At 42.3% G+C, this 144,179-nt stretch overlaps 1 protein-coding gene across 1 annotated transcript; it reads right to left on the bottom strand.

The window, feature by feature from the left end:
- Positions 1-41,374: 41,374 nt before the first annotated feature.
- On the bottom strand, positions 41,375-110,246 carry LOC124607370 (carboxypeptidase N subunit 2-like). The gene is made up of 5 exons (XM_047139683.1): positions 110,195-110,246; positions 98,491-98,802; positions 90,028-90,165; positions 53,002-53,279; positions 41,375-41,945 (listed from the first exon to the last, which is right to left on the bottom strand). Exons 1-5 carry the CDS (start codon positions 110,198-110,200, stop codon positions 41,624-41,626), a joined length of 1,056 nt encoding a protein of 351 aa, XP_046995639.1. The 5' UTR covers positions 110,201-110,246; the 3' UTR covers positions 41,375-41,623.
- Between the last annotated feature and the right edge of the window lie 33,933 nt (positions 110,247-144,179).

Raw genomic sequence — 144,179 nt, 5'->3', positions numbered from 1 at the left:
TTTTTTTTTTTTTTTTTTGCATTTTGTTCGTTGTTGATCGTTGTCTTTGGTCGTTGCGGACGTCACATGACTTCCGTTCAGGTTCGTTTGTTGATCCTTCCACTCAGTTTTTTTATTACAGAGTCCAACCGGCTCTCTGACCGTACACGCTGAGCTACCGTCCCCGCAGCCACTCAGCTATCGGGGCCGACAACTGCCTGGTTAAAATTATTTCACTTCTGATTTGCTCATACATCGTGTAGTCGTGCAAAACAACGCCGTAAAATGCAGCAGAAATTTATAAACTTAACACTATCTTAGGCAAGCATTTAGGTACTTGTAACTGGTATACTCAAGTATCGTAAACAATTCAGACACCTCTTGCGAGTAGTTGACACAGGTGGGTCAAATATGCCACTCCTGGTGACTGACATTACGAATGAATTGATCAAGTATAAACTATCATTAAAATGTGCGACGCTATTTACTCCCCAGTCTAAAGGGTAATATTTTTTTAACTACTTTGTTCCTGAAGTCATATATTGATTACCATTGCCGATCAGTGCCATAGACAGACTGAAAATGTCACAGCGTATTCCTCTCATCATGAAAGTAAATATCGAGTATTCAGGAAGATTACCAACACCACTTGGTACTAAAGGTGGTCTGTTTTGATAACAGTAAAATATGTACAGTGTTACAGATAATGAATTTCTGGAATAGTGTTAAAAATCCATGTTAATATACTGCTCGAAACAAACACTAATGGTAGAAAGCACACAAAGTATTTCTGAAGTACTACATTCTCTGTTTCCTTTTAGATACACAAACCCAGAAGAAAGAATGAAAAATTGTAGCTTACATGATTGAAAAAGTTACTCTAATTATATGGGCGTGTTCTAACGAAATTTTGAGATGATACGATATTTCCCTTATACTAACACTCTTACAGTCAATGACATAGGGTTTACAGCCAGAAATAAATAAATAATCTTAAATGATATACAGATCGACAAAAATTGTTAGCCTAACTACAACACGGCAGACTATAAAGACGGCAGGAATATGCAGAAACGCACAAGTCCTGTAGTCCTATATTGTCCTCCAAGCAGAGGAAATCTCAACAGATTTAAATTGCTTGGCGGAGTAAAACATGTGCTACGCTTTTACACATCTACACTGCCTGATAAAAACGAGAAGCACATAGAAGTCATGGTCGGATGCCAATATAATATCCTGCACGTACATCCCCTCGGTGGGTATGTAAATGATTATAGAGTTGCAGTTCTCTGAGACAGGTAGAGAGGCTGTCAGTCCGTTAGTGTTGTTATTGTTTAGTGTTATCACCAGGCCGGGTACGATATGTAAGCGGCGTCAACAGCAACAGATGTTGTGTGACCACTATGAAGGACGCGGAGGTACGGCGTACTCGTCTGACAACGTTATCAGCACTTGACAAGAGTTTGAAAAGGGTTTCATTGTGGTGACCATTGGACCGGCATGTCGAATCGTGATCTATCCAGATTTGTGAGGCATTCAGATGCGACAGTGGCCCAATGTTGGACAGCACCGGAATATGAGGACAGGAATACTTTTCAAGGTTCCGATAGAGCATGTCTGGCAACCAAAAAGGAGGATCGCGGTATTTGAGCAAAGCGCATCGTAATCCCTTCACCTTTGTTCATGGTATCTGAGAATAATAGACTCCTCGAAACAGCATTGTGCGTAGGTTCTTTGAATTACCTACACATCTAAATAAATAATAGCACCGTCCCCGTGCGGCAAAGATTTCGAAGGGAGGTATGATAACATGCATAAGCTGACAGAAAATTGAACGCTAAACTATCAGTTATTTTATGTACCTCAGCTGTTTTTTTTGTTTTCACCGATCTCGGTATCGGTCAGCCATTTGAGCTCGTGCGATAAAGACGTACGTAACTGTGCTCTCCCAGTATTGTGTTAATTAAAAGTTATAATATCTGGAAATCGCAAGTTTTCCATCTCCTACCGTCCTACATCGTACGTTCCGCCTCCCTATGCGATGAGGACTTGCAATTTTCAATGGACCTTTTTCGGAGAAGAAGTCAGCACGAAGTGAGAATAGCCGCAGCAGCGACGCCAGCATTGTTTTACGTCGTTGGGGAGAAAAGGAAAATATTAAGCCGTACACCAAAGCTCAAAGGAATTACCATTGGATAAATGTTCCAGAACTGCCACAACGTTGTTAACACGCACGCGTCCGTACCTGCGCGCATTTCTGGGCATATAATTCTTGGTGCGACTAAACGATATTTACTTGAGCTCTGAACAATTCGCATTATCTCTCTTCCCAACCACTACATTTGGTAGGTGACTACAAGCAGCCGCACTAGGGCATTACTGCCACATGAGTAGGCTGCCGTAAACACCGCGAAACAAACGCCTGCGTTTGGAGTGGTGCCGTAACGGGAAAGCAGTGATTGCCGATAAATTGCTTCGCATTGTGTTCACCGATAAATCACGGTTCTGTACTACCCCCGAATGACCATCGCCGGTGTTTATGTGGTGACCTGGGAAGAGGTCCCATACGTCAAATGTTTTGGAGAGGACAACAGTCTTAATTCTGGCGTCATGGCATGGATATCTATCGGGTATGACTTCACGTCATAGCTGCTGGTGATTGAGGGAATTCTGATAGCATAACTGTACGTCACGGACACACTGAGTCTTCATTTGTTACTCCTGAGACAGTGTTGTGGTGCCGTTTTTCAGCAGGACAGGTAGCCGGTATTTCAATGAACTATCTGCCTAACGTTGAGTTAGTCCAGTGGCCACCAATATCTTCGCTCTCCAATAGATTCGAAGGAACATGCGAGGGGCCAGCTGCAACGTCGCTCCTTCCTACTCCGTGTGCTTATTTGCAGATAAGAGCGTATTTTACTTGGTTGCCTATTTTACTATTTGTTGAGTAAAGCTGCGTTTTCCTAGCTGCGAGGATTTCCCGCAGACTGCTGCGTAAAGCGTGTGCGAGACCCCGCTGCTCACTCGGACAATGCAAATATACGAGACCGTTTTCCGAGGGTGCGAACAATGCAGTGCCGCAGCGGGCTCCGCCTGCGAGAAATGATTGCGTGCTCCGGGAGGAGTCTGCCTCGCACGTCGCAGCGATTTACTTGGCCAGAGGAGAGGTGGTAGACCAACTGGACAGCAGCGGGACGACATATCTACTGTTTTTTTCGCGCGCACGGGCAAAAAAAAAAAAAGTGTGTGAAATCTTATGGGACTTAACTGCTAAGATCATCAGTCCGTAAGCTTACACACTACTTAATTTAAATTATCCTAAGGACAAACACACACACACCCATGCCCGAGGGAGGACTCGAACCTCCGCCGGGACCAGTCGCACTCTCCATGACTGCAGCGCCTTAGAACGCTCGGCTAATCCCGCGCGGTGCGCACGGGCAACAGCGGATAATTTTTAACAGAGTTGTTATAGAAACAATCACCAAAAAAGTCGGCTGACCGTTTCTCTGCCTCAGAGGATGAGCAAATTATCGAACCGGTATCTGAAAAGCAAATTTTGTGGAATATGGCCGACGCCGAGTGGAAAACACAAAATGAAAAAAAAAGACTTAATTTGGTCAGAAATCGGAAGAAAAATGAATAAAACTACTCGCGAGTGGAACATGGTTGGAGGGATCAGATTGAGGTACCGAAAGTACCCTCCGCCACACACCATTATGTCGCTTGTGGAGTACGATGTAGATGTCTTTTATTATGTCCAAATTTTGCCACTCGGTTACTGGAATTACTTCTCAGTTCGTTTTCAGTTAACGGATGAAAATAATGAAACTGACTGAGTGTGAATCTGAAAAATGCCATAAACTTCTCCGCATCGTCGAGCAAATGTTTTTTAACTGACATTTTATACGTTCTTTCTTCTTCACGATGCAAGAACATTCGCCTCACTGCATTGAGGTTCCTGAGTACTCTTTCCAATAACACACAGTCCTCCCCCTCTTCCCTAACTTCCATGTACCTGCGGAGTGACAAAATTAACATTTTTTAGCTGGAGCACTGCCTGCGAGAAATGATTGCGTGCTCCGGGAGGAGTCTGCCTCGTACGTCGCAGCGATTTACTTGGCCAGAGGAGAGGTGGCAGACCAACTGGACAGCAGCGGGACGACATATCTACTGTTTTTTCGCGCGCACTAGCAAAAAATAAAAAAAGTGTGTGTAATCTTATGGGCCTTAACTGCTAAGGTCATCAGTCCGTAAGCTTACACACTACTTAAATTATCCTAAGGACAAACACACACACCCATGCCCGAGGGAGGACTCGAACCTCCGCCGGGACCAGCCGCACAGTCCACGACTGCAGCGCCTTAGAACGCTCGGCTAATCCCGCGCGGTGCGCACGGGCAACAGTGGATAATTTTTAACAGAGTTGTTATAGAAACAATCACCAGAAATGTCGGCTGACCGTTTCTCTGCCTCAGAGGATGAGCAAATTATCGAACTGGCATCTGAAAAGCAAATTTTGTGGAATATGGCCGACGCCGAGTGGAAAACTCAAAATGAAAAAAAAAAAGACTTCATCTGGTCAGAAATCGGAAGAAAAATGAATAAAACTATTCGCGAGTGGAACATGGTTGGAGGGATCAGATAGAGGTACCGAAAGTACCCTCCGCCACACACCATTATGTCGCTTGTGGAGTACGATGTAGATGTAGATGTCTTTTAGTATGTCCACATTTTGCCACTCGGTTACTGGAATTACTTCTCAATTCGTCTTCAGTTAACGGATGAAAATAATGAAACTGACTGAGTGTGAATCTGAAAAATGCCATAAACTTCTCCGCATCGTCGAGCAAATGTTTTGTAACTGACATTTGATACGTTCTTTCTTCTTCACGATGCAAGAACATTCGCCTCACTGCATTGAGCTTCCTGAGTACTCTTTCCAATAACACACAGTCCTCCTCCTCTTCCCTAACTTCCATGTACCTGCGGAGTGACAAAATTAACATTTTTTAGCTGCAGCACTGCGCTTCATGTTTGGCCTTCACCGTCTCCGCTGCTACTGTCGTGCTGCGCTGCCCTGGGCTTAGCAGAGTGCAGTGCGCAGGAAATAGCGTCACGCCAACGAACCGCACAAAACTGCTCTCGTCTAGGAGACTTCCAACAAACTGTAAAAATTATTTCAAACCTTTCAGAAATGTTTTCTCGCTTTCACCCCCCACAAAAAATGTAACTGGAAAAAGTCTGTCGCTTACTACATTTCGGACGTTCGTTTGGTAAAAGTTCCGCGTCAGACCTTACATTTTAATTTATTACTTCACTATTAACGACTCTATTGGCGAGAACTTTTTCAGACGTTATCGACACATACTACTGATGGCAACAATAGAGGTATGTTACTGTACGACAGTTTAGGAGATGTGGCGTGGTAAATATCGAGTAGCGCGAAAAATCAACTTTTCTTAAAATCTTAAATATTTATTAATTTCAGTAGCACAAAATTTTCATTGAGTTAAGAAAAGGTATCAGGACGTAGTTCTCGTATCACTCTATCAGATTCAGTTGTCAGATTCTTAAAAAAAAGTCTCGTTTTTTAGGTTCTGACGTGCGCCGCGCCGCGCCTAGGGAAACGTACCACGCAGCATCCTGCGACCCACATCGCACAGCGGAAGGCGCACGTATATTCCGCAGCATGCTGCGACGAATTCGCGCAGTTAGGAAAACGTAGCTTAAGGGCCGGGCGGTGTTTCCCAAGCTGGCTAGCAGAGGCGTTTGGCCATCTGGCGCTTTCAGAGCTAGTGGGATGAAGTGCCTATGCAGAAATCGCCCGTGACGTCAGCAAAGATACTCGTAGGGAAAGTAGATTTATTCTGGCGTGAATCACCTAATTGTTATTAATAAATATTTGCTAACAAAAGTTGCCTTTTGCTGTTCAGACATCAGGACGAGTCTACGGGTCATAGATGCTACCTTTCAGTAATTTTACAATCGCAGGAAACGTTGATATTAATGAATAACTTTGATATATGTACAACCTTATACGAACTATACCTATTGTACACTCAACTTACAGGCTGTGCGCCATACTCGGCAGCCGTCGATCCAGTCATGCACTAGACCATGCTCTCGTACCGTTCATAGTTAGCTTGTAATCAATGTGAACAAGTTCATTTTACGATGTTTCTTAAATAAATGCACCATAATCATACCCTGCATAAAAATTATTTAAAAAAAATATTTGTAATTTTTATTTTATGAATTTGTGATTTTTACTAATTGGTGTTCTACATAAAATTGAAAAGAGCATTTAGTAGTGTAGACAATATTTCGAGAGTTAAATTTTTATGTTAAGAAGTGAGTAATGTGGCAGAACACAGTAAAACTGTGCGGGAATGTGTTAGTCTTGTTTGGGATACTGATTAGGGATGGCGGTTATCGCTGAAACAAACGGTTTTCGGTTATATCGGTTTTTCCAACGCCAGTTTAAGCGGACTATTACATCCGCTTAGAGAATAATCAGTTTCTGAAAGAACAGATTATCAGTTTTTTTTATTTCTATTGCATCCTGTAATAAGCGTAGAAGCCTAACAAAGATTGAAAAATTTTGGTTGCCTCAGCCTCAAAACACAAAATCAAAACATTAAACTGAATGGGAAGATAAAAGTTGGTCCACCGTTCGTTGCTTTTCTCGAGAAGTGATAAGTGGTTGACTACTACAGAAAACCATTGATACTCTCCTATTGACTCTTTTTTTCCAAATTTTATTTTTTTTTTTTTTTTTAACGCAGTTCAAAAATCATGTTGTAATGAGCGATGATACCACTATTTGGACATCACGCGTAGTCAATGCTAAAAGGCGAAAATTGAGGTGGAAGAAGTCTGTTTTTCGTGTTCAGCCCATAAATGCACGTTATGTAGGCACAAGCAGCAGATCAGCTACATTCTACTTTTGGTGTAAACTATGAACGAACTGTTAAGTTTTCTCCTCATACTGAGTCGCAAGTTTGTTGCAGCTCCTCCCTTTTTTAAGCTTCAAGGCACATAGAGCATTTTACTTCACTGATAGCGCACTTCGTAAAATACTTCCAGGCAGTGAACCGGCCGTTGTGGCCTGAGCGGTTCTAGGCGCTTGAGTCCGAAACCACGCTGCTGCTACGGCCGCAGGCTCGAATCCTGCCTCGGGCATGGATGTGTGTGCTGTCCTTAGGTTAGTTAGGTTTAAGTAGTTCTAAATCTAGGGGATTGATGACCTCAGATGTTAAGTCCCATAGTGCTAAGAGCCATTTGAACCAATCGTTCTGTGACATACCTAATGCCCAACGACCACAGTGAAAAACTACCATATAGGCCAGATGCGGAAAGTCTTCCACTCTGCATGTACACGGGTACCTTCTAATAGGCCTCGACACATGGTAACAGCAACAGCAGCAGTAACAATTATTGCCTCAGCAATGCTGTACCAAATCTCATGCCATGTGTTCCTCATTTCTGTTGGCATCGTTATCAAAATGGAGCTGATAGCTTCTCCCATTTTCTATAATAACGCAATATTACAAAGCAATGAAAATTTTACAAATACGAATTACTCATTCTTTGAAAAAAGGTTTATTTAAAAACAATAAATTTAGCACTGCTGCTATGGCTAACCGATATTTCAGTTTTTTACCCGGTTATTAAAAAAATAGAAACACCTGTTATAGCCGAGAGCAAACAAATACCGAAAAATATCGGTTATTCAGAACAAAAATATCGGTATCAGTTTTAAGTGATCGGTTTTTCCCATCCTTACTATTGATGTCAAATAAATATTTTTAAAAGTTTCTCTTGGCATTCAGTAAGCTTCCAGTGCGTTCTGCTTCCCTAGATCCGTATCTGGTCATTGTTCAACATTTTTTCATATTACTACTTCTGAGTACAGTAATTAAAATAACCGTACGCTAATTATTTTTACTGCGAAAAAAATTGGTAGTTGAAGGATTAAGGGGGGTAGTACGTCAAACGGGCCGACTTGGAGCAGGAGAGGCACCACAGGACATTTTAATTTCCACTGTCTATACTTTTACGAATAAATTCATATAACTTTGTCAGCATGAGCAGGAAGGATTCAGAATTCACACTCATAGGAGTGGAAGTGCGAAAACATAACGAAATGATTTTTTTTTGCGTGTGAAATTTCATCATTTTTTTCACTTACTAATGGCAGTATTTGTTGCTATAGGTACACTTTTCTTCATAAGTAAGGGAGATTCTTCGATGAATTTTGCACAGCATACAAACCATACTTAAAGGTGTATGAAACTCTAGAATTTTCCAAATCTATTAAAAACTGTGGTAAAAATTGAGGTAATTAACTATAAAATTTGTGTTTTTTTCTAAACATGAAGTTTAAAATATAACCGTTTATTCGTTTTTTCATAAATTAAATAAATTCTAGAGTTTAATGCACCTGTGAGTATGGTATGTATGCTGTGCAAAATTCATCGAAGAATCTCTCTAACTTATGAAGAAAAGTGTACCTATAGCAACAAATGCAGCCATTAGTAAGTGAAAAAGTGACGAAATATCGCACGTAAAAAAATTTATTTTGTTATGTTTCCGAACTTCCACTGCAATGAGTGTGAATCCTGAATCCTTCCTGGTGTTGCTGACAAAGTTTTATGAATTTATTTGTAAAATTATAGACACTGGAAATTAAAATGTCCAGTGATGCCTCTCCTGCTCCAAGTCGGCTAGTTTGACGTCCTACCCCCCTAGATCTGCCATTGAAAATAGCGGAAATGTCTGCGGCGCTATTGCAGAACCTTCTTCAGAACGGCGTGACCTGCAGAGAGCGTTCCCTGTCGCTTTAGTCTTGTCACGTAGGAAGGTCAGCAGTGGCCGCCGGTAGGGGAGTAGGGGCCACGTCCAGTCGACCCGCGCCTGACGCTCACGTACTTGTTGCGACCGGCGGCGGCAGCGGCAGCGGCTGCGGCAGCACAGCGGCACACTTTCGCTGTTCCTCCCGGGCCCGCTGAAGGTGAGAAGTGATTGGAAGCGCCGGCGTTTCTCAAGACGGCGGCTACCAGCTCGCCAGCTCGTCCGGCCCCCCTTTCCTTTCGCCGGCGGACGGAACGACCGGAGGTCGCGCGGCCAGCTGCTAGCTGCCGCAGACCGGCCGGTCGCTACTGCGTCGATTCCACAGACACACTTGCGAAACCCGAACACTGGCTGCACTAGAGGGTCCAGACGAGACTCAGGATCTTAATTGTGGCGTGAACAGCCGTTCCAATAAAACTATGAAAAAATCATATCTGAACCATTCCCGTTGTTGTTGTTGTGGTCTTCAGTCCTGACACTGGTTTGATGCAGCTCTCCATGCTAGTCTATCCTGTGCAAGCTTCTTCCAGTGCCTACTGCAACCTACATCCTTCTGAATCTGTTTAGTGTATTCATCTCTTGGTCTCCCTCTACGATTTTTACCCTCCACGCTGCCTTCCGAATACTAAATTGGTGATCCCTTGATGCCTCAGATGTCCTACCAACCGATCCTTTCTTCTAGTCAAGTTGTGCCACAAACTTCTCTTCTCCCCAATCCTATTCAATACCTCCTCATTAGTTATATGATCTACCCAACTAATCTTCAGAATTCTTCTGCAGCACCACATTTCGGAAGCTACTATTGTCTTCCTGTCCAAAGTAGTTATCGTCCATGTTTCACTTCCATACATGGCTACGCTACCTACAAATACTTTCAGAAACGACTTCCTGACACTTAAATCTATACTCGATGTTAACAAATTTCTCTTATGCAGAAACGCTTTCCTTGCCATTGCCACTCTACATTTTATATCCTCTCTACTTCGACCATCGTCAGTTATTGTGCTCCCCAAATAGCAGAACTCCTTTACTACTTTAAGTGTCTCATGTTCTAATCAAATTCCCTCAGCATCACCCGCTTTAATTCGACTACATTCCATTATCCTCGTTTTGCTTTTGTTGATGTTCATCTTATATCCTCCTTTCAAGACACTGTCCATTCCATTCAGCTGCTCTTCCAGGTCCTTTGCTGTCTCTGACAGAATTACAATGTCATCGGCTAACCTCATAGTTTTTATTTCTTCTCCATGCATTTTAATACCTACTCCAAATTTTTCTTTTCTTTCTTTTACTGGTTGCTCAATATACAGATTGTATAACATCGGGGAGAGGCTACAACCATGTCTCACTCCCTTCCCAACCACTGCTTCCCTTTCATCCCCCTCGACTCTTATAACTGCCATCTGGTTTCTGTAGAAATTGTAAATAGCCTTTCGCTCCCTGTATTTTATCCTTGCCACCTGCAGGATTTGAAAGAGAGTATTCCAGTCAACATTGTCAAAAGCTTTCTCTAACTCTACAAATGCTAGAAACGTAGGTTTGCCTTTTCTTAATCTTTCTTCTAAGATAAGTCGTAAGGTTAGCATTGCCTCACGTGTTCAAACATTTCTACGGAATCCAAACTGATCTCCCCGAGGTCCGTTTCTACCAGTTTTTCCATTCGTCTGTAAAGAATTCGCGTTAGTATTTTGCAGCTGTGACTTATTAAACTGATAGTTCGGTAATTTTCACATCTGTCAACACCTGCTTTCTTTGGGATTGGAATTATTATATTCTTCTTGAAGGCTGTGGGTATTTCGCCTGTCTCATACATCTTGCTCACTAGATGGTAGAGTTTTGTCAGGACTGGCTCTCCCAAGGCCATCAGTAGTTCTAATGGAATGTTGTCTACTCCCGGGGCCTTGTTTCGACTCAGGTCTTTCAGTGCTCTGTCAAACTCTTCACGCAGTATCTTATCTCCCATTTCATCTTCATCTACATCCTCTTCCATTTCCATAATATTGTCCTCAAGTACATCGCCCTTGTATAAACCCTCTATATACTCCTTCCACCTTTCTGCCCTCCCTTCTTTGCTTAGAACTGGGTTGCCATCTGAGCTCTTGATATTCATACAAGTGGTTCTCTTCTCTCCAAAGGTCTCTTTAATTTTCCTGTAGGCAGTATCTATCTTACCCCTAGTGAGACAAGCCTCTACATCCTTACATTTGTCCTCTAGCCATCCCTGCTTAGCCATTTTGCACTTCCTGTCGATCTCATTTTTGAGACGTTTGTATTCCTTTTTGCCTGCTTCATTTACTGCATTTTTATATTTTCTCCTTTCATCAATTAACTTCAATATTTCTTCTGTTACCCAAGGATTTCTATTAGCCCTCGTCTTTTTACCTACTTGATCGTCTGCTGCCTTCACTACTTCATCCCTCAGAGCTACCCATTCTTCTTCTACTGTATTTCTTTCCCCCATTCCTGTCAATTGTTCCCTTATGCTCTCCCTGAAACACTCTACAACCTCTGGTTCTTTCAGTTTATCCAGGTCCCATCTCCTTAAATTCCCACCTTTTTGCAGTTTCTTCAGTTGCAATCTGCAGTTCATAACCAATAGATTGTGGTCAGAATCCACATCTGCCCCTGGAAATGTCTTACGATTTAAAACCTGGTTCCTAAATCTCTGTCTTACCATTATATAATCTATCTGATACCTTTTAGTATCTCCAGGATTCTTCCAGGTATACAACCTTCTTTTATGATTTTTGAACCAAGTGTTAGCTATGATTAAGTTATGCTCTGAGCAAAATTCTACCAGGCGGCTTCCTCTTTCATTTCTTCCCCCCAATCCATATTCACCTACTATGTTTCCTTCTCTCCCTTTTCCTACTGACGAATTACAGTCATCCATGACTATTAAATTTTCGTCTCCCTTCACTACCTGAATAATTTCTTTTATCTCGTCATACATTTCATCTATTTCTTCATCATCTGCAGAGCTAGTTGGCATATAAACTTGTACTACTGTAGTAGGCATGGGCTTTGTGTCTATCTTGGCCACAATAATGCGTTCACTATGCTGTTTGTAGTAGCTATCCCGCACTCCTATTTTTTTACTCATTATTAAACCTACTCCTGCATTACCCCTATTTGATTTTGTATTTATAGCCCTGTAATCACCAGACCAAAAGTCTTGTTCCCCCTGCCACCGAACTTCACTAATTCCCACTATATCTAACTTTAACCTATCCATTTTCCTTTTTAAATTTTCTAACCTACCCGCCCGATTAAGGGATCTGACATTCCACGCTCCGATCCGTAGAACGCCAGTTTTCTTTCTCCTGATAACGACGTCCTCTTGAGTAGTCCCCGCCCGGAGATCCGAATGAGGGACTATTTTACCTCCGGAATATTTTACCCAAGAGGACGCCATCATCATTTGATCATACAGTAAAGCTGCATTTCCTCGGGAAAATTTACGGCTGTAGTTTCCCCTTGCTTTCATCCGTTCGCAGTACCAGCACAGCAAGGCCGTTTTGGTTAATGCTACAAGGCCAGATCAGTCAATCATCCAGACTGTTGCCCCTGCAACTACTGAAAAGGCTGCTGCCCCTCTTCAGGAACCACACGTTTGTCTGGCCTCTCAACAGATACCCCTCCGTTGTGGTTGCACCTACGGTACGGCCATCTGTATCGCTGAGGCACGCAAGCCTCCCCACCAACGGCAAGGCCCATGGTTCATGGGGGGAGGTGGTCAGTAAGATCAGCAAAAGATGTGACATAAGCGTTCATGTTCTGTTCCACCCACCATTGCACCTCTTGACAAAAAGCAACGCTGGCTAGGTACTAGGCAGCACACCTGCTGAAAACTTGGATGCGATTAATACCAATAAATGATTCCTGATGACGGGCTAGTTTAATCACAAGGGAAGGACGCGTCTACCCCGACCCTAGTTGATAGCCCGGATGTACCTGAGGGCCTGAGGACACATTTCACTACGCAGCTACACTCCTGGAAATTGAAATAAGAACACCGTGAATTCATTGTCCCAGGAAGGGGAAACTTTATTGACACATTCCTGGGGTCAGATACATCACATGATCACACTGACAGAACCACAGGCACATAGACACAGGCAACAGAGCATGCACAATGTCGGCACTAGTACAGTGTATATCCACCTTTCGCAGCAATGCAGGCTGCTATTCTCCCATGGAGACGATCGTAGAGATGCTGGATGTAGTCCTGTGGAACGGCTTGCCATGCCATTTCCACCTGGCGCCTCAGTTGGACCAGCGTTCGTGCTGGACGTGCAGACCGCGTGAGACGACGCTTCATCCAGTCCCAAACATGCTCAATTGGGGACAGATCCGGAGATCTTGCTGGCCAAGGTAGTTGACTTACACCTTCCAGAGCACGTTGGGTGGCACGGGATACATGCGGACGTGCATTGTCCTGTTGGAACAGCAAGTTCCCTTGCCGGTCTAGGAATGGTAGAACGATGGGTTCGATGACGGTTTGGATGTACCGTGCACTATTCAGTGTCCCCTCGACGATCACCAGTGGTGTACGGCCAGTGTAGGAGATCGCTCCCCACACCATGATGCCGGGTGTTGTCCCTGTGTGCCTCGGTCGTATGCAGTCCTGATTGTGGCGCTCACCTGCACGGCGCCAAACACGCATACGACCATCATTGGCACCAAGGCAGAAGCGACTCTCATCGCTGAAGACGACACGTCTCCATTCGTCCCTCCATTCACGCCTGTCGCGACACCACTGGAGGCGGGCTGCACGATGTTTGGGGCGTGAGCGGAAGACGGCCTAACGGTGTGCGGGACCGTAGCCCAGCTTCATGGAGACGGTTGCGAATGGTCCTCGCCGATACCCCAGGAGCAACAGTGTCCCTAATTTGCTGGGAAGTGGCGGTGCGGTCCCCTACGGCACTGCGTAGGATCCTACGGTCTTGGCGTGCATCCGTGCGTCGCTGCGGTCCGGTCCCAGGTCGACGGGCACGTGCACCTTCCGCCGACCACTGGCGACAACATCGATGTACTGTGGAGATCTCACGCCCCACGTGTTGAGCAATTCGGCGGTACGTCCACCCGGTCTTCCGCATGCCCACTATACGCCCTCCCTCAAAGTCCGTCAACTGCACATACGGTTCACGTCCACGCTGTCGCGGCATGCTACCAGTGTTAAAGACTGCGATGGAGCTCCGTATGCCACGGCAAACTGGCTGACACTGACGGCGGCGGTGCACAAATGCTGCGCAGCTAGCGCCATTCGACGGCCAACACCGCGGTTCCTGGTGTGTCCGCTGTGCCGTGCGTGTGATCATTGCTTGTACAGCCCTCTCGCAGTGTCCGGAGCAAGTATGGTGGGTCTGACACACCGGTGTCAATGTGGTCTTTTTTCCATTTCCAGGAGTGTATTTTGGACTGGTACTGACAGGAAAGAAATAATGTAGCCACCGATTATAAGACTGAGGTGGGTATCAGAGGAGACTGTTGTGTTCTGTCATGTCGTTCAGCAAGCTGCTCTTGCTCTGTTTAAGAACGTGATCATTTGTCGATGGCAGAATGAACGGACAAAATGTATAAAAAGGGACACGAAGGTTATCGATATCAGGACATTAAATAATAAATGATAGATTCGTGATGACGGACTAGTTTAATCACCAACCAGAAAATCTGTTTGTATCCATGTTAGGCCGGCCGGAGTGGCCGAGCGGTTCTAGGCGCTACAGTCCGGAACCGCGTGACCGCTACGGTCGCAGGTTCGAATCCTGCCTTTGACGTGGATGTGTGTGATGTCCTTAGGTTACTTAGGTTTAAGTAGTTCTAAGTTCTAGGGGACTGATGACGTCAGAAGTTAAGTCCCATAGTGCTCAGACCCATTTGAACCTATCCATATTAAACCAAGAGACAGAACTTGCAGCTGGTTTGTTTTGTGCTTTTACAAGGACAATGACGTTATTTTTAAAAGATTTTTAATGAAAGCTTCCTGAAATTTATTTGATGTACAGAGTGCCCCAGTAGTAATTAAAATTTCATGAAGCAAAGTGAATAATTAACGTATGATAATGAAAGGCAAGCAAGAATGCATATTTGCCTAGTGTGTAACATGGAGCTCTGTAATAAACGAGTATGTGACAAGAGTTAACAGTCATGTGGCCCTGGATCAGTGTGACATCACTGACTTTACGAGGGTGGCTCTGTGGGAAAGGATATGCATTACACACTAATTTAAAAGTGCCTAAATTTTGAGAAATAAATACAAAGCTGTGTCATCTACTGCAAAAGAAGACTGACAAACTTACTTCTGCTAACTAATATCACGAAAATACTTTGTGTGCGTAATTTCACAAAATTTATGAACTGTATATTTTTGTGAAACTATTCCAAATTGCTATTTTAGCTGCATTATTACGTTTTAATGAGTAGGGTTCTACGGGAAATTCACAATTGTGTTTTATCTGGAAATGTTATGTTAAAATAGGAATAGTTCTTTTTCGGAATCATAACTTAACGTATCTTATTCACTCGCTTCCAACACAAGGTATTTATTTTGTTCCCAATTTTTTTCTCAAAACAAATGAGGAGGTGATAGGGGGGGGGGGACGCAAGTGCGTTGGATAGTTCCTCCGCACACCTTACTGTGTCTTATAGGAGTACACATGTAAATATTGCAGCTGATTTTACAGCGAAATTGTAGCACGTAACAGGAATTTGCCCCTGGGCTGTTCCGTGAAGGATAAGGACGAATGTACCAAGGGATAGGCCTGTTGATCACCGTAGCGTTATGTTCAGAAAAAAAACAGAGCACCTTGAACGACTAGAGATAGGACGTTCATATCTGCAGGAGATATATAGTAGTAAGTTCTGCAGAAACGCATTGCATTTCAAACATGTCGGACAGTGGGTTCAAGGTTGCGACGTAACAGCACCTACCGCTAAAATATGCCTGCAGCTCACGTCGCCGCTATGAACCGAAGATAATGGATCAGTGTCACTTGAGCAGACGTCTAGGATGCCTCACAAACGTTTGCGCGAACCGTACCGTCAAATTAATAAGTTTGAAAGAGGGAGCATTATTGGCTTGAGAGAACGCAGTGTACCCATCAGGGAAACTCCTCCTGCGGGACGAAGTGTTTCGCCAGTGCGACGGGTGTGTGTAGAATGGTTCATGGTCGCGTCACCCTGACCACCCCCAAAGAAGATCGACACCTCATCCTAATAGCACTGCAGGACAGATCCACGTACTCCTCGGCGCTGGAGCAATAGTGGAATAGTGGAACACATCGTACACTATCAGGATTGACAGTCCGTTGCCGCTTATTACGGCATGAGTTAAGTGAGCGTCGTCCACTTTTTCGCCTACCTTTGAGGAATGTGCAGAAACATGCTAGAAAGTAATGGTGCGTGGAGCGTCGCTGGGGACAGGAATGGCATCAGATAGTGTTTTCGTACGAATCCAGGTTCTGTCTGCTTGAAAATGAAGGCCGCATTTTCTTTCACCAGAGGGAGCGCCTTCAGGTGACTGCATTCGCACAAGATATGCAGCACAACTCGAGGCCTTACGGCGTGGGGTGCTATTGAGTACAACCGCGTGTCCAAGGCCCTTTGATCAATGTGTCCTACGTGACTGACATGCTGCGTCCTGTAGCCATACAATTTCTGCACAACACCCCAGACGACATTTTTCAGCAAGACAATGCACAACCAGACGTTGCCGCACGAATATGTGCCTTCTTGGTGTCACAGGACGTCAGCCTTTTGCCTTGATCTGCCATATCACCAGAGTTGTCGCCAATTGAAAATGTGTGGGATTTGGTGAAAAGACAGGTGCAGCGCTGCGACCAAATGGCAGCCACCACAGATGAACTTTGGAACCAGGTGAATGCACCATGGATGGCTATACCAAAGGATCCCATTAGTGCCTTATACGCGTCGACGCCATCGCGCATGGAACAATTTATCAGGGCTCGTGAGAGACCCTGTGCTTACTAGGCAACAGAACACATGCTGAACCGAGGTGTCTGACATGCTAATCATTTCTGTAGAACTTACTAATGCAGGTAACCTGTGTATATGAATGTCCTATCTCTAGTCGTTCAAAGTGTTCTGCTTTGTTCTGAACGTGAGTGTATATACAGGGTTATTACAAATGATTGAAGCGATTTCACAGTTCTATAATAACTTTATTATTTGAGATATTTTCACAATGCTTTGCACACACATTCAAAAACTCAAAAAGTTTTTTTTAGGCATTCACAAATGTTCGATATGTGCCCCTTTAGTGATTCGGCAGACATAAAGCCGATAATCAAGTTCCTCCCACATTCGGCGCAGCATGTCCCCATCAATGAGTTCGAAAGCATCGTTGATGCGAGCTCGCAGTTCTGGCACGTTTCTTGGTAGAGGAGCTTTAAACTTCACCATTAAGAAAAAACGTTGCTTCATCACTGAAAACAAGTTTCGCACTGAACGCATCCTCTTCCATGAGCTGTTGCAACCGCGCCGAAAATTCAAAGCGTTTGACTTTGTCATCGGGTGTCAAGGCTTGTAGCAATTGTAAACGGTAAGGCTTCTGCTTTAGCCTTTTCCGTAAGATTTTCCAAACCGTCGGCTGTGGTACGTTTAGCTCCCTGCTTGCTTTATTCGTCGACTTCTGCGGGCTACGCGTGAAACTTGCCCGCACGCGTTCAACCGTTTCTTCGCTCACTGCGGGCCGACCCGTTGATTTCCCCTTACAGAGGCATCCAGAAGCTTTAAACTGCGCATACCATCGCCGAATGGAGTTAGCAGTTGGTGGATCTTTGTTGAACTTCGTCCTGAAATGTCGTTGCACTGTTATGAGTGACTGATGTGAGTGCATTTCAAGCACGACATACGCTTTCTCGGCTCCTGTCGCCATTTTGTCTCACTGCACTCTCGAGCGCTGTGGCAGCAGAAACCTGAAGTGCGGCTTCAGCCGAACAAAACTTTATGAGTTTTTCTACGTATCTGTAGTGTTTCGTGACCATATGTCAATAAATGGAGCTACGGTGAATTTATGAAATCGCTTCAATCATTTGTAATAGCCCTGTATGTACATTATCATAATTATTGCTCATGTGCTATACGTACTGCAATATTGACTCACTATGGCAGTCTAGTCACATGTAAGAGAGAGACTGCAGGCCCTGATGTGGCACTCGTAACACTGACAGAAAAACTGTGATGTCCTGCGCGCAGGACAATTTTAATTCATATCCACTCGCTACTGGAATACGCAAGTGTTGATTTGTGTACTCCAGCTCTCCCTGTCTGAAATTAATAAATACCTTCTTTTCTTCATTTCCCGTTCTATTGTTAACTCTGGGAGATCATTTTTAAATTTTCGCTTATGTTAGAGTATGTTGTATTTTATTTTGTTAAATATAACGTTTGCAATATGCTTCATCGACTTACCGTGATAAACATTCCATTTGATGCTCCTGGAACGAACCTAGCTATCATATGCTCGAATAAACTTACCCAGGAGTTTTCCTTCGATTTTGTTCGCGTCGCTCGTCATAGTATCTCTACGAATATTGCCTCACGACTTAAGTCCGCTGCCGCGAGGAGTGGCCGTGTGGTTCGAGGCGCCATGTAATGGATTGCGCTGTCCTTTCTCCGGAGGTTCGAGTCCTCCCGCGGGCATAGGTGTGTGTGTTGCTCTTAGCATAAGTTAGATTAAGTAGTGTGTAAGTCTAGGGACCGATGACCTCAGCAGTTTGGTCCCTTAGGAACTCACACACATTTGAACATTTCATTAATTCTGCTTGTAAAATACTGCGCAGTGTCGGTACACACACTAGCGTATGTGCAGTTTGGTTAGGTTTCACAGCTGGAATGACGGAAAAAGTATCAAATCTTCGAATACTTACGCAAAACTTTGGTACGGTAGCACACTCTTGGGTGAATATATTTTGAAATTTTTAAAATTTCTCCTTACCGTCGGTTGTCTTCAGTTGCAACAACATATGGAACCACAACAGATGGATCTGTTTATCGACTTTTCTTACGGCCAGAACTTCCTAGGATTTTATGATAGTTCTTTCGCCAGGATCTGACTGTAGAAATATCTGTAGACTGCGTGCGTGGCCCTTCTTACGGATGCAAAAGTTGCTGTTAACCCCAACAACACCAATACAGTTTCTATAACGCACGTTATCAAGGGAGTGTATTTCATACGGTCACAGCAGAGTAAAATGAAGACTTTAATTGTTGTGAAAATATTAAAAAAAAACGTTTTTGAAGACTTACTGATGTGTAATCAGGGTCCAGAACCTGAAAATACCTTTTAGCACAATGTTAGCAATATAAACGCATTTTCAATAACGTCTACTACCAGGCTGTGGATATGTTATGACCGCCACAAAAAATTTAAAGAATGCGAATTTCGTTTATTGTTACTGAATTTTACTCAAAACATACTTCTTAAAGATACACTGATATGTAAGTAATGTCTGAAAATATCGAATACGAAGTTCACTGTGGAAAGTGACATCTGATTCCAATATTTAAATTTTCCGTTAATTTTAACTAAAACATCTAAATCATTTATGAAATATGGTAGAAGAATTCTCTACAAACAATACATATTTTTTCAGTATTCTAAAATATAAAGCAACTAACTGTTTTGGAGAACGTGGGCTGAACATAATGAGAGGGTTAAATTTTCTGTCAGTTTCCCTGCAGTCTCTTCTGTAGAGAGAATCTAGTACGCCCTGTTCTCGCATTATTCTTCGAAGGTTACCAGCGATCGGCATGGGATTTTTACTATCCGTTATTACTTTATTTTGGAAGATACCTAGTCAGGCCGCTGTATATAACGCCTTTCAGTTTCAACCACAATTTTTCTGTATTTGCCAGGTCTCAACTAAATGTCGTTAGTTCCTCCTTCAAATGAGTTAAAAGTGGCTTTATCACTTGGACCAAACACAGACACTTTCCTGTCTACCCTGATGACATTTTTGCCTTTGGTAACCATTGCTCCTGTAACATCATGGGTCCTTCTCTCATTAGTGAATCTTGTTAGCCAACACTTGTATGATGATCATCTTCATCACATCGATACGACATGTCTAGCTGAAATAACAATCCACATTCACACAGATTCTCGTATATATCGAGGCCGGACCCAACAACGTTTGAACGATAGATACATCTAATGTTACGTCTGTTGAGTACTTTCGATTTTTGAGAAAATATCTCTGAAGCGTACCCAATAAATCCGTGAGACAAGGTGCTGCTGATCGTTCATTTTGTTCCCTCAGCAGGACTCGATGTCGTTGGAATGTGCTACCTGTTTTTCAGAATAGGCCTTCCGTTAGAATACTGTCCTCAATGTTGAAATTCATTAGGCAGGCTATCAGTATCGGACACGACGAGTGCGCTATCAACAGTGTCGTGTTGTGCAAGGTGGTGGTAAGTAGCCTGCAAATAGACTCTAAGGGAAAACACATCAAAAAAATTTAAAAAATAATAATAAAAATAAAAAATAAAAATTGCATTATTATTCAAGAGAAAAAGCTCCACAAATTTACCTATTCAATAACTCGTTGGTCTTCCTATCCAAGGAGTTATTCGTCTCGACGTTGATTGATATAGTTGTTGGACGTCCTCCTAAGGGATTGTTGTTGTTGTTGTGGTCTTCAATCCTGAGACTGGTTTGATGCAGCTCTCCACGCTACTCTATCCTGTGCAAGCTTCTTCATCTCCCAGTACCTACTGCAACCCACATCCTTCTGAATCTGCTTAGTGTATTGATCTCTTGGTCTCCCTCTACGATTTTTACCCTCCACGCTGCCCTCCAATGCTAAATTTGTGATCCCTTGATGCCTCAAAACATGTCCTACCAACCGATCCCTTCTTCTAGTCAAGTTGTGCCACAAACATCTCTTCTCCCCAATCCTATTCAATACCTCCTCATTAGTTACGTGATCTACCCGCCCTATCTTCAGCATTCTTCTGTAGCACCACATTTCGAAAGCTTCTATTCTCTTCGTGTCCAAACTGGTTATCGTCCATGTTTCACTTCCATACGTGGCTACACTCCATACAAATACTTTCAGAAACGACTTCCTGACGCTTAAATCTATACTCGATGTTAACAAATTTTTCTTCTTCAGAAACGATTTCCTTGCCATTGCTAGTCTACATTTTATATCCTCTCTACTTCGACCGTCATCAGTTATTTTACTCCTTAAATAGCAAAACTCCTTTACTATTTTAAGTGTCTCATTTCCTAATCTAATCCCCTCAGCATCACCCGATTTAATTTGACTACATTCCATTATCCTCGTTTTGCTTTTGTTGATGTTCATCTTATATCCTCCTTTCAAGACACTGTCCATTCCGTTCAACTGCTCGTCCAAGTCCTTTGCTGTCTCTGACATAATTACAATGTCATCGGCGAACCTCAAAGTTTTTACTTCTTCTCCATGAATTTTAATACCTACTCCGAACTTTCTTTTGTTTCCTTTACTGCTTGCTCAATATACAGATATACAGATATCCTAAGGGATATCGAACCAAATTCTGCCCAATTGGCGCTTTAGATAGTCAAAATCTTAAGTTGGTTGTCGGACCCTGCCCGTAATGCTCCAAAGGTTCTGTGGACAGATCTGGCGACCTTGCTGGAAAAAGGAGGGTTTGACAAGCACGGAGGCGGGGAGCAGAAACCCTCGCCGTGTGAGGGCGACCATTATTTTGCTGAAATGTAAGTCCAGGATGGCTTGCCATTAAGGCAACAAAACGGGATGTGGAATATCGTCGGCGTCCCGCTGTGCTGTAAGGCTGCTACAGGTGACACCCTAAGGGGACCTCCTATGAAAAGAAATGGCACCCCAAACCATCACTCTGTTCGTCGGGCTGTATGGCGGGCAATAGTGAGGTTGGCATCCCACCGCTGTCCGGGGAGTTTCCAGGCAAGTCTTCGGTGGTCATTGGGGCTCATTACGAAGCGAAGCGGAATCGTCACTGAAGAAAATTTTGCTCCAGTTAGTGAGATTCCAGGACGAAGACGTGTGGGATACCAACCTCACTGTCTCCCCCGATGCGGTCCGACAGAGAGGGGCGATGGTCTGTGATGCCATTTCATTTCGGAGCAGGACTCCTTCGTTGTCACCCGCGTCACCCTTACAGTAGAGCGGTATGTTGACGATATTCTACGCCCCGTTTTCTTGCCCTTAATGGCAAACTGTCATGGGCTTACGTTTCAGCAATATAATGCACGTGCACACGCGGCGAGAGTTTCTACTGGTTGTTTTCGTGCTTGCCAAAACTTTCCTTGGCCGGATCTCTCCCCAATTAAGAACATTTGTGAGCGTTATGAGGAAGTCCCTGCAACCAGCTCGGTATTCTGACAATGTTACACTCTAACTGGTCAGAATTTGGCAGGATATCCTCAGCACGACATCCAACGACTCTTCAGTCAATGCCAGCCGAATAACTGCTTGCATAAGGACCAGAGGTGGACCAGCGCGTTATTGAGTTTCTGAATTTGTGAAGTTCTTTCTCTTGAATAAGTAAAGTCTTTTTTTCTGAAATTGTAATGATTTGTTTGTTTCTACATATAAATCGTAATTACCGATTTCCGTCCCTTTGAATAATTCCTTAGTGGTGCGTTGTTCTCTTTTTTTTCTCTTAAAGTGTTTGAATATACACGGAAGAGCCAAAGAGATTGGCACACCTGCCTCATATCATGCAGCGCCCCCGCGAGCACGCAGAAGTGCCGCAACACGACGTGGCATGGACTCCACTAACGTCTGAAGTAGTGCTGGGGGGGACTGACGTCATGGATCCTCTAGTAAGAGTACGAAGGGATGGAGATCTCTTCTGAACAGCACGTTGCAAAGCATCCCAGATATGCTCAATAATGTTTATGTCTGGGGAGTTTGGGGGCCATCAGAAGCGTTTAAACTCAGAAGAGTGTTCCTGGAGTCACTTTGTACCAGTTCTGGACGTGTGGGGTGTCCCATTGTCCGTCAGGAACTTCCCAAGTCCGTCGAAATGCACAATGGACATGAAAGGATGCAGGTGATCAGACAGGATACTTATATTGGTGTCACCTGTAAGAGTCGTGTCTAGACGTACGAGGGGTCTCATGTCATTCCAACAGCACACGCCACACACCATTACATAGGCTCCACCAGCTTGAACAGTCCCCTGCTGACATGTAGGTTCCATGAACTCATGAAGTTGTCTCCATACCCGTTCACATCCATCCGCTCGATACAATTTGGAACGAGACTCGTTCGACCAGGCAACGTGTTTCCAGTCATCAACAGTCGAATGTCGGTGTTGAGGGGCCAAGGCGAGGCGTAAATCTTTGTGTCGTGCTGTGATCAAGGGTACTCGAATGGGCTTAGGCTCCGAAAGCCCATATCGATGATGTTTCGTTGAATGGATCGCACGCTGACACTTGCCGACCCAGCACTGAAATTGAGGAAGTGCTGCACTTCTGTCACGTTGAACGATTCTCTTCAGTCGTCGTTGGTCCTGTTCTTGAAGTTTCTTTTTCCGGCCGCAGCGATATCTGAGATTAGATGGGGATTCCTGATATTCACGGTACACTTGTTTAATGGCTGTTGGTGAAAATCCCCACTTCATCGCTACCTCGGAGATGCTGTGACCCATCGTTCGTGCGCCAACTCTAACGTCACTTTCAAACTGACTTAAATCTTGATAACCTGCCATCGTAGCAGCAGTAACCAATCCAACAACTGCACTAGACACTTGTCTTATATAGGCTTTGCCGACCGCATCGGCGTATTCTAACTGTTTATATATCTCTGTATTTGAATACGCATGTCTATGCCATTTTCTTTGGCGCTTCTGTGTTTCTTACGTGATCTCATAAATCTAGTTTCTCTCTTTTCAGGTAACGGCTTATCACGGGTGGAATGGGTGACACTTTGACGCCTTTGAGGATGATAGAAAATGCTATTGCAGTGTCCGTGTTATTCCGAATAACCGTTGGCGACTACAGACGTTATTAATTTCACTTCTGTGTTCGCAGTAGCGAATATGTACCACCATCAGCTGTGGGAATGGATTGGCGACGATGATAATTTGTGCCAGACCAGGACTCGAACTCGCGTTTTCCGCTTATCGTTTGGGTGACGCTAACTTCCCATGTCGTCAACTAAACGTGTGCAAAGGAACTTTGCATCGTAGATTAGAATATCACAGGTCCTGCAATATCGTATTTCTCCTCCGACACTGGGCAAGTGACTTTCAAGTAAAATGTCTCGCCTGTACGGGAATACACACGATGGATGTACTAGTAAAGGTTGTAGACGCATGGTTGATGACATGTGGAAGTTTCGGCCTGGCTGTGGGTCGTGCACGGATAGCCAAATGGTAAAGCACTACTCGCGATAGGCGGCCAATACGAATTCCAGTCCCGGTCCGGCACAAATTTTCACTGTCGCCATTCCATTCTACAGCTGATAGTAATGCACATTCACAACTGCGAATACATTTAGTGCCTTTGAGGACGGTCCGCGTTGTCGAATACCTGATCACAAGACGCAAGGAGACGAAGGCCATTGTTTTCAGAAAACTATCACATTTTGTCCTTGTCTTTTGTGTCTGTGACGCTTTTATCGTGAAGTCGTTTATGTTAATAGGATTTGATTCAGTTGTTAATTTGTTGTTTTTGAGATTTTGCCTGCTTAGCTAGGAGCAGAATAAAAGTGTAATTTTAGTGAAAGTAGGTGTATTAGTAGATTAACTGAGATAAAACTTTTATGATGTTATAATTTTATGATGTTATATATTTTTCTTTACAAGCTGCAAAATTAGAGAAAGACTTTTCAAAACAATTTTAAACAGAAAGTTATGGTTTTTGGAGGACTGTGAGTGTATTTCACGTAAGGGGAGGATTTTATTTTCTGTGATTTTCGAACCGTATAAAGGAGTCTGACGCCACTCCATGTAGATTTAATCAGTGATGTTGACGACAGTGTATTAGACTTTTATCACAGTCGAATCGTTGCTCGAAGTTTCTCATTAAGTTCCTTCTCACTTTGCATAAAACCGATTCTACAGATCTACACTGGAAATCAGTATTTTCAGCCAGTGAAGAATTTGTTACACAGCAGAGAACAAAGAACTTTGTTTTGTACTTCTTTCCGTCCAAACAGTTATGTAATGTTCAAATAACTTGGAGGGGATGAAAAATAACGAAAAGTACTACGACACGGCACACTTTGCTGGTTCAGTTTCCCCCTCATGTATCAGGAGTCGTGTTGAACAACAGTGTAATATGCGCCTTTGCTCCGAAGTGGCAGTAGGCGCTACGGAAATGCCTGCAGAAAGAAAATGGCTTGCTTATGGTCGGGCGGCAGTGAAAGTGAGTTCACGCAACGGGTCGCGGAGGTCGAGGCGGCGGAAAGTTGCTCTCGCCCGGCTGCAGGCGGGGGTGTCTCTCGCCGAGCGCCGAGTCGTCTGGAGTCGCTTAGCCCTTCACGTGTGAAGCCCAGACGAGTCACGCTAAACCTGCCCTGAAGTGAATTGTAGAGTACGACTCGTTGCATCAACTTGTTCAGGGTTCAAGCAACCATCACAGCCGATAGTGCAAAGTTTTTAAATATTACCGGTTAATGAGGAACTCTTTCCGTCACTATTACTTGCGAGTCTCTACGGACATCACGTACTTACCTGGGTTCCCGAAGATATTCGGAACATAAAACCGTATTTAAGACTGTAAGACAATGAAACGTAAACAGCCGTCCTTATCATCTTATTTATTGTGTAGCTACCAGTTTCGGCGCTTCAACACACCATCTTCAGTTCGTTGTTGATGATGAACCGATTTCACGATCCATATACACTGAAGCACCAAAGAAAATGGTATAGGCATGCATACTGAACTACAGAGATATGTAAACAGGCAGAATACGGCGCTGCAGTCGGGAACGCTTATATAATACAACAAGTGTCCGGCGTAGTTGTTAGGTCGGTTTCTGCTACTACAATGGCAGGCTGTCAAGATTTAAGTGAGTTTGAACGTGGTGTTATAGTCGACGCATGAGCGATGGGACACAGCATCTCCGAGGTAGCGATGAGGTGAGGATTTTCCCACACGATCATTTCACGACTGTACCGTGAATATCAGGAATCCGGTAAAACATCAAATCTCCGACATCGCTATGGGCGGAAACAGATTCTGAAAGAACGGGATTGACGACAACTGAAGAGAACCGTCCAGCGTGATACTCCTATCCATCCGAAAATTACTGCAGATTTCAATGCTGGGCCATCAACAAGTGTCAGCGTGCGAACCAATCAACTAAATATCATCGATATGGGCTTTCGGAGCCAAAGGTCCGCTCGTGTACTCTTCGTGACTGCGCGACACAAACCTTTACGCCTCGCGTAGGCCCGTCAAGACCGACATTGGACTGTTGATGACTGGAAACATGTTCCTTGGTCGGGCGAGTCTCGTTTCAAATTGTATCGAGCGGATGGACGTATACTGGTATGGAGATAAACTCATGAATCCATGGACCCTGCATGTCAGCAGGGGGCTGTTCAAGCTGGTAGAGGTCCTGTAATCGTGTGGGTCGTGTGTAGTTGGAGGGATACGGGATCCCTGATACGTCTAGATACAAGTCTCACAGATGACGCGTACGTATTCACCCTGTGTGTTCATCTGCATCCATTCATGCCCATTGTGCATTCCGACAGACTCGGGCAATTCCAGCAGGACAATGCGACGTCTCACACGTACCCCGAACTGCTACAGAGTGGCTCCAGGAACACTCTTACGATTTTAAAGACATCTGCTGGCCACCAAACTCTCCAGACATGAACTCTATTGAGCATATCTGGGATGCCTTGCAACGTGCTTGTCAGAACAGATCCTCACCCCCTCGTACTCTTACGGATTTATGGACAGCCCTGCAGGATACATGATGTCAACTCTCTCCAGCACTACCTCAGACATTAGCGAAGTCCATGACTCGTCGTGTTGCGGCACTTCTGTGTGCTCCTACACGGTGTTAGGCAGGTGTACCGGTTTGTTTGTCTATTTAGCGTATACATACAGTTGATGGTTGGAGTGCTGACACCACAGTTACAGATAGTCTGCGTAAAATAGTTATGTTGGCCACTGACGCAATGTATATATGGATCATGGTAACCCTTTCAGCATCAGCTGCGGCCTGAAGATGGCGCACTGAAGCGACGAAACTGGTGGCTACACAATAAATAAGGTCATAAGGACTGCTGTAGATGTTTCATTTCCTCACAATAGTGAACGGTCGTGGTCCCCAGGGCCTCCAGTCAAAAGTATGGGGATACAAAAACCGTATTTAAGTGGAATGTGAACAGTGAGCAAAATACGGGATCGGCCAAATAAAATGCCCGGAAAATATTTACAATAAGACTGACGCGGGATAGACAATTGTTCGTAACCGTTGCAGAAGATGCTGGAAAAGGCCACTGCTGACCCAGATGGTGCGCTATGTTCGATTTAGCAAACTGTGTCACGCCCGTGGTAGCTCTGCGTAAGGGACAGAAGCAATACGTTTTCAGTGCCCTGCTGTATCTCTCCCAGTGTGTGAGGACTATTTCAGTTCACCTGATCCTGCTGTTTGCCCCACAGGTAAAAATGACAAGGAGGGAGACCGGGTGATCGAGGTGGAAGGAGATGCACTACGTCTGCTGGCTGTGCCTTCCTTATTGAAAATCTCACGCATTCGAGGCAAGGTTGTAAAGACTATGTATGATATGTTGCTCTGTATTGATGCAAATATCCATGCAGTCGTTCAACATCTGTGGGTTGATCCACAAAAGATTAAACAGTTTCCTGGCATACGGATAATAGCGCACATTCGGTGAGTTAACATATCCTGACTCGTTGAATCAGTCCTTATCTGAAGAAATGAAAAAGTGAGGATACTAAAGTCCTGATTCCTCTTCAGCCAGAAACCACCGGAAGAATACTACACGCAAAAGTTCGTCTGGGCGCTTTAACTAGTGCACCACATTTGTGAGGATACAGATACAAGTCCGTTTATACAGTATAATGTTTCGACACTACGCTCTCTTAATTCCCACTTGCAGAGATAAACGGCGTTGACATTTTGTCGGAGTTTGTTCCAGGCTTTCCTTGACTCGAGCAACATTTTCCGGTGTTCGAACTCTTTTGGGATATTTACGGTTCTTATTCGCTACACAGCCCGTTTCGCTCCATTTCGCCACTAAGTTTTAAACAGCAGACTTTCCTGTACTCCTAAGCTCTTGACCAAACGATCACTCACATGTTTTCCACTAATTATGTTCGTCTGACATTCGATAACGAATATCTGTTGTTTCATCGTGACTGCCATTTTATGTTGCATTCTGCTGGTCACTAAACACGTCTGCTCCTCCCACTTTTTGAGACGTAATGACACAGCGAAGTACTCACCACGGGGGCAGATGTGCATGTGTAGCAAGTGACAGTAACCTATTGATCCAATGAAATCACGGTGTCTAGGATTTTCTGTGGTAGAAATTCTCCTCTTCCTTAACAAGTGTCGATTACGGTCAGTCTAAGAGATACACTGACTGAGGGTACAGCGTACCAGTATTATCTATTTTCTTTAAGATTCGTTTAGCGTATTTGCAAGGGAAATATTACTGCTTATGTGCCTTTGTAAGCACCTTATCGCTCTTATCTTATTTTCGTGTATCCTACACGAAGTACACGGTGGTGACAGTGTAAAGGCTGCGCAGTCTTCCTCAAATACAAGTTCCATAAATTTAGTGAAACGGGTTATCCGAGAACTTTGCCGCCTTCCGCCTTTCTTCTTATGTCCTCTAAGCATTTCTGTTAGACTTTTTTATGTGCTATACCGACCTGTAGAGCGTCTCTAATTATGTATCTCCTTCATAAGGACTCCATACACTGGAACAATAAGCTAGACTCGGGTGCACTACCATCTTGTGTGTGATTTTCTTCTACATCTACATCTACATTTGCATGGATACTCTGCAAATCAGGTTTCAGTGCCTCAGAGGGTTCATCGAACCACCTTCACAATTCTTTATTATTCCATACTCGTATAGTGCGCTGAGGAACGGAACACCTATGTCTTTCCGTACGAGCCCTGATTTCCCTTATTTTATCATGGTGATCGTTTCTCCCTATGTAGGTCGCCGTCAACAGAATATTTTTACATTCGGAAGAAACAGTTTGTGACTGGAATTTTGTGAGAAGGATCCTCCGCAAAGAAAAACACCTTTGATTTAATGATTTTCATCCCAAATCCTGTATCATTTCAGGAACTCTCTCTCCCCCATTTCGCGGTAATACAAAACGTGCTGCCCTTCTTTGAACTTTATCGATATACTCCGTCACTCCTATCTGGTAAGGATCCCACACAGCGCAGCAGTATTCTAAAAGAGGACGGATAAGCGTAGTGTACACAGTCTCCTTAGTAGGTCTGTTACATTTTCTAAGTGTCCTGCCAATAAAACGCACGCTTTGGTTAGTCTTCCCCACAACATTTTCTATGTGTTCTTTCCAATTTAAGTCATTCGTAATTGTAATTCCTAGGTATTTAGTTGAATTTACGGCCTTCCGACTTCACTGATCTATTGTGTAATCGAAGTTTAACGGATTGCTTTTAGCACTCATGTGGATGAACTCACACTTTTTGTTACTTAGGAACAATTTCCAATTTTCGAACCATACAGATATCTTTTCCAAATCCTTTTGCAGTTTGTTTTGATCTTCTGATGACTTTACTAGTCGATAAACGACAGCGTCATGTGCAAACAATTTAAGACGGCTGTTCAGATTGTCTCCCAAATCGTTTACATATATAAGGAACAGCAAAGGGTCTGTATCACTACCTTGGGGAAAGCCAGAAATCACTCCTGTCTTACTCGCTGTCTTTCTGTCAATTACGACGGATTGTGACCTCTCTGGCAGGAAATCACGAATCCAGTCACATAACTGAGACGATACTTCATAAGGACTCAATTTCGCTAAAAGCCACTTTATGTACTGCGTTTTCCGAGAACCTTTCCAACACATATTCGTCTTCCATTTGCATTCCCTAATATTGATTTTAACGCGATAGTCCAACGTCATGTCCCGTGTTAGTTTTATCACTAATTACTTACACGATGTAACTTGTTCACCACTAACCTAGTTTCTCTTTAATATATTTGTACATGTTAATTGGAAGCAGCAAAACGTTATACCAATTGAATATTTTGGCCAAGTATTTCTGCAATTTCTTACGATTATCCAACGACGATAGTTTTTTTGTATACAACAGTATCATCAGCGAACAGTCTTTTAGTTCTGTTGATCTCATCTTACGAACTATTAGGTTCATCCTAATCCTTGGGGTACATCCAATGTGACTTTGCCCAATTTGGAAGATTGTGCACTTGCATCTGTTGCCAGCAAGATGTTGTGTATAAATAGAATGTCAATTACGTTTTACCATACAGATAAGAAAACTTCAGTTTTTCGCAACTGGAATTTAGTCAAAAGTACCACATATACTCGTCTATTCCTGCTAGGCATTTTCAGTGGTCTGTAATATATATAAAATTATTTAATAACACATATTTCGATGGGATATTTCTAGTGATTGTTTTGTAGTTTGTTAAGATCTGCCTATTTCTATTTGCAATTGTATGTTTGTGATTTTTATTTACATTCATTTTGTGTGCTAAATGCTCATCTTCTGCCGTAACAACAAAAGAGAGGGAATGCACATTGTACAGGAAGTATATTTAATGTGGAAGGCCATAAATAAGAATGAAAACATTCCTAATAAACAAAAGAGCTACAACAGTAAAACAATATTGAAACTAATTCACAGTCTACCAAGGAAATAGGTTTACAACTTAAAAAATAATAATAAAAAGTAAGTAAAAATAAAAAGGAAATTAATAATAAGTGAATAAATAAAAAATTTTCACATAAGGCACACTCGCGCACACAGACGGTACCCCACCATCCACGCTTCCTGCATCCCCACTCCACCATCCCACCTTACTCTCACAAGGTTTCCCAGTCAGTTCCCACGTTCATCAGTCATCTTTATAGCATGTGACCAAGGGCATTGCAGACATGGGCAGTTTTCTACAGTGCACGTCATGTGCAGGGAAATATTTACTTGAAGAGATCTATATTCACGCTCATTTAGCACACATAGAACAACAAATGGGTGGATGCCAGTTAACACAATGATGTAAGTAAAAAACACGAACATTTAGTTATAAAAATACCTCGATTTAAACAAACTGCCAAAGAAACTCTGGAAATATCGCATCAAAGTATTTATAATTAAATAATTTTATACGTATTATAGTCTGCTGAAGATGCGTAACATGAAAAGGTGAAACACCTGTGGTACTTAGGAATAAATCTGAGTTGGAAAAACGGAAGATTACCTATCTTTATGATGAAACGTAATTGAAGTTATTATTAGCAAGTGAGGAAAATGGCTACAAATATTAACAAAATAAACTGTGTTTCAGACGAGTGTTTTTCTCATAATCAGTGCTGGTGGTTATCTGAGAGAAATCTTGGTTCCTCCAAGAAAGTCATAATGTTTGAGATAGGAAATGCTCCAGAATCCTGCAACGTACGTTGGCGATAGTGGTCTGTAATTATATTTCAGCGCCTACATCTAAACTCCGCAAACCGCCTGATGGCATGTGGTTGACAGTATTTCTGGTAACATTATCTTTTCACCTTTCGTGTTACATTCATGAATATCGCGTGGAATAAACGAGTATCTGTAAACATTAGCATTAGCTGTAATTTCTCTGATTCTCTCGTTGTAGTCATTTCGCGAAAGGTATATGGAAGGAAGTAATATGTAATTCGACCTCCCACGGGATGCATTGTCTTGGAATTCCAATAGAAGTCTAAACCTCTCCGGGAAACACAACACCTCTCTTGGAGCGGTAACCACTGGGATTCGTTGAGCATTTCTGTAAAGATAATTTGGCAAACGGGCCGCTTATCGTTAGATTTTCTCGGTCTCTTTCCTATTATTCCAGCCTGGTATGAGTCTGAGGTTGACGAATAATATCGAGCAATCGGTCAAACAAGGGTGTTACACTGAAGTGACAAAAGTGTCCATCATCACACCTTAGTATTGTGTCGCATCGTCTACTGCCCGGTGTAGCGCAACAGCACAACGTGGTATGTACCCAACAAGCCACTGGAAGTCCCCTGCTGAAATATTGAGCCATGCTGCCACTATAGCCGTCCATAATGGCGAAAGTGTTGCCGGTGCTGTATTTCGACCTCTCGATTACGTCATATTAATGTTCTCTGAGATTCAGGTCGGGCGAGGCGATGTGGGTGGCCGAACCATTCGCCCTAATTGTCCAAAATGTTCTTCAGATCAATCGCGAACAGTTGTGGCCCGGTGAAGTGGCGCATTTATATCCACTAAAATCCCATCGTTGTGTGTGGATATAAAGTCCGTGTTTGGCTGGAAATGGTGTCCAAGTAGCCGAACATCCAGGGGACCCAGTCCATATCTTGTCAACACAACCCGCATCATTATGAAGCCAACCAGCTTGCACAGTGCCTTGTTGACAACTTGGGTCAAGGCTCCGTGAGGTCTGAGCCACACTCGAACCGTTCCATCAGCTCTTGCCATCTGTAATCTGTCTGGCTAGGCTACGGTTTTCCACTCGTCTAGAGTCGAACTAATATAGTAACTGTTGTGTACATAGTTCCGCGTAGTCAGCGCGTACACAACTTTCCCAATAGAGCGCGCCCCGCTAAGCACAACAGCGCAGGCGCAGCGAAGTCCATCTCCGCACTACGAGATGGCGCTACCTAAGAGACGGACCAAATTCTGCTTCCGCCGATCCGCGTATTAATATGTAACGCAGCCAATGAGATTGCTGCTAATGTATAACCTTTTCTCCTCGCGGATCACACTCGCGCAGTGATACCTGAACGCGCGAGGTATTATAACGAGTGTACAGACCTCCGATTAGTCAGTCTGCATTAGTCTGCATAGGTCTGCATTTGTCTGTACCAGTCTATAGTCAAGTTTCAGTCTGCGCCTAATAAGATTACCAAATTCCTGTACATAGCCATGAAGATAAATGAATAGACACTTCGTCAAGTATCAGAGATATGTGAGAATAAGATTAAAGTATCAAGACCATAGGAACTTAAGATTGTCAATTGTACACAGCATCCAGAATCAAGTTACGTAATGTCTACGTTTTATTTTATTTTAATAAATGTGTGTGAAAATTAATCAAGTTCTGTTTAAAGATGGTCACCGTCAATCTGCTACTCCAAGGTAGCAAGTGGCATTTCTATCGTCTGACCTAACAGCAGAAGATAAACACGCCACGATAAAACCACGAGACATATTGCTGACACTCGCCTACTTCGTTAGAACGACAAGCAAAATAATCTGCTGGTCTGCCTACCGAAGGTCTTACACTACGCACGCCACAGTAACGAACCCAGGAGACACGCTGCATGATATGTCGTCCTATTAACAAAAGCAGTCGCTTGGGTAGTCTACTGTCATAGCAATTTAACGCCAGATTTCGCTGCACTGTACTAACGGATAAGTTCGTTCTACGTTCCAAATTGATTTGTGCGGTTATTTCACGCAGTTTTACTTGCCTCTTAGCACAGGCAACTCTATGCGAACGCCGCTGCTCTCGGCCACAGCGTTATCCGTGCTGGGAGGTAATGCCTGAAATTTGGTATTGTCGGCAGACTCTTGACCTTTTGGATCTCTGAATACTGAATTCCCTTATGATTTCCGAAATGGAAAGTCCCAAGCGTCTAGCTCCAACTACCAGAAGATCAAAGTCTGCTAATTCGTACGTCGGAAGCCTTTTTACATGGATCACCTGTACACAAATGACAGCTCTAGCAATGCACTGTCCTTTTATACACTACTGGCCATTAAAATTGCTACACCAAGAAGAAAATGCAGATGGTGAACAGGTATTCATTGGACAAACATATTATACTAGAACTGACACGAGATTACAGTTTCACGCAATTTCGGTGCATAGATCCTGAGAAATCAGTACCCAGAACAACCACCTCTGGCCGTAATAACGGCCTTTATACGCCTGGGCATTGAGTCAAACAGAGCTTGGATGGTGTGTACAGGTACAGCTGTCCATGTACCTTCAACACGACACCACAGTTCATCAAGAGTAGTGACTGGCGTATTGTGACGAGCCAGTTGCTCGGCCACCATCGACCAGACGTTTTCAATTGGTGAGAGATCTGGAGAATGTGGTGGCCAGGGCAGCAGTCGAACATTTTCTGTATCCAGAAAGGCCCGTACAGGACCTGCAACATGCGGTCGTGAATTATCCTGCTGAAATGTAGGGTTTCGCAGGGATCGAATGAAGGGTACAGCCACGGGTCGCAACACATATGAAATGTGACGTCTCCTGTTCAAAGTGCCGTCAATGCGAACAAGAGGTGACCGAGACGTGTAACCAGTGACACCCCATACCACCATGCCAGGTGATACGCCAGTATGGCGATGACGAATACACGCTGCCAATGTGCGTTCACCGCGATGTCGCCAAACACGGATGCGACCATCATGATGCTGTAAACAGAACCTGGATTCATCCGAAAAGATGACGTTTTGCCATTCATGCACCCAGGTTCGTCGTTGAGTACACCATCGCAGGCGCTCCGAGCTGATAGTCCATGCTGCTGCAAACGTCGTCGAACTGTTCGTGCAGATGGTTGTTGCCTTGCAAACATCCCCATCTGTTGACTCAGGGATCGAGACGTGGCTGCATGATCCGTTACAGCCATGCGGATAAGATGCCTGACATCTCGACTGCCAGTGATTGGAGGCCGTTGGGATCCAGCACGGAGTTCCGTATTACTCTCCTGAACCCACCGATTCCATATTCTGCTAGCAGTCATTGGATCTCGACCAACGCGAGCAGCAATGTCGCGATGCGATAAACCGCAATCGAGATAGGCTACAATCCGATCTTTATCAAAGTCGGAAACGTGATGGTACGCATTTCTCCTCCTTACACAAGGTATCACAACGACGTTTCACCAGGCAACTGCTGTTTATGTATGAGAAATCGGTTGGAAACTTTCCTCATGTCAGCACGTTGTAGGTGTCGTCACCGGTGCCAACCTTGTGTGAATGCTCTGGAAACCTAATCATTTGCATATCACAGCATCTTCTTCCCGTCGGTTAAATTTCGCGTCTGTAGCACATCATCTTCGTGGTATAGCAATTTTAATGGCCAGTAGTGTACTTTGTGTACGCGATACTACCGCAGCCTGTATATGTACCTATCGCTGTCTCATAACCTTTGCCATCTCAGTATATAAGCCACTTCATTGGTAAATCACCTTACCTGAAGATTCTTCAAATAAATCTCAGCCTGGCGCGTGCTTCTCCCGCAATTTGTTTTACTGGGTCATTTCTCTTTGAGTCGGACTAGATTGTTACTGCTGAACATTTTACGGTCGTTGTTGCCTCTTGAGATTTGTTGCTAATGTAATCGTACAGACATGACCTTTTTTGTAAACAGCAGGTGGTCTGATGGGGTTCTAACCTACAAAACGACTTCAATGTCTTACCCACAGCGGCTGCCTGCTGCCATTTGTGCTCCAGCAATGATAGACCGGCACGGAACTCTGATCCTGAAGAAAGTGGCTGAACGTGTTTCTCATGGCTGGTAACACCTGGCACGTCAGGTGGAATTTTGTTGAACAACCGGTATGACGGTTCTGATAGGAGGTTGTCTCCTGGAATTGGGGAAAGAGAAATTTGGAGTGTAATATACACACGCGAGAAAATCGAAACTATCGTGGTTTGAACACTCAACAGAAATGATATGAACCTGTCACATACCGACTCCAATGCAGTATATGTTTCTCTCTTGGATTTAAATCCTCTACTTTACTAATTTGTTTGCTTTCATGGAACACTGAGAGATAGACCTACTTGGTCGCGGAACGATATAATACATAGTTTATAGAATGCTAGTTAGAAAATTTATAAACAAAGAAATAAAAGAAATATTGAAACACGGGAAATGTTTTGAGAGAGTATACGAGTGGCGCTCATTAATTAATGCAACACATTTTTTCTGGGGTAATTTCTGTTGAAAGACTGCGGATTTTGTTGTGGGTCATCGTGGAACGTTCCTGCTTCAGCCTCTAAAATTTCATGAAATTCCCATTAGTAGTGGCGTAATATGTAGCCTCTTGAGATTTCTTGCCTATAATGTAATAGTACAGACATGATCTTCTGTGCGTCTAAATTCCCATTAGTGGCGGCGCAATACGTTGACGGTGCCTTCAAATCAGAGAGCTGTCAATGAGTTTTTTGGTGGAAAATCAGAGAATGCTGGAAAATGCGGACACTCACATTCGGGGTGGTTGACAGGTCGCAGTCAAATACATCGATGCACAACTGGACGTCTCTGTTGCTAGCGGTGACACACTCATCCACTAGCTTACAAAACTCGATTGGATTGTTTACCTTCAGCCACCGTACAATCCAGATCTCGCAACTTCCGACTTGGGTCTGTTTAGCCCAATGAAGGATGCACTCCTTAGGAAGCAGTACGTGGTTGATGGGATGGTTACTCATCCAATGAGACGTTGGCTCCGACGTCAACCAGTAGAGTTCTACCAAGCGGACACTCAGGCCCTCCCAGTAAGATGGCGTGAGGTTGTCACATTGAACAGAGATTATGTTAAAAAATTGGGTTTTGTTGCAAGATTGTTGGGAATAGTATGGTGTATTGGCATCCTGAATAAAACCAACCTGCTTTCAGTAACAAAAGTGTTGCATTACGTACTGAATGTCCCTCGCACATAAGAACGTTCTGAGCAACTACGAGGAATTCATGCACAGAGTACAAGGAGTGCGCTACAAGGAAACATATGAAGTAAAATATGAAGGCTTGTGGTTTGTGAGCGGAAGAATTCTGAAAAATGTAACCTGATGAATAAAGCCCACATTTCTCGGCAATGCTTAATGAATCGTTATCCAATTGCAGATCATTTTTCCGTCAAGTGTAGCAGCTTTTTTTCCCCCCGATTGTATCAATATTCTCAGCAACGAATCCCATGATAGTGTAAATGAACAGGAAGGGTAGGATTACAGTTCCGACGCACCTCAACAAAACACGTTGATTGCGAATTGATACCGTAAATATGGCTGGTTTCCTTTTTCTGGGCCGAGAATATTCCTCGTACGGCAGAGAAAGCTACCTCAAAATATGACACTATATGAGACAGTAGTGATTCAGTTCCTCCACGAGAGTTGAATGTGATATTTCAAGAAAGTATTTTATTTAACATAAACCCCAAGAATTTAAGATGGACACTTAGTCACTGTTGGGCGTCCTTGCGACAATAAAATTTGTCTTTTACAAGAGTTTCGTGCTAGAAAGTGTGTGCATTGAACTTTGCTGCAATTAAGCATTTATCCTATCTCTGAAAGGTACTGAATGATCTTCCCGCCAACGTTATTAGGTGGAATATTTATAATAAATTCAGATTTTTTTTGCAGTAGCCTTTATGTCATTCGCAACGAGAAAAATATTGATCCATCTATCATGACGGCTGGTTACTGAAATATATCAAGAAAGGCAATGGACTCAGTGCAGAACTCTGTGGCATCCCATCTATATGACTCAAATCTAGGTACTGTTTAGAGCCAAAGTTAAGTGATCGTAATGTTATTTTTGTCGGGGAAGAACAATTTTTTGATTGTTTTGTGCGATCTTTTGTAATTGTGTGTACGTGTAAATCTGGTGTACTGAACGTAATTTTGGCTTTACACAATCTAGGCGCAGAAACATAGTGCTAATGTTTCCCTTTCTTAATTGCATGTAAATCTGGTAATATTATTTAAAATAATTAGTTGATTTCTGTTTCTTTTCGGTATTTTGTTCTGTTAGAGCACACAGCATTCAATACGCAGTTACAAATTTTGATTATGAGAAGGTCGACAAAATTAGTAAAAAAATGGTACTGTGTTGAGTTTGTATAAAACCAAGCTTTATTTATTTTAATGTAATATTGATCTTTACGTACCATACATGCATGTAGTAGTTTCATTTCCAGACATTTCATTTTTAACACATTTCGCAGATACGAGTGATCATCAAGACCGAAGCTCAGAGACGGAAAGTTCTCCAATATCACCTTTCTTATGGGGTTATTGCAACACTAATACAGTTTAAATGTTTCAGTTTGAAAGGTCCTTAGGAGAAGATACCATTAACGTTAGTGAGAGCGTAAGTGTAACTCATGGTTATAACAGGCACTTATTGAATACGAATGAGAGGGGTTTAACTGAAAGTACGTCTGGAACTGAGACTTGAGATGTTGAGTCTCAAGGGCGCTGTACGTAAAATTCGTAAAAGTGTTGAATTGTTTTGCCACCAGATAGTTATGTAGCGTGTTATAAATATTAATTTTCAGTGTCTGATTCGTGCTAAAAATGTGGTAAAAGCCATCTAATTTCAATCAACGCGAAATGCCACGCTCCCTTTTCTACACTTCTACACGACTCTGTGCTTATTTGCCATAGTTTATTATTTCCTGCCACCAGAGGAGATATCTGTCGAGTGTAGAGCGCTGGAAGCCCATTTACAATGCGATTAATTACGATTTATCAACATAACAACATAAAACCCGAACAAAAAATTTAATGGTCCCGGCGGAGGTTCGAGTCCTCCCTCGGGCATGGGTGTATGTGTTTGTCCTTAAGATACTTTAGGTTAAGTAATGTGTAAGCTTAGGGACTGGTGACATTAGCAGTTAAGTCCCATAAGATTTCACACACACTTGAACCTTTTTTTTTCTTTAGTAACTTACCTTAAAAGTGACTCCCGAAGGCAACATTTTGCTCATGTACTATTGTTGATATTTTTTCATAAGATGCTTGCCTGTGTTCAACTTTGGAATAATCAGGACCATTTGGAGACTACAGTTTGATGCAGGTTGCTTCGCTGAAACCAATGTAAGATTTATGGTGCGTGTATTGCTAGTCCTGAAATGTCAGTAAAGGATATTCCCGAAAGGGCACGACAGAAGGATCAGACTAGAAGAAAAGAGTATCTGAAAAATGATAATTGAAGCCAACAGCTGCACTGTAATCGAATGTTGTTTATTCAAAACATAATACCAGTTTTGACGCCAAGAAGCGTCATCCTCAGGCTCCAAGTGATATCTGCCATCAGCGAACAAACCAGTGACAAAGTCGGAGTTTTCAAATGGAAACATGACGTATTTTTAAGCATGTTAAGCCAGAATGTACACTGGAGTGCAGCAGGACCAAAATCAATTGGTTTCCGCATCTTCCTTTCCACCAATGGTCCAAAGAGATCTACGTGGAAGACCAACTGTGTGGTTATGGCTAACATTGAGGCACTTGCTTCTGGCATGAAGGCAAACAAAATCTTTCTTCTACATTTCCCGCAACTTCCATTTTTCGGTGTACAAGGAACTTTTCTGCTGAACCACTGCAAAAAAGAGCTGAAATTTAACCAACTTTGTTTCCAGCAGTAACCGTTGTTCACGGCGACCGTAGGCTATAGAGAAGGAGAGACACACAGCAGTCAGTCGCAATCACATTAGCTTTTTTTTTACTCTTTTAAATCTAGAGTGTTCGACAACCGCCTCGTGTCCTCCTGCCTACACTCCTGTAATAACATTTGCTAACATGAACTGCCGCGAGTCTGTTCAGATATAACGAAAATGCACTGAAGCCTGAAGATGGCTATTTATAGCCGAAATCTAGATTGGCAAGAAGACTGCAACTAGCTGCTGTGTTTTTGGACAACATGGTTGTGGAGATGGAGCAGCGGTTAGTATGACGGCGTCCTCGCTACACAGACTAGATGGCGCCTGATGTGCGCTTTATAATCCATAGCAACGGCGTCGTCACCACAAGAGTAGAGGGCGTTGTAGTCCTTCCACATTAGCCGTTTTAGTAAATTCGCTCTAATGTTTTCTATGTAAATGTACGAGTAGATTTATAATACAAGACGATACCAGTTTTTGTGTGTCGCAAATTGTTTTACTTTATATTATGGCACATAATGTAATAAACTTTTACGAATTTTTAGAGTTGACTACGGAACATTTGTTATTATTTATAATTAACACTATAATTGTAACTCTTTTTAAAGGGAATGGTTCCGTTTTCTGTTATTTTCTGTCACTTAAATTTATGTTAAACCGAGGTGACTAGTAATTACATATAATAAACTGTATTAAATACCGTTGATCGCCGCTAGGGGTGTCGCCGTCTATTCACGTGATCTCACCATGCTATTTAAGCCAATACGAAGGGTTAGTCTCGCATAGTTCCCTGCCGTTATGTAGACAGGAGTGACACCACCAGCAGTCGACCAATGGGTAACGTATTTTAAATTTACATAATTTCAGCTGTTGTAAAATTGAGTCTTTCTGACGGATATCCATAATTTCACAGTGTAAACTCCCAGAAGAAGACCCCTACGTCGGGTTGAAACCGGTTGGCGGTTTAATAATAATAAGTGTGATTAGCATTGTTTTTGAATTATTGACACTGCTGTGTGCCTCTCCTTCCTTAAAGCTGAAATTTGCTACAAACTTTGTACATAGTGTAATACAACATCCTTCGGTACAAAGTTTTTGAAAGAAGGTTATTGGCAAATTTACTTAAAGTTTTTGAAACGAAAATTGCTTTGTGTCACAGACATAAATAAAAAATTGTTTTGAGAGTTATAACCGTGCGAAAGGACGTGCCTCTCCAATGTGTACCGAAAACATTTGATCGCAAGGTCATAGGTCAATCGATTCCTCCACAGAACAACACGTCTGATATATTCTATACGACACTGGTGACGGCATGTGCGTCACATGACAGGAATATGTTGTTGTCCCACCTAACTTGTACACTTGACGAATGGGTAAAAAGATTCTTCTACCTCGCCCGATTTAGGTTTTCTTGTGGATGTGACAATCACTCCCAAAAAAGTGATGAAAACATAAGAGTTTGTCGCATAAACTGCAACAAATGAATACAACAGTTTCACAGTCGCACAGTTTTTCCTATGCTCTGTCAAAACATGTTTTAAACGTTTACAAATTTTTCCGTGTGTAGACTGTCAAATCCTGCAATGTCCAAGCAAATCTTAACATGTCCTGGAATTTTGGAGAGCGAAGTTGATTATGTGTGAGTGCCTGAACTTTGATAATTGTCTGAAAATAAAAAAATTAAACTCTTCACTCGAGGGGAGACTTGAACCAAGGACCGCCCGTTTCGCAGCTACCCACGCTAACCACGGGACCACGGTGGTCTTGGATGTTGCCTATCTTGTGCATGGACTACTCAGTTTGTATATTTTGCTTACTTTTTTCATAGTTCCAAACAACTTCTTCCTGTTTTCTCGATTGACCTGTGTTCAGTTTTTCAAGGCCTATCCACTGTGCCAACTTATAACTAAATCTGAGGAGGTGCGATGGGGAGGTTCCCTTGTAAGACTGATATTAAAAAACCGGTACACAGACTTATTTATTTAATTTCTAAGAATAAACTCCCACATTTTGAAAGCGATCGTAAAGCAAAAAATAATTCATTTTATAGTCAATTACAGAATTACAACTTGTTCGAAAGTTGGTTCAGTTATTTCTCAAACGATAAGTTACAATAGTTAACATGTAGCTGTGTATTTACTCATAAATCCCCATTGAAAGTGTCACATTTTGCAAGCTAGGTCGTGGTATGAGCGGTAGTCTCCACGGCGCCTCGAGCTATGGCTGACCGCTCGCAGTGGTGCTGGTGTCAGAGTCCTCCGTGGTGGAGGAGTCGCAGTCGGCGCCGCAGCAGAGCGGCGGCACGGCGTCCGCCAGCAGCTGCCCCTGTAGCTCCGGCGGCACGGCGCAGTAGCCGCTGGGCACGCCGGCCCACAGCTGGGACGACAGCCACTGCACGGCCGGCTGCAGCGAGCAGTCGCACAGCCACGGGTTGCCGTAGAGACGCATCCCCAGCAGGCGCGGCCACCCTGATACCAGCGCCGCGTCCAGCACCTGCAGCGCGTTGTTCTCCACGTACACGTACTCGACCACGGAGCTCCTGCACACAACGCCGCACACAGCTTCAGTCCAACTGTCGTGTTTCCGTAGTGAGAAAATAACAGTGAGGTGGCAAAAGTCATGGGTATCTTCTACATCGCTGCGGCCGGAAAAAGATCCTGCAAGAACAGAACCAGCGATGACTGAAGAGAGCCGTTCGATGTGACAGAAGTGCGACCCTTCTGCTAATTGCTGCATATTTCAATGCTGGGCCATCAGCCACTCGTGTTCCCTTGATGGCTGAACGAGACAAAGCCTTACGCCTCCCCGCGGCCCGTCGACACCATTGGACTGTTGATAACTTGAATCATGTTACTTAGCCAGACGAGTTTCGTTTCAAATTGTGGATGGACGTGTACGGCTATGGAGACAGCCTCGTGAATCCATGGATCCTGTATGCCAGCAGGGGAATGTTCAAGATGGTGGAGGCTCTACAATGGTGTGAGGCGTGTGTAGTTGGAGTGATATGGGATCCCTGATATGTCTAGATACGACTCTGACTGGTGACACGTACGTAAGCATCCTGTCTATTCACCCGCATCCATTAATGTCCATTGTGCACTCCGACGGACGCTGGAAATTCCAGCAGGACAATGCGTCACCCCACACATACAGAGTTGCTACAGATTGGCTCCAGGAACACTCTTTCGAGTTTCAACACTTCCACGGGCCACCAAACCCCTCCCGACATGAACATTATTGAGCATATCTGGGATGCCTTGCAACGTGCTGGTCAGAAGAGATCTTCATCTCCTCATGCTCCGACGGATTTATGGACAGTCCTGCAGGATTCATGATGTCCCTGCATCATTCCTTCAGACATTATTCGGGTCCATGTCACATCGTATTGCGGAACTTCACATTGCTCACATGGGCCCTACACGATATTAGGCAGGTGTACCAGCTTCTTTGGCTCGTCAGTGCACGGTCACAGGTTCGAAACCTGCCTCGGGCATGGATGTGTGTGATGTCCTTAGGTTAGTTAGGTTTAAGTAGTTCCAAGTCCTAGGGGACTGATGACCTCATATGTTAAGTCCCATAGTGCTTAGAGCCATTTGAACCATAGTGTGTTCTTATAAGGTTTTTCATTATATTGGAGGGAGGTGCTGCAAATCTTCACCACTTTCATTGACCATATCAGCGAATCTTATAAATGTGAATCTTTGTATCACACATGACATTTGATTTATATATATATATATATATATATATATATATATATATGTACAGTATGGGTGAAAATCAACATCCCTGTCATATCTGCCCATCCAAAATCCGAACTTGTGCTCCGTCCTTAACGACCCTGTCGTCGACGGGACCTTAAAACATGATGATACTTCTCTCAGCTGTTCCTGAGTTTATTTTCGTAAGCTAAGTAGAAAAGATGTTTGTCAATTACTTAAGAGAGCACATCGGTCGAGTTGGAGCGCTGTAGATGGCGAATTATTTGTACCAAATGATCGTGTTATCCGCCACTGTTGGCGAAAGTCGTGACAGTTAAGTGTAATTTCTAGTCAGTTGTATTGAAACGTGCTATTAAGATGGCTCAACCTGAAGACATGACGGAATGGTCGAAAGGACCTATCATGTTTGGTCGTTCCCAAGACTAGACGGTAAATGAAGCACGGACTGTTAAATGTGTATATAAGGAATGTTTCGTCACTTGCAGCCATGTAACACGGCTTAAGAACATCGGTTGTGTAAACCATCTTAACTGGCAGGCACCAGAGAAGACAGTGTTTCTAATATGACAGAAATTCAGGCTGTCAGTGAATACAAGTAAATTTCAACCAGTTTCTGAGTGAATATTGTGAAGGAAAACGGATGCAGTGGACATTTGGAGTCGGTTACCTTGTGAAAAATCATTGTTGACAAAATGATGCAATGTTTCAAGAGCACCAAGGACGGAGTGAGACGATTGACCAGCAATGTGTGGAGGGCGTAGTTCAGGCCAGATGTGATTTTGTTATTTTTTTTGTGCTTTAATTAGGCCCATTTATTCAGCTTATCGTGAAGATGAATCAGGATTTTTATTTCAAAATTTTCGGAGACCAAGTGTTGCTCTTCTTTCTACATATCATTAGACACTCCCAGCTTCCATGACGGCAAGAGCCGTGTTCACTGGGCTTCAAGTACACGTCACTAGTTTGATGCACACTGAGATACACTACCGCACGGCAACTGTCGCTAAAATCGCATGATCTTAGGCCCATTTCACACTGCGACCCTGGTGTCTGTCGCCAGTGACGGTCACCGGTAATTGTGGTGAACACTCCTGGATCACCAGTGTCCGATACCGCAGGTATTGCCAACTGATTAGTTAGTGAAATCCGGCCGCTGTGGCCCAGCGGTTCTAGGCGCTTCAGTCTGGAACCACGCTACCTCTACCGTCGCACGTTCGTATCCTTCCTCGGACATGGATGTGTGTGATGTCCTTAGGTTAGTTAGGTTTAAGTAGTTCTAAGTTCGAGGGGACTGATGACCTCAGATGATAAGTCCCATTCTGCTCAGAGCCAGTTAGTGAAATGGACTCGAGAGAGGAGGAACTTTTGTTAGTACTTCTAAGGAGGAGGAGGAGGAGGAGGAGAATGATTACAAAACGTTTATTACACGTGCATCCACTGCTACATGATCGGCTGGAGAAAGGATTGTTTTATATTCTTTATGTCGTTTGAGGATACGTTAACTATTCAGGGATTGCAGGACATGTCACCTTGTTTAGTCCATGGAGGAAATATTGCGAACAGTATCAGAGATGACTTTGCAAACTACTTCCTTAGCCCTGAATGTGAAGTGGCTTGGCAGCAGTAAAAAATGTAATAGCTAGAAATGTTACGTGAATGTTAATGTGGTTAGGCCTCATTGTTCATCTGGCATTGTATTTGTGATGTGCATTGTGCAATTATTACTATGTTAACTGTAAGATGTCACATTCTTGTATTCACTGAACTGATTGGAACTTACAATTAAAATTATAGTGGGTCAGTAACTTGTACCTCAATAATATTATAATAAATGAATGGAATTTATTATTGTAGTAGCCACATATGCGTAAATAATTGTAATTAAGAATAATGTTTTAACTCTGTCTTTTGGACCATAAGGCGGAACGCCTTAAGACGCAGAAGAAAAGGGGGCGATGGATGCAAATTTGCTTGAAGGTTACTACCCTCCTAGCCACCACTTTGCTGCTGTAGTCATCGCTATTGACGTCCCATATAGCGGGACGTGACGTTTTGTATTCCGCCTGGAAGGCAGCGCGTGGGTTGGATCAGGAAAAGGTAAAACACGTCAGTACTGCTGCACGAATTTAAATCCCCTTTACTCACGCAATAAGAATACATAAGTTGCAAGGTGGTGCGAAGTTGAAGCGAAGTTTCCTGGCTGGCTGCACCTGATGAAATGGGCAGAATCTGCAGCGGAGCTCGTAGAGCTGCACAGCACCAGCTAGAGGGAGCTGCCATCGGTGTCTCGTGGTAATGCCAACCTTTGAAACTGTGGCATCGTTAGTATCGATACCACAGGACGACTTTCTACTTCACTTATAAAATCTTCCGTGTTAACGAAATCTAAACTCATGGCTACAATGTGTACAGTATAATATATAATGAATGTTTCGCGGAACTCTCTCATAAATGACTGCCTGTCTGTTGGCAAATCTGCAGCGCTGTGTCTGTGGTCTGTGACCCAGTATGAACACTCCAAACCAAAGTAATGCACGTCCGGCGGTGACTGCTGTGAACACATTGACCGTGTCCGTCACATGTGGCGAGGGTGAGTCACTGCTGGGTCACAGTGGCTCGGTGAGGCAGTGTAGTGTCCCGGTGTGAAAGCTCTAGTTCAAACGAATGTCGGTGACAGTCGCGGATGACCGTCACCAGTGCCCCAGTGTGAAATGTGCCTTAATGCCGTAGTGAGCCGTGTCGGCTCCCTTCCCTCTTACAAATTGCCCGCCTCCTCCGTATGAGTTCGCAGCCGTGGTATAAAGTGCTTTGTTTATCTATGAGGTGGGGCGGTGGTCTTGCGAACGGGGAAACGGGGAGGGGAGGGGGGGGGGACAGTGAGCTGGGACCTGTGGTGCTTGGATGGGGTTGTTCTCCTCTCTCGGTGTCAAAGGGGGTGACGTGGCTTGAATTTCTGGCGAGGCATTCTGATCTTGGACATTGGGAAGTTTGTGTATATGTGCAACGGTTTTCTAACTGTAGAGCTCACTCACCTTTCCCGGAATCTATTAATTTGCTGTGTGGTAATCAAGTCGCGCTTGGTAGCTGATCCGCACTTGCCGAATTAAACCCCCTTGTTGCTTGTTCGACCAGTGTGAATTTTGGCTCCGAGAAACCTCTTCCTCTGAAAGGATAGAGCGTACTTTTTACATGTGAGCGTGATTATTCGGGGCGTGTAAGAGTCTCACTGCCCTGACTGTTTCGTTCCCAGTACCTTCGTAAATCGGGGAGGAACCAAGTCGAGTTGTAAATTTTTGGCTGTGTCGGTTTCTTAGTCCAAGCTCGGCAGAACTTCCGGTAGTATTTTACTGTTCTACCATCTTTTGTGATACAATGCCGAGCCCTTTATCTGCGGCAGCGTTGAGCGTGCAGTGGTGGCCCCAACTTACGAGGGGCGGCCATGACGTTTGGAACGCGGATTTACTGCGAACTTCGTACACTCGTAGTACTCCATGAGGACAACAAAATGTGAAAGCAGTAGCGCGTACTTCTCAAGCGTTATTGAGAAAATCGCAAGAAAATTTCGGTCGTCGAATACATATGTATCTGTGCGGCTGCAGCTGAGTAGTGACCGCACGGTAGCTCAGCGCCAGCACGGTAACTCAGCGTGTTCGGTCAGAGGGTTAGCTGCCCTCTGTAATAAAAAAATTGAGGTAATGGATCAACGACGACCTGAAACGGGTGTCTTGCGACGTCCACCCCGAGCAGATGCAACGAACGAAAACCACCAAAATGAGATTCTTTTTTTAAAAAAAAAGAAAAAAAGCGTGTTCGGTCAGAGCGTTAGCTACCCTCTATAATAAAAGAACTGAGCGAACGGATCATCGACAAACTGAATGGGTGTCATTGGACGTACGCCCGGAAAAAATTCAACGCACAGTATAGAACAAAATGTGTGTGTGTTTTTTTTTTAAGTGTTTGTCGTTCAAGCCGTTGGATCGCTGGATCGAGTTGCGTTCGTAAGTTTTTTTTATTTTCAACACAGTCATTTTCTTTATTATTTATATTACAACTGATATAATGGGTAAAGTACGCGTAATTGGATGAAATTTTATTAAATTTACAATGTTATTTGGCAGTCTACTAATTTTTATTATCGCAAATAATGTAATATTCATAACTATCGACTAGTAAACGACCAAATGCATAAAGTCATTCTAAAAATGAATGTTTGTCCGTGATTTGAGAAATCCCTTAACCTGGAAGGAGCCAGAAACGACTTTTTACCTCCAAGTTTCGACCGGCACAGACGGCTTTCGAAAGATGTACAATTAATCATCGCTTTCGACATTACGAGTACAAGTTGCAGGATGGTATTTTTCGTAAAAACATGGAAAACAAAGTTAAACGGCACCAGCTCCATTGAATAAGTGCTATGTTTCCGCATACGCAAGGTCTTTTGACGTTTTCTGTGGAAAAACAAACCTTTTTAACATTTTCAAAAACCTCTCTTTCAGACGATAGTTTTGAAGCAAACCGTGCATAACGCAGTATTTCCTTAAAAATCGGTGCTGATAATTAGTTATGCAGTATCGAGTGTATTTTAATAGCGTCTTAAAAAACAGAAACATTTTGTTTTACATTGTTCGCTGAATTTGTTCAGGGCGGACTTCCGATGACACCCGTTCAGTTTTTTTTTATCATCTCTTTTTGTCCGCTTTTGTTCGTTGCATCTGCTCGAGGCGGACGTCGTAAGACATCGGTTTAGTTCGTCGGTGACCGATTAACTCAGTTTCTTTTTTTTGTTACAGGGGGCACGTAGCGCTCTGACCGGACACGCTAAGCTACCGTGCCGGCGTTTGTTCGTTCATCTGTTCGCTCAGTTTTTTTTATTAGAAAGGGAAGCTAATGCTCTGACCGAACACGCTGAGCTACCGTGCCATCACCGCTCGGCTGCAGCCGCTTCATGGCTAAAATGGCCACACAGAGATACATATATGACGACCGAAATTATCTTGCGATTTTCTCAGTAACGCTTGAGAAGTACGCGCTACTGCTTACGCATTTTGCTGTCCTCATGGAGTACTACGAGTTTACAGTAAATCCGCGTTCCAGACGCCGTGGCCTCCCCTTGTTAGACGCGCCTTTAGTCTGTTCCAGCATCACGGACAGTGTGGTATGCCGCCTTCTGGTACTCTTGAACCGCAGTGCCTTCGCAACTGTGCTTCTACGCGCCACACCGACCTGCACTATCTTCGCCGAGGGCGCCGCCGCTCGCCAAGTTATGTAGTTGTAATCAGTTTAACTGTTTCATGTCACGTCATGTCATGTCATGTTTCAGTGGAGGTCGCCACTCGCTAACTTTCGTAATTGTAATCTAGTAGCTCTTTTATGTAACCACTTTTTTTCTAATGGCCTAAGCGGCCAGTTAGTGTACGGCAGTTTCGTACTCCTTGTTTTAGCAGTGTAATATGATTTTAAACTTGACCAAACATTTTTAATTAGTATGTGAAGCTACTCCTTTTGTAAACTGCTCATTCTTTCGGTTTAATAGTTTACTGAATGTAGCAGCCCCGCACCGCCCTTCCATTTTAATGTCGGGGTAGTAATGGCACTGGCTTTATTGATCTCGTGCTTTATTTGGCCACAGTTGACTGTATTTCTTAGGAGCGGTACCTAGATACAAACAGATTGTTTTTAACAAACTACCTATTGGCTTCTGTCTCGGGTTCTTCGGCCGACGTTCATCTAATGATTTTTCTGACGTTTCGCCAGCACGAGTGGCTGGCATTGTCAAAGCTTCACCCTCCATTGCCGGTGGTGAACTGGAGCCGAGCTCACGGCCGCAGACTATATGTACCTGGCGCGCCAACGTCCGAGGGCTTCTCCGCGGTCATTTCCGGTGCGGTTCTCCTCTTGCTACCTGCGACGGTCGTTCGCTGCAGTACGGGAAGCCAGGATCCGTTTACCTTAAGGCTTTCCTCTTTCTTGTTGAAACTGCTCGCGTGTTTTTGGATTTCTACAGCTTCTCTGAACAAGCGCGTGTGATAGTGCTTCTCTACAGCCAGAAATTCCGTGTCGGCGAATTTTATTACGTGGTCGGTCTCATTCAGTGCGTGCTCTGCCACGGCCGATTTCTCCACGTGCCCCAACCTGCAATGTCGCTTATGCTCTTTGATCCTGGTGCGTAAGCGACATTGCAGGTTGGGGCACGTGGAGAAATCGGCCGTGGCAGAGCACGCACTCAATGAGACCGACCACGTAATAAAATTCGCCGACACGGAAGTTCTGGCTGTAGAGAAGCACTATCACACGCGCTTGTTCAGAGAAGCTATGGAAATACAAAAACACGCGAACAGTTTGAACAAGAAAGAGGAAAGCCTTAAGGTAAACGGATCCTGGCTTCCCGTACTGTAGCGAACGACCGTCGCAGGTAGCAAGAGGAGAACCGCACCGGAAATGACCGCGGAGAAGCCCTCGGACGTTGGCGCGCCAGGTACATATAGTCTGCGGCCGCGAGCTCGCCTCCAGTTCACCACCGGCAATGGAGGGTGAAGCTTTGACAATGCCAGCCACTCGTGCTGGCGAAACGTCAGAAAAATCGTTAGATGAACGTCGGCCGAAGAACCCGAGACGGAAGCCAATAGGCAGTTTGTCAACAAGTGGCCACGAAAGCCTTAACAATTTTAGCTTGTTTTTAGTTAATCCTTATTTTGTCAGGTCATCGCACTGTTGGGTTCTATTTATTGTGTTCGGTGCTACAAGTCTCTTTTGTAAGAGGAAAGACATATAATCTGCATTGAATGGCTTAAACCTCTTGCTTAAAGTACTTACCATTCTGGCGGTATGTTGGTAAACGTGACCGATCTTGCACGGGGTAGATTTCCTTGATACTGAACGACTTTTTTTTCAACGCAAGGAAAAAAGAGAGGAAAGGCCACATCGCCAAACATGGAATTGGTTTCTTCACTCATTGAATTCTAAGGTTAGCTACGGCGCCGAAATTTTTCTCTCGCTGGAGATATAGAGGCAGCATCTAGCCCTGACAGTTGATGGTTTTTTTTCTAATTTTTAGTTCAGGTCGTTGATCCTTAGCTTCATTGTTGTTTAAATACTGAGTCCGCCCAGTGGGGTTAGTTTGTAACGTTCTTGTCAAAAGTAATGGAAAATTGTATTTAACTTCTTTAAGTCGGTGAACGTTTTCGCAATCTGTGCCCTTTGTTAAAATATATACAGTCTGAAGTTTAAACGATTATAACATTTGGTCGTGGATTTACATTAAAGATTTCCAGTTTATGAGCTTATCTATAAGAAATTATAATTTAATAAAAGGCCCTGTTTCATTTTAGAACTGTTGTTGGTATCCAAACTGTTGTTCGCTTTATAACTGCTGTTAAAGTGAATGTTGCTGATATCAGAAATTATGTCTCTTAGTGTATATACAGTGCTTGTTTAGTTGTAATAAAGTTTGGCAAATGGTGAATGATGTGTTCTTAAAACCACGGCTCAATCCTTTCGCGTGTTTTATTTTGATTAAGTAGGAATCTGAGAAGTAGCATTTCACATAGAAACTGTCTGGCACTCTCTGCAACAGCGAGCGAAACGTAACAGTCAACATCCCCGCAGTTTGGTGACGCTACGGGCTCGAATCATCAACGGATTTCAGCTGAATATAGCATATCCGAAGAAAATTGATGACTATATTTCACACAGAACCGAAGTAAGGAAGGAAATAATATTGGATTCAACATCCGTAGACAGCGAGGTCACTAGAGACGGAACACGAGCTCGGTTTGTGACAAGGATGTGGAAGGAAATCGGCGGTGCTCTTTCACATGAACCATCCCGCCATTTGCCTGGAATCATTTAGAGAAAGTGCAGAAAACTTAAATCTGTATGGCCTGATGCCGGTTTCATCCGTTATCCTCCCTAATATGAGTCCGCTGTGTTAACAACTACGCCGTCCGCTCCTGGCAGCTGAGTGGTCAGCGCTACGGAATGTCATAGCTAACGCCCCGGGTTGGATTCCCGGCTGGGTCGGAGATTTAAGGTCGGGACACACACGTCCGGGCCTTGTCAGGGCCGAGCGTCGGACGAATGACGGCCGTGCTCCGGTCCGTTCCTGCAGGGGCCACACATGACCGGGGCACGTCCGTGTCTTTGTTGTTCCTTGTAGTGACTCGGACGCGGTGATCTGTTTCTGTTTCTGAAAGCTGTAAAACATGTTCACTAATTTTCGTAATAGTGAATTAGGACTTACAGCACTTGCTTTAGACGAAGAGGAAAAAGAACGAAAGCAAACAGGAAGAACAAAATTGTGGATCCACAGTACCTGGAAAACAAGACCAGTACAGGCAGAGTTTCGAACATTATTTTATCATCTCATAGATGATGAGACTAAGTTTTATGAATATTTTAGGATGACGCAGTACACCTTCTGTGAACTTTTAAAGAAACTAGAACCAAGACTGAGAAAATACGACACTTTCTGGAGAGTATCAGTTTCACCCAAGGAACGACTGGCTGTTTTTTTTTAACGTAGGTTAAAGAAAAGTACACAGAACACAAATAAATATGAAGTTTTAAGGACACCATTTTTATTTTATTACTTTAGTAATTGAAAAATAGGCCGGCCGGTGTGGCCGTGCGGTTATAGGCGCTTCAGTCTGGAACCGCGTGACCGCTACGGTCGCAGGTTCGAATCCTGCCTCGGGCATGGATGTGTGTGATGTCCCTAGGTTAGTTAGGTTTCTAGGGGACTGATGACCACAGATGTTAAGTCCCATAGTGCTCAGAGCCATTTGAGCCAATTGAAAGATAAATACATAAGTTAGTAAATAATACAGATAAATTTCTACTACCCTAAGAAAAACAAATGAGGACCTTCAGTGAATTAGTTTCTGAAGCTGATGAGGATGCAGGGAAACTTGGAGGTTGATCGCTTTGGTTATTTATATACGAATTGTGGGAATCCCTTCGCAGATTCAAAAGCTGCTGTGTAGGTTCTGTTGACTCGTTTTCCACAGGTGAAGGATATGGTGTTGAAACAGATTTTGCTGGAGTGAATTGATGGACTGATACGTCATTCATGAGTTGCTTCAGTTCAAAGTCTTGTACAATTGAAAAAATCGTGTTTTAGCTTGATGAAAAACTCTATCTTTGTACTCGATATTCCTGTAGTTTTCACTTCCCTGATCATAAAGAACAGGAAACTTATGAACTTCTTCTATTAGCCGTTCCACATCCGTTTTGTACACAGAACAGTCTTGCGCAGTTGCACAGCTCACAAGACAATTCTACCGTCAGGCCTTGCCCGTCACGTGAAAAATTAAACACGGCGAATCCCGCCCGGCCCGGCCCCGGCCCGTTGACGTTCCCCGTGCACGGCCCGGTCAAGTGGGGCCCGCTACATTTGTTTTAATTTTGTATTTCGTTGTCCGGGTGACGGCCGATACTCGGACGTGTCTCGGCCCTGACACGGCCCGGACGTGTGTGTCCCGACCTTTACTCCGCTCAGGGACTGGGTGTTGTGTCATAATCGTTTCATCCCCATCGACACGCAAGTCGCCGAAGTGGCGTCAACTCGAAATACTTGCACCATACGAAGGGTCTACCCGACGGGAGGCCCTAGCCCTATGGCATTTCATTTTCCATTACACCACCTCGCTCGGTACGCAGGATCATTGTGAAAGCTCAACGTGATATTATGCAACATGACCGTGATATCTTTCTTGGTGACAATTTTTTGTCCAGTGTGCTTATGTATGAACGAATGCATGTTATTTTGCTTCCAACTGAGTGAAGTTATCTGAATTTCAAAACAATGTGTTGGTTCTTTCTCGCGCTACAGCTACGAAGAGCACGCCTAGGACGCTCATAGTTATTGTGGCTTACCCGTTTACGAAGGCGTCTAGCGGCAGGTCGACGAGACTGTTGGATCCCAGCCAGAGGATGGTGAGCTGCGGCAGGGGCGAGAACAGCCCGGGCTCCAGCTGCACCAGGCTGTTCTCGCAGAGGTGCAGCTCCCTGAGCAGCGGCAGGTCAGCGAATGTGTCGCCCGCCACGTACTCCAGCCTGTTGCCGCACAGCAGCAGGTACCGCAGAGAGGGCACTTCCGCGAACGAGCTGCGGTCCAGGCTCGTCAGCAGGTTGTACTCCACACTCAGGTACGCCTGTCGACGAACGAGGCTTGTTATTTTATTTATTTTACACGTCTAGTTCCGTAGGACCAAAGAGAGGAGCAAAACTCCAACGTCATGAATCGTGTGAGTACATGAAATTACAACAGGAAGTTAATAATGAAAAAAAATAAAAATTTTATTAATAAAAAACGACAGGCCATAAGTTTATGTAAACGCAATCAACGCTACCATGTGGTTATAATTAAACTTTCCCGATTTAACACTTTATAACACGGAAACTAATCACTGCACGAGTGCCAGACTTTGTAGCCTTAAAGTCAAGGACACGGGGAAGAGAAATAATCAATTCCGTTGAAACACTTTTAATGTGCTGCTACGGTACATCATACCATTACATACCGGTACCCTTACTGCTACAAAAGGGGCACAATATGGCGCCCATCAGTGTCCAGAAGAGTTTGAAAGCGCAGGATTGCATTCTGCATAGCAGAAAGAAGCTTGTCCGTAGATATACTGGCTACCTCTCTTGATATGCTGCGCTTCACATCAGCACATGTGTGAATGATCCTGTGGTAAACCCTGTCCTTCAGGTAGCCCCATAACCAGAAATCAAAGGGAGTGAGATCAGTTGTTCGAACCGGCCAATCATTTGGAAACGATCGACTGATAATTCGATCGTTTCCAAATATTTTTCGGAGAAGCAGTTGAATTTGACGAGCGATGGGCGGTGGACCCTGTCTTGGATGAAAACTGTTGAGTTCACCGCGCCTCTCTCTCCTGTAGGACGGGTGTGACATGCTGGCGAAGCATATCGCAGTAACGTTGGCGAGCTACACTCTAAATCTTTGGTCCTTGAGGACCAACCTGTTCAAAAAAGAATGGGCCAATGATGAACGTAGTCACGAGGCCACAACATATGGTGACACATCCACCATACAGAGGAACTTTGTACAGTCACTGGAGGTAATGATCCCCACACCCGACAAATGTGTGTGCTCACCTCACCCGTCAGAGAAAAATGAGCTTCGTCTGTCCGCAGGATGGTCCAGGGCCAGCGCTCGTCAACTTCAGTCCTTCCGAAAAAGTGGAGAGAGAAGTCAACACGTCGTTGTGTGTACGGTGGTACAAGCAGCTGTACGATATTAATCTTGTACGGATACCATTTGAGAGTGGTTCGAAGTACCTTCCGTATAGTGGATTGTGGGATGTTCAACTGTCGTGGCACAGCACGCGCACTGCCTGACGATCGGGAATTGTCCGCAGTGTTGTTTGTCATATCAACAGCGATTTCATCAACCACATGTGGTGCAACCGGTCCTCAGCCTCTTCCCGGAGTGACCCCCGGTTATTTGAACTTCTTCGTCATGCTCCGCACAGCAGGCGGAGACAGAGGAACCTTCAGTAATCCTTTCATCCGGCGATATTTTCGAAGTACCGCTGAAGTATTACTGTTGTTTTTATAACAGAGCTTCATAATTGAGCTTATAACAGAGCTTCTCCTTTTGTCCAAGTTCATGTTGACACGTCAACAAGTGCACTGCGACTGGTCAAGTGTGAGAGACTATGAGTCATCATGACTAATCACGGCACCTGGTTGCCATAGTTGGAACTGGTCGATGGCGCTGTGACGCATGGAAATCATGCACCCCATACTTTTGAAATTAATGCTACCAAGTTCGGCACTCGTACGGAAATTAGTTTCCGTGTAATAACGTGTTAAATAGGGAAAGTTTAATTATAACCACCCGGTATAACACAGGAACCAGCTTAATTTTTCAAGGAACTCCACAACAGAATATGGGTAGTAACACATTAAGAAACTCTCCAGTTTGGACTTGAAAGCGCATGGATTAGTGCTAAGATTTTTGAATAGTTGTGGTAGTTTACTCAAAATGAATACAGCAGTGTACTGCACGCCTTTCCGCACAGCAGTGAAGGAAGAGCGATACAAATGCAGATTCGATTTCTGCCTAGTATTAACTAAGCGAAAGCTGCTAATTCTTGGGTATAAACTGATATTGTTAACAAGAAACGACTGTGAAGAATATATATATATATATATATATATAGAGAGAGAGAGAGAGAGAGAGAGAGAGAGAGAGAAGCTAATCTTTGAGCCAAAAATACCCTTCAAGAATGGGAAGAGTTAACTCAAAGCATACCACACGTCATAAGAGAATGGTTCAAATGGCTCTGAGCACTATGGGACTCAACTGCTGTGGTCATAAGTCCCCTAGAACTTAGAACTACTTAAACCTAACTAACCTAAGGACATCACACACATCCATGCCCGAGGCAGGATTCGAACCTGCGACCGTAGCGGTCGTGCGGTTCCAGACTGCAGCGCCTTTAACCGCTCGGCCACTCCGGCCGGCCATAAGAGAATGAAAATAAGACTACTTTATGTGTCGAACTACCACGTACTTCATATACTGTTCTGATTGTGAAAACTACAGCATTAAGTCTTTAAAGAAGGTGCTGAAAATGGGCTTTCCAAGACAGTCTGCTGTAGAAACTGCAAAAACTGAGTCTTACTGTGATTTAAAGTTAGTTTATTTTCTAAAAACCATGAACTTGTTTTGAACTGCAGTCTTTGAAAACGTTGATCGAAAATTCGGAATTATTTTAATTTCATTCTGTAATAGCTTTCACTGTCCTATCTTTCTTGAGGGAGAGAGGAAGTAGATGAAGAGGAGCATGATGACACTGCACTAGTAATTTAAAGAGATCTCTGAGAGAGTCGAAAGAAAGCACATCAATTAGACAAAATTTATTAGTAATTGTAGAGATATTTCGGGGAACATACAATGACAAGGTTATTCTACCTGTTATGCAAGACATATGCTAGAAGTGAGATAACCTCAGACTTCAAAGACAATGTAATAATTTCAGTTCCAATGACGGGAGAAATTGATAGACGTGAATATTATCGAATTGTGAGTTTAATAAGTCATGGGTGCAAAATATTTACACGAATTACCGAGTGAGGTGGCGTAGTGGTTAGAACACTGGACTCGCATTTGCGAGGACGACGGTTCAATTCCGCGTCCGACCATCCTGATTTAGGTTTTCCGTGTTTTCCCTAAATCACTCCAGGCAAATGCCGGGATGGTTCCTTTGAAAGAGCACGGCCGACTTCCTTCGCCATCCTTCCCTAATCCGATGAGACCGATGACCTCGCTGTTTGGTCTCTTCTCCCAAAACAACCAACCAACCAAACCCAAACACGAATTATTTACAGAGAACTGGTATAAATGATAAAGTCGACCTCGGGGAAAATCAGCCTGAGTTCCGAAGAAATCTAGGGAACACGTGGAGCAATCTTGACCTTGCAACGTAGCTTAAAAGATATACTGAAGAAGTGTACAGCATTTATAGTTTTAGAGAAAGCTATTTACAGTGTTGAGTGGAACACACTGTTTGAAGGTGGCAGTGATGAAATACAGGGAGAGGAAGTTTATCTACAACTTGTATAAAACCCTGGCTGCCGTTGTAAGAGTCAAAGTGAATGGAAGGGAGCAGTAGTTAAGTATGGAGTGAAAGTGAGTTGTAGCCTGTCCCCCTTGTTATTTAGACTGTACACTGAGCAAGAAATAAAGGAATCGAGGGATAAATCTGTAAATGAAATTAAAAGTTCTGGGAAAAGAAATTTAATATTTGAGGTCTGCCGATGACACATCGCAAATCTGCAAGATACAACAAAGAATGTGGAAGAGAAGTTGTTCGAAATGGTTTGTAGCTTGAAAAGAGATTATGAAGTGACTATCAACAAAAGTGAAGAACGAGTAATGGAATGCAGTCGAAGTGAATAAGGTGACGCTCAGGGATATGGATTAGGAAGTGAGACACTGAAAATAGTAGACTAGTTTCTACTCGGTCAGAAAAATAGCTTACGTTGGAGGAAGTAGAGTGGATGTAAAATGTAACTGGCAATGAGCAAGAAAAGCCGTTCAAACAAAGAGTAGTTATTTATGACGGTTTTTGAGTTTAAGTATTAGGAAGCCTTTTCTAATTGTAAAAATGTGGAATGTTGCCATGTACAGAGTCGAATCTTTGGCTCGTTTATTTGCTAATTTAACTGGCATCTCGATAGGTGGTGTGATTGTAGCGTAGTGTCTCTGGACTTTATCGTTGCTGCCACGACGTGAAGAAAAAGGGCCCTGCGCGCCCGACGAGAGTTAGTAAGAGCCGAGTCCCAGAGAACGACGATGCCGGGCGACGTTTAGCTCTTTGAAAGACAAGTCCTGCGGGCCGAGAAAGCCAGTGTGTGACGTGGAGGAATCGTGGCCGTTATTGGTGGTGGGAATCGTCTCCGTTTATATTGGATTGCCGTAATTGCGGATTTGGTCGTCCGTTTGTTGACTGAAGTCTTAAATGTTTGGCCTGGACAGCACTTCTTGTGCAACGGTCGTTATTGTTTACCCCCTATTTGCTCACTCGGTTGCTGCCTTGCATTGCTATCTCGCATTTGTTGCAGTTAAATGTGATAGAACAGTTACCATGCGGTTTATTCACAGTGAACTGGTGTATATTTAGTTTTCGATACGCGATTTTGGGAATTATAAGGTTTTATAGATCAAGCTGTGGCGTAAAATTGGAAGATTAATTAGTAGTTAGCGATAGTTTTAAAATTTGTTGCATCTCATTTATTATTTTATAGAGATATGTGTCTTCCTTAAAATGATTTTAGAGGCCATTGTTAACATGTGTTTGAGTTGTTTTAGATCCTACTCAGCGAGCTTAAGACTTTGATGTATTTCTTGGAGGTGAAAGTTTATGCTAAATGCCATCAGTTAGAGCGGTAAGGGTTATGCATCCTTCAAGACACTGATGACCTAAACGGCCTTACATTTAAGGGGGTGGGCGGAGGGGGGGGGGGGTGACAGGACGTCAAGCGGGCCTGCTTGAAGCAGGAGAGACACCACAGGACATTTTAATTTCCACTGTCCACACTTTTTACAAATAAATTCATAAAACTTTGTCAGCATGACCAGGACGGATTCAGGACTCACAGTCATAGCAGTGGAAGTTCAAAAACATAACAAAATAATTTTTTTAAATGTGAAATTTCGTAATTTTTTCATTTACTATTGGCTGGATTTGTGGCTTCGATGAATTTTGCACAGGGGTATGAAACTCTAGATTTTTTGCAAATCTGTTAAAAACTGAGGTAAAAATTGAGATAATTAACTATAAAATTTCAGTTTTCTCTAAACATAGAGTTTAAAATGTAACATCTCATTCAGTTTTTCGTGAATTAAATAAATTTTAGGAATGACATAAGCTAAGTCATTACACGTTTATTTTGTACCGAGGATGTCCTTTTTCATACGATGCTGACTCTACTTTCCTCAGTTCGCAACTAAATAAGCTTAATAAAGCACTGTTTTAGAATTCTCCGGCAATTACGGCAGCACAACATGTTAGCGAGGTGAGACTGTGTAAACTCCGCTGAGTTTAACATGGCAACAAGATAAATGTTTAGATTTTACTCAAAATTGCCCAGTCGTGACTCCTCTCTGAAAGTTACAAATGGTTAACAAACTAGGCGAAAATAAATCGCTGCATTTCGGCGGAATTCTGTTTAGATACTAATCAAAGAAGGGGTGACACATCTTTTTGAATGGTCACCAAGCAAGTGTGGGTGTGAGTGGCCCCGCTTAATATTTACCAAAAAATGCGCGCGTAGGCTTCAGTTTAGAACGGCATTTCCCCTACAGCGTTGTGAGCGATCCCACGCCACTGCCGCCTCTCCACGCCTCCCTAGCCGACTGCCCATCTAACGGCCACGGCAGTATATCCGGGGCGGCGCCGCACCGTGGTGCGTAAGCTTGTTTATGTCGGCTGTCTACAGATTGAGCTGAGTTTTATCAGCCTTTCTCTTTCCCGCCCAAAAGATCATTGGTTTAACGCCTGCCTGTACATCTAGACGTCATGTTTTCGGCTTGTTGTGAGCGTTAAATTCAATAAGCTGTACTTATTTCAATCTGATTGCTACTGAGCCTTAATGTGTAAATTTCTTATGGGAGTGTCTTGCATACAAAATTTTCCCTTGATCTGAATGTTATTTTTAAAGTTCTAATTTTTTAGTAATTAATGTTTTAACATAACGTCACCTTGTGTCATGCAAATAATGTTTAATTTTTGAAGAAATTTTGCCTGTTGTCCCACTTGTCCTAATTTAAATCGCTTGTTAATGCCTTTTGCGTCTACCTACCTCAGTGCCAAGACTCTCTGTTGATGGCTTGGAGATTATGTTTTACAGAAATCATTTGTTTAACTGTAATTAAGTATTAACTGTAAAGTTAACTGAGATGGTTTGATACTTTTTTTTAATTATCAATTTTTTTAAATTCCATTATAGTGCCGTTGATTTAAATATTGTTTAATCTTAAGTGGTGAATTCCAGAGGATATTTAAATTGGCACGTATTGTTCATGCACTTTGTTAAAATATTATATTTATTAAAAATAAATATGTATTTGTAAATTACAAATGATGACAGTGGTGGGCCTTCCATTCCAAGTCTTGTTTTCTCATCCTGTGTTCAGTGATAGCACTAAGTACAGGAAAAATTTCTCAGTAGCAAAATGCCAAATGAACAAACTACATTCAGCTTTCACATTAATGCGACCACCTGTTGAAAGCCTGAATAACCACCTTTTGCAGTGTGAGACATGCAGAAAGAGAGTCTGTGAGGCGGAAGGTCTGACAAGGGTGTGGAGCCATGCAGACTGGCACCGTGGCCAGCTGTGCTACGTTGCTTGGCTGATGATCCTTGGCGCGAATAATCTGATCGACAGTCCCACAGATTCTCGATCGAGTCTAAATCCAGTGAGTTTGGTGGCCAGGGGAGTGTAGTAATACCAGCCTACTGCATTTCGAAGTACACTGCATGGTGTGTGACAAGCATTTTCCTGCGGGCAGATGCCATCATGCCGAGGGAAAACAAACTGCATGTATGGGTGTACATGGCTTGCAAGGATAGAAGAATACTTGCATTGATCCATTGTGCCTTCCAGAGTAACTAAATCACTCACAGAAGATCACAGAAAAATTCCAAAGACCATAACACTCCCTCCTCTGCCCTGGACACTTCAGAAGATTGTTAGAGGACTTTACACACCAATGTCCCTCTGTCCAATGGACCATAAAACGTGATTCATCTGAAAGAGCCACCTCTCACCACGCATTGGGCGTCAAGTTGTGGTACTGGCGTGCGAATTACAGCCTTCATCATCAATGCTGCCAGCACGAGTGCATGAATTTGGCGCCTACTGTAAGGCACGTACCAAGCAATGTTCGCTGAACAGTCGATGAGAAGACACTGTTGGTAGTCCCTTGGTTCATCTGGGCAGTCACTTGCTCCGCAGTAGTACGTCTGTTCGCCAGTACACATCTCCGCACCCATTGTTTACCCATGTCATTTATGGATCATGATGCACCACACTTGCCTCAGCGTTCTATTTGCAAAGTACCATTTTTCCACTTACGGTGTACTTCAACCACGGTACTTCGCAAATAGATTACGAATTTAGCCATTTTGGAAATTCTTCCACCTTTGCCCCAAAAGCCAATGATCAGATAAATCGCTCAGTTTCCGCATTATGACAACGACTGCACTGTTGTCAGCCCCCCCCCCCCCGACTCGTTTTACATACCCTCCACTATTAGTGATGCTATCTGCTGTGTGTGTGTGTTGCACGTACATGTCACGTTAATGGACTCAACGATGTACATTTATCATCACTAGAATCAAGAAACCAGAAATTATTACCACTGGGAATGTTTTCTGGCTTGGCTAACAGCTTTGACACTGTAAACCATGATATCCACATGAAAATATAAAATATTATGGAACCGTAGATTACGACATGTTTTTTCTTATCTGAGTGACCGGAAACATAGTGCACCGGTCCCATGACGATCACATAGCAATAGACGGTTAAAGCCGCGTGTGTGATACAAAAAGGTAGAGACAACTCTAAAAGTAGACGTAATAAATCACTCATACCTTCAATACGAACAGCAGCATAAAAAGAGAAGCGGAAACAGGAGACAGATCCAAGACATCCCTTTTTCGGATGTGAATAGCAACATCCAAGATTAAGATCAATCACCATCAGAGAGGTACTGGAACAACCCTAAAGAAGAACTTGCAAAAGGACGTCACCTCCCATATAAAACATGGAAGGTCCTCAACAGGCTGAGAACTGGTGTATCTCGATGCATGGTCGATTTGAAGAAATGTGGTTCCTCTCCAGGAGATAAACTATGCTAATGTGGCGAACAGGAAGATCATCAACACCTGTTCAACTGTAATAACCTCCCAGCCCCATGCCCGTCGGACGATCTGGTTATCGCCAATCATACAGCAGTTCAAACGGCGGAATTTGGGATGTCATATGGAATTTAATCACGCACTTATATTGTTTGTAAACTGATGTCATATGGAATTAATCATGTACTTATACTGTTGTAAATCGCCGTCTATCGGCTATATATGCTATGTTCTAGACACGAGTAAATAAATAAACCTTCAAGCTATGCAGATCTATAAATCTATGCCACGGAAACAATTTTGAATCGCTGTCTAACTCGTGAAATTGATCAGAAATAGTCATACACACACGCTCTTTCATACACTCAGCATAACGAAAAGAAATGGGCTTACATCGCTAATATTGTATATTGCACAGTGAGTGCTGATTCACAATGGTAACAATCCGAACTGAGCATGTGTTAGCTTTCTGTTCCTAGAGTCCACCAGTGCAGCAAGAACGTTTGCTCAGTTCTGTAAACATCGAACCGATACACAAAAGCAATTAAATCATGGGAGTGAGCATCTAAATATACTAACATTCTTACGTAATATCGCAATAGTGATATTACGTTGCACAATGCATGACAAACAGAAATCAACAAAGGAGCACCCACTGACTTAGGTCTAACAGTATCTGGAAACTGATAGCATTGCAAAGATGACTCACTAATTATATGTGTCTTATGAGATCGGCGTTTAGCGTCTGATTTCAGATACACCTTGAGTAACTTTGCATCGTAAAGCGATGCCGGAAGTTTCAGCACTATGACACCCATTCAACGCGACACGCTCTACTGACTTAATACAAAGAATGACAGGATATATTTCGAAGAAAATACGAGTGAATCAGATTTATAAGCAATTATATTGTAACTGATCATAAGATAATAACTTTAGAGCCCCGAAAAGATCCTCAGATCCACAACTACAAGATTTAGATTTTCGATAGGCAAGAGAAACATTGTTTTCTCATCTCTTAGTACTTGAATAAGTGAAAACTACTTTTTACTTGAGGAGAGGGCAACATATTTGAATTTAAAGTACGACGAAGTAAAAAATAACTCATATCGCTATAATCTGCTTCCATTCGACTAAGTACTAGTAATCTATAAGCCTCTATTTTAATTCGCACAAGCCCATGGCCCCACTCCTAGCCGCGAAGTGATCGCAACTTAGCAGCGACAATCTAGCCTCGTCACAATAACCAAGCTAAATCATAGCAAGTGAATTTAAATGATCTCACCCGACTATTTTTATAAATTTTAAAATAAGTCAAAGTCGTCTTTTTTCCGAGTATGACTCCACCAACGGGCATTCGACCAACCGGAACAGAACACAGACTCGAATGTAAGGTAATAATAGCGAATACTCTGTCAAACAAGCAGGACCACATTTTCTGTAACCAGCGAACGGCTTCCTTCCGTAGAAAGCAAACTGAATCGCCAGAGACATAAAACTGTGTCAGTTCTCAAGCAGAGGGGAAGCTGCCATGGTTCTAGGGCTTAATCGAAGTGATTATAATGTCTCGCATTAAGTATTTTATATATAAGATTCTCAGTTATTGAACCCGCACACACCAACCAAGACTCAATACACCCTCAAAAGAAGAAATCCTCGAGCACATCCACCATCTCAAAACAACAAAGCGGTTTGTGATAACAACATAGTAGCAGAACTATAGAAACATTTAGGCTCTAAATCACTTGAGCTCACGGAAATTATCAAAGAAATTCGGACAATAGAAGAATTACCTTACGATGGGAAGTGTGCACTTATCCACCCCCTGCACAAGAAATGCGACAGAACGGATGTCAACAATTACCGAGACATTTAATTACTACCAGTCACCTACAAGATCTTCTCTTCATGCCTATTGCAGAGAACACGGGAACAAACTAAACACAAGATTAGGGAGTATCAAGAGGGTTTCCGACCCGGACGTTCCTGCCCTGAGCAAATTTTTGATCTAAAAACAACGTTAAAATACAGAGATATTAGACATAAGCCCACCATATGTACATTTGTCCACTTCTAGAAGGCGTATGACTCAGTTGATCGTAAATACCTTATCAATAATCTAATAGAACTTGGACTTGACCAGAAAAAAAGTAAGCTCATTGATCAGACACTCTCCAACACAACCTCTAAAGTAAAATTCATGGGAGAAATCTCGGAATGTTTTGAGATCAGAACTGGAGTTAGACAAGGAGCCGGACTGTCTCCAATTAGGGGACTGATGACCTCAGAAGTTAAGTCCCACAGTGCTCAGAGCCATTTGATCCATTTGGTCTCCAATTGTGCTCAATATCATTTTGGACAAGGTAATCAGGGAATGGGAGAGTGAGCTTAGAAAACGTGGCCTATGGAAACCAGTGAAGGTTGGAAGGAAAACTAATGTCACCTGTCCAGCCTTTGCCTATGACCCTGCAATTTTGACAGATAGTGAACAAAATGCACTAATTCAAATAGAAATACTCAAGGAATGCGCCGAAAAGTTGGTTTGCAAATTTCATTTGAGATAACGCAGTTTATATGTACACTCTTAGACACACAGAATCTCACCACAAAATATGAACGGATAAACAGGGTTCCATATTTTAAATACCTGGGGGAAATTTTGGAACTCACTGGACTAGAAAAAAAAAATCTCAAGAAACTCGAGCACAGAAACTAAAGACTGCCCACGGTCGAACATACCAATTTTACAACAAAAAGTACACATCCATGCATGCAGAAACCAGGCACTACAGCACTGTTATTAAATCCGAGTTGCTATACACAGTAGAAACCTTGTCACTCCATAACAAGATGCTACTACAAAACCTACAAAAAGAAGAACGAACGAGAACCTGAAGCTGCATATAGACTGCAAACCGAAAAAAACTACAGAGAAAATTTCAAATATTACTACTGACATTAAAAAAAAAAAGATCTTAAATTCTATGGACACATACACAGATTCCCTGAATGAGAATCACACGCCAGATAATCACAGCCACTGAAAACCTTAGAGGTATGACATGGGCCGAATAAGTACGAAGAGACCTTACTGATGCTCAACTCAACATTCAGGACACTGCAGACCGTAACATTTACAGAAACAAAATAGACAAGTGGGATGCCCAGCCAGAGACAGGAGCCAAAAAGACCGTTACAAAGTGGGCGGATGAAAGGAAGAAAGCCATGACCGATAAAATGAAGGTCTCATGGAAAAACCACAGGAGGAACTGTAGAAGCTTCACGTGATCGACAAAGGGTCTACTACGTATATATAAAGTATAATGTCGCGTTCTGCTATATATATATATATATATATATATATATATATATATATATATATATATATATATATATATACACTCCTGGAAATTGAAATAAGAACACCGTGAATTCATTGTCCCAGGAAGGGGAAACTTTATTGACACATTCCTGGGGTCAGATACATCACATGATCACACTGACAGAACCACAGGCACATAGACACAGGCAACAGAGCATGCACAATGTCGGCACTAGTACAGTGTATATCCACCTTTCGCAGCAATGCAGGCTGCTATTCTCCCATGGAGACGATCGTAGAGATGCTGGATGTAGTCCTGTGGAACGGCTTGCCATGCCATTTCCACCTGGCGCCTCAGTTGGACCAGCGTTCGTGCTGGACGTGCAGACCGCGTGAGACGACGCTTCATCCAGTCCCAAACATGCTCAATGGGGGACAGATCCGGAGATCTTGCTGGCCAGGGTAGTTGACTTACACCTTCTAGAGCACGTTGGGTGGCACGGGATACATGCGGACGTGCATTGTCCTGTTGGAACAGCAAGTTCCCTTGCCGGTCTAGGAATGGTAGAACGATGGGTTCGATGACGGTTTGGATGTACCGTGCACTATTCAGTGTCCCCTCGACGACCACCAGTGGTGTACGGCCAGTGTAGGAGATCGCTCCCCACACCATGATGCCGGGTGTTGGCCCTGTGTGCCTCGGTCGTATGCAGTCCTGATTGTGGCGCTCACCTGCACGGCGCCAAACACGCATACGACCATCATTGGCACCAAGGCAGAAGCGACTCTCATCGCTGAAGACGACACGTCTCCATTCGTCCCTCCATTCACGCCTGTCGCGACACCACTGGAGGCGGGCTGCACGATGTTGGGGCGTGAGCGGAAGACGGCCTAACGGTGAGCGGGACCGTAGCCCAGCTTCATGGAGACGATTGCGAATGGTCCTCGCCGATACCTCAGGAGCAACAGTGTCCCTAATTTGCTGGGAAGTGGCGGTGCGGTCCCCTACGGCACTGCGTAGGATCCTACGGTCTTGGCGTGCATCCGTGCGTCGCTGCGGTCCGGTCCCAGGTCGACGGGCACGTGCACCTTCCGCCGACCACTGGCGACAACATCGATGTACTGTGGAGACCTCACGCCCCACGTGTTGAGCAATTCGGCGGTACGTCCACCCGGCCTCCCGCATGCCCACTATACGCCCTCGCTCAAAGTCCGTCAACTGCACATGCGGTTCACGTCCACGCTGTCGCGGCATGCTACCAGTGTTAAAGACTGCGATGGAGCTCCGTATGCCACGGCAAACTGGCTGACACTGACGGCGGCGGTGCACAAATGCTGCGCAGCTAGCGCCATTCGACGGCCAACACCGCGGTTCCTGGTGTGTCCGCTGTGCCGTGCGTGTGATCATTGCTTGTACAGCTCTCTCGCAGTGTCCGGAGCAAGTATGGTGGGTCTGACACACCGGTGTCAATGTGTTCTATTTTCCATTTCCAGGAGTGTATATATATATATATATATATATATATATATATATATAAAAGGGAAGAAACGAAAGTGTCGTGTGTACAGACACCTTTCATAGTCAGAATCAAAAGACATGGTGTACCGAGGGTTGTAAATTTGATCCTCTGTTTCTTTTGTTGCATATAAATAATACCCCGTTTACATTCTCAGAAGATGAATATTTTGTCCTTTCTGCATGTCATAGAAACCTAGAAGTACCTACTAGTACCAGTACACTTCCCGACTTCCCGAAAAGGCAACTAAAGCCGTATTTGAAAGTACAACATATAATTCTAGAAAGGGATTATAATTATGACAAGATTCAATACACACAGTTCAATACGTCTCACTGAACTCAATGAACTGCGTAAATAATACGCTCAAGCAGTGAAAGAGTCTTCAAGTAAAGAGTGTTAAGGTTTTGTTGTTGCAGATAGATCACAACCTCGTTTGGAGAATCATCTGTCTACAATTAATGAAGTGCCTTAGTTCATATAAGTTTGATGTAAGCCTGATTACTACTTTAAGCATTTAAAAATAAATAAATTGGTTTTTACTCTGTATTTATATTTACTAATGAGTTGCGGAGACACTTTCAGGGAACCTCAACTTGCAGGGACAGTATTTTCATACTACAGAAATGTGGGAATCGCTTGCAGAGACCTCTGCAAAAATCTTGAACTTCAACAAGTATCTCATGCCTTAAAAACTCCTTGAAAGCATGGATATAAAACTTGGACCGAAAATAACCCGTGCAGAGTTCAAGGACATAACATTATTGTAGAAAGGAGTCGGATACACAGGAATTACATGTGTTGAATAACTCTCTAGTGAATGTTAAGAGGCTTCTGGGTGGAATTTAAAGTCAAATTAAAGAACACTCTGTTTGATAACTCCTTGCATTACATCGAAGAGTATCTCATAGAAACTCTTTAAACGCAATGTTTTAGATTGTACTGCAATTAACTTTAATACCGCATTAAAATATTATTTCAAAATCTGGGGTGATTTCATTGTATTCCACTTAAATAGAATGAACATACTTAACTTATTTCGACATACGAAACAACCTTCTACATGGGTTCCTATGGAATACGAATAATGTAATGTAATAAATTTTTTTCATAATATGTTTTTCGTAGGTAGATGCCGTGCCGCTAGGGCCTCCCGTCGGGTAGACCGTTCGCCTGGTGCAAGTCTTTCGCGTCGACGCCACTTCGGCGACTTGGGTCTCGATGAGATGAAATGATGATGATAACAACAACACAACACCCAGTCCCTGAGCTGAGAAAATCTCCGACCCAGCCACGAATCGAACCCGGGCCGTTAGGCATGACATTCCGTTGCGTTGACCATTCAGCTACCAGTGACGGACTACGTTTATCGTGTGAAATTTTCTGTAGAGATTCTTATGATTTGACTGTGGCGTAACGTGCTTGACAATCATACAGACCACTTTCTGGATGTTTCTGTCAGTTGTCGGATCTTTGGGTTGACCTTTGCATCAATAATGTTCAAGATAATTACGGTTGCACAGGAATTAAGTATCAAATGTTAAAAATAAAGGAAGATATTTCTTGTTGACCCTTCCTATTTTGGGTGAATTTCCGTCACCGATAAATCGTCCAAGAAAGAATTATATAACTTCAGTGTATTTCAGTGTATACGACAACTTGAAAAGAAAAACACTGATGCGCAGATGTACCTGACACTTGATATGCATTATTGCCAACCATGTACCTCTTTCGCCAGGAACTCTATATCTCTCCTTACTCTTCTCTTCTTTATATTTTAATGTTAAGTAAATTTGTAGATTGGTTTGGTATTCAGGTAACGTGTCACGTTGAAATTAGCCACTAAATAATAAATTAACATCGAGTTACACATTTCTAGTAGTAGTTAGCAAGAGCTGCCAAAGAACTACTAGAAATATACAACTAGATAACTAAAAAATCGAGCAAGTGACAGAATTTTGTTGCTCTGAAGCATAATTTCTCGAGATATTCCGTTCAGTTAGAAACTGAAAGAAACTAACAAAAGGTTTTACTTAGCGTATAACCGCTTTAACTTGAAGCAAACGAGTGTTCCCGTCGAGAGATGCTTCTGGAAAGTACTCGAAGGGAGAGAGGTGGCACATTGTAAGACACTGGAATTGGTTTTTGGAGGAAGGCGGTTCAAACCCTCCTTTCGCTTTACAGCTTTAGGTTTTTCGTAGTTTCTCTACGTCGCTCAAGATGGATGTCGGGATGGTCTCACTGAAATGATGCGGTCGATCCCCTTGCCCACTCAGAGCTTGCGCTCCGTCCTTAACGATCTTATAGTAGATGGGACGTAAACCATAACCTTCCATTTTTTTATGTGCGTATGTTATATGACTACAGAAGCTGTATTTATCTCTTTCCATGCAACGGCTGACCACGGAGAGAGCGTGTGCCTCCTTGAAGACGGGCCGCACCGCCGTACGTCTTGTCACAAGCCGTAATGGCACGCAGGACATCGTCTCTCAGAGCAATGTTCACAAACTGTTCCTGTTTTTTCCCAAGCGTCTCTTATTTTAATCCTTAAATTTATGTTACTAGAATGATTCTGAGCGGACTTAATATTATCTGACGGGCTCGTGCACTCATATGTATGTACAAATTCTGTACCATCAGTAAATGTTTTGTGGAGCTGGAGAGTTAATGAAGTAGGTACTTTGGATTTGCATTTATTGAATTTTGTGGAGGAGATGGAATTAATTTTACTGGAATAACACATTATAATTTTTATTATACCCTGCAGCCTGGACAGTGTTTTTCGACTTTACGAGGAAAGGTTAGTGAATTATTTAACAGTTTGAAAACAGCTTTATTTTCAAACCATATAGTTCTGTGCCGCTCAGCGACGATTTAGTGAATACTACAGACGACAGATATATTAGAAAATTATTACAGTCGCCACCTCTGTTCGACGTAGCCTATTATCCCTTCAGCCTCACTTTGTCCATAACGGAACCAGCAGATATGCAAATCGATATTAATATTATTAGTTAATAAAGAATTTTGCTACAAAGCAAAGTTATTTGCTGTCTGAATGGTAATGTGGAATTATCAAAGGTGAAGGTGATATACTATAATAGTCGGTAATTACGACGACAGTGTTGCGACATCCACAGCAGAAAGTGACCAAAGCGTGCTGGACGCAAAATAAATACAATGGTGTTCTCAAGGAGGCAGGAGACATCTTAACCGTTTCATGATTAAAATTTATTTAGCAGATATTTCAAAAATAAGAGTTAAAAATTTCCCTTCCTTTGTGATAAATAATACACTTTCACCACAAAAATTTTAAAAACAGGCGAAGTGAGACACATGCAACCCTGAATCTGACTGGATCCATGTTTACATGTGCATCTAGGATTTTCAGAACTAAATATTTAATTTAAGATTGATTTTATCAGGTTGGCGATTATGGAAAAAAGTAGAACAAATCAGTCCCAAAACACATTTATTCTTCTGACGATAAAAAACATGAAATGCCACACACATGTTTTCAACATAACATTTGAATATGGCTTTGGCATATCACACACCAATGTTTTCTATATTCTTTGAAATTTTCTGGAGCATGTAAGACCCACTACATATAAATTATGCGCAGAACAACAGAATTATTGAGGTATGTAGGAATGTTCCAAAACAATGTCTATGATGTATATGCAAACACAGTTACTTACTTCAGACATTCTCGAAGTGGAGAAGACGGTGAATTGATCTGATTTTCGTAAAAAGACACACTATTATCACCCTCAGCTTCATCTGATCGCTCATAGCCTTCTGAAAGCATGACGCTACATTCTAGCACTGAACAGATACGGGATACAGACGTCCCAAGGTTCAAAACTTCGTATTGTATTAGTGAGACACATGTGTTCCATCAATCACTAAATGGTTAAGGAAACAGAGTGGAGGAAATAAAAAAATGATAAGCCTTGCTCTTAGACTCAAAACTTTTAATGTAAAAATCTTGTAAAGAAAATTACTGTTGAAAGATCAATGAATTTAGTATTAGAGTGACTCCCTGGCAAAGATTTTCAATTTACTACATATTCATTACATTATAGGTTCAGCACACCTGAACGCTTTGCTTTGATATCATTTTACGTCATGCCATGTACACTGATTTCATATCCATCCATCCATCCATTCATTTCAATTCAGTGTATTTAACTCATTTCAAAAGACGGATATATGCTATATTAAATATTTAAAGAGAACGGCGGGATGCATGAAGTGTGACGAAATGAAGTATGACGGGAAAGACACATGTCTACGGTTACACTGACAGCCCATGGGATTTAACACAACATGAAATGAGACGAAGTAAAATCTGAAAACAGGGTGACAGTGTATTTTCGTGGAGGACCTTTGTATCCAGTGGAGGGTATCATTCAGCGTGTCTCGGTGTATAAAGCAGCGTTATCAAGCTGCGGGAACAGGGCTGTCAAACCCCGGGAAGCACGAGGTGCTTCGGCTGACGATTACGAATCGCTAACCCGCGCCGCGCGCCCATCTGTCAGCGTTATGCGCTGCCTGCGAGGCAGTAATGCGACGCGTAAATCTGGCTGAGGTACGGTGCCAGGGTCCGGCGCTGTAGCGAGAACAGCACAGCACACCACAGCGCAGTACAGGTCTTGTTACAGCGTTATGAATTACTGACGTGGTCACGCCCGGCCGGCACCAAATTCTGGAAGAGCTGCCTTGTCACCAACGTGGTATACAGTGATGGGGTTTAATAGCGTGCATAATTGAAATATTGCGCTCAACGGCTTCCGTTCTGGTGGTGGAGAGCGTTGCAGGGTTATCACCAACGGTTTAGTGTGTACGGAAATCATGCGGAAATCCTACGATGCACTTAATAGCTCTAATTGTTAACCTCCAATCTAAGTGATAAGTAAAGAGAACTGTTTGACTTTTGGACTTTTTCCTTGTGGATTTTCTGTTGTCTTTGCGGTATCAGAAACACAATAAATACCTGTAAAACGTTGTTATAAGTGATATCAGCAGTAGAGGTGTCATGGTTAAAGGAACCCCCAGCTGGCGAGCAGCTCGCTCGTCCCAACAATAATTAGATTTAAACATGAAAGTTTCCGCTTACGACTGTGAAAACTATATATTTGATTTATTTATTGCGATCGCAGCTTTGGAAATCACGACACCAGTCTCCATAGTGTTTGTCTGTCACATTTGTTTTCCAAAAATCAAGCTGGACAGTATGAACGTCGAAAATACGAAGGCGTAATGGAAGGTATTGCTTCGAATCTTTTATTTGAAAACGCTGAAAGCTTTCTAAATGAAACAAACATTATTAAGATTCTACAACTTTGTTCTTCACATCTACGTATTTTCAGCCTTCTGCAGCTAGAGTGTTCCGAATTGTAGCTTGAACGTGGTAATTGTAATGCAGCTGTGTCGGTGAGTGAGAAACAGCGTGCTGTTATCGAGTTTCGAATACAAGGAGTTTGTCCATACATGTAGCACCCTATTCTTTATCATGACAATGCCATACCGCACACGAGCGCTGAGGCATGTGCAACAATTCGACTCCTTGCGTTCAGTGTCATCAGTCACCATCCATACAGTCCCCACTTGGTCACATCCAATTTTCATCTGTTCTCAAATCCTGAAGAACTCCGTCGATGACTTAGTGATGAAGGTGGGCAAACAGAGATGAGGTTGTAACCCGTCAACAAATCCATACATTCTACAGTGACGGTATCAAGGAACTGGTCTCTCGTTGGGAGAACTGTGTTCGATGCCAGGGTGACATGTTTAGGAATAAATATATAGGCATGTAGAATAAAGATGTAAAACGTTAACAACATTTATTTCACCTAGAAAGCCTTAAGAGTTTTCTAATAAAAAATTCGGATGCATTAAATTTCACCGCGCGATTGTATGTTATGTCGTGGTGTGCATCTGATTTTGGATTTATACTATTCGTGTACTTGGACGTCGTTCTTACTCACTTGATATTTGGACTAGCAGCTGTATTTATGGGTATGTGTATATTTGAATTTGACATTGCTTCCTGGAGACGGGTGATACTATAAACTGCAATTTCAGTAAATAAAAAGTAATGGTTGTTCCACAATAACATTCCTCAAATTGACTGACCTGCCCATTGTCCCGACCTAAAACCAATGGATTACATTTGGTATGAGTTAGAAATTCAACTTCGCTCCGGATCCAGCCTCCAGCATTACTTCCTCTCCTTGTTTCGGCTCTTGAGGAAGAATGGGCTACCATTCCTCTACAGACATTTAGATACCTCATTGAAAGTGTCCCCAGCAGAGTTCAAACTATTACAAAAAAAGGAGTGGACGTATTAATACCCAGTAATTGGTATTTGGATACTTTTGATCAGATATTATATATCTACTTACAGATGATGCAATTCCCGTAAATTCCCGGTAATTTGTAGTGCTGAAGTAACGGCCGATAGTATCCCAAATTTGTTTCACTGGGTTCACATAAAACAAATCTGGTCAGAACACCAACGTGACTTCACTATCTTGCTGCTCGAGTCACTGCAGCACCATCCTGGGTTTGTCACATGAACAGTTATGCTGGTGGAAGATGACATCGCCGTCGCGGGAGGAAACAGACATGAAGAAATGCAGGTGGTCCTAAGGAAATTTCGCATTGTACAAATGTTTCATGGTGCTTTCGGTTACTACGGTAGGTTACATGGAAGTCCATGTGAATGTCCTCTATTGCACAATACTGTCCACACCAACCTATGGCCGGCCGGAGTGGCCGTGCTGTTCTAGGCGCTGCAGTCTGGAGCCGAGCGACCGCAACGGTCGCAGGTTCGAATCCTACCTCGGGCATGGATGTGTGTGATGTCCTTAGGTTAGTTAGGTTTAGTTAGTTCTAAGTTCTAGGCGACTGATGACCTCAGAAGTTAAGTCTCATAGTGCTCAGAGCCATTAGAACCAACCAACCTATGCATGCTTCTATTAGCGTTCCACCGGGATTATATGGACACAGCTATCGACCTGGTTTAGCAAGAAACTTGATCCATCTGATCAGGGGTCACATTTGTATAGATCCGTGCCCATCACAATCGTGGCTAATGAAGTCGTTGGTTCATGGGAAAACATGGAGATCGTATGCTGCGGAGCTCCATGTTCCACGAGGTGCATTGAACGGTTTGTTCCAAAACACTTATGGGTGAACCAGTGTTGTTCTCTATCGTCATATCTGCAATAAATTTCGTCCTATCAAACTTCATACTGCGGTGGCAAAATTCATGGCATAGCGATATGTACATATCATGTACACAAGCTATAAAAGAGCGGTGCATTGACGGAACTGTCACTTGTAATCCGGTTATTCATATGAAGAGGTATCCTATGTGATTATTGTTCGTTGTTTTGGGGAGTAAAGGGATCAAAATACGGGGCCAGCAGTCTCTCGTTACTCATTCAAACAGGTCTCGAGTTAAAAACAGACCAAAAAGAAGTCGGGGAAAGAGAAAGGAGGTGATTATTGCTGCACGAGGCGAGTTAACGAACTCTGAACGAGGAGTGGTAGTTGGAGCTGAAGCATGAGACATTCCATTTCGGAAATCGTCAATGAATTCAATATTCGGAGGCCCAGAGTGTCAAGAGTGTGCCGCGAACATCAAATTACAGGTCTCACCAAGGACAACGCAATGACCAACAGTCTTTGCTTAACGACCGAGAGCAGCGACGTTTTCGTAGAGTTGTCAGTGCTGAAAGACAAGCAACACTGCGTGAAATGACAACAGAAATTAACGTGGGACGTACGACGAACGTATCCGTTAGGACAGTGCGGTGAAATATGGCTTTAATGGGCTGTGGCCGCAGATGCCGGACGCCAGTGCCTTTGCTAACAGCGCGACATCGCCTGCAGCGCCTATTCTGGTCTCGTGGCCATATCCGTTCGACCCTAGACGACTGAAAACTTGTGGCCTCGTCAGGTGAGTTCCGATTTCAGTTGGTTAGAGCTGCTGACAGTGTTCCAGTACGGCACAGACCCCACGAAGCCATGGACCCAAGTTGTCAACAAGGCACTGTGCAAACTGGTGGGGCTGCATAATAGTGTGGGCTGTGTTTACAAGGAACGAACTGGCTCCTTTGGCCCAGCTGAACCGATCTTTGGCTGGAAATGGTTTTGTTAGGCTACTTGGAGACTATTTGCAGCCATTCATGGACTTCATGTTCCCAAACACCGATGGAGCTTTTATGGATGACAAAGCGTCGTGTTACCGGATCACACATGTTCACGATTTCTTGAAAGAGCATTCTGGACAACATGGTGCGAATGATTTGTCCACCCAGATCGCCTGCCCTTGATCCTATCTAACATTTGTGGGGTATAACTGAGAAGTCAATTTTGGGGCAGAATTCTGCACACTTTCCCAATTATGGACGGCTATAGTGGCAGCATGGCTCAACAATTCTGCAGGGGATATATGAAGACCGGTGGAGTCCATGCCACGTCGATTTGCAGCACTACGTCGGGCGCAAGAAGATCCGACAAGATATTAATAGCTGTCCCACGACTTTTGTAACCTCGTGATACAGAGCGAGCAAGCGTTCGACCTCCACGTTGTGTAATGAGGCGTAGACGTGAAACCTACTCATGCTTTCACTATCTTTCAACCATTTTGGAAAGATGCTCTCTACAGTAGCACAGGAACGGCCTATTAGTTTAGCCGTTTCCGAGGTGCTTTGTCCAATGCGCCTCGCCATAACAACGTGCTCTTTCTCAAAGTCGCTTATCAGTGGATATCCCCATCTGTGCCCAATATCGTCGATAAAGTGATTGCCCATTGGCCTTTGCTCCATTTAAACACCTTCCATAGCACGCCACGTGCCATTAACGCCACCAGGCGGTATCCAGTCTCGTATTGGGCAGTGGCCATAATGGTTTTGGTGCTTCATTGTATGTATAGAAACAAATACTTGTTGGGAAATGGAGGGTCTGTCCCATAATTCCCATACGTTGACAACACAAGAGGTGCTCATTAAGGTTACTGCTCAATGTTAGTGATTCATCATCTGCCCCTTGTCAATCACTCGTGCCAGCACTACCGGTAGTCCTCAAAATCCAATACATGCATGGGAGGCTCACTCCCGTATTTGTTGTACGTTCTAGAAATGTGTCGTTGCAGCAATGTTTTAAATGTCTCTATAGTCATAAACCTATGGTACTAATGTCAGGCGACAAGAGATGGTGTGGTATAGGGCCTCTTCGAGCACATTATCACGTGTATATTCGATATTTCTTTTTTTCCAGCTTGTCGATGACAACCACTAGGATGACAATTAGATGACGTGTAGCATCTCAACGAAGTTACAGTGCTGCAGGGGTTCTTGATGCTATATCCTCTTGAACCACGATGCCTGAGGAGGTGGTGTGTACGGAACAGTGGACAAATGCCTCACCTTCTGCTTAGTATCACATGTATAGGAGATTCGTGGTTTTAGCAGAGTCCGCTTTTAACATGACAATTTTACTTTACCAAATTCGCACATGAAGAGGGCTAAGTAATCTATATGTCGGCCATAGCCTGCTATGCAGGCTACTTATTGCGTGTAACTTCTCTTTTGGTTGTGTTCGTTGAGCATTTGATGTATTCGCATTTTCAAATATGGCCATCCATCAGTTGTAGAATGGAATGACGAAAATGAAAATTTGTACCGGACTAGGACTCGAACCCGGATTTTCTGTTTATCGAGAGCGGTCGCCTTACCTCTTGGTTATAGGTGCGTGACTCACGGCCAGTCACAAACTTCCATATGTCGTCAACTACTCGTCTACAGCCTGTTATCGTACATTCAATATGTATATTCACATACAGGTAAGACATTTGCTTGAAAGTCGCTTGTCTGGTGTTGGCGGATATGTACGACATTGCAGTGCCTGTGTTATTCTGAACTACGTTGCAAAGTATAGAATCACACAGTCACTGCAATATAGTATAATCCCGTTTAGCTCTGACCTGCCAGCGCTGAAGTATCTGTCCTGCTGCCAAGACACTGAGCAACAGGTTCATGCCAATGAAGTGGGTGTCTGTCACCAGTGTTCACCTTACTCCTATCGATTTTGGATGTTTCTATTCGTCTGACGTCAGATTTCACCCAAAACATGAATCTTCTCGAGTTTTGTTGCTATCAAGCACCTTGGTCACCAGGCAGCAACTCTGCTGAACAACAACATCCACCTGTTTCAAGGGTTGAAAGATTGGTACCACACGGATAAAGAATATTCTCTTGCCGACGTAGGTACTGCCATGCGAGAAGTGCAATACAGGGCAAGTAAAAACAGCCCGGACAAGTGGATATGATTGGACGTGAATGTACGCATCTAAAGCACCACGTGTACGTCCGCAACGTGATCCAAACCGCTTCAGAGCGTAGTGCAGGCTGTGCCAGTGAGAGTGGAGCAATGCAAACAGGACAATGGCACTCACAATGGAGCATCAGGTGTTCTTTGTGGAAAGTGGAAGCGGTGTCGTCAGTCGTTTGCTTGTGTCTAAGTGGCAAGAAAGAGTGCCATGCAACTTTTAGGCTCAAAATTGCGTCAGACAGGATCTGCTTTCAACAAGTCAAAAAACATTCCGCAACGTAGCGGCACTCCAGAATATGGGGCTGCAGTTCACTAGAAAATGCTTCAGAGTCCCATGTAATCAACCCGACGCCTGACGCAAGAGATCGGCACGTAACGTCGCTCATGCGAACGAACACTCGACATGGACCTGCACATCTATCCGTGCCGAGTATCAGTGTTCGTACTTTAAAACCAGCACATGCACCTGAGTGCCTCCAGTTTTCTTAAGTGGTTGTTCACTGAGCTAACAACGAATGCCTGGGCATTCTTTTTGTCTGGTGAAGCCTGATTTCACTGGAGTGGTTACGTCAACTCACAGAATCACAGGTTCTGGGCAGCGGAGAATCCGCATAACTTTCACGAAACACCATTGCATGATCAGAAGGTTGGGGTTTGGTGTGCAATGTCTGCACGCCACTTTGTTGGTCCCATCTTCTTCCATGAGACGCTAACTTCGGCGAGTGACATTGCCAACATTTTAAAACCATTTGTGGCAGCATTAACGGAGGAGGAAAAGACCTACAGTTACTTCCAAAGGGATGAAACAACTGCCCATGCAGGTGGCCGAAGCTTGGAGCACGTGTACACAATCTTTAGGCCTGACAAGAGTTGTTAGCAGAGGTCGGTCAGGCCGCGGTCCTAGCTGGCCACCCAAGACACCTGATCTGTCAGTGTGCGATTACTTTGTCTGAGGAGATCTCAAGTCTAAGGTGTATCGCAACAACCATCACAGTATTCAAGAACTGCAGCAGAATATTTTGGATGAGACTGCAGAAAGTCAAGCAGCCCAGCTTCGATGCACCTGCACCATCGTGCTGACCAGGACCAAAAAGTGCCAAGAGATGAACTATTGTGACTTTCAACATCTACTGTCGTCAGGTTAGCACCGTATTTCCTTTCCCCTGCTATGTTGCCTTGTACCCTGGAACTCGGCTCTCCGGGTCACTTTTATTTGCCCCACACTGTAGGAAATTAGATGATGCTCTGCCGTGCGTATAGAACATCCGTTGCCTTTCTGCAAGGGAAAGTTGCTCCAGCAGCGTGGCTGAAGTGTCTGGTAAGGATTTGTGATAGAGCAGGTGTTAGTTTAACCACTAAAGTACTTTAACCTACGAGACTCTCTGTCATAATTCCTACCCACACATTCATAAAGCGAGCTTGATACCTCGTTTCAATGATTGTTCGCAAATTTGTATCAACCCATACTAGTTTTCTGCAGTAATTTATTATCAAGCTCTTTGTGAATCCCGCCTTATACGTAAATACAAGGCAAGCTGTGGTGGGCTGGTATTCAGATTCCTTCTCAGAATCCACTGGCAGAACTGTATTCTGACATCATAACGTTGTGCCGTCGTAGCTAGCACACGCTGTAAGCGATATGAAATGAGCTTAAGCACCTCCGATTCTCCGTAAACTTCTTTCAGGATCGGTTTCTTGTCATTAAAATACTCGCTCCGAGATCCCGCGTGGGATATGTACGAGGTATACGGCGACACCTAGGCCATGACGCGAGTACAGTCCGTCCTTGACATAATAGGTATATCCCATAACAAGTTTTTGTTTCCGGACCTAAGTTTGTGCGAGGTTATTTTCTAGTTTTAGCCTGAACTACAGCATGAAAGACTTGAGGAACATATCTTAAGCACCCTGTATGCAATTTCATGTTTTTTTCGAAACAAACTGCTACTCGGTATATGCTTCCTTACCTCTTTCGTCTAGATATCATATAAGCCATCAAAGGTTGGTTTCAGGGCTGTATTATTACATCTGTACTGTACTAAACGGCTGAAACGGTTACCCAGTCACATAGTTATAGTTGCAGTTTGCCTATCTAAACGCTTCTAGAGACAACAAAACTCTTATTTTCGGCATTTCATATAATTATTGACCGAATTTAAAAATTTAAAATACTGTCTCAATCTATTCGTTATGAACCACAATCTGGTGTTAAACACAGTACGTCAAGCATTACAATTAGAAAGAGTTTACTTGTCACAAGGTAGTGAAACTCACGGCGTACAGATTACCCAGACTATATTGATCCAGTATCTAAGAATGAGAGGCCTTACACTTCCAACAAACTTTTCACGTAGCTTTTAATCTTTATGAAACTGTTTTCTCTAACACCATCCTAAAAATGATAAAAGAAGAAAAGTTTATCGTATACCACATTTTCGCTGTTCATGCTGCAAAACAGCAGCATCGGACATGACGTTTTAAGTTATTACTTCTGTATTACTTACTCTATTTGCAACAAATTTTGCAGTCAGTATCCACATATACCACAAAAGATATCTACATAATTATATCATATGAAGTTGGAAATACTGAGATGCGAGGAAAAGTCTTCCGAAGTAAGAGTGATTTCAGGTATGCCGCAGGGGAGTGTCGTAGGACCGTTGCTATTCACAATACACACAAATGACCTTGTGGATGACATCGGAAGTTCACTGAGGCTTTTTGCGGATGATGCTGTGGTATATCCAGGATTGTAACAATGGAAAATTGTACTGAAATGCAGGAGAATCTGCAGCGAATTGACGCATGGTGCAGGGAATGGCAATTGAATCTCAATGTAGACAAGTGTAATGTGCTGCGAATACATAGAAAGAAAGATCCCTTATCATTTAGCTACAACATAGCAGGTCAGCAACTGGAAGCAGTTAATTCCATAAATTATCTGGGAGTACGCATTTGAAATGGAATGATCATATAAAGTAGATCGTCGGTAAAGCAGATGTCAGACTGAGATTCATTGGAAGAATCCTAAGGAAATGCAATCCGAAAACAAAGGAAGTAGGTTACGGTACGCTTGTTAGCCCACTGCTTGAATACTGCTCAGCACTGTCGGATCCGTACCTGATAGGGTTGATAGAAGAGATAGAGAAGATCCAACGGAGAGCAGCGCGCTTCGTTACAGGATCATTTAGTAATGGCGACAGCGTTACGGAGATGATAGATAAACTCCAGTGGAGGACTCTGCAGGAGAGGCGCTCAGTAGCTCGGTACGGGCTTTTGTTGAAGTTTCGAGAACATACCTTCACCGAGGAGTCAAGCAGTATATGGTCACTCCAACGTATATCTCGCGAAGAGACCGTAAGGATAAAATCAGAGAGATTAGAGCCCACACAGAGGCATACCGACAATCCTTCTTTCCACGAACAATACGAGACTGGAATAGAAGAGAGAACCGATAGAGGTACTCAAGGTACCCTCCGCCACACACCGTCAGGTGGCTTGCGGAGTATGAATGTAGATGTAGAAAAAATACGATTATTAAAATGTAGCGTAAATAACCCACCCTATTGCTGTTCCGGGGTTTGATAATGGGAGCACTTCCAACAAGCTTTAAACATAATCTGAAGCTGTTTTAGACATAGAAGATCGAGTTTTAATAGAATGAGAGTGATCCGTGCACGGCTCTTGTTCATGCCATTTATTGTTTGTCATCTTCTATTACTGTACTGCATCCTCGTTTTCTTACTCCATTTAATGACGTCACTAACTTCCTGTCTTACTTGCCCGTGAGCGGCGACAGCAGCGTGTGTCGATAAGCGCACTGTCGTACCATCTCTGGAGCGACCGATAGTATTTCCGGGTCGTCGTGTGTTTGAGTAGTCAGTTCCGGACGGACCAGCAGTGCAGTCGGGACGCAGCAGCAGTGAAGTTGGGGACGGAGCGCCGGTGAGGCGCCGACAGCCAGTGCTCGCCAACTGTTGGCGACACACATGAACTGTCCGACGGAGGGAGATTGGAGCGGGACGACCGCTGCTTGGTCGTTCGGTTGGTCGTCTCATCGGCCGACGTATATTTGGTCCTTTCACCATTTCCGGGCCTGCAGTTGGTCGGTTAGCGTGGAGCAGCGAGGAAATCTCCGCGGTACATAGTTTAGCCGGCCCACTGGCGGGCCTCTATGTGGTGTCGGAGTGTGTGGTGCTGTTCCCATTGCTATGGCCGGCCGGGGTGGCCGAGCGGTTCTAGGCGCTACAGTCTGGAACAGCGCGACCGCTACGGTCGCAGGTTCGTATCCTGCCTCGGGCATGGATGTGTGTGCTGTCCTAATTAGGTTTAAGTAGTTCTAAGTTCTAGGGGACTCATGACCTCAGAAGTTAAGTCCCATAGTGCTCAGAGCCATTTGAACCATTGCTATGAGGTTCGTGGCTCACCGATCCTGGACATGAAAGTTGAGTTTTGACTTAATCTCGTGGTCGTGCGGTAGCGTTCTCGCTTCCCACGCCCGGGTTCCCGGGTTCGATTCCCGGCGGGGTCAGGGATTTTCTCTGCCTCGTGATGGCTGGGTATTGTGTGCTGTCCTTAGGTTAGTTAGGTTTAAGTAGTTCTAAGTTCTAGGGGACTGATGACCATAGATGTTAAGTCCCATAGTGCTCAGAGCCATTTTTTTGACTTAATCTACCAGCAAGTCACGACTGTTCACATTGTGTCGTTTGGAGTTCGTTGTCGGCTGTAAGGATATTCCCATGAGCAACAACGTGTGTTTTCAAGTTGGAAAATTTTAGTCACTCTTCGGTGGAGTGTAACTGTCCTCGGTTATTTGAATTGAAATGCACCAGCGGAATCTTCTGCCGTGTGGCCGTTAACGTTCCGGTTACCTGCCCTGGCCGTTGACGTAAATTCAGGTAGTGTATTATCATTATCTTGTTGTCGCTGTCCATCAAAGTGTGTAGTTTGACAGCTCCATGTATAATTGGTTGTGGGCGCTAATACCTTCTACGTTGTTCCATTGAACTCCCTGTTGTGTACTGGTCGTGTGAAGTGGGGGTTAGCTCGTCGGTAGGTCCGTTGACTATCGGGTGGTTGGGTTTTTGTCGGATCCTGAATGGTTGGCCCGACTGCCTGTCTCACCTAAGCGAGCGTTAGTGTTTGAATTCCAGGCAGACCCTCGAAAGTTTGAGCAGCTTTGGGTCTACTGCCCTTTTTTTACTCTGTTCTTGTTGTTTGTACTTGTATGGCTTCTATGCGTTTTTTATTTTGTTCTTCTTGTTTGTAATTGTAGCCCGCATCTCGTGGTCGTGCGGTAGCGTTCTCGCTTCCCACGCACGGGTTCCCGGGTTCGATTCCCGGCGGGGTCAGGGATTTTCTCTGCCTCGCGATGGCTGGGTGTTGTGTGCTGTCCTTAGGTTAGTTAGGTTTAAGTAGTTCTAAGTTCTAGGGGACTTAGGACCACAGCAGTTGAGTCCCATAGTGCTCAGAGCCATTTGAACCATTTTTGTACTTGTATGGCTTCTAGCAGATTCTTTTCTTTTAAATTGTTTTGACCTTAAGGCGTAAGGTTCTTTAGGTCTTCAACGTTATTTAAAGAACTATTTCACGCAAGACCTTTCGCATTTTAAAGGTTTTAATGTTGTTTGAATTTTAACTGTTGAGCCTTCAGGCGATTTTTAGTTAGTTGTTTTGCCCTTAAGGCCTTCAGCCTAGATCAAAGAACTGTTTCACATAAGGCCTTTGGTCTTAAAAAATATTAATTTTATGTAGTTTTAAGTGTTAAACCTTCAGCCGATTTGAATTTAACTTGTTTGCTCTTGAAGTGTCTGATTCTTTGGGCCTTCAGCCTAACTAAAGAACTGCTTTAAGATAAGGCTTTGCCTTTTAAATTTCTGTTTTGGTTGAGTTTTGCCTAATTAAGAACTGTTTTACCTAAGGCTTTTATTTTTTTTAAAGATTAATTTTGTTTAGCCTTAAGTGTTGGGCTTTCAGCCGATTCTGAATTTAAATTGTTTGCTCTGAAAATCTCAGATTCTTTGGTGTCTTCAGCCTAAATAAAGAACTGTTGTTAGATAAGGCTTGCCATTTAAATTTCTGATTATGCTTGCGTTTTAAGTAATTGGCCTTCAGCAGTTTTTAAAATAAAGTGGCTTTCAGCCAGTAATTAGGTCCCAAAGATTAAGGCTGTGTGTTTTAAAAAAAATTGTTTTGGGCTCTTGTAATGTTTGATCAAATAATAAAGTTGTATGTTCGAGTGTAACTGACAGCCCCTTATTTTGGCCCCTTTCCACAATTCAAACTGCCTGTCTTGTCCTGCAGGTTCAGTAAGCTGGGTTTTTCAGAGGGATGGATGCTTTCTGATTTCCTTTGCAGCTGAGAAGGCCGCGCATGAATAGGAACCTTTGTGCACGAGACACGGCGTGTTTGACATGCAACCGTTTCGTCGGTGATGCCCCGTGTCGAATAGCCCTTTCGCACTGCTAATTCTAGTTCGTTAATTGTGCTGTGTACGAATTACGGAGACAACAGGATCGCTGGTATTTCTGCTTTGAGCAACAATACCTCCGTTCATTAAATTTTCTCCCAGTTCAATCTTCACTGGTTCTCTTGTAGTGCAATCCTATCAGTGGAAAGGAGACTGGAATTCTAGTTTAAAGCGTTTTACAATTATCGGTACGTCGCCTTTGCGTGAAGTGTCATGTGCAAAGTGTCATATAGTGCAGCTTTATTATTAAATTGCACAGGTCCACTTCTCGGATAATTTGACGTCGAACCAGCTCAGAGAATGGCATGTATGAACCAGCAATAACATAATCTCAAGTTTTTAGCGAAGACTGTGCTAATAAACTGGATGCTCAGATTCTCCAAAGAGTCGTCGCTGCATTTGACATTATATGTGATACCTTCACAGCTTAGTTCAATAATTAATATTATAACAGGATAGTAGTTATGTGAGGACTAACGTAAAAGTTCGGTAAAATTAAGATTTGTGCGGATTTGCATAATTTAATACATTTATTACGGCGTATGGAAGACGTATTTAATTTTATAACACGTAAAAATCTTACTGCGACTCACTTCGGAGGTCATAGGATCTTTCAGCAAAACAAAACCATTGTAACTTTTGTTGCTACCCTGATACGAATTGTTAATGAAACTTAAGAGGAAAAGTTTCTACATATTATCTTCTTAATTGCTATCATATGTTCTAAAACGTAAGACACTAGAAAGATATAGCAGCTTCCACTATTACAAACCAAAAACTGTTGGTAACCTACAGCACACGATGCTACTTCCAGTGACCTGGATAGCTAACAGCGTTAGTCATTATAAGACACAAAGGAATTAAAGCCACTAGCTGCCAGTGGTACTGATGTCAATGGGGAAAGTTGAAAATAGTGACGAACTGGGATGGGAAATTTACCCATTGATATAAATTAATGGACATTGGCAATTAATGTCTTTAATTCATTTCCATCGTGGTTTGTAGTGGCTGCAGTATCAAGTTGTCCGAAAGAAGATATATCACACACAAAATTTGGAATGTCAAATCAAAAATTATTTTATTGAGCAAACAGTTTCGGCTATATATTACAGTATCTTCAGGCCACCTGATCGACGTCCAGGAAGATTCCCACCTCTGGTCCTGTCAAAATAAGGGGTAGTATTCAATGACTGGAATCCGTAGAGAAATCTACTTAGGTAGTTGAAAGGTGTTTTGATTTGACATTCTGTACTGAACAGCTGATGTCACGTTACCATGTGTATAAAAATGGATACACAAAGAGATAAATAATTAGTCATTATAATGGAAAAAACTATCAAAGTTTTATGTGTTATTCCTTCAGTAAGATGCGTTAGAAAATTATCTAGCTGAAACACGTTGCTCCAACGAATGTTAACGTTTTAAAGTTAAGAACTTAGCTGCGATCACACTGTCGCAGAGCGGTAACAACTTGTACAGGGTGATACGACTGCAGCAGCTGATGCGGCTCTATCGTCACATTTTTGGCAACATGAAACAGTACTAGAATGGAATTTTCAGTCTGCAGTGGAGTGTGCACTGGTAGGAAACTTCCTGGCGGTTTAAAACTATGTGCCTGTCCGAGACTCTAAGTCGGAACCTTCACCTTTCGCAGGCAAGTGCCGTACCAACTGAACTACCCATGCTCTCTAGGAGTGATAGTTCTGCAAGGTTCGCAGAAGAGCTTCTGTGAAGTTTCGAAGGCAGGAGGCGACGTACTGGCGGAATTAAAGCTGTGGGGACGGGTCGTGAGTCGTGCTTGGGTAGATTGGTAGAGCACTTTCCCGCGACACGCAAAGGCCCTGAGTCGAGTCTCGGTCCAGCACACAGTTCTAATCTGCTAGGAAGTTCATGAAACACTACTGCTTCGTTACGTAAACAAAATTCAACATGTAAGGATTTTGTTCTGTGTTTTCATCCAGATTGAAGAGGCATAAAGTTTCCTTGACTGCACTTTGCTTAGATGACGCCAGATTCATACAGTATTCCGAGAACTGTGCGATCGCAAATCTGTCTACTAATTAATACGGAAAAACTTCGTCTCCAATGCTTTATGTTGCGTCCTCCCTTTTTTCCTTAAATTAGAGAAGTAGTGCCTAGTTGATATAAATAACCCCTTCTGCATATCAGTAGAAGCCAGTCTAAATTCTTCTTAAAATGCTGTGCTTCAAAATGTTAAACATGTTCCTTATTAAGTATGTTTCACTTGAATGTATGTTTCAACTATTTTATTAGCAAAACAGAAAAAAAGTATTCAGTATTTACGTGTTCTTTATTCAATACCATTATAGTGGTGAGAAGGAAATATGTGCAACCAACAATATATTCACGTTGTGACAATGCGGCCCGTGCGAACAAAAACCTTTAGATCCCCTGTCTTGATGAACTAGGCGGGATGAGAATAAAACTGGACACTTGATGTAATGTTTATCTTTGCCTTTCAGTCATCTGTCCTCACTGCGCATTGTGGGAGCAACTGTTTTGCTATGCACGGTAATACGACTACAGAAGCAAACGTGATTCTAATATCACATTTTTGGGAACGCTTTTGTTCCTCACTGCCCTCGCTAAATATTTTTCTACATTATTATTGTTATACGTTCTTTGTTGTAATTCTGTCACAGTTGCGCTTTATCACGGTTGCTGCTAGTTACGAACTACGAAGATCATTTTCAAGTTAGATTAGTTCAATTTGCACTTCATGACGGCATCTACACTGTGAAATTGGTCTGACATTCCATGTAAATATGTACCTTGCGTATGTTACATATGTGGGGATTGATTGTCGCGTAACGATGCACTATTGGTACAACTTTAATATGCCTGGCTTGGAAATGATCTTGGTGGTACGTTACTAGCCACCAGCATGATAAAACGCAACTGTGACGAAAATATAATAAGGAACTGATGTTATCAAAGTTGCTGGCCTTGTACTGACATCGTGCTGGAAATACATCCATATACAGGGTGTATTGACCGAAACAAGAAAAAAAAGTATAGTAAACATGGTCTAAAATTCATACTTTAAGAGCTATGAGCACTGGTTTATCTTCTCTAGAGTGTGACTTATGTCTTCTACAGGGAAGAAAGGTGCTCATAGCTCTTAAGGTAGGGATTTTAGAGCCAATGTTTACTACTTTTTCTATTTTTTCTACTTTTGGTCCCTACCACCTCTTCCCAAAGTATGAGAAACAAAGAACATACAGTAGAAGAGAGGTGTTTCATAGTATCCAAGATGAAGTGTAGTATCGATGATGAACAAGTTTCCGTATCTATTAAGGTATGCACTCTAGTGGCCTCGTTTACTAGACTTTTTTCTTGTTTTGGTGCAGTGAACCTGTCCCTATAGCTTGTCGGTGTTTTGCTTGGGACACCCTGTATAATAATGTCGTTATTACTATATAATTATTTATAATAGTAAACTCAGAAAATGAGTTCACTGTGCTACAGTCCATATTTAACTAGTCGGGCACTTCCCAAGCATCTTGTACTGCGTGATTTATCGGCTGATAATTTGTGCATATTCCAGTAAAGTGGCTTTATGCGACTGGCCGATGGATATTTTATCAAAGCCAATTGTTTTCAAGTTCCAACTGAGACCTTTCGGGACTACTCCCAGTATGTCGAGAACTACTGGATCCACTTTCACTGGTGTACGGTAGAGTCGCTGTAGTTCGATTTTCTGCTCCTCGTATCTGTAAAGACTTTGCAATCGTCTCTCTTCGATTCTGATATCACCTGGAATGGTAATGTCAGAGATCCACATTGTCTTTTTCTCCACAACTGCCATGTGTTAAGTATTATATTCCAGCAATAGATCTTTCTAAAATCGGAAGTCCCACAACAATCTGTCATGTTCGTTGTCGACAATTTTTTCTGACTTGTTGCCCCACCAGTTTCTTTCCACCGGCGGTCGGTAATTTTCGCACAAGTTCCAGTAGGTATTTCGTGCCACGTCATTTCAAGTCCATGCAAAGTCAGCACTGAGTGCTTTCCTGATTTCTCGATTCTGGCTGTGATGGAGTTAGTTCTGATAGCTCGTCCCCGATCAGCAAAAGTCAGTCTCTGTTTCCTTTTTAGGGTTCCATCGGTCACCCAAGACCAGGTCTTTTCTTTTTGTATTTTGTTTTCAGTCTTCCCCAAAAGCTAATGCTTAACTGCGCAAGCCGTCAGTGTGGCACTGGAGTACAGCTTTCGGGTAATGATTCGTCGTTTACCGTACCTGGAGAAGCTTCGTGTTGCTGACTTCAAGCGTTGCTGATTTTTTTCTATCTGTCGCATAGTCTGCCAATACATGCTTCTCTTCCTCCACTGTCTCTCTCATTCCCAAGACTCCTCTCTACCTATTTTCCTGAAAAAGTACAGTCGGTCGAAATCTCTGCCAGGGTGGAGTGCGCGGTAAATTGTTACAAGTTTTGTTGTTCGCTATATAGGTTATACGGCTCTAGAGTTCATAATGTCCGTCAGGTATGACAGGTATGTCTAAGGCATGGTGTTGCCGCCATTTAGTTTGATTTTCTAAAACTACCCTGATTCATTTACATGCCAGTGCTTGATGTTGTCCAGCTGCAAAATGCCTAGGCGATGATGGAACAGCAGTGGGAAGAACGAGTCTCCATGGGAAATGCCTCACCTGATGTTGAATGGCCTGTAACTTTCTTTTCCGGCAAACACTTTGTTCCACCGTGTCTTTTGTGATTTTCCTGTTGTCTTTTCTGACCCCGATGGCTTTCAGACACTTAGTGATACACCTGTGTGGCTGTGTGTCAAAGGCTTTTTGTAGCCAATACGAGTCGTATATAGATATTGTTTTGCGGCTTTTGCAGTTTCCAACAATCATGTGTTGGTAAGAGACCGATCCATTGTGCCTCTGCTGCTACTACGCTTGTTACCTTTTTATTCTACTGAGGTATTTCCCGGAATGTCATTGATTATGACGGCTGGGAAGCCTGTCGGCAATTTGAAGATGGCTGGAAAAAATGTTATCAGCCTGCAATCTCCAGCTATTACCTCTTTTGCAGGGTCCACCTGCAGTAAACAAGTTTTTCCAGATGTTAGCCATTCAGTGATGTTCCCTGTCTGTAACACTGCTTTAAACTGTTCAACCATTTTCGCATGCGTGCTGGTCAGGCATTTGAGCTACAAGCCATGCTGTTGATCGCTGTCAGGGGTGTCAAATTCTTGAATTTCTTCACTCTTTACTCAACCATTTCAGGTGTTATGCCGAGCTGTTGCATTATGGTCTTTAAGAAAATTTATTTTCAGAGGCCATTATTCACCTAGGAGTTTTGTTGCCTTTTTCAGTTTCTCAGACATCTTTCCAGTACTGGATTCTTACATCTGCCTCTGGTTTTTTGTGTCTTTCTGATTCAGGCTCTGATAGAACTGCCTCTGATTGTGTTTTGCCTACATTGGATTATCCTGGCCTCGTTTCTTTCCATTTTCCTGGTGCAGTTTTTTATTGCTTTAGAATTTCTAAAATTTTCTTCAATTTTTCTCTTTATCACCCTATACATTTTTATTAGATAGTGAGAATGTTGTACAAGTAATTTACCTAGAAACAGATGCATTTTCCTTGTCAGTGTTTCAGTATACAACTGATTCCAGAATCACATGAGTGTATGCGCACCAGAGACCGCCATACGTAATTTCCGGCACTTTCTACAGATCTGTTTGTCGTTAAACATGAAGTTGTGTTTTACGCAACATTTCTAAATATTCCGCGTTCTACACAATTAATTGCTGTGAAATGTATTAACATATTGTTAATTTATGGCGAGTAAAATCCCATTTATTTTTACAACCACCTACATAAGAAGTGTACAATTAAGCCGTATTTCGTCGGTCGCACACCTCATTGTACTTCGAAGCGAAAGAACGTCTTCTGCCTTGGAAGATCTGAAACTTATATATGAACCGAGTTTCTTTATATCTTAACAATTTTCCCTGAACTGAAAATGAAAATTTTTGTTAGTTGCCAACAGCTGGTATTTCAAAGTTTTATAAATTGGTATCTGGTTTTTGATAACATTTCTCCGTACTTTTATTCTACTTACTGATTAATGATACTTAAGTAACTGACAGACTAAAAAATACAATAACGACAGACCTTATCGACTACAAAAATTTAAAATTTCAACAGAATTTGTTCCTAGGTACATGAGCATGTTGTACCTAGCAACTTTTTCACAGCTGGAAAATTTTTGTAATTTCTGTAATTTCAGAAACAGACTGCAGCACACAAAAAGTGGAAAAAGTATAATAAACTTCTATGATGGGGCTATCTAGGAGACTCTTTGATCCTCTGGTTATTTAATGTATGCTCTTTCATGCTTAAAGCAAGTCCCAAGCTTTTGATTTTCAGTTCCAGTTGAACTTCCAGCTTGGGTTTTCCAGTCGATTATTATATTATTATTATTATTATTATTATTGTTGTTGTTGTTGTTGTTGTTATACATACATACCAATCATCAGTTATAATAATGATAATGATAATGATAATGATAATGATAATGATAATAATAACAATAATAATTGTTATTATTATTATTATTATTCGTCCTTAGTACTTATAGTATGTGGCCGTTCTAATAAGAACGTTACCGACTGTCGGAAGTTCATGATTACCTCACAAATAACAGTAAATATTTTTATAAGTGAGATAATCGTATCTTCGTAAACAGACTTCACACTGGAACAAAGAATAATGAGGTAATGCTGAATCACCTTAAAATTTAATAGTTGAATTGATATTTCATAAACCATATTCGTACAAAACTCATTGCCATACGGAAATAACTCACCAGTTCGGTGTTGTTGTGGAAGATGCTGCCATCGAGCTGCGTAAGGTTGTTGTAGTCGAGGTAGAGCGAGTTGAGAAGTGGTGTGTACGAGAATGTGCCGGGAAGTAGCTCCGTGAGGTTGTTGATGTTGAGGAAAACCTGTTCAGGAACCATTTATGTGAGCCATCAGCCCAATAAAACATTCTCTCTTAATATTCTACGAAATTTCACAAAGCAAATTAATTTTGAAACTATTACTGATGTTTTACATCCAGGAATGGGTTGGCACATGTTTAATATTCTGGTTACAGATAACGTTACAGTATTGCAGACTAACATCCACGAAAATTGAAATGTGTAGGATAAAAATTTCTGCAAGAAAAATGGTTCAAATGGCTCTGAGCACTATGGGACTTAACATCTGTGGTCATCAGTCCCCTAGAACTTAGAACTACTTAAACCTAACTAACCTAAGGACATCACACACATCCACGCCCGAGGCAGGATTCGAACCTGCGACCGTAGCGGTCACGCGGTTCCAGACTGTAGCGCCTAGAACCGAATGGCCACACCGGCCGGCTGTCTGCAAGAACTTCATACCGTGGATTAAGTATGTTAAAATACAAACAATTATGATTATAACTTGGATGAAATAATTTAATGATTGTCAGTGCTATACAGACAGAATTACGATCGGTTTGGTACTGGCCTCTACCTCTCAACTCGTGAAAGACCAATCAAAAAGGTATTACTTTTGAATGCATTATGGGAACAGCAGTGATCAATGTCTTATAAATAACTACTATTAAAAACAGTCTTGATCACGATTTATTTAACAAGGTGACCGGTTTCGACCACTACTGTGGTCATCTTCAGACCATTGAGTAGGAACCTCTTTCTGTTGGAGAATCACTAGTGATTCTCCAACAGAAAGAGGTTCCTACTCAATGGTCTGAAGATGACCACAGTAGTGGTCGAAACCGGTCACCTTGTTAAATAAATCGTGATCAAGACTGTTTTTAATAGTAATTAATCAAAAAGGTATTTTAATGAAAATGTAGCAATACATAATTGTAAATGGTTTCAGGTCCCATAAATTCAGTGTGGTGTCAAGTCCTGCATATTGTTAAGTTTTTTTTCGAGTCGTAGCATGTAATCAGAGGAAGCCTGCATACGTTTCCTTTCAAATGATTGGTACAGAAGTTCAAAAACCATCAACAGTGGTTGCTGGATTATGGTGACGATAAAGTTTCAGAGCAACCATACCTCTACATGTCCGATGGAGGATATGTAAGGCAAACGTGGCATACAGGAAAACAGCCTATCATTCTTCGGATGAGGCGTGTAGCTTTCTCGTCCTATGTGCTAGTCGTTTTACTGAAGGATGGCACAATGGATTTCTTGAAAAAAGTCAGTGCCTTGGGCTCTAAGGCTTCCCTGATTTATTTGTTGCTACTCAGGCCCTCCTCAATGCGTTAGAGGTAGCGTGTTATATCCAGTTGCACCCATGGCTACAAATTTCGTTGAATGTGGGAATAACTTTCGTATAAAAATCTCTTCCTCGGGTGAAAACTAGATACGAAGACAGTTGAAGAGTCTGAAATGTGGCGTTACAGAAGGATAGTGAAAAACTGAGAGGACTGTGAATTGTTAGTCTCCAAAATCATCATTAAATCATGCAATATTTAAAGAAAAACTTCACCTTATTTTGTTTCGTGATTTTTGCTTTTCCAATTCCGAAAACGTAAGTTGCATCACATGGGTGGTTGGAAACGAAAATCTTATTATTAAGTAGACTAATGAAAAACTAGTTCTGCTTACCTTTTAAAAATATAATTCTTTAATGCTTCAAAAGTTTCCCATAGTATTAATAGCACCTTCTTGATTTCCCATTCTTGGTCTATGCCATAACATAATGCCAACCACTTTTTTTTTTTGTCATCAGTCTACTGACTGGTTTGATGCGGCCCGCCACGAATTCCTTTCCTGTGCTAACCTCTTCATCTCAGAGTAGCACTTGCAACCTACGTCCTCAATTATTTGCTTGACGTATTCCAATATCTGTCTTCCTCTACAGTTTTTGACCTCTACAGCTCCCTCTAGTACCATGGAAGTCATTCCCTCATGTCTTAGCAGATGTCCTATCACCCTGTCCCTTCTCCTTATCAGTGTTCTCCACATATTCTTTTCCTCTCCGATTCTGCGTAGAACCTCCTCATTCCTTACCTTGTCAGTCCACCTAATATTCAACATTCGTCTATAGCACCACATCTCAAATGCTTCGTTTCTCTTCTGTTCCGGTTTTCCCACAGTCCATATTTCACTACCATACAATTCTGTACTCCAGACGTACATCCTCAGAAATTTCTTCCTCAATTTAAGGCCGGTATTTGATATTAGTAGACTTCTCTTGGCCAGAAATGCCTTTTTTGCCATAGCGAGTCTGTTTTGATGTGCTCCTTGCTCCGTCCGTCATTGGTTATTTTACTGCCTAGGTAGCTGAATTCCTTAACTTCATTCACTTCGTGACCATCAATCCTGATGTGAAGTTTCTCGCTGTTCTCATTTCTACTGCTTCTCATTACCTTCGTCTTTCTCTGATTTACTCTCAAACCATACTGTGTACTCATTAGACTGTTCATTCCGTTCAGCAGATCATTTAATTCTTCTTCACTTTCACTCAGGAAAGCAATGTCATCAGCGAATCGTATCATTGATATCCTTTCACCTTGTATTTTAATTCCACTCCTGAACCTTTCTTTTATTTCCATCATTGCTTCCTCGATGTACAGATTGAAGAGTTGGGGCGAAAGGCTACAGCCTTGTCTTACACCCTTCTTAATACGAGCACTTCGTTCTTGTTCGTCCACTCTTATTATTCCCTCTTGGTTGTTGTACATATTGTATATGACCCGTCTCTCCCTGTAGCTTACCCCTACTTTTTTCAGAATCTCGAACAGCTTGCACCATTTTATATTGTCGAACGCTTTTTCCAGGTCGACAAATCCTATGAAAGTGTCGTGATTTTTCTTTAGCCTTGCTTCCATTTTTAGCCGTAACGTCAGAATTGCCTCTCTCGTCCCTTTACTTTTCCTAAAGCCAAACTGATCGTCACCTAGCGCATTCTCAATTTTCTTTTCCATTCTTCTGTATATTATTCTTGTAAGCAGCTTCGATGGATGAGCTGTTAAGCTGATTGTGCGATAATTCTCGCACTTGTCAGCTCTTGCCGTCTTCGGAATTGTGTGGATGATGCTTTTCCGAAAGTCAGATGGTATATTGCCAGACTCATATATTCTACACACCAACGTGCATAGTCGTTTTGTTGCCACTTCCCCCAATGATTTTAGAAATTCTAATGGAATGTTATCTATCCCTTCTGCCTTATTTGACCGTAAGTCCTCCAAAGCTCTTTTAAATTCCGATTCTAATACTGGATCCCCTATCTCTTCTAAATCGACTCCTGTTTCTTCTTCTATCGCATCAGCCAAATCTTCACCCTCATAGAGGCTTTCAATGTATTCTTTCCACCTATCTGCTCTCTCCTCTGCATTTAACAGTGGAATTCCCGTTGCACTCTTAATGTTACCACCGTTGCTTTTAATGTCACCAGAGGTTGTTTTGACTTTCCTGTATGCTGAGTCTGTCCTCCCGGCAATCATATCTTTTTCGATGTCTTCACATTTTTCCTGCAGCCATTTCGTCTTAGCTTCCCTGCACTTCCTATTTATTTTATTCCTCAGCGACTTATATTTCTGTATTCCTGATTTTTCCCGGAACATGTTTGTACTCCCTCCTTTCATCAATCAACTGAAGTATTTCTTCTGTTACCCATGGTTTCTTCGCAGCTACCTTCTTTGTACCTATGTTTTCCTTCCCAACTTCTGTGATGGCCCTTTTTAGAGATGTCCAATCCTCTTCAACTGTACTGCCTACTGTGCTATTCCTTATCGCTGTATCTATAGCGTTAGAGAACTTCAAACGTATCTCATCATTCCTTAGTACTTCCGTATCCCACTTCTTTGCGTATTGATTCTTCCTGACTAATGTCTTGAACTTCAGCCTACTCTTCATCACTACTATATTGTGATCTGAGTCTATATCTGCTCCTGGGTACGCCTTACAATCCACTATCTGATTTCGGAATCTCTGTCTGACAATGATGTAATCTAATTGAAATCTTCCCGTATCTCCTGGCCTTTTCCAAGTATACCTCCTCCTCTTGTGATTCTTGAACAGGGTATTCGCTATTACTAGCTGAAACTTGTTACAGAACTCAATTAGTCTTTCACCTCTTTCATTCCTTGTCCCAAGCCCATATTCTCCTGTAACCTTTTCTTCTACTCCTTCCCCTACAACTGCATTCCAGTCGCCCATGACTATTAGATTTTCGTCCCCCTTTACATACTGCATTACCCTTTCAATATCCTCATACACTTTCTCTATCTGTTCATCTTCAGCTTGCGACGTCGGCATTACAGTACTGTGATCAGATTAAGACATACTGGTATTGTGTGCGAGACAATATTGAGAATACTGGCAGTGGAGACATGCGGTCCCTGCCGCGATTAGTCTCACAAAATTCCAGTTTTTTATTTTGTTGGAAATTCAGTTGCTATGAGTTTTACATAAACTAACATTTTTATATGACAGTTCCAACATTCATTTTTAATTTTTCATATCATAGTCTTTTATATACCTGACCCTTCTGATACATATGTGTGATCTTTTTCGTATGGGTTAGATATAGTTATTTTATAAACTTTGTTACTTGTATTGTCCTTTGTCACATTTCATTATGTATAACTGTACACAGTTTATTATTACAAACATTTTTCATGGGAAATCATTCCTTCCTACCCTCTCTCTCTTTTGCGAATTTTTTTGTGACATTAACTTTTCCAGTTTCTAAGTGCTGTTATCAAGTGAAAAAAATCCGCTGATAGAAACTATTTGAGATTTACAACAAAAATCAAACATTATTTCTCTCAAAAAATAATTATATTAACTTCCGCGTATATAATACAATCACAATCATCATATTTTACTTCCGTCAAAGTATCCTCTTTTGGATTTAATGACTGCCTCAAACTCGAGGCATGCGGTCAATCGTCGGCCTGAGTGGCCGAGGGGTTCTAGGCACTACAGTCTGGAACTGCGCGACCGCTACGTCGCAGGTTCGAATCCCGCCTCGGGAATGGATGTGTGTGATGTCCTCAGAATAGTTAGGTTTAAGTAGTTCTAAGTTCTAGGAGACTGATGACCTCAGAAGTTAAGTCCCATAGTGCTCAGAGCCATTTGAACCATGCGGTCAATCAGTTTTTGTAGGTATCGTAAATCTATATGATTCCACACATCCTCAACTATATTCCAGAGATGTTCCTTGCTGGATATATTAACTTCCCTGATATGTCTGTCCACTTCATCCCAGACTATTTCAATAGGATTACAATGGGGGCTTTGGGACGGCCATGCCATATCATTCAGTACTTTCTGTTTTTACTTTGATGCAATGTAGTTCGTACAGTATGCTGACCAATGTTTTGGGTCATTATCCTGGGGTAAGGTGAACCCTTTCCCTATTCAGCGCAGTCCACTTCGTACTGGATGATACTGAAGTATGTGGCGGTACTCCTTCTGATCCAGACATCTTATTTTCACAATATCACCAACTCTATCCCGGCAAAACATCCCCAAACCATAATAGAACCTCCACCGTGTTTAACTGTAGGTAGAACACGCTGCTGGGCTACCCTTTCCCCTGCAAATCGTCGAACAAATATTCTCCTTCTGGTTCCAAAAATCTCGAAAGTCATCGATGAATGACACCTTCGCCCACTCTTCCGATGTCCAATTACGATGTTTTCTAGCCCATTCAAGTCTCTTCTGTTTATTTATGGGCATTAGAAGGGGTTTTCTTGCTGTGGCACATCGTTTCAAGCCGGCTTCAGGAAGCCTCCTTTTTACTGTTGCAACAGATATTGTTGTCGCGTTAATTTCTACCAATTCTACATTAATTTGGGGCGCTGTTTTGAATCCGTTTCTCTTTCTGGTAATTCTGATATATCTGTCATAACTTTTAGTTGTTTTACGAGGTAGTCCTGGGTGTGGTATGTCCTCATTGCTACCTGTTATCTTTTGGTGATGAAGGGTGTATTGCACTCCCCCTATAGACACACTACCCTGTTTCACAATCTGGCGAATAGATAAACCTGCTTGGCTAAGAGTTACAAATTGCAGCACGTTTTTCTGTAGATACCTCCACTCGTGGGGCCATACTAGCGATGTGCACACTGCAACGTCACGAAGGAACTGACGGGCAGGAACCATATGTTATGTATCGTAGCAATGCTCGCCGTTCGCGTCGGGCGTCACGTCATTAGAGGGAACAAGATAGGTGCACCAAATGCGGCGTCTGTCGGCAAATAGGTAAACAAACATATCAGATAGGTACATAAGATTTATGTACAAAACGTTGATGGATACTATTGTATCTCAATGGCCACAAACAAAAATCACGACATGTGTACAACTGTTGTACTATTCCTTTGCTTCCTCAACCGTAGCCACGGTATTAGACGTTACCTACAGAGAGCTAGGTGTCATTTATTGGGTATACTGAAATTAATGAGCGGTAGTGTAAGATGTGAAAATCGCGAAAATTCAAGCTATAAATTGGAAAAATACGCAGGTATCGGGCTCTGCACTACTCCGTAGTATCGATCTGTACGCTAAATCCCGTTGAGAAAGTTACATTGATGAGAGATGAGGAGCTTCTCTGGCTAAAAGAAAGGACAGGATAATAGGCCATTTGTTAAGAGATATGGGACTTTCATTGTAACGGATGGAGCCGTAGATGGCTATAACTGATGGACTAGACACGTTCTGGAATATATACAACAAATAAGTTCAAAAATGTTCAAATGTGTGTGAAATCTTATGGGACTTGACTACTAAGGTCATCAGTCCCTAAGCTTACACACTACATAACCTAAATTATCATAAGGACAAACACACACACCCATGACCGAGGGAGGACTCGAACCTCTGCCGGGAACAGCCGCACAGTCAATGACTGCAGCGCCTAAGACCGCTCGGCTAATCCCGCGCGGAGACAAGTAAGTGTAAGTCTCTGGCACTACTCTACAATAACACGTTGGCATAAATTGCGCATCAAATCATGAGAAGACCGTTGGAAAATAGAAAGGATTCTATCACAGTCCAACTGTTAAATATTTCTAATAAACACACTATCTGATCAAAAATATTCGGACACCTATTAGTAGATATAATTATGGGAAGTAGAACAGTTCGCCTTTATGCAGGCATGACAGTCCATGTTCCTCAAGAAGTGATACCAGAGATGGCACTGATGTTGAACGCTCGAGTCTGGAACGAAGAAGCACTAACTCATTCTAAAGACGTTGCATCTGGAACATGAAGCCTCTGTACATATCAGTCCATTTCAGATGTGTGTTCATATCTTTCGGCATTTGGGGATTTCTTAAGCGCAGTAATGGAACTACGTCATAACTACGAAGATGTTCCGCGTTCCGCTACGGCATCTCCTCCATATTACACTGTAGGCGCTGTACATGATGAAAGGCAACCTTCTCCAGGTATTCGCCAAACCCAGACTCTTCCATCGATGGGTAGAGAGTGATAAATCACCACAAATCGCTCGTTTCCTGTCATTAACTATCCAGCGGCGTTTCCGCTTACACTACCTCAAGCGTTGCGTAGCACTTAGAAATACCTGGCTTTTGAGGAGATGCTGGATCACTGTACACCGTTCGGACTAGCGCCTTACGCGCAGCCATTCTGCTAAGTGGACTGCTGATAGCATAGTGAAACTCACTTGTGATTTCTTACTTTGATTTCCTGTGACTTTGTACAATCTCCCTCCACAGTGCTAGACGGTATCTGGCCGCAAGTGCATGAGGCCTGCTTGCTCTTGATGTAGCTGTGGTTGTTTCTTCTCGTTTCCTGTTCAGTCACATCGCCGCCAGTCCAACCTTTGAAGAGTTGAAGTGTTTCTGATGGATTTGTTACTCAGATGACAGTGATTAGTACATGTTCAAAATCATTGGGCTCTCCTGACCGAACTATTCCGGTGTTACCACTTCTCTGCTGACAAAGCGAGCGAGATGGTGCAATGGTTAGCGCACTGGACTCGAATTTAGGACGACTGTTCAAAACCCACGACCGGTCATCCAGGTTTTTCCTGGGAAAGGGCATGGCCCATACTTCCCTAATCTGATGGGATCGATGATCTCGCTGTTTGGTCCCTTCCCCCGAATCAGCCAACCAACCAGTCTGCTGATAACACCATACTCCCTTGCCTCCTTTTATACTGATGGCTCTAGTGGACAATAACTGGTTACATAGGATTGTCCGACTACTTTGTATCAGATAGTGTATTTGGTTAACCTGAGTGAGTGTAAACGTATTGATCAGTCGGAGCAGCATATGAGGGGTGTATACCTGTATGACTGCCGGGTTGTTGACGAAAGTGTCGACGGCAACAGTGGCGATTTGGTTCATGTAGAGCTCGAGGCGCACCAGGTCCGGCAGCGCGGCGAACGTCGTGTTGTCGAGCTGAGTGATGAGGTTGCCAGACAGCCGGAGGATGGTGACGTTGGCGGGCAGGCAGTCCGGCAGCTGGTCGCCGATCTGCTGGTCGTCGCAGTCTGCCACCTGATCCCTGCCAGAGGGACCCAGTGAGCAGGGGCACTCGTCCGACTGCGCCACGGCAGGCGCGGCCAGAGCCAGGGCGCAGCACAGCAGCAGCGTCACCTGCAGTGGCGGGTGTACTGAGGCGTTAATGTGAGGCTTACACGTAAAGCAAGAGATAGTTTCTGTATTTAAAAGACTTCAACTCAGTACAAGCTTGCATGGATGCAGAGACAACTGTTGATTGTTACCGAAGCCATAGAACACACTGTACTGATCCAATAGTTGTTTGATTATCTATCGTCCAAACAAGGAAACCACGAGATACACGGAATGAGGAAATTCTGCTGCCTTCGTAGCGAACTGACACACTATGGAGTGAAATGGGACTACGTTCACATTCCGACCGGAAATTCCTATCTCATGCTAACATTCTCTGAAGAGGTAATTTTAACTCTATTTTTTAACTTTCTGGACTTTATACTGCTATGTTTATACCTAGTTCCTGAAGTAAACTGCCCTTTCAAAAATTAGTACAAATGAGTTTACTACACTGCTGGCCATTAAAATTACTACACCAAGAAGCAATGCATATGATTAACGGATATTCATTGGACAAATATATTATACGAGAACTGATGTCTGACTACATTTTCACGCAATTTGGGTGCATAGATCCTGAGAAATCAGTACCCAGAACAACACCCTCTGGCCGTAGTAACGGCCTTAATACGCCTGGGCATTGAGTCAAACAGAGCTTGGATGGCGTGCACAGGTACAGCTGCCCATGGAGCTTCAACACGATACCACAGTTCATCAAGAGTAGTGACTGGCGCATTGTGACGAGCCAGTTGCTCGGCCACCATCGATCAGACATTTTAAGTTGGTGAGAGATCTGGAGAATGTGCTGGCAGCAGTAGAACATTTTCTGTAACGAGAAAGGCCCGTACAGGACCTGCAACACGCGGTCGCGCATTATCCTGCTGAAATGTAGGGTTTCGCAGGGTGGAATGAAGGGTACAGCCACGGGTCGTAACACATCTGAATTGTAACGTCCACTGTTCAAAGTGCCGTCAATGCGAACAAGAAGTGACCAAGACGTGTAACCAATGGCACGCCATACCATCACGCCGGGTGATACGCTAGTATGGCGATTACACGCTTCCAATGTGCGTTCACCGCGATGTCGCCAAGTACGAATGCGACAATGATGACGCTATAAAAAGAACCTGGATTCATCCGAAAAAATGACGTTTCGCCATTCGTGCACCCAGGTTCGTCGTTGAGTACACCATCGCTTCTGCCTGTGATACAGCATCAAGGGTAACCGCAGTCATGGTCTCCGAGCTCACAGTCCATGCTGCTGCAAACGTCATCGAACTTTTCGTGCAGATGGTTGTACTCTTGCTAACGTCGCCATCTGTTGACTCAGGGATCGAGACGTGGCTGCACGATCCGTTACAGCCATGCGGATAAGATGCCTGTCATCTCCGCTGCTAGTGATACGAGGCCGTTGGGATCCAGCACGGCGCTCCGTATTACCCTCCTGAACCCACCGATTCCATATTCTGCCAACAGTCATTGGATATCGACTAACGCGAGTAGCAATGTCGCGATACGATAAACCGCAATCGCGATAGGCTACAATCCGACCTTTATCGAAGTCGGAAACGTGATGGTACGCATTTCTCCTCCTTACACGAGGCATCACAACAACGTTTCACCAGGCAACGCCGGTCAACTGCTGTTTGTGTGTGAGAAATCGGTTGGAAACTTTCCTCATGTCAGCACGTTGTAGGTGTCGCCACCGGCGCCAACCTTGTGTTAATGCTCTGAAAAGCTAATCATCTCCATATCACAGCATCTTCTTCCTGTCGGTTAAATTTCGCGTCTGTAGCACGTCAACTTCTTGGTAGCAATTTTAATGGCCAGTAGTGTATTTCAGATTAAATTTTACCTTAATATGGTACCCGATGCGTATTATTAGCTAAGTGGAGTAAGCCATTCCTTAATAATTCAACTTTGAAATGTCGTGATGTGAACTGTGCAGTCATGTTGCATCACAAATGCTTCAAAATTTGCCTCTCCTCTGTTTCCGAAAAGGTACTATATTTATTCATTATCACTACTTAAAATGATAGCTCTACTTGAGAGCTATCCTTGACACCAATTACAATATCTTATTCAAAGTAATTTGTTCATAATTGACTAAGTAATTTAAAATGTTGTACTGTAAAACTTACTGTAATTGTACATAAAATTAAGGAAACTCTTCCAAATTGCATATCAGAACATGTAGGGCAAATTGTGGCCAATTTGTTGGTGTAAGTAACTGAAATCATTTAATGACTTTTAACTGTTCTTTTGTAAATCTTACGTTTTTCATTGTATGCAACTGTTTTGTTTTATATGAAAGGAAGTGGTTCATGAGCCACTCGGACAGAGGCAGAGTCAGTACGGATAAAGTAGTCGAAGAAATGGACGGTCACTGAGAGACCCGGTCAGTGCGTCTGCATTATTGCCCTTCGGAAGCTGTGTGTGACTCATTCGGAGGCTGTCAGACTTTGTAAAATGTATCTAAAATCAATGTATATAATATTAAGTTGTAATACAAAACAAGAAAAGTGATACACACTATGTTTCATTTAAAAAGTAGCACATCAGCATCGACGGACTCTGGACTTTCTGAAGCAACAACCCCCGAGGATATCAAAGTTCAGTATCTCATCATATGGAACAGCTAAGTTATTACACGAACTTGTATTAACTGTACTTCAAATTTTCTAGTTTTCACTCGTCTTCATACTTGTGAATGGTGGAGGCTCAAACTATTAAGTTGCTCCCATGGTGTGATTGAGAAATCACTATTACCACTGTCCAACTATGGATAGAACTATAAACTGTATATTTTATTCACACTCAGCGTCAGTGGTAATTAAAATGCTTCCCTCCACTCACAAATCAAGAGTGACATTTTAGGAGAAATCTATGAGGATATAAAATCGGATCAGCAAGTGCAAAGAGGCTTTTTTGGCCAAGTTAAGTCTATTGGTGTCGAACATTGGCCTTAATCCGAGAAAGAAATTTCTGACAATGTACTTTTCGAGCAGAGAATTATATGGAAGAAAATCACGGGCTATGGTAAAACCGAAAAACTAGAAAAATCGAATAATTTTGGATGTGATGCTGTAGAGTGAAAGTTAGAGTTAATGATAAGAAATTACGAAGTTCTCCGCAGAATCGGCAACGAGACGAACTGGTGTGGCGAAGATTGAGTGGAAGACTTAGTATTCAGCGCCATGATTGGCAGGGTTTCGATCAGGTATTTGTTCCATTTGTTGCATGATTTAATCGAAAGTAGTGCAACAAATGGACCAAAGGTCTAATAGTCATCGAAAATTGGTGGTCTGGTTATTGTGCAACATGTGGCCCAGAAAGTGCGGTCTGACTGAAAATAGAAAACTGATGCTCTGGCTCTTGAATTTTCTCATGTTGGACACTATGCTGAGACGAAACATGCAGATTTGAAACCTCAGGGAATCATTGTAAAGTATAGACCACCTCCATTCCAAATCTCGTCCTCTTACCTCAGTCTGTGCCAACGATAAGGTTGTCATTTCAGTTGTAAAATTTTCGACCAAACACTTTATAATCCTGACACTGCAGCCAGCGTGTGCTATCCTTTGTTGCACCAATCAGAATCAGTTTGGTCGACGTCTGGAATTTCGATGATCTCAAGATCGCCGTCGTGAAGTCAATCAATTTCTAGGTGAAGAATTTCTGTGTAAGGTAGTTGATTTCTATGAAATATACCACCAGTAAAAGGTTACTAATGAAATTTTTTTTATTACCAACGTACATGATTTTTCGATTTTTCTTTGTACATTTATGCAAGCAGATCAGTAAGCGATACAAGTCAATCCTTAATTAAATATGAATTCATCAACCAGTCTGCAATTGTGATAATTCCATTTCAAATAACTGTTCCTTTGTAGCGGAGATAAACACAAGCAGGTAATGGAAGAAAATGGAACATCTCTGAAGACTAGCTTCAAAATCGCTTCTAGTAAGAATAGAGTAACCCATATAATGTATTTAAAGGATAAAGTAGTATAAATCACTGTATGATAAGTGTTATTACCTAATTTGGATTTAACACTAGAACAGAGCAATGGTTCTACTATTGGCATCATTAAAGCTGAAGAAACAGTAAAATGTGATCTATATTGTTTATTTCTCTAAATACCAAGTCAGACCACCGACTTTTTTTGCGGTAAAATGCCTCCCACTACACATCCAAAGAAAATTAACGAGTTGTCATAGAACTAGCGCATGCGTTTCCGTGTTAAGAAAAGCTGAAGATGGCGACTGGATTACCAGTAAAGGAAGTAAATTCTAAAGTAAAAATGTCGTGGAAGGGTTTTGATAATTTATATAGTGTTGGTAGAGATGAGCTTTCGGTACGTCTGAAGAGGGACATTTTACTATCAGCGTTTATTATAAGTTTTAAGGTACAGCAGTAAGAGAAGAAATTTTAAGTCAAAAGCCATTCAGAAACTGAGGATTACACAGAAAGCAATTAAGAGGTGCATGGGAGAGGATGGGTGACGAGTAGGACCGAGAAGCTATTAAGTAAATGGACCAGGCAACAAACTGGATCGCAACACGTGTTACAACGTTAATTTACGACACGGTATCAGTGAACGGTAAGAGTGTTCGCTGAATACACTTTAAATTTGATGTCTTCAGCTCTGTTTGTACTAATTTTCACATTTTATCGTCATCTATAGCATACATTCTTCACGAGTATTATGTAAACATGTCGAATTAAATAAATACTAATATCGTTTTAATTACCTTTTGGACATGCTGAAGATGCAGATCATTTGCTTTTACATACAACATTAACCAGAAATGCGTCGCGTTACAGTCATTGAAATATTTTGTTTAATATTCTGTTGCACAAAGCTAAAAGCATTAATTTCGAAAATTATTTAAGATTCTAGAATTGCAGTTCTGGTGAAACAGAACTATTTGGCAGACGCAATCTTCAATTAAGGAGTAAAAGTGCGTTTGAAATTGGAATATTGTGGTAGAATCAGTAGTGGAGTACTCGAAAAGTAGTCAGGCTACCGACTACATGGTCTTCTTAATAGCACTTACGTAGTGAAATCGCCGTATATTAATAAAGAATTGCGCTACAGTAAGCAGCTTAATGTGATGGTTAGTGTAGTGTTGGCAGTTAACCAACACTACGCACACTACTTGAGAGAGGAGGCCGAATGCACGCCTTAAACTCACGCAGGCTGGCGTGAGGTCTGAAACAGGATACGTAATGAATGCTATAAAGAAAAGTACGTAGCTGCTGGAATACTTAACTTTAATCCATCATTGTTGTACATCGCTATTGACGATACAAGTGAGACTCTGTAGATACATGCAATGTAATGCTAATGACGCCTTACTAGGTCGTAGCCATTGACTTAGCTGAAGGCTATTCTAACTATCTGCTCTGCACAGGAGCGAGGCTTCGACAGTGTTGCATCGCTAGCTAAGTCGTCCGTACAACTGGGGCGAGTGCTAGTAAGTCTCTCTAGACCTGCCGTGTGGCGGCGCTCGGTCTGCAATTACTGACAGTGGCGACATGCGGGTCCGTCGTATACTACCGGACCGCGGCCGATTTAAAAGCTACCACCTAGCAAGTGTGGTGTCTGGCGGTGACTCCACAGTTAGTCAGTCGCAACACACGATGTGTACAATATTCTGACTGAAGTGGCTCAACGGATAAGATACTCGATTCGAATTAAGGAGAACGGAATTCCAAATCCTCATCTGCCAGTCCACAGTTTTTCCCATGTACTTCCTCAAACACCTTAAAGCAAAACCCTGGATGGTAACTTCGTCAATTTGCTTCCGTATCCCTCCCCCCTTAGAGCTTGTACTCCATTTGTACCATCTGTTCGGCAACAGGGTGTTGAAGCCCAAATCTTATTTCCCTCTTTTATTCAACGCACTTCACCGATAATTACGCAACGTATAATATCAAATCCACAGAGAAGATAAGGTTATCAATAGCACAGTATAAGTTGTATGTAAACGAAAAAAACAAGCTCCTGGACAGGTGTCGAAAATCAGTCAGCATACTCGCACCACAAGCCAACTACATGATCGTTGACTCAATGAGAGTAATGAACAGCGTCTGGAGGCAAATCGAATAAGAATTTCCCAAACGCGATACAGTCGAGTTCGACTGACTCAGTTAGAAAAATGGCTCTGAGGTCATCAGTCCCCTAGAACTTAGAATTATGTAAACCTAACTAACCTAAGGACATCATACACATCCATGCCCGAGGCAGGATTCAAACCTGCGACCGTAGCAGTCGCGCGGTTCCAGACTGTAGCGCCTAGAACCGCTCGGCCACCTCGATCGGCTCACTCAGTTAGAGCTTGTGTACAAAATGATTTGGAACGTCGACAAAACAGACGGCCAAACGCGACAATTCGAACTGAACGTTTGGCGTTCAGACACGATCCAACAGTCGACTACACCGCGAATGTGTTGGTCGACTCTGAAAGACTGAAAAATATTCGTCAACATTGCAATGGTTTGAGGTATCGATACGAACCGCCAGGATTATGTCGTGTGAGCGGAAACATCAAATTACCACAGTTGAAACCGCAAACAGATTCATTGGCGTCATTGTTTTCTGGGTAAGGACCCCGACCGAAGTATTTCTTGGAGAGTATACAGAAGTACCACAGTTTCTTAAAAATGATATCATTTGGGGCAAACATTATCGAAGAACGAGGTTCTGACCCAACTTTTAAGGAAAATTCTGTTGCGACTGCATCACACATGGAATATGCAAGCACATCGCTCAAACAAACATCAACAATTCACGGAATTTCACCTTATAAATCAATAGTTTGCCTTCAGTTTCACAGATACAATGACAAATTACGAGGATAAATTTACCATCTAGCAGGGGCATTGTTGCCACAAGTGAAAGCTGATCACAAATATCTTAAGATTTATTTCCTCGGAAAGTCTGATGATGAAATCAGACAGCATTGTGCCATCAGATGTGCGGTTAAACGAGACCCTCTTGAACAACTACAATAACTCTTACGTGAACACAATCGGGTGGTCAAATTGTTCAACACTTGAAGGGAAATGATTCCATCGGATGATCACAAAATAGTGATCAGAGCAGACAAAAATATCGTTCGTCACTAAGAGTTGCGACGAACGCATGAAAAACACCTATAAATTGTTCTCATAACAATGAATTCCAGTTTATTTCATTTCAATAAATTGGTGTTCAAAATGGTTCAAATGGCTCTGAGCACTATGGGACTTAACTGCTGAGGTCATCAGTCCCCTAGCACTTAGAACTACTTAAACCTAAATAACCTAAGGACATCACACACATCCATGACCGAGGCAGGATTCGAACCTGCGACCGCAGCGGCCACGCGGCTATAGACTGTAGCGCCTAGAACCGCTCGGCCACTCTGGCCGGCCATAAATTTATGTTCTTACTGAAATTGCCTTGTTTCAATCCACACAAATCCAAGGAACGATTCGGTTGGATGAATTCCTTCTCGACCGACTGACTGACTGCCAGACAACGTATAGTCTAAAACAAAATGTTCAAATGTGTGTGAAATCTTATGGGACTTAACTGCTAAGGTCATCAGTCCCTAAGCTTACACACTACTTAACCTAAATTACAAACACACACACCCATGCCGGAGGGAGGACTCGAACCTCCGCCGGGACCAGCCGCACAGTCCATGACTGCAGCGCCTAAGACCGCTGGGCTAATCCCGCGCGGCTATAGTCTAAAACACTGGATGCGTAGACTTGGTACACAATAAATACATCCTATTAAAGCGGCTGCGAGAAGAACATGTAAAGCCACGCTGTGAAAATGTGCCATTTTGTTTTCCTTTTCGCAGTTATTTTTAACAGAAAACAGGAAAACTGTATTTATGGCTAACTGTATAATTCAACCTCTTCGTAAATGAAAACCATGCACCGTGTACTAATGACTCCAACTGATTTACGCATTAATTCTAACTTCTATGCCCAATCAAGGTTCCGTTTGCAGTAACAGTAAATAAGGTCAGAGAGAGAAAAGAGGAGGAGACGGACAGAAAAGTGGCGAGGAAACGGATATAAAGAAGGGGAATGAAGATATGGACAGAGAGACGTGGGAGAAGGAGATGAATGGAGAGAGCATGGGATAAGAGATGGGCGGAGAGTAGGGGGGAGGTGATGGACAGAGGCAGAGGGGAGGAGGAGCAGATGGAAAAACGGAGGGGGGAGGAGGAGAGGAATAGTGAGGGGGGAGAAGGAGAATAGGACGTATTGCCAATTCCCACAAATATTTAGCAATTGCGAGGCATTGCCGTGTTTGCTGTTATGTGATACATCTAACAAATTACGGTTGTTCACAAAGAGTGCTTAATTTGGTATGAACGTCGACTATCTCTTATGTTATGTACCTTGAAGAACAAAAGCTGTTTGACATCACTGCGAGTCAGCAGCAACGATAAACAGTTGGTTTCCGATCAGTGGAGCATGGCATTGTGAAAGAATGATCAGTGCTGTTATCGCTGTTTCCTTCCAGTACTAAAATGAGATTCACAGTTCCTTGACTCAGTTTTCATCCAAATCGTGCTTTCCTTGAAGCTGTAACATTTGATACGTCGAGTCTCTATGAATGCAGTGGAGACCGTTTTACTTCAAGCACTGTTAGTTAGAATAATGTTTTGTTAACCTTCTGACGTGTGTCTCCACTAGTCATTTCTTTGCCCTCGCAAGCTTATAATTCGTATGGCAATGGATATTATTCCTTTTTTCCATAATATCTGTAAACAACGTTGAGTATAAGTATGTTGCATTTGAACATAAATATCAAGGGAAATACCATGGGGGTTCAGTAACTAATGCAATACATTTTTTCTGATAGTAGGTTGGTTTTATTTAGGACTACAATAAACCATATTATTCCCCAGTCTTCTGCCTACAAAGTCTTATTTTTCAATATAATCTCAGTTCAATGCGACAGTCTTACACCAACTTACTAGGAGGGCCTATATGGCTGCATGGTATCACTCTACTGGTCGACGTCAGACGCAACGTCTTGCTTCATCAATGAACTCCTCATCACCCGCGTTCTACTTCCCGCAGAGTGCATCCTTCATTGGGCCAAACTGATGGAAGTTGCGGAACCCGCGCTGGACGGTGGAATAGGAGGAACATTCCAATGTAGTTTTGTGAGGTGCTCTCTGGTGGGGAGACTTACGTGAGGCCTTGCATTATCATGAGGAAGGAGAAAATCGTCTGCGTTTTTGTGGCGACAAAAATCTGTCAGCACTACCAACAGAGACGTGGAGTTGAGTGGCTAGATGTTTGACTCTGATACGTCGATCACTTCGATTGAGACGGTCTCCACGTTCCAGCATTGTAGAAGTCACAGCTGTGTGCAGCCGGCAGACGCGCGCGAGATCGAACAAATTTGCGCTACCTTGTTGCGATTATGGCAGGCTTTTCGCCCATCGACTCGCCATGCCTTTGTTCAATGCCAGGCCTCAGCAGATATTCTGCAAGCGCCTATGAATATCTGCGATGCTCTGATTTCCCGCCAAATGAAACTCAATGACAGCTCTCTTCTTGGAACGCACGTCAGTTGCAGACTTCATTTTGAAAGCTGCATATAGTGCCGCCACCTATCGAGCTTTAGGGGCTGAAGCGGAAATATTTAGCGACGTTTCACAACAAATTCCGCATTTTTCCATCCAAAATTGCCTCTTGCGTAATTTGCGTATCACGTATGTCAGACATTACACTGAAAGCAGATCTGTGGCTCAATTGTTCAGATCTTTACAATGCGAGATGTTACGAGTAAGACGTTCTTTTGTGATGCTTCAGAGGGATATTGCCTCAAGGAAACTCATGACATTGCTGCTCGTAATTTATAATTTGCTTGAAGTGTAAGTGTAATTTTTACATTTTGGAACGTTTTACAGCATTTTTTTTTTAAATCTCAATGAATGACAGTAGCGAGACAACATTCAACAATCTTGTGTAGTTTACAGCATGAAAGGAGGTCTGTATTCCGTTAATAAACTAAAATAACGTAGTATTTAATTAGTACCAACGTGTCATTTTGCTTCTTAGTAATCTGATGTGATACGTATACTACATGACCTGTACCAACGTGTGGAACACAATGGACATGTAGATTCTAAAGGTGCCACCCATCAAAGGTTGCTTTCTTCAATTTATTCTATAAATTTAGCTCTCTCCGGTCTCAGTACGATGTAATAGGCTGATAAAACCACTTTTGAAACCAAGTTTTTATTTTTAAATTTCAATGGCAAGCTAAAATCGCTTTACTTATATTGTAAATGGATTTTTCCGTACGCATCTTTTCTGACATAGAGTGTTTATGCCCCTCCTGACTGAGGTAGTGTCAAAGGTAACACACAACCTTTGCCGTTAACTTTCTATCTCAGCAAGGTATAATTCCTCTGAAATTAAAGTCATATTTTCTTTTATTGCGTCACGTAAAAGCAGTACTAGTTCAATTATTACTACATTTTTATACCACAATTTATTATCGTGTCTACTTACGTTTTAGAACTCGTCTCATCATGCATTGCTCTTCTGTTGTTAATGTTGTATGGCTACATTACAATGAGAAACAAAGGCGATGCCTTTTTCTAGGTATTTAATTTAGCTGAAAGAACACTTTCTTCAATATTTGTAAATTTGATCCCAACGTTCATCGTCGACGTAAGTGAAAGTCGAGCCAAGTCAAGCTGAAATTTAGGCACGTGAAAGCGACGCAAACAACACATCCAAGTGTCTCGTGTCAGGCACTGAAGGGGAACCATGCCTACAAGTAGCAGAGTGGCGCAGTGGAAGCGTCCAGAGCCCATAACCAGGATGTACGTGCATCGAAACCACAGACTTTTGTCTCACTTTCTTCTTTGGACGTTGTGGCAATTCCTATATTTATTCTAACATTATATCAATAATTTTGACGTGTCGTAAAACATTTGAAATTAAACGGAATGTGGGTTTCTAGTAGCCCGGAAAAAAATAGTAATTGTTCTCTAACCTAAATTCTTTCACTTAACACAAAACGATACCTATACCAACTGTATGTTCCAAAGAGATGAGTTCGGGGCGTTCATACCAACTTTTCCAGAAATTATAACATATGGATCAAATATAAGCTTCCTTGAGCACAGTTCCAGTTTTTCAAGATTTTCTCGTTACCCACACATGTTGACAGATAAATTTATAATTTACTTCAAACATAAACCTAAGAAACTTCAGACGCTCTCGCTTATTTAATCGTGGGTTGTATATGTAGTTTAGGAAAGGAACTGAATTGTTAAAAGTATTAGAGCCAGAACTATATTTATAACAGTAATTTTACACTGTGTAGCAACAGATTATGCGCCTGAACGTTGCTATTTTGATTTGCGCACTAACCTGCATGTGAGAGGAGGTCGTGCGACGCAAATTCGAAGAATACCGTACCACAGTCGCCTTGTCCCCAAGTACTCTGATTCTTCTGCAAGTTCTCACTAGCGGATGTTTTATCTCGGTCACCTGCTCACTCAGAACATAAATGATAACCCCAGGCAGATATTGTTGCTATCTCGTTTCAATCTCAGAAGTACAGATCTTGTGTAATTAGCACTAACTGCTCACGCTGAGAGGCAATACGTTCTGTTAGGTCGTGTTATCTTGCTTGCCTGTGATATCTCCCAAGTTAATCTTTTTGATGTGAAACTTATCTACTTTGATGTCGCCACACCTTCCTAATTCTAGATTAATTAAGGCTGTACAAGCGCGCAAAGGCAAATTACACCATTGCTGTCTGTTCAAATAAAAAGAGGAATATCCATGTCTTATTACACATACACATATTTACATATCTACAACACAGGTTTATGTCTTTAGGTCGTGAAAGCTACCCATTTTTGCCATATACAGACAGAAAAGTTTTCGACACTGGTCTGCGCTGCGACTGATTATTGGACGTATTCAGTACGCTCCATGAAATAAATGGTGAAAGGAATTCGAACGACAAGAGAGTTTTACCTATGTGCTGAGAACAAGACGGAAACGAACAAGAGTTAATGTGCGCTCATACTAACAGAAACGACAATCGACAACATCAGAATTACTCCTATTTCTGACGAAAGAAGAAAAAAAAAATGTCCAGGCTGTAAATACTACAGTATCAGTGATAGTGGAGGCAGAGAGATAAAATGGAGAGACTATAAAAATTATTGAACATGTAATACGGGCGACATTGATGTAGTAGGTTACCCAAGATGAAGTCATTCATTCCGAAAGACAGATATCGAGCTGAGTATCCCTCCGACTGTCGCGTGGAGCTTGCATGGGGGCTTAATTATATAATGAATGCAAATACTTTTTAATTTTCGTCGCTGTCTGTCCGGTTACACAATCTCGTAACCGGTTAGCCCTGACTGGTATTTGTACGCAATCTGACTGCATAGAACAACAACAAAGAATGAAACGAAATTTCCGTTAACATAATTAATTAATTAAGTCCCCAGCAACTATAAAACCTACGAAACAACAAAACACAAATTTAACTGTTCTGTGTGTGTGATTCAACGTACACATCTGGCACGGTTCTTCTTCAATACGACAAGATATTTTAAATACCATTTATATTGAAGTAATTAAAAAAATTAACAGAAATACTATAATTGCACATGGAAACCAGAAATACAGTCTAATACAAGAACACGAGCCAGATGCTTTGTTGACTGAACCTGTGACCAAGAGACATTACTGTTTAAGACATTGAAATAATAAATAAAAGGAATTTTTTACCTTCATATATATTGTCGAAAAGCACACTCTGATCTTTACAGCATCCCCAATCCAACAATATCTGGTGTCTAGCCCATCAAAACAATATGACAACATCTGAACATGCACTCTCCATGGGAACTTCTCTACAACGACTCCACTGCTACATCTCAACAAGCACTCTCCACCACGACTTCTCGTTAAGAACTGCCTACTACGACTTCTCGACGAGAACTCGCTACTGCAACATCTCAACAAGCACTGCCTACTGCTACTTCTCAATAAGCACTCTCCACCACGACTTCTCGACAAGAACTGCCAGTGGAGGCGGCTGAATAATACTCTTTGGCGCAATCTCTGGCGCTGTGGCTCAGTGTAGCTACCTTTCATATGCCCCTCTTCCACGGGCCAGAATTTAGTGGCATTTTTGCCAGCATTGGTGGTGAAAATACCACCAAATTCGTCCAAAAAATACAGACAAAAATAAAAGATAATATTAATAAGTAAATATCACTTCACTAAATAAATTTTGGCTTTGCACTGACCGTTCCATAACCTAATATATAAAATACAGTAAGGAATACAAATGTTTTCATACATGTGATTTTACATTATAGTTTACACAAGTACCATTCAATCAATGGCACCAGCAATGTCAAATAGGTGTAGGTAAGAATCTCATAACATTTCACAAACAGTAAATACACAAAAAAATCAGTTTATACAAATATTCACATAAAATGCTTTCCATAGTTCAATAAACAAGTAGTTGACACTTCCAGCAGTAGCACCCAGCAATGGTCAACAGGTGCAGACACCAACGAGTGACATTATTTCAGTAGAAACAGTTCCATCAGTGGCACCTAGCAATGTTGAGCAGGTGCAGACAGCAACAAGTCACATTATTTCAGTAGAAGCAGTCCCATCAGTGGCACCCAGCAATGTTGAACAGGCGCAGACAGCAACAAGTAACATTATTTTAGTAGAAGCAGTTCCATCATTGGCACCCAGCAATGTTGAACAGGTGCAGACAGCAGTCCATCAGTGGCACCCAGTAATGTTGAGCAGGTGCAGACACCAACAAGTGACATCATTTCAGTAGAAGCAGTTCCATTTGTGGCACCCAGTAATGTTGAACATGTGCAGAGACCAACAAGTAGCATCATTTCAGTAGAAGCAGTTCCATTTGTGGCACCCAGCAATGTTGAGCAGGTGCAGACAGCAACAAGTCACATCATGTCAGTAGAAGCAGTTCCATCAGTGGCACCCAGTAATGTTGAGCAGGTGCACACACCTACAACAGTTTGAAGGCACACACAACTGCTTTTACAAAATTATTCTCAATGCTCTTACACTAAACATACAAATTATAACAAACACACAAATGATATCAGATAACTGTCATATTAACTATTACAAATACACAAATATCAGTAAACCTATAATATTTATGGGTGTCAGTGCAAGCCACAACAAAGAAGTAAAATAATATTTAGGAGATAGGTCGGTACCAATTATTTGGGATTAGGAAAGGAAAACACACAAAACACACTCGCTCATCTTTCATCCACATTAAGTACTACTGTGTAATTGAATAGTGTTAACTGTGTAAATGCAATTCTGTTAAAATTAGATGTTCAACATGTGTATCAAGTAGTAGTGGCAGCAATGTATAACAGTCAATAATAGTTAGTCAACGTCGTAGTCATCATGTCAAGACCAATGTTTGCCAAGCAAAATCAAAATGTACAGTTGCTGAACAACTGTCAGTGTGCCAAGATATGCAAATGCTTCCTCTCTCCAAAAAAAAAAAAAAAAAAGTATATACTGCTTAGTGATTTAACAAAGTGTGTGTGTAGACTATCTTCCTTCTACTTGAGTGTTCTAGTCTGCCAACTTCAGCCTCCTTGTTCCATATAAACCAACAAAAAAATATGCTCCTCACTTACTTTACCTCTTATGCACCAAAACTCCAATAATCATTATCATCACATAATCTTAATACTTCAATAATACCTCTTACGTCGATACATATAAACCTTATCATCAATATCATTTACCTTACCTCTTGTCCACCAAAACTCCAATAATCATCAACTTTACACAATCTCAATACCTCAATAATACCTCATCAATACGTCGATACATATAAACCTTATCGCCAATATCATTTCACTTCCATAACAACTCTTTCCTCTAGTCAGTCTCCTCGAACAAGTACAGATAAAATCCTAGTGCAAACTTCAGTTCATCATCCCATACAATCCGAAGACACAATGTCCACACACAACCTCTGTGTAATCCATCTGACCCAAATCTACCGAGCGAGGTGGCGCAGTGGTTACACACTGGACTCGCATTCGGAAGGACGACGGTTCAATCCCGCGTCCAGCCATCCTGATTTAGGTTTTCCGTGATTTCCCTAAATCACTCCAGGCAAATGCCGGGATGGTTCCTCTGCAAAGGCACGGCCGACTTCCTTCCCCATCCTTCCCTAATCCGATGAGACCGATGACCACGCTGTCTGGTCTCCTTCCCCAAAACAACCAACCAACCCAAATCTACTACTCATTATGAATTATAAAATACATTTTGGTTACCTTGTCCATCATTAAATAAAAGAAATGCATACATGACCTCTAAAAGCCTTCAGTTTGAATAACTTTCAGTAAGTAAGTACGAGTACGGAGTGTGAATGATAGTAATATTTCACAGTATGTACACCACTTCAAGAATCATGGCAAAACAGAAGCAAACATGTGGAGTATTTCTTGTGTCAAGTGTCACTTACTATTTTAATTGCTCACGAAAAATGCAGTGTAATGACTGTCAATGGTCTAAACCTAATGTTGGTATGTCATATCGTTAGCTTCCTTCCTATTAGCATAAATTTATACAGCTTCCATAAAACCTCCAGCTAATGTGAATTCTATGAAGTTTCTTGTACTAATGTCGTTCGTCGAATTATAGCAGTTCATTTTCTTATCTTAAAAATATAAGGCACTGAGCGTAAGCAAAATATGCAATAGCGAGTAAATATACCAGTGGAGAACAGAATGTCAAGCACAATCCCTACAACGAGGCTCTGCCAAGCAAACAATCTATAATTAATACCATAGTGTGACCTAAACTCCAAGTTCGTACACTGCATATCAGCATTTCTAGATATCAAATTAAAGAGTAGTTATGACAACAAAACAAAAATGTGTAAATATGCAATCCATACGCAAAGCAGCAAATATGTATCTTACATAATAAACAGGTCATTAGCATCATATCAGCATAAGCAAATAAATGTTCATATGTAATCTTAATAAGTAAACATGAAGGCGCAAGCAAATAAATCACAAAGTATGACTTACATACATAACCACATCAGCACAAATAATCAGGTGACAATTATAATTTAAATAACTAAGCACAGCAGGCACATAATAAAAAAAATATGACATCAGTGAAAAAGCATAGCAGCCAAGCGATTCATAATATACACAAGTAACAACCCTGTTGATTAATCAGTCATTGTCAAAATCAGTTAATGTACGCAAGCACGTCGCTTCACAAGTAAATTCATAGAACATAAAATTTAGCACAAAGTATAAATCACGTAATCGCGAGCAGCAAATTACGTCCAAAGTACGTATCTACGTGGAAATATGTTACCTGAAAAATAAACTCAATTAATAGTTACCTTTTTAGTTTATTACTTTCTTCTTCGAAATTACATTCTTCCTGAAATTTTCTCGATAGCAAGTCCTCTTAACGTCGGACACACACAGAATTTACCTGAAGTTCTTAAATATTTTATACAACCGTATCCTGAAAAATACTGAACGTTAATAACATAATTTATCAAGTCACTTAGCTTAATACTGAATTTATTCGGAGAAATTAGATTGTGTATTTGTTTACGGCTGTCAGTGCATTCGCACTGAGCGCTCCGCTCGATCAGCTGTAGGTACGCGTGACGTAGGAAGTAATTGTTTGCGGTCAACGACTGCCTCGTGCGGCGCGCAGACTTGACTGTTGCTTTGAGTATGTGCCGCCGCCGGAACACGGCGCGGTATCCTTGTACTCTCCGCATGTTTACGTATAACTGTTGGTTTCTCGAAAGTATGTCATTCCACAAAAATTTTAACGTTAGATATATGATGTACTCCCTTAGAGCGTCGAGATTTAAGAGTTTCTACTTCGACAGTGTTATCATGAATAATTTTGCGAACTCTATATGGACCGTTATAAAGCAGAAAAAATTTGCGACACAAGCCTTTTCCTTTGTGAGACAAACGATGAGACTTAATTAACACCTTTTGACCAACTGACAAGGCTTTTAAACGACCAGGACGTTTAGCTGATTTCTCTCATTTAGCAGCCGCAGATGCAATATTTTGTAGAGCCAGGTTAACTTCTGAATGCCGCAAATTCCGTGAAGGCGGAAAAGGAACGATTTCAGAAATGTGATTTGTCGGTGCTTTATTTTTTAATGTCAATATAGGCGGTAAAGAAGTTGAATCATTAGGTAGTTCATGCAGAATGTTTTGAAAAATATGAAGATACTGATCCCAAGTTCTGTGATTCTGATGACAATAAAGACGACACAATTTATTGATTTCCTTCATCCATCTCTCTGAAGCGTTAGATTGAGGGTGAAAAAGTGAAATGAAGATGGGTTTAATTTTACGACGCTGTAGAGTACGAAGCCAAATTTTAGAACGAAACTGTGATCCATTATCTGATATAACCTTATCAACATGACCAACTTCTTTAAGAAAATGTTTGATGAAAGCATTAGATACTGAACGAGCTGTTGCTTTGCGTAAAGGTGTAAAACATACATATTTTGATGTCAATTCCACTGCTACCAAAATGTACGCAAAACCATTAGTAGGACGAACCACTGGACCGAACAAATCGACTGCAGGCATGTCCTTTAATTTCGCTGGAATGATAGGAAACAACGGTGCTCTGTGAGAAATAGTTGGCGGCTTAGCCTTTTGACATAATTTGCATTTGGCAAGAACAGATCGGCAATAGTTTTCTGCACTACAATGCCGTTATCTTCTATGTCTTGAAATAAGTATGCACCTAGGCCTTTGTATGATGAGTCCGTCGCCAAACAAAAATCTTTAGATAAATCCGGATGTGAAAGAAGTGAAGCAGCAACTAAAGCATCACGAAGTTGTTCAAACTCTGATTGAGCTTCCTCATCCCAACGCCAATTAGAATTCTTTCCGGATAGTTCACATAAACGAGGTGTGGCCAAATTGTGCAATCTAAGAAAGCGTCTAAGAAAATTACAGACACCAAGGAAACTACGAACATCACGTTTTGTGGTACGAACAGCATAATTACGAATAGCGTCTAGTTTCTCTGGATCAGGAAGAATACCTTCTGTAGAAATAATGTGACCAAGAAATTTCACCTGAGAACGATCAAATTCAGATTTTTCCAAGTTCACTGTAATGCCAACTCTTGCAAAAATACGTAATAATGAATCCAAAATTTTGTTGTGCTCATTCCAAGAACGTTTAGCAATAAGAATATCGTCAACATATGAAGTAATATTGTCACGAAGATAAACAGGTAAAATTTCGTTTAAACTACGAATGAATGCTGCTGAAGATACAGTATGTCCAAACGGTAATTTCCGAAACTGGTAACAGTTACCAAAGGCTAAAAAGGTAGTGTATTTTCTACAATCAGGGTGGAGTTCTATTTTCCAAAAACTTGCGCGCATATCAATCGTTGATAAAACTTTAATTCCATGGAAGTGTTGAAGAAGTTCATCCAGATTTTGTGGACGGTCAGTTTCAGGAATGATGATATTATTTATCTGTCTGGAATCCAGAACCAAACGAATTGACCCATCCTTTTTAAGAACGACGTGTAATGGGCTGGTATAAGGACTGACTGCTGGCTCAATAATGCCTAATTACGAATAGCGTCTAATTTTTCTGGATCAGAAAGAATACCTTAATGCCAACTCTTGCAAAAATACGTAATAATGAATCCAAAATTTTGTTGTGCTCACTCCAAGAACGTTTAGCAATAAGAATATCGTCAACATATGAAGTAATATTGTCACGAAGATAAACAGGTAAAATTTCTTTTAAACTACGAATGAATGCTGCAGAAAATATAGTAAGTCCAAACGATAATTTCCGAAATCACTTTTGGGTAAAATAGTCATATCCGGTTATTATTTACCGACTCTCTAGATAGATTGATAGTTGATGAATTGTTTTGATAGATGCAAAGAATAGTAAAACAGTAGGTAGCGGTGCAGAAAACTAAAAGGGAAATAGCACCACTACAGCTCGGGGCCCTGTGCACGCTACGTCACATATTCACTTAGTGTAGTGAATCCCCTGAGGACTCAAATAGCCACACATAAATTCTAGTTTGTGACTTAGTAGCCAATTTGGTGGAACTGCGTACATAAATTGATCTAACCATGAACATGGATGTATGTCATTCTTAGAATTGCGGAAGATCTTAAATTTCCGAACAGTCAAAAAGTGTTTATAGTCAAAGTTTTCTCCTCGTGGCGACAAAGAACTACCGCGTCTGGCCCAGTCCGAATGTCGATTATTGTCAAGTTCGCGCGCCTGGCGCTCCCTTGTCGCATCTCGTAAATGAAACAAATTATTTTCTTCAAAGACCTCTGCTATCTGTGATTCTAAATTTCTTCTACTGTCTTTTCCTACGATTTCGCCTTCAATTTGTTTGACTTGCTTTCGTAATTCCTCAAATTCCCTTTTAACGCGTTCATTAAATTTTCCTTGATTTTCAACATGTTTATTAATGTTCTGGTACTCTTCGGTTTCTGCAAATGGCAATGGAGCTGTATCATCTGAAACTCTGTCCCCATTTAAACTAAGACTTGTCAGTTTATTTGAAATCTCCTCAAGTCTTTCCGGTATGTCACCTATTTGTTCTTTCTGTTTATTTACGTCTTCCGTAAGTGTCGCGACTCGGGTTTCAGTATTGACACATTTAGTAGTTAACTGTTCATACTGTTGTGTTAGGTTATTTATTCTGTCATTTGGTACGGATTCCTCGATTCTTTCAAATATTTCTTCCTTATCGTGTGCACGTTGTAAATTTAACTCTGAAAATTTTTGTACTATCACGAGATCTCTTTCTTCCTGTTCTCTATCCTGTTCCTTTTGTCTGATTTCTGTTGAAATTAATCTATTATTGTGAGCATTCAAAATCAGTTGTACTTCTTCTCTAATTTCTTTCTTTAATTCATCTTTCATGTTTTTGAAGCATGTCCCTATCCGTGAGTCTAACCGTGTTTCCATTGTTCCCATATCAGTTTCTAACCGTGTTGCCAAAGTTCCCATCTCTGTTTTTAATTCAGATCCTAACTGTGATCCCAGTGAGTCTAACCGTGTTTCCATTGTTCCCATATCAGTTTTAATTGTCCCTATCTCTGTTTTAATTGTTCCTATTTGTGAGACTAACCGTGTTGCCAAAGTTCCCATCTCTGTTTTAAATTCAGATCATAACTGTGATCCCACTGTTTTTAATTCAGATCCCAAATGAAATATTGCTCTCATCAACTGCTCCATATTAACTGGTTCGAAATTCTTTTCGCCCCTAACATTTCCCGCAAAACCAACTTCTTCCGTGAAAGCTGTAAAGCTATCTGTGTTCGATACTATTCCAGAGTCTTCTGTCGTTAATCTCGTATTCTGATAATGTTTTGATTGTGAAAAATTTTGAACTGGTTCTGGACTATTTTCCCTGCTTATTAAATTGTTTTCAACTCCATTATTCATCATCCTGTTCTCCTGTGTTGGCGAGTTCGCCATGTTAACAATTTCGTCATTCTCACTATTCATCATTTTTGCCTTTTTCATCGATCGCGTAATCATTTACAAAACATTCAAAACTCGTCACTATACGAAAAATAAACACAATATGACACTTTATCACCAACAATACCATTCACACGAAATGCTTCCATCAAACACGATTAACGAACAATTGAAATATTCATAATTGCACAAAATTGTCAAACGCGTATACAAGACTTCGAAAATTAAATTCTACAAAAAAAAAAAAAAATACCATTAGAAGAATGACAATTACCAAATCTACACATGCAATATAGACTACCATTTCTAACCTACAAATTACTACAACAATACTACTGTCTGCTATTTTTACAATCAGAAGAATTCCAAGGGACGATCCGAAGCAGCGGTCGCCGCGTGCATGGGGGCTTAATTGAATAATGAATGCAAATACTTTTTAATTTTCGTCGCTGTCTGTCCGGCTACGCAGTCTCGTAACCGGTTGGCCCTGACTGGTATTTGTACGCAATCTGACTGCATAGAACAACAACAAAGAATGAAACGAAATTTCCGTTAACACAATTAATTAATTAAGTCCCCAGCAACTATAAAACCTACGAAACAACAAAACACAAATGTAAGTGTTCTCTGGGTGTGATTCAACGTACACATCTGGCACGGTTCTTCCTCAATACGACAAGATATTTTAAATACCATTTATATTGAAGTAATTACAAAAATAAACAGAAATACTATAATTGCACATAGAAACCAGAAATACAGTCTAATACAAGAACACGAGCCAGATGCTTTGTTGACTGAACCTGTGACCAAGAGGCATTATTGTTTAAGACATTGAAATAATAAATAAAAGGAATTTTTTACCTTCATATATATTATCGAAAAGCACACTCTGATCATTACAGCATCCCCAATCCAACAATATCTGGTGTCTAGCCCATCAAAACAACATGACAACATCTGAACATGCACTCTCCATGGGAACTTCTCTACAACGACTCCACTGCTACCTCTCAACAAGCACTCTCCACCACGACTTCTCGTTAAGAACTGCCTACTACGACTTCTCGAGAAGAACTCTCCACTACCACATCTCAACAAGCACTGCCTACTGCTACTTCTCAATAAGCACTCTCCACCACGACTTCTCGACAAGAACTGCCAGTGGAGGCGGCTGAATAATACTCTTTGGCGCAATCTCTGTCGCTGTGGAAAAGTGTAGCCACCTTTCAAGTTAAGTTATTTATATGGTGCTGGTGGTACCTCAAAGGCCGACCGTACATACTTGCGATTTAGTTAACTAAATTTACAATCTTCATAAAATGTTATTATCTTGTAGTTGGTCTACATGTGCAGTGATCTCATACTAGAGTTTTCTCTCTTCAGTCACCAGCCGTGGTGGTAGAGCAGTTCTAGGCGCTTCAGCCTGGAACCGCGCCATCGCTATAGACGCAGGTTCGAATCCTGCCTCGGGCATGGATGTGTGTGATGTCCTTAGGTTAGTTAGGTTTAAGTTCCATAGTGCTCAGAGCCATTTGAACCAATCTCTTCAGTCGACAGTGTAGATATAGACACGAATAACACCGGTGAGAACACAGTGACGGAACCAGCATAACAACTGTGGAATTGAAGAATGATGGGGTCAGCGATAGAGGAGATCACCGTCCAGATGAACAGTAGAAAGACTGGACTAGAGAAAGGTTAACCGTAGGTTAAAAGCCAAATAACGGCGGATATGCTGCGTCTCCTTTCGTGAATTGTTGACTGTGTTAGTGCTTGAGCTCCGTGTCGCTGCAAACGTATTTCAGATTGCTCTAGCGAATGGGAATATCAGCTCACAATTTAGACATTTAGGGAAAATAAACTAAGGTTTTATCAGGTGGTGGGCGTCGTATGAAAAACTCCATTATCGCTGTAGCCTCGGGGATCTGTGTTTTGAATTTATTTATTAATAAACACTTAGGCCTACATCTTTCAATTTGCGGGTGATTGTTGTACCGTGAGAATGGAAGGAGTGACTGGGAGAGCATTAGACTAAAGTACTAGGTAATTTCTTCATTCTGCAAAGAAAATGATGTAGATTTGGATTCAATGTCCCTCCGTGGTGTAGTCATTAGCATCCCGGATTTTTTTCCTTACGCGATTTAGGGAATGCACCAAAACGCAATCGTCGATGGCCAGACGTGGATTTTAATCGTCAATCGACCGAAAGCGAGTCGAGCTCGTTACCACTGCGCCATTGTTCAAGATCCAGGCGAAACTTTTACGTCCAGCCACAGAGATGGCGTGCAAAAAAAACTATCGAGTAATAAGCAAGTCTTCTCGAACGAATGGATAATAAACGTAAAAGAAAAGGATGGGCTCCAACACAAACAAAATATCTTTACACATGTTCCAGCTCACTGACATGTTTTTGGAACATTCATCCAGGTTTGGCATCGGCTGAATGCTACGTATTCCAAAATACAAAAATAGTTTCGGCTGTAGGTGGGTATTTTGCATTTATTGCAAATTTGAACGTCAGGTATGGAATCAGTATACTTATAGACCGCAGGCAATGTTCATTAAATTAAAGGGAAACTATGTTGAAAAGTCATAGAAACTGTGACGTAAGAATACCAGAACAAAAACACACCGGTCGTACTGCTCCGTCATCCTGTAAAATATTTAAAATGCTAAAAACCTAAAACAACCGAATTTTTGGTGGTATTGCAGTTTCTTAGTGGCGTAGACTGTAATAACTTCAGAAGCAAGAAAAATCGAGCTATAACATTCGCTTCCGTTTCAGTTTCTTGTGTCTTGTCTATGTACAAATGAACGACACGACATAGTTACTTTCGTCTTACAAAGACAAACTTATCGCTTCTTATATCAGTCAAAGACCGATTAGTAGACCTATACCGACATGCTTTGGATGGAATCCAACTGAAAGCTCTGTGTTCCTAGTCAAAAACGTAAATGGAACACTGTTTTAAGATCAGGCTTGGTGGGACTAGTTCACTGAAAATAAAAGGTTCTTGTGACTTCCACTAAATATTAGTTATGTTAGGCATAGTTTCCAAACTTCTTTGAAGCAATTTAGCTATCACACTCCAAGAACTAGGACAAAAATCTCGTTTCACACAACTAGATTTCCACAGTATGTCTTTTAAGTATCCTTAATTGATATGCCAAAGAGAAAGAAAACTGGAAAAATCCATTGTCTTGACAAAATCTGATTCCACGTCCGCATTCCCCAAATTTAATTCCATCGCTAAACATCCATGTGAGTAATAACATTCCATGCAGTTTTTTGGTGAAATTTTACTGTGAATTTTGTTTCTAGCCCGTCTATACCAGTGTCAACCCAGTTCAATAAGAATATTAGAAACGTGATTGACATTCGAACAGAAACGGTGTTTCTATTGAGTATGCTGAAACATTGAGAAAAGTGGCTTTCAGTCAAAAGTGTAAACTGAAGCGTGATATATGACTCGGTTGGCACCGTATCAAGATGATGTAAGTCACCATCTAGGGCCTGGTGGTCTAGAGGATCTATTTACAACGAAATAATGAATACAAATTTTACAGTTTCGCAAGAATTCAGATAAGGGATGGTCATTTTTATTCCGAAAAGATCAGGTAATATGTCAGTTGAAAAGTTGGGACCTACACCACACCAAGTAGCGGCTACAAAATCTTAGCCGACATCCTATCACGAGGAATTAATAACGTAAAGAAGATTGCAATTCGGCATTTTTTCACCTAAGCACATATACATGGTGTCCTCGGAGGAATGGTTGTCAGTATTCAGGGATATGACAAGAACGATCATTCGAAGCAAAAATGCTAGTAAATATGGGCTCTACAATGCATACCTTAAGAGCTACGAACATTTCTTCAACTTCGATACTGTGAAACATATCTCTTGTACTGCAAGCTCTTTGCTTTCCGTATTTTTAAAGGTGGTAATATGAATAAAAGCAACCAAAATGTACAGTATACAGGGGCTCTAATGTGCTTGTCTTAAGAGCTATAAGCAATTGTTCATCTTCGATACTGAAAAGATACTCGTAGCTCTTAACGTATGCATTTTGGATCCCAAAGTTACTAAACTTATTTGCTTCGAATGATCGTTCCTGTCATAGCCCTGTATGTTAACCATTCTTCTTGGGATACCTTGTAGAGACGTCTCAGCCATAAACAATTTTTATAAAGTAAGATACGCAATTGTCAATAAAGATGTGCCGTTGTGGCCGAGCGTTCTAGGCGCTTCAGTCCTGAACCGCGCAGCTGCTACAGTCGCAGGTTCGAATGCTGCCTCGGGCATGGATGTGTGTGATGTCATTAGGTTAGTTAGGTTTAAGTAGTTCTAAATCTAGGGGGCAACGGCTTTGCCTCAGTGGACACACCGGTTCCTGCGAGATCACCGAAGTTAAGCGGTGTCGGGCGTGGCTGGACTTGGATGGGTGACCATCCAGGCCGCCATGCGCTGTTGCCATTTTTCGGGGTGCACTCAGCCTCGTGATGCCACTTGAGGAGCTACTCGGCCGAACGGGTCACAGATAACCATCATAACGACCGGGAGAGCGGTGTGCTGAGCACACACCCCTCCTATCCGCATCCTCAATTAGGATGACACGGCGGTCGGATGGTACCGATGGGCTACTTGTGGCCTGAAGACGGAGTGCAAGTCTAAGGGACTGATGACCTCAGATGTTCAGATGTTAAGTCCCATAGTGATTAGAGCCATTTGAGCCATTTGTTAAAGATCTAGATAAAGTGTTTGAAAGGGTCAATCACTGTTCCACACACTGCGAAAGATGGGTTTCCCCCATCGGGATAATACAGAGTTTGTTACAGGGCAGTATGTCGCGAACTGTGATAATCGGTCAAGTTGGCAGCGTCATCCAAATCAACATCTCTCTTAAGCAAGGGTGTCCAGTGTCCATGGCATTATTCGCATCATCATTGAGTCATTCCTCGCCATACTAACGAAGCAGCTGAAAGGTTTACAAATAAACGGAAGAAACACTATGTAGAGGGTGTACGCTGACTATCTAGGTTTCCTAGTAATGAGTTTCCGATGAAGTTGAGACTGCAGTGCGGATAATAAAAACTGAAGCTGCATCCAGAGCTACGTTGAGCTGTCAGGAGTCTTGACTTACGAATCTGAACTTATGAACATCGGACTTGGTATTTGTTTACACCACCACGACCAGATACAAGAAACTAAAAATATGAAGGTTCCAAGAACAGAGTTCAAATCCTAACTAAAGCACGCCGTCGCTGCCAATTATTAACGTTTATTGACGCGTTCTGCCGTATGACATAAGACAATTAGACGAATTGAAAAAATCCAGTTAGTTAACATCTATATACTATCGAAAGTAATTTACATAGCACATATTCCACCTATGCCTTGTGACACAGCAAAAAGTATTCTAGCAACCCTTGGCCACTTTGTAAGTCGTGGTCGCTTCTCTAAGGTAAGATATGATACACTCACGCTTCCAACACGATACGGCGGTCTGAACTTAATAGATGTTTTCAATGAGGCACAAGATCTGTGTTTTCGTATCACAAATAAGCAGTGACGATCAGCTCCAAACAGTCTTACCTGCCGCATACTGTACGAAATCGCTTCTATGTGTGTCATTCCGTCGATCAATGCGAGACATAGTCCACGCGGGTTGTATCGTTCAAAATGCAAATTACTGGAGTACAATTATATTTACATGAAAATACATGGAACATAGATTACGTAAAGCACCAAAAATTGTAAGATACCTTTAGAACTTAAGGCAAGGAACGTGGTGGAACAGAAATGCGAACACAAAAATTGGTCATCCACTTGGGAAAACATACACGGCTCACATCTGATATCTTACGTGGGGATACAATGGTACTTCGCAGTCAACAGGAAAATCACAAAGATTTATAAATCCCATACCATTCACCTAGCAGCCTCACCCATGTGCATCGTATGTGGCCTAGTAGACAGCAACGAATATAGATTCGTGTGTAGAAACTTGAAGGAAATGGAATCTCGTGAAATAAAAACTTGCGAGTTTAAACAGAACTGCGCCAGTATACATCTACTAATATACTGTAGCCATATAACAAGATGTGTCCTGAAACCAAAAGAAACGCGACAAATTGATTAAAAGGACACATAACGTTCATCGTTTTAACAAAGAATTAAAAATAGTAATCACGATTTCCTAAAATATTTAACAGAATGAATTCATTTACTCAGACTGCAGAAAAGGTAAAAACAAAACTTTGCAAATTTGGGGACGGGACAATATAGTTTTAGTTAAGCAGGTGCGAAGATAACGAAACTAAATTTGATGACAGCATAGAAGCTCTACTTTTAATTTCAGTTGTATTTACCATATATTTTAACATTACATTCCTCTGGCTTAATTATACCCGTAAATAATTCTCATGATCAAGAAGAAGATTTAAATTTAACGCAATTCAGAGAACCATTGGTGTCAACGAAGAAGACATAGAAGAAAACATAAAAAGTCTTTAAGTTCACGTTACAAAGAGCCTTTAACAGCCAATTATGATTTAGTTCTTTGCCGGAAAATGCCACTATTTACGCATCCGCACCATGAGAAGACACTACCAATTATTTTAGTCACTCTCTTTAAACCATTTAATTTGGCAGGAGACAAATATTATGTTTCCAAAATGAGATTTTCATTCTGCAGTGGAGTGTGCACTGATATGAAACTTCCTGGCAGATTAAAACTGTGTAAAGCACCGAGGCTCGAACTCGATACCTTTGCCTTTCGCGGGCAAGTGCTCTACCGTCTGAACTACCCAAGCACGACTTACCTCCCTCCTCACAGTTTCACTTCTGGGAGTACCTCGTCTCCTACCTAAAAACATCCCCCAGGCTGTGGCTAAGCCATGTCTCCGCAATATCCTTTCTTCCAGGAGTGCTAGTTCTGCAAGGCTCGCAGGAGAGCTTCTGTAAAGTTTGGAAGGTAGGAGACGAGGTACTGGCAGAAGTACAGCTGTGAGGACCGGGCTCCAGTCGTGCTTCGGTAGCTCAGTTGGTAGAGCACTTTCCCGCGAAAGGCAAAGGTCCCGAGTTCGAGTCTCGGTCCGGCACACAGTTTTAATCTGCCAGGAAGTTTCATATCAGCGCACACTCCGCTGTAGAGCGAAAATTTTACTCTAGAAACACCCCCAGGCTGTGGCTAACCCAAGTCTCCGCAATATCCTTTCTTCCAGGAGTGCTAGTTCTGCAAGGTTAGCAGGAGAGCTTCTGTGAAGTTTGGAAGGTAGGAGACGACGTACCGGCAGAAGTAAAGTTGTAAGGACGGGGAGTGGGTTGTGCTTGGGTAGCTCAGATGGTATGCCGGCACGGTAGCTCAGCTTGTTCGGTCAGAGGGTGAGCTGCCCTACGTAATATATATAAAAAAAACTAATGGATCAACGGTTAACCTGAACAAGCATCATGGGACGTTCACTGCGAACAAATTCAACGAAGAAAATGAAATTTTAAAAAAATAAATAAAAAATGGTACAGCACTTGCCCACGAAAGGCAAAGATCCAGTGTTCGTTTTTCAGTATAAAGTACATTACTTAATTTCATGCGAGGAAAGGTTCATTTATAGAATTATGTTTCTATGAATAGTAGAAAACAGCTCGATTTAAGTGTTTCTTCACACGCGTGTACAAAGTTACTTTCATCATCTCTTGTTTTATGATTAAATATGATAGAATATGCCGTTCATTTAATTGCATTACCGAATTTACGAGAAGAAAGTTTAAGTTAGTGAAATAATACTACTTGACAGGAAAGAAGATTAGATAACAGTATTTTGGATCTGATTCTCGGCATCAGTAACAAACAAAAATAGTAGCGAGGCAGCCATGCTGTAAATGTCAAGCTGCAGAGCGAAAATGCATGTCTCTTAACCGTGATGTCACAGGATCAAATTCTGGTCAGAGGACGGAAATTTTATCTCCCTTTAATCCAACCTTCGTCTCTCAACGGTGTGAGGAATCGCCATGATACGCGTGGTTCGGATATCACGTTAACCCTTTGTTGCCTGACGGTACTTAAAAGTACCAGTAAGTTTTGACAATCATTATTTTCTCGTGGTGCAGTTTCGTGATCTGAGAGCCTGTCGGTACGTAACAGTAACTCTGATCTACTGTTTCATAGATGTTATTGTGCAATACATAGACCTCTACGGCGCTCAGAGCTTGAAATTGTTTCTCGCGCGCTGCTGTGAATACAGAAGATTGTATGTGCTTGTTTCCATGGTGTTGCCTGAAATTGTGTGCAATTTATTGAAACTTCCGTTGAGTTTTCCATTGTAAGTACTTACCTTCTTTGTTTTTTTTATAATAATTTGAAGCATTACGTTACAAGTGAATGAGATAAAGTGCAAAATATAAAGCGGACTCATTAGTACCGTCAGGTTGTGCGAACACTTTATTTTAGCAACAATGCGTTACATCTCACTAGTTATTCTGTCCACTTTTCCTCTCACAGATGGAAGAAAATCGTAAAACTGGTGGCTACTTTCGACCTTTGAGTGAGCCAGAGATTGAAGCAATTTTGTATGAGGACATTGAATCTCTGATATTGCAGAGAAAACTGACATCGAAGATGATGACGAAAATGTTAATAATTTTGAGAAAGCTTTTTCGTGCAATTTGCAAGAGGCAGATTGTGAAACAAACTCCACTTGTTCGGATAATGATGCCTCAGAGAGTTCTTTGCCGTTTACACCTTCACCTCAATGTGAATATCGGACAAGCAGAATGTGTAGAGACAAACACATTGAAACAAGGAACTGTGAATACAGATATAGTGAAGGTATCTTCTTACACTTAGATTATCATAAATTCTTTTTCAGCATTAGTCAATTTCTTCTTTTTCATTTCACGAATTACTCTAGAATCCTGTTCCGTTTGTGACAACTGCAGTACTATTTCCATTCAAGTATTCGTTTTTCAGGGCCTATGGAAGAATTTCTTCAGGATTGCCACTCAGCTACTGATGTTTTTATTTTCATTTGAAGCCAATTGTTGAAGACATAATTTTCCAGAGCAATCTTTACGCAACAAAGAAGGGAAAAATATTAAATCTGAAGGAACATGAGCTGTTTGCTATTTTGGGAATTAATTTATTTATGGGTTATCACATGCTGCCGTCGTGGAAACACTACTGGTCTGCTTGTGATGACCTTGGTATTTCTATTGTTAGGCGGTGCATGAGTAGGGACAGGTTTGATTTTATTTTGAGTGATTTACATCTTAATGACAACACAAAGATTCCAGAAAGAAACACTGATAAATTGCATAAAATACACCCGCTTCTGACTGCTTTGAATAAGCAATTTATGTCCACATACAGGGGCACTACAGAACTCAGTATTGATGAATCAATGATTGTTTTCAAGGAAAGAAGTAGCATAAAGCAATATAATCCATTAAAAGCAATCAAAAGAGGCTATAAACTACGGGCAATTTGTGATCAAAAAGGATACACACTCAATTTTGAAGTGTATCAAGGTAGAAATGAGACACTGGAGAAGGACTTTGAAGGGTATGGTTTAGGGGAGAGAGTAGTACTGAAATTGTCTAAACCGTATTGGGGTCAGTACAGAAAATTGTACTTTGGCAATTTTTTTACTTCTATTCCACTTTTTGAGGAATTAAAATCCGTAAATACATTTGGCTGTGGAACAATTAGAACAAACAGGAAAGGTTTGTCAGCGAATTTACCTAAAGAAAAATGTCTAAAGCGTGGTGAATCAAATCACAGAGTGTCATCTTTACTACAATAAAGTAGTGTACTTTGCGTCAAACTTCCATTGCACAGAACAGAGCGTAGTTTCAAGAAAACAGAAAGTTGGAACTAGTATGACTATACAATGTCCAGTTATTGTATGTGATTACAATAAAGACATGGGTGGTGTGGATCATGCAGACAGATTACGTTCAACTTATGGTCTTGACAGGCGATCAAAGAAATGGTGGCACCGTCTCTTCTGGGGAGCAATAGAAATTGCGTCAATGCTTACGTCATTTTCAGTGATCTACATGGGGCACTGCCACTGCTGGAATTCAGGCGTGCTGTGGCACTAGGGCTAATGAATGAACAGCAAGTGCCAAATCTCAAAAAGAGAAACTCTGGTAAAGATGAAATAACTCCTCCAAAGAGAAGGAAAGATAACTTTTTTCTGTACCTAAGGATGTACGTCTTGGCAACCGAGGAAACCATTTTGTAGTGTTCAGTTGTAAAAGAGGACGATGCGAAATGTGTGTGAAAAATAAAATTCAGTCAATACCACATTCACAATGTAGTACATGTAAAGTGTATTTGTGCTGCAATGAGGAAAAGAACTGTTTCCTACAATTTCATGAGATATCACTAAATATGTGATATGTATATACTGTCAAAAATGTATAGCTAAGTTACTGTGTATTGTGAAGTTGCTGTATAAGGTAAATTTATGCGAAATTAAAAAAAAAAAAATTCAGAAATGTCATTTTTGTTAATTAATTTTCTAATGTAAAAATATTTAATATTTATGTGGAATAAAGTACAAGTTATAAAAATTGGAGCATTTTTCTGCGCATGTTGTGATTCTGTCCATGGAGTCTGACGGTACTTCTGAGTACTAGGAGTGAAAAAAATTGTAAAATTTTACAAAAAGTCCTACCGTCATTTGAGGCCACAATAGCATAAATTCTGCAAAGAAAATGTTAAAAAGTAAATTTTTTCTTATGTCAGGAAACAAAGAGTTGCTGTAAACCCTGTTCCCCAGTTGGATAATTGGGTTGAGTTATGGACATGCAAGTCACCGAAGTGGCTTCCGATTGAAAGACCTGCTCTCCGCCATTGAGCATACGAAATTACTATTATTATTATTATTATTATTATTATTTGAAAAGAAGATGCCTCAGCTTGAGAGGAACAGTGTCTGGCTCACAGACCAGCGTCAAGCGGAAACTGACACGCACTGTAAGTACTCCGTTCGTTTGCACTTACACTGATGAGCCAAACCGTTATGACCACCTGCTTAATATCTTGTTTATCCTTCTTTGGCACGAAATACATCACTGATTCTGCGTGTTAGTTATCCGACAGTTTGTTGGTAGGTTTGTGGAGGTATGCGGCATTAGACGTCTACTCATAGGTCACGTAATTCGCGTAAATAACGGGTCACTGATTTGCGTTCTGGGTGATGTCGCCCGATAATTACCCCTATGGGTTCCATAGGATTTACATCAGACGGACTTGGTCACCGAGAAATTAATGTGATATCTATAAAATGCTCTTCAAACCACTGTAGCACTGCTCTGGCTCCGAAACACGGACTGACATAGCTGTCGGAGATGTCCCGTGTAAGGGCATGCGTATGTCTCCCATGGCATAACACTGCTCCCACCATCATGCCTCCGTGGTACGCTGCACGTTTCGAGCCCCCGTTCACCTCCATGACGTCGTTTGTAGATACGACCATCATCTACGGTTGAATCCTGATGGTACCAAGCCCACTGCAACCGTAACTGACGCTGTCGTCGGGTCAACATGTGAACAAGTAGGGGTGGTTTGCTGCGGAGCTCCATGTTCAACAATGTACGATGAACGGTATGCTCCGAAGCATTTTGCGTGCACCAGCGTTGTGCTCTTTCGGCAGAGATGCTACAGGTCGCCGAGCGGTTCTAGGCGCTTCAGTCCGGAACCGTGCTGCTGCTACGATTGCAGGTTCGAATCCTTCCTCGGGCATGGATGTGTGTGCTGTCCTTAGGTTAGTTAGGTTTAAGTAGTTCTAAATCTAGGGGACTGATGATCTCATATGTTAAGTCTCATAGTGCTTAGAGCCATTTGAACCATTTTTGCTACAGGTCACCGCCTATCCTTTACCGAACAGACAAGCCTGTGAACCCAATGAAGAGTCGTGGTCGTCCAACCTTGGCATTTAGCGGTAGTTTCAATGTCGTTCTACCTCTTTCCGTAGATGTTTACGACAGTAGCACGTGAACATTCGACCAGATTCGCTGTTATCGAGGTACTCGTTTACAGACTCTGTGCAATAATAATCTGCATTTTGTCAGAGTCACTCATCTGAATAGATTTTCCCCATTTGCAGTCCGTATCTTCGCTAGCTTCATACCCTGTCGGTCTCTGCTCGGCTTACATACTTTTGTTACCGTGTCACGTGCCCAACAAGCCACCAGGTGGCATGAAACGTCGCGGTGGGTAGTGGTCATAATGTTTAGCCTTATCAGCGTATTTGAGCTGCAAATAAAAAGCGTAATGGACAATACTCGAAATTCATATGCGAATGTAGGATTTCCTGGCTTTTTCTGCTGAAGAAATCTTCTTTGGCCTTCATCCGGGTGGCTGGGTTCAAATTCTGCGACGTTTAGTGAGTGTTACTCTCATCATCTTTTTGCTAAGTGTGAATGACACTCATCGAAACGTCGTAGAATTTGAACGCAGCCACCCGGATGGAAACCCGAGAAGATTTCGTTTAATGAAACTCGTCACGTCATTCAGAGTTGAAACAACAATAATATAACCTCAGCCATCAAAATCACCCTTACACCTGCATCTCTGGAGCCAAATGATATAAAGTATATACATGGGAGTTGTGAATATGAAAATCTACAAATGTATATTCATCGTGCTTGTTTACTTGCGGCAAAACACATATTTCAAACTGCAAGACATTACGTTGACACATTTTACAGTGCGTACTTACGGATTGGAAGTGCCCCTACACATTTTAGCATCCAGCATGTAACCACTCTTTCCATGAATGATAGATTGGTGAAGTCAGTAGCACATCTGACTACCAAGATTTGCTGACTTAAAACTGTTAGCTTTATGTTTCTGGAGTTAACTGAAGATCGAAGCGAAGTGACTGAATACGCCCGTGGAACATCCGGGATCCTTCGTCAGCGTTGGTGACGACATCAAGGAAGTAATAAGTGCTCTAAAAAAAGAAAAAAAAGACGAAGCTTATTTTCGGGAGAGTGCAGAGGTCTATTGCTGTTATAATGGATCTTTCGAAAATTTATGAGAGCTTTTTATCTTTCTTTGGAAAATGTTGATCATTTTTAATCTGACAAATGTATTTACGCAGTTGACTAACATACGATAGTAGTTAACAAAATAAAAACAATTCTGTAACGTTGATAAAGATTAACATGCGTCAAAAACCTTACAGGAGTAAATATTGTAGGAAGTGAGTTTTAAAACAGGAAGATTCTTATGGAATGCGGTTATCTACTCGCACTTCACACAATATTCTTACTGATCGCTTCTGCCGCATAAATATTTTCCTTACTTTCAGTGTTTTCTCCCACAAGATAATACTATAACACAACAAGGAGTAAGATATGCAAATTTTAAGTATAAAACCATGGTAAACCTAGATTCGTGACTAGATGATCTTTGTGATGACTTCTATTTAACTTGTCATCCAATTTAATCCCCAGGTATTTTACACAAAGTCTTTCAGTTTATGTATCGCCATGTCTACTTCTGGTGCTCAGGTCATTTTTACAAGTTTATGATCGCGTAATGAGACCATTATAATACGAAAAACTCAAACTGTTTGCTATGAATTAGTTGTAAGCCTTAACGTTGCTTTCGGGAGTTCAGACGCGTTGTTGATTCAACTTTTGTGCACAATATTTGGACGACAGACAAAGTCGCTTCTTCTGGTGCATAATAACTCACCTCGCAGAGCCTCAGAATACGATTGGGTCAGTTAGCGAAATAACGTCCAGGAACATTCGAAAGGGCGCCATGAATAATGCCGAGAAAACGTGAGAAATCACGGTTGTAGGAGCGTTAAGCTATTATTTTAGCCTGGTGAGTCTGAGTTACATTTTTACACATCTGGAACCAGGGGGTAATTTTCAGCTATTACTTCGACTGTACCTGGTCTAGATCGAGGGGTATAGACGACTCGTAATTACGTATTTACGCGTGTCAGATCTGCAGTGATGTCTCCGCAAGTGTTTTCAGCGTCAGATAAAACCGACAAAGAAGTCGGAAGTCATATATCTTGTCTGAACGTGGGAGAAAGACAATGCTGACCACCAGCAGATGGCACACCGCAGTAGTGAAGATCGACAAAGCAGACAACGCACAACAGTCTGCAACGAGTTGCACGCAGCATGGCGTGGAATCCTTGGCACACATCTTTTCGTAGCCTGAGAAATCGTCGCCAGATTCCCAGAACAATTACTATGTAGGTCATCCTCACCATCAGAAACTAAAAACTGCCATCTCCTTAACTACAGTACTACATTTGATGTATGATATGCTTAACGATCCTTAAGTTTAGTCCCAGTTACGTGAGACTTTAGGTACTGTCATTGACAGAGTGAGATTTAGTATCCAAGAGCAATGAACAAACGGCAACAAGTTACGAACTGATTGCTAATAAATCGATCTTATTTCTCTTGGCCGGCCGCGGTTGCCGAGCGGTTCTAGGCACTTCAGTCCGGAACCGCGCAACTGCTATGGTCGCAGGTTGGAATCCTGCCTCGGGCATGGATGTGTGTGATGTCCTTAGGTTAGTTAGGTTTAAGTAGTTCTAAGTTCTAGGGGACTGATGACCTCAGATGTTAAGTCCCATAGTGGTCAGAGCCATTTGAAACATTTTTTAGTTCTCTCGTAAACGATGACAATAAGCGCTTCAGTTTCCCGCAGGGTGGTAATCGCTATAAATGATTAGATTAGTTTCCTGACTTTGTACTTGATACAAACGTGCTTGCAGTCGGTAGTGTCTCGAGTCCAAAAATAATTCTTCCAGCAAATCACAATTCAAAGTGTGACAATTAATGCAAAATCCTGTATTGGTGGCAAGAAATTGTAGCTGTTCTTGCTGAATTTCCAAAATAACTACGTAATTAGTACACACTGGTTTTCCATTTAAAACGAAGTTTAGTCACTGATATTCAACATTAAAGTTAGTGTGCATAACAATTGTGGTCATGACCTGTTGTACACTCATGAAGGAGTTCTGCAGGCTCTTAAGAATGATAAATAAATTAATAGATGAAGCGTCGCTATTCAGGAACGTAATCATTTATTCTATGCAAATACTGGGAAAAGCACAGTGAACAAAAGTTATAGTTATGTACAAAAACTTCATGGCTCCTCATCTTCGTTGTCTGTACCAGGGTAAATAATCACAACACTGCTCTATATTGGTAAATTTTGCATCTTACGGAACACTAGGGAATTAAAAGCTAATAGGTCCATCAAATCGTTTTTTTAGGGGAAATGTCGCATGGTTCGGAATACTTCAGAAGAGGGTTTAATGTTTGCTGCTTTCCTGCCTTCTGAAGCTCACAGTTTTAAACGGTTCTTCTTTTTCCAGTGATCCCTGGCTGATATTTTTTTATTATTATTATTAATTGAAGCCACCTGATCTGTCTCCATTGGAATGAATTACTATCGTGGTCTTTGGTGCGATTTTGTGAGTGTGTTTTCAAGAGTGCAGTCTAGTCAAGAAAATCGTTTCTCTGCATTCCGAGTGGAGTGAAACTTTCTTCTTTTCCATTTTGTCGAAGTCCCGATTTCAATTGATAAGACATGATGGTAGGCGTAAATCCCACGAAGGCATGGACAAAGAAAAGTACAAGCTAGGTGGTGGCCCAATAATGGTGTTGGCTGCGTTTGCATGCAATAGTCTGGGTCCTCTGCTCCAACTGCACCGATCATTGATTGGAAATGGTTATGTTCGACTACTTGCAGACCATTTACAGCCACACATGGACTTCATGTACCCATAAAAAAGATGTAATTTTTATGGATAACAACTTGCCATGTCACTGGGGCACAACAGTTAATGTGAAGAACATTCTGGACAATTCGAGCGAATGATTTGGCCACCAAGACCACCCGACTTGAATCCCATCGAACATTTATTGGACATAATCGAGAGGTCAGTTCGTGTCGGAATCATGCACCGACAGCACTTTCGCAATTAGGGATGGCATCACGTGAAGCACGGCCCGATACTTCTGCAGGGGACTTCAAAAGGCTTGTTGAATCCACGCCTCGTCGAGTTGCTGCACTACGCTGATCAAAAGGAACTCCGACACGATATTAGGTCGTAACCCATGACTTGTCCCCTCAGAGTATGTCATTTTGTGTCACGGTACTACAAGGCGTAATCAATGTAGTTACTGCTCATTCTTGCACATCCTTCAGCTCTCCTCACAAATTCACAACCCCATGAAAACACGCATGGCTGCCCTCGGATTTGTTCATGTAAAAGGGACACGCAATCCTCAAAAATGTGCAAGCTGTTGATGAGCATGTAATACACCAGCACCTCTTAAATATCCTGACAGCCAGAAATCTATGGCATTATCAGATGAAGGGAGAGGATATACTAGGATCTCCTCGACCAGCCCACCACTCCTTGAACGTTGGTGTTGGTACTGTCGTACGCGGCTACCCTGTCGTGCATAAACCAGATCTGCCGTCTCTCTGCAAGAATATTTTTTCTTCAGTTTTAAGTATGTACTACTATTTTATCATTAGACTCATGTATGCGGATGGATCGCAGCAAGCGAATGTTGTTTTCCCTGTAGGATTTCCGCAGTACGCCGTCCGGAACAATTTATAAATTACGATCCGCCGTTATATAGGCTCCCGAAGGCACTGGAACAGACACACCACAGTACATAGTTTCTCGTCTGTTCTGACGCACTCAGTACGCTACAAGCGGTACACCAGATGAATCCAGTAGACAACAATGTTTGAGATGGTCCACGTCACAAAATGGTTCAAATGGCTCTGAGCACTATGGGACTTAACATCTGTGATCATCAGTCCCCTAGAACTTAGAACTACTTAAACCTAACTAACCTAAGGACATCACACACATCCATGCACGAGGCAGGATTCGAACCTGCGACCGTAGCAGTCGCGCGGTTCCGGACTGAGCGCCTAGAACCGCTAGACCACCGCAGCCGGCTTCCACGTCACATTTCAGCAGATCGGACACCTAGTCAAGGTTGGTGTTCTTTTGCTTATCTACATCTACATCTACATTTATACTCCGCAAGCCACCCAACGGTGTGTGGCGGAGGGCACTTTACGTGCCACTGTCATTACCTCCCTTTCCTGTTCCAGTCGCGTATGGTTCGGGGGAAGAACGACTGTCTGAAAGCCTCCGTGCGCGCTCTAATCTCTCTAATTTTACATTCGTGATCTCCTCGGGAGGTATAAGAAGGGGGAAGCAATATATTCGATACCTCATCCAGAAACGCACCCTCTCGAAACCTGGCGAGCAAGCTACACCGCGATGCAGAGCGCCTCTCTTGCAGAGTCTGCCACTTGAGTTTGTTAAACATCTCCGTAACCCTATCACGGTTACCAAATAACCCTGTGACGAAACGCGCCGCTCTTCTTTGGATCTTCTCTATCTCCTCCGTCAACCCGATCTGGTACGGATCCCACACTGATGAGCAATACTCAAGTATAGGTCGAACGAGTGTTTTGTAAGCCACCTCCTTTGTTGATGGACTACATTTTCTAAGGACTCTCCCAATGAATCTCATACCTGGTACTCGCCTTACCAACAATTAATTTTATATGATCATTCCACTTCAAATCGTTCCGCACGCATACTCCCAGATATTTTACAGAAGTAACTGCTACCAGTGTTTGTTCCGCTATCATCTAATCATACAATAAAGGATCCTTCTTTCTATGTATTCGCAATACATTACATTTGTCTATGTTAAGGGTCAGTTGCCACTCCCTGCACCAAGTGCCTATCCGCTGCAGATCTTCCTGCATTTCGCTACAATTTTCTAATGCTGCAACTTCTCTGTATACTACAGCATCATCCGCGAAAAGCCGCATGGAACTTCCGACACTATCTACTAGGTCATTTATATATATTGTGAAAAGCAATGGTCCCATAACACTCCCCTGCGGCACGCCAGAGGTTACTTTAACGTCTGTAGACGTCTCTCCATTGATAGCAACATGCTGTGTTCTGTTTGCTAAAAACTCTTCAATCCAGCCACACAGCTGGTCTGATATTCCGTAGGCTCTTACTTTGTTTATCAGGCGACAGTGCGGAACTGTATCGAACGCCTTCCGGAAGTCAATAACAATAGCATCTACCTGGGAGCCTGTATCTAATATTTTCTGGGTCTCACGAACAAATAAAGCGAGTTGGGGCTCACACGATCGCTGTTTCCGGAATCCATGTTGATTCCTACATAGTAGATTCTGGGTTTCCAAAAACGACATGATACTCGAGCAAAAAACATGTTCTAAAATTCTACAACAGATCGACGTCAGAGATATAGGTCTATAGTTTTGCGCATCTGCTCGACGATCCTTCTTGAAGACTGGGACTACCTGTGCTCTTTTCCAATCATTTGGAACCTTCCGTTCCTCTAGAGACTTGCGGTACACGGCTGTTAGAAGGGGGGCAAGTTCTTTCGCGTACTCTGTGTAGAATCGAATTGGTATCCCGTCAGGTCCAGTGGACTTTCCTCTGTTGAGTGATTCCAGTTGCTTTTCTATTCCTTGGACACTTATTTCGATGTCAGCCATTTTTTCGTTTGTGCGGGGATTTAGAGAAGGAACTGCAGTGCGGTCTTCCTCTGTGAAACAGCTTTGGAAAAAGGTGTTTAGTATTTCAGCTTTACGCGTGCCATCCTCTGTTTCAATGCCATCATCATCCCGGAGTGTCTGGATATGCTGTTTCGAGCCACTTACTGATTTAACGTAAGACCAGAACTTCCTAGGATTTTTTGTCAAGTCGGTACATAGAATTTTACTTTCGAATTCACTGAACGCTTCACGCATAGCCCTCCTTACGCTAACTTTGACATCGTTTAGCTTCTGTTTGTCTGAGAGGTTTTGGCTGCGTTTAAACTTGGAATGAAGCTCTCTTTGCTTTCGCAGTAGTTTCCTAACTTTGTTGTTGTACCACGGTGGGTTTTTCCCGTCCCTCACAGTTTTACTCGGCACGTACCTGTCTAAAACGCATTTTACGATTGCCTTGAACTTTTTCCATAAACACTCAACATCGTCAGTGTCGGAATAGAAATTTTCGTTTTGATCTGTTAGGTAGTCTGAAATCTGCCTTCTATTACTCTTGCTAAACAGATAAACCTTCCTCCCTTTTTTTTATATTCCTACTAACTTCCATATTCAGGGATGCTGCAACGGCCTTATGATCACTGATTCCCTGTTCTGTACATACAGAGTCGAAAAGTTCGGGTCTGTTTGTTATCAGTAGGTCCAAGATGTTATCTCCTCGAGTCGGTTCTCTGTTTAATTGCTCGAAGTAATTTTCGGATAGTGCACTCAGTATAATGTCACTCGATGCTCTGTCCCTACCACCCGTCCTAAACATCTTAGTGTCCCAGTCTATATCTGGTAAATTGAAATCTCCACCTAAGACTATAACATGCTGAGAAAATTTATGTGAAATGTATTCCAAATTTTCTCTCAGTTGTTCTGCCACTAATGCTGCTGAGTCGGGAGGTCGGTAAAAGGAGCCAATTATTAGCCTAGCTCGGTTGTTGAGTGTAACCTCCACCCATAATAATTCACAGGAACTATCCACTTCTACTTCACTACAGGATAAACTACTACTAACAGCGACGAACACTCCACCACCGGTTGCATGCAATCTATCCTTTCTAAACACCGTCTGTACCTTTGTACAGGTCGGGATACAGGAAGACAACGCAGCCGACAAAGCAACCAAAGAATCGTACTTCGATGTCCATTCCCCTTGCCCGCAGTCATGTCACTGTCCGAGAGAAGAATCATACCTCAGTGGGAAACAATCAGATTGACTGGAAGTGCAAACAACAAACAGTGGTGAGTCAGTTCGACCACGCAGGTATGGCGGAATTCATGTCAACCACGCCGATAGAGGCAAAAGCTGTTCACCAGATTGGGAATAAGATGCTGTCCTTCAGCACACGGTTTCCTCCTCCAGCGGAAAGATCCACCACTATGTGAAATTTGTAGAGTTCCGCTTCTTCGGTCCAGCATGTTTTACCTACAAATATTTTATATAGAAGAGAAGGTCTAGATATGGGCAGTGGTCTAAATAGGGGCTAGGAGCCCTGGGGGAGCAGAAAATGTTGCAACCAGGCAGCGGCGCCTGTCGGTCTGTCCTTCACCTGCGAGGACGACTGTAAACAACTGATAGACCGAACGCATGTTGTCTGGCTGTAGTGAGATTTTATGCGTGAAAAACACGATTCTGTGAACTGCACTCTATCGACATGTATGTACTTAACCATTTTCCTTATAACTTCACTTAACTCTGCATGCAATTCGCTGGAAGAATTGTATTACTGATGTTTTAAAGTATCTGTTTCCTAGTTTTGTCTATATTTCGTTATGACCGTTAGGGCCATTTTGCAGGAACCAAAGTGTGGCCCAAATATGGGCTACCGTGAAGAGTCTAACTATGGGCTAGCCTATATTTGACCAATTTATATTCCTATAATTTTAGTTGAAACCTACTCAAGATTTGTTTTTCAGGATGCCACTTAACAAGCCTAAATACCAAGGCAATGGCAAAAGGAATACGTGGGATCATTTGAAGGTGGGTGAAGCCATCACTGCTATGGGTGGAGGGGGGGGGGGGGGGGGGGGGGGGGGGAAGAAAATGGGAACTCTAAAGGCTGCAAAATTATATGATGTACCTCGCCCTACCCTGCAGACTTTAAGTAAGAAGACAGATCGGACTCCAGTTGCTGCTGACAGTGCCACGACTGGAAGAAGAGCTTGGGGTTGGGTTGTTTTGGGGGAGGAGACCAAACAGCGAGGTCATCGGCCTCATCGGATTAGGGAAGGATGGGAAAGGAAGTCAGCCGTGCCGTTTCGAAGGAACCATCCCGGCATTTGCCTGAAGCGATTTAGGGAAATTACGGAAAACCTAAATCAGGACGGCCGGACGCGGGATTGAACCGTCGTCCTCCCGAATGCGAGTCCAGTGTGCTAACCACTGCGCCACCTCGACGAAGAGCTTGTTTCGTACTTGGTTGACAATGAGCAATGAATATTTTGGTTATACTTTATCCCATCTGAAACGAATAACGTTTGTCTTAGCAGAGAGGAATGACATTAACGCGCCTTTCACCACTACCGCCGCTGGAAGGAGTTGGGCAGATCTTTTCCTGAACCGCCATTCATCTCACCTATCTATTCGAAAGCCCTGCGTCACTCCTTTCTCAAGAGCTGTCTTTTTACCAGCTGTTAGAAGAGGCTTACAATAAACGCCACTACCCACCGGATCGCAAACATAACGTTGATAAGACAGGTTTGAGTATTATGCAGAATAAAATACCACAAGCGGTTGGCAGAAAGGGAAAGCACCATATTGCAGCACTTACTTCTACTGACAGAGGTTCGACTGTAACATTCATAGCTTGAATGAGTGCATCAGGACATATTGTTCCTCCTTATGTTATTTTTCCCAGAGCTAAAATGTCAGACTAATTGATGAAATGTGCTCCTCCAGGAAGTATCGGCTGAGCCCACCCTTCTGGTTGGATACGGATGAACCGCATTTGCATCATTTCATTGTCACCCCATTCAACACACTAGCTTCATCCCCTCGATGAAACTTTCATGGGACCTATTTCAGTGAGCTGGCAAGACAGTATATGTTATAAGCTCAGAAAACTACTACAGCATCTGTTTGGGAAATATTATTTGCAAGTTCAAAATGGTGAGATTGCACTAAGTGTTTTTAAAGTGACAAGGATTTATCCTTTGAACAAGCGTCTTTTCACTGACGCCGATTATCTAGATGCTCAACAGGAAACTCAAAAATTTTGTAACTCTCTGTCAACGATTGCCTCTACTGAAGTGCTGCTCACATGACCGCACCAGCACAAGGGTCTCTTACGTCGTCTAGCCCTCAGCCAGGATGGTCGCGAATGGATAACACAGAACCTCCAACTGTAGACCTACGGCCAAATTTACGGTTATCCTCTCCTCAGCCAGGAACGTTTTCAGAATTTCCTCTGATCATTCCTTCCTCACCAAATGCACAATCAAGAACATCGACTCTTGTTAGTTCGTTTGACATTTCCCCACCACCTACAATTGCATAGAAAACAAGCAACAGAGGTCGGAAATCTACAAAAGCTTGCTTGATTACAGGATCACAGTACAAGGAAGAGCGTCACAAGCTCCATGGCCAGGTCATAGAAGAGGATGACCTAGCTAACTTTTCCTGAGAAAAAATTGAAGCAGATTCAAAAATCAAATATAGCAGGCAAGTGAAGCAAAAGAAATCTGCGGAAGAAAAAGAAAGTTGACCTATCTTCGTCTGATGAATTATCTAATGAGGACTAGCCTACCCTAGACGACGAGAAGAGTGATTTCGAGCTTTCTGAAGATCGCATGCCACAGGTGTCTCTGTGACGCCAACGGAGAAATTTGGATTCATTGTATACAGTGCCGTACGTGGGCGCATACTGAACGTGCAGGAATGGAGAACAGAGTTTGTATTTCTGATTATTGCAAATAAACTAGTACTTAAAACGTGTTTTTAAATTTTTCCCTTCATGTTAAAGGTAGCCCATATCTGGATCCAAGAAAAAAAATCGACGTTTTTGCATTGGTTTTCCAATAAATTAGTTAGAATAAAAAAACATTTTTAATTGTTTAATCCCCCATAAATCTGAAGGGCACATGTTATTGTACCATCGCAGGGTTTCTTCAGTAATTTAATCATTTACAAAAAAATATTTCTGTGTAAAAACCTTGGGTAGCTTATATTTTGACCTTCTCCTCTACTGGTGCAGAGCAACTCTCAGTTTGGCTGGAGATCTGCCCAGTATCTTCGCCGACGCCTGTTTTGAGATTCCGTGAATTTTTGGGTCTCGTGCCTAAAATTTTGATGAGGGGAAGTTAGCGTGCTGTAAATGGATAGCTCGCCAAGGCAGTTTAGCATTTTTATTAATCGATTATAAGTTCATGACGGCGTTTTTTTACAATTAGTAGGTGGATTTTAACACATTATAGGTAAGCTTCCTTTGGAGACAGCCATCTTCCTCCGCCCCCCCCCCCCCTGTTACACGAGACTGACCAGATGACACCTAGTAAAGACGCTGATGACCGTCCTGTTGAGAGCCCCCCCTTCCATCATAATCATCATCTCTGGAAGGGTAACGTTTTCCAGTGGCGCTGGTTACCTTTCACGCAGAAGCTGGATTCACCACAATTTCAGATCGATACGTACGACTTTCCGTGTTTTCACTAAATCACTTAAGGTATATGCTGGGTTAGTTCTGTTGGAAATGACATATTCGATTCTTTTCTCCAGCCTTTTGCCAGTAAGAGCACATTTTCCATCTTAAATTAACTCGTCGTGGACGAAATTTTGAACCCTATTCTTCCTTCTTTCTTCCATCGGAACGTTTACTTAATCTTCAATCTAGGCATTCTGAAGGTACTTTCATATTAATAAGAGATAAGTCTGTAAGAAACTGCGTACTGAGTGTGAAATATTTTAAAATGCTACACAAAGAAGATATTGATACCCTAATTAATAATTAAGGGGCTGTTTATTAACGGTGAAAAAGGTTTCGGTGGCATGAAATCTTTGGTGTGAGCGCAAAATTCGGAAGGCACACGTCGCGCTCACAATACGATCTTATGCGGCAAGAAACCTGCCAGATTTCAGTGCTTATTGGTTTTTGGGTCAGTACTTCTATGTCCATAGTTATGACTCGACAAAATTTCGATAATATTAAAAAACAGTTTTAACGATACGCAGCAACTGACGCCAGTGACAGCTAACATCGACCCATGTATTTATATCGGAAGATGGTCTGACTGGCGAAACAAATCATTACGATACAAAAGGTATTTTGTCTACATATTTTTAAAGAAGTTAGTGTAATTACAGCAGGGTCAAACGTGTAATTAGTTATAATTACAATATAAAATGTTTAATGGTAGGTAAGTACTGAAAGTTGTTGTTATACTGGCAACTTCCACTAGTGAATTGTTTCGCGTGTTGTTAACATTTTCTATACCGAGTTATTGACTTCTTCAAGCGTTATTGTCCTTGACATGTTCATTACGATAATTGGAAGACAAATTTATGGTTCTGCCGGACAACCAGATTTGAGCGCGCCTCGTGGCGAGCGGTGGACGGTGTGTTTGAAAAGGAACAAACGGGTATGGTACGATGCAATATGGTTGAGTAAAGTTTGAGCACATTGGTAATCAGAGTATATTGGTCACTCCCACATATCACACAGTTAATGCGTCCCTCTCTCCTGGTCCGTACTGCAAGGCTTCAAGTGGAAACTTTGACGAAATCATTCAGGACTTCAGTCCGTGTTTCCACGTCAGGACGCTGCTTTTATAGTTATATCAAGAGTGTGATCTTATAAGCTCGGGACAGAATGGGTTCAAAAATGGTTCAAACGGCTCAGAGCACTATGGGACTTAACTTCTGAGGTCATCAGTCCCCTAGAACTTAGAACTACTTAAACCTAACTAATCTAAGGACATCACACACATCCATGCCCGAGGCAGGATTCGAACCTGCGACCGTAGCGGTCGCGCGGTTCCAGACTGTAGCGCCTAGAACCGCTCGGCCACTCCGACCAGCGACAGAATGGGAAACCTATTAATCCATCCCAGTGGTAGGGCACTTAACACTCATCACATCTCAATCCAATGAGCTTAGTTCTTTATTTTCGATATGTAAGGATTTTATTTTGTTTTTAAATTTCATTTGTTGTAGCTTTTAGAACATGTATTTTGTGGACTAATGGTGCA

The sequence above is a fragment of the Schistocerca americana genome, chromosome 3, assembly GCF_021461395.2.
Source record: "Schistocerca americana isolate TAMUIC-IGC-003095 chromosome 3, iqSchAmer2.1, whole genome shotgun sequence".
Taxonomy (NCBI): domain Eukaryota; kingdom Metazoa; phylum Arthropoda; class Insecta; order Orthoptera; family Acrididae; genus Schistocerca; species Schistocerca americana.
The sequence above is the reverse complement of the archived record's forward strand: the minus strand, read 5'-3'. Positions and strand labels throughout refer to the sequence as shown.

Bases quoted from the DNA above. Each gene is read 5' to 3' on its own strand.
- LOC124607370 (XM_047139683.1), bottom strand. The intron at 53,280-90,027 runs GTGAGTTATTTC...GTTCGTCGACAG, and splicing joins TCCACAACAACACCGAACTG to GCGTACCTGAGTGTGGAGTA. The intron at 41,946-53,001 runs GTAAGCCACAAT...CGTTGTGTGCAG, and splicing joins CTAGACGCCTTCGTAAACGG to GAGCTCCGTGGTCGAGTACG.